Here is a 144,179-nt window from a genome sequence, read left to right on the forward strand (position 1 = left end):
GTCCATGTGTAGAGTTATCTTTATTAAAAATTATGTATTACTATATTCATTTTAAGTGGTAATTATAAACCCATTAATATTTACAAAATAGCATATTTTTATTGAAAAATAACTATCAGTTCAGTTCAGTTCAGTTCAGTCGCTCAGTCATGTCCGACTCTTTGCGACCCCATGAATCACAGCACGCCAAACCTCCCTGTCCATCACCAGCTCCCGGAGTTCACTCAGATTCACGTCCATCGAGTCAGTGATGCCATCCAGCCATCTCATCCTCTGTCATCCCCTTCTCCTCCTGCCCCCAATCCCTCCCAGCATCAGAGTCTTTTCCAATGAGTCAACTCTTTGCATGAGGTGGCCAAAGTACTGGAGTTTCAGCTTTAGTGTCATTCCTTCCAAAGAAATCCCAGGGCTGATCTCCTTCAGAATGGATTGGTTGGATCTCCTCGCAGTCCAAGGGACTCTCAAGAGTCTTCTCCAACACCACAGTTCAAAAGCATCAATTCTTTGGCACTCAGCCTTCTTCACAGTCCCACTCTCACATCCATACATGACCACAGGAAAAACCATAGCCTTGACTAGATGGACCTTAGTCTGCAAAGTAATGTCTCTGCTTTTGAATAAGCTATCTAGGTTGGTCATAACTTTTCTTCCAAGGAGTAAGTGTCTTTTAATTTCATGGCTGCAATCACCATCTGCAGTGATTTTGGAGCCCAAAAAAATAAAGTCTGACACTGTTTCCGCTGTTTCCCCATCTATTTCCTATGAAGTGATGGGACCAGATGCCATGATCTTCGTTTTCTGAATGTTGAGCTTTAAGCCAACTTTTGCACTCTCCACTTTCACTTTACTCCCCTCAAATGGATAAGTCATATCATTTCATGTTTTTATAAATCTCTTCAATGCCTCACTTAATGGAAGACAGCTGCGTCCTCATCTCTTTCTCTGCATTCAATCCACTGCATTATCAAATATAATTTATCCCCACTACACACTCTTAAGGGAATTAGACTGAAAAGGACAGATAGCATCTTATTTTTGTGAAAATACTTTGAAACTTGCAGACACCTGAAAGAGTCTTAGGGGTCCTCAGTCTTGGGGACCCTGCAGCTCTGCCTCTGACCCTTTCACATGATGGATTCAGTCATGGCTGAATTGCACGTGTTCAGGCTGAATTCATGAAAATCTGCCTCTGTGTTTTGGTTTGCTTTGTCCTGTGTGGCTTTATTCTCAGGCAGATTTTCTCCCACTAGCAACAAAGATGGTCACCAGCAGCTCCAGCCTTGTGTCTGAGTAAAAAAATTAGCAACTCCAGGGCAAATTCCACTTCTTTCCCTATAGAACTAATAAAAATCTTAGGTTTGACTCTTATTGGACCAATGTGGGTCATGTACCAATACAACAAGCACAATGTTTTAAAAATGAATTCTCATTTAAGAAAACATAACACAATGCTAATGCTGGAAAATATTAAATAACTTTGAAATCCTAACTGTACTGGAAAATTTGGGCCATGTCTAAAGCAGATACACTGGTATGCTAGCTTCCTCCCAATTAAGCCTAGGAAATGTGCTTGGCTGGGACTTCATGCTTACAGAAGAGTTCTCTCCCCCTTTTTTAATTCAGGAATGACACAGTCAGAGGTAGTTGCAATCTTTGATCAACAGTGAGAGAAGCTGTCTCGAGAAATTAAATTCAGAAAGAGTAAAGAATGAAATGTCTTAACATTTTTGAGCTAAATCCATCTTGGAACTATCATACCTCTCTATTTTGTCTATGGTAACTTACAAAGAATATATATTTCATTCTCATCATAAAATGAATCCAATATAAAAGGCAAAGATATTTTATGGTAGATGGGCCTGGTGATGGGGGCAGTTATAAAAGGCTGAGAAGTAACTAAGAATAGATGAAATAAAAGATTTTTGAGGAATGGTGGGCCAGGGGATAGAGAAATAAGATCTCAAATGTAGGGCTAGCTAATTGATTAAGGATTAATCCAAATTTGCTCTTTATCTTAAAAGCAAAGGTGAATCACTGAGCTGTTTTTTAAAACATAATATGAATTACAATCATGGAAATCCAGGGCACCCTGAGAACTTATAGCTAACATGCCTAAACTGGATGGGGAAATAAGGGCAGATCTTACGGAGGAAGTGGCAGTGAAGTTAAGAATCAAAGGGGAAGAGCTAACAGGGAAAAAGAGGGTGACGCGTGCTAGGCAGAAAGAATGTAAGAGAGCCGCACATTCAAGGAAGTGAACAAAATCCAGAGATGGCTGAAGCATGATTATGGAGGTATGAAGAGTGAGGTGGCTAGAGAAACAAGCAATGTGTAGACCATGGAAGGCTTTGCAAGATTTCAGAGCTTAAATTTAAGGACAAGAGCTTTGGGCATTCACTGAAGGGGTTCACTGTGATCAAATTCATGTTTAAGGAAGACCATTTCTTGGGCTCCAAAATTACTGCAGATGGTGACTGTAGCCATGAAAGCAAAAAACACTTGCTCCTTGGAAGAAAATCTATGACAAACCTAGTGTATTAAAAAGCAGAGACATTACTTTGCTAACAAAAGTTTTGTTAACAGAAATCCATCTAGTCAAATCTACGGTTTTTCCAATAGTCATGTATGGATGTGAAAGTTGGACGATAAAGAAGGCTGAGTGTCAAAGAATTGATGCTTTTAAACTATGGTGTTGGAGAAAACTCTTGAGAGTCCCTTGGACTGCAAGGAGACCAAGCCAGTCACTCCTAAAGAAAATCAACCCTGAATAGTCACTGGAAGGACTGATGCTGAAGGTGAAGCTCCAATGCTTTGGCCACCTGATGCAAAGAGCTGCCACATTAGAAAAGACCCTGATGTGGGAAAGATTAAAGCAGGAGGAGAAGGGAATGACAAAAGACAAGATGGTTGGATGGTATCACCGGCTCAATGGACATGAATCTGAGCAAGCTCTGGGAGATGATGAAGGACAGGGAAGCCTGACTTGCTGTAGTCCAAGGGGTTGCAAAGAGTCAGACATGACTGAGTGAACAACAGCAGCAATTTTGGCTGCAATCTGGGGAAAGAGATGACAGCCTCTGGTTGTGGTCCTTATGGTAGCAAACGCAGTATTTCTATGGGATATCTTATCTCTGCTTAAACTTACCTAACTGGGAAAATATCTTCCTTTCTCTGCTAATTTGTTTTTCTTGATGGGATTAAAATAAAAGGGGTCCCTCAAAACTTCCAAAGAAGGAAACAGGATTGCGTGTGCACAAAAGATTTAATTGTATGATCGGGGCATGCTGAATCAGAGCAGAGATGGACAAAGCTACCTAAAAATGAAAGGACTCTGGTCAGAGCAAACATTTGACTAAATGCAAAATTGTATCTAAAAAAAGAATTGTTCATCCTGGTAACCCCAGGCAAAGGGAAATAACAAGGCAAATCTTGGTGTTGTGACTAACCATCAACCAGGAGAGAGTGAGTCTTCCCCCTAGGGACTTTGGATAATATGGCACCATGACCAAACCATTGCTCTTGGGGAGACAATTGTGTATCAGACTGATGGTCTCAATCATGACTGACCAAGAAAATCATATGTAGAGTTTTTAAGAAAAAAAAAAAAAAGGCTGACCCTCATTTTAGATCTGAGGTAGACCCCAACCTTCTGAAAATTTTATAAAGGCCACTGGTTTCACAAAAGAGACATAGCCTGTGTAGAGAACCACTATTGTGTCAGGTAATCTTAGCTTGATACTGGAATCAATTTCATCTCCTTTATTCTGATTCTGTGCTTATCAAACAACCTCTCATTATAATTTGGTGTCATAGGTAGGTCTTTGTACAGAGAAAGAATATGCTAGTTCTTACCACACATGTATTCCAATTCAAAGGGTTATTACATTTCTTCTCATGAATGGATTAACTAACAATGGCTATTTATACAGCAATCTTAATATACCTAATTAATATAAAACCATCTTTGAGAGAATAATATTTCTTTTTGAGTGATAGTCTCAGGGACTGTAAGCCTTGAAGATGGTCTAATTTCACCAAGATAATATCATCATTTGAGCCTTTGATCAGCTCAGAGATGTTACTGATTTTTCATTAACCCTAACACAAATGGTTTATCCCTCCATTCAGCCTCCAGAAATTATCAAATAGCAATATTTTAAACTCAAGCATATGTAGTAATTGTTTAGAAGCAAAAATCCAGGTACGGGACATTGAACACATTCCTTAATGAGTCCCCCGATTATACTTAAACTAAAAGCCCCACTTACCTTTAAAAATATTGTTTTCATCATCAAGGGAAAGTGTTCCCTGCAGTGTATTAAGCTGCTCGGGGGAGAAAGGGAAAATATTAAAACTTAAATGTGGAAATGAATATAAAAGACGCATCATAAACTTCACAGACCCAGCAGCAGGTACTAAAGGAAGGTTTTTATTTTATTAAAATATTAAACCACTGTTCAGCTGAGTAAGTGGGACTGAAGCTTAGCTTTAGGAGGTATTGTTCCAGCTTTACAACAGAGTCGATACCCTTTTTCAAATGTAAATGGAGGGTATCTTTTGTCATCAACAAAAGTTGCAAGGAATAATGGAGAATGGAAGAAATGTCATAAAAGCAAATGTAAGAAAGCGCAGAGGTAGATAATTCAGCAGCAACATCCTTGAAAACATGCCAAAAATCCTTATCTATGGAGGGAGCTTTGGTGGGGAATGAGAAATGGCATGGGGCCAGAGTAGCCATTCAGAGGAAGTTGGAAGAATAGAGTTTCCTCTAAGGAGGCCCAGGTGAAAACAGAGTTGTGAGTCAAAGGGAAAAAAACAATTGCTCACTGTTTTCTGGGAAGCACAGGCCTGGATGCAATCTGGGTGTCCCTGGATCCCTGGGGCTTCTGTAGGAGACACTCCTAGAGATAAAAGAAGAGCTAACACTTCTGCACGGGCTAGATAACAATAGGAAATTGGGCCTCTTAACTACCTGTGCACTCTTAACCACACAGTCCAAGCCTGAGCCAAAAGGAAAATTTACCCAACAGCACCAATGTTCATGAGTGTATATCGGGGCTTCCTTGGTGGCTTAGATGGTGAAAGAATCTACCTGCAGTGCAGGAGACAGGGGTTTGATCCTCCGTGGTCCAGTAGCACTCATGTTCATGCATCCTCAACTTACCAGGGTATTAGAGATAGAGAAATGAGAGAAAAGAGAAAGTTCAGCATTGTATCAATGCAAGGACCAGGGTTCAATCGCTGGTCAGGGAACTAGATCCCCTATGCCTCAACTAAGAGTTGGCATGCCGTAACTAAAGATTGTACATGCCTCGACAAAGAAGATCCCAAGTTCCACAAGACCCAGCACAAATAAATAAATAATTTTAAAAAAAAAAAAGAAAGAAATGTGGGCTATTCTAGAGAAAATAAGAACACTGATAAGCAATATAGAGCATGCATCATGAAGGCAGGAACCATATCTGTTTTGTGCACTACTAAACCCATGGTGCTGAGGTCAGTGTCTGGTTCATAGCAGACCTATTCATTCATTCCCTTCATTCATTCCTGCAGGAAGTCAGCCATTCCACAAGTATTTGTTGAGCACCAACTACATGCAAGATACTGTTCCAATAGCTTGAAATACAACAGGGAATAAAATAGGTGAAGTCCCCTCCTCCCTCACTGAGCTTAAATTCTGTTGGAGCAATTTAAACAGTAAATAAATAAATAAAGACATAAAGTGTCAATCATTGATAAATGCTTTAAAGGAAAATAAAGCAGAATCATGTTAGCGGAGTATAGGCAGTGAAGAGATGGTACATATTGTTTGAGATGGTTAAACACCTCTCTGACGAATGTTCTTTACTAAAGAACTGAAAGACTCAGGGAGTGAGTCATGTGGTTGTCTAAAACAAGAGCATCTAGGCAGAGGAACAGCACGTCCAAAGGTATCAAAGAGGGACCATCTTTGCCGTGTTTCAAGAACTGTCAGGAAACCAGTGTAGCTGGGACAAAATAAATGACAAGAGTGGACAGAGATACAGTCAGAGAAGCAGTCGGAACCTTCAGAGCCTTGAGGAGGAAGAAGAAAATGTAGAGCTCAGAAGTCCTTTAAGGACAAAGGATAAGTCTATAAGAATATCAGCTTTTGTGCCAAATAAGGCTGGAAGCCCTTGGAGAGTTTTGTTCAGAGGGGCAACTTGACCTGACTTTGATTCTACCATGATCTCTCTGAGAGTTATGCTGAGGGAGACTGGAGATGCAACACAGAAATGGGCCAGGGTGGGAGCAGGTAAACCGATGAAGAGGTTGATGAAATAACCCAGGTAAGAGGTAATGATGGCATGAATCAAGGGAATATGGGAGGCTGGTAGGAAGTTGTAGGTTCTGGTTATGTTTCAATGATAAACAGCTGAAAGGATTTGCTGATGGATTGAAAATGGGATGTAAAAGAAAAATAGGTGTTAGGGATTATACCGAGATTCTTACCCTGAGCAACTTGAAAAAATTAAATTGCCACTGAGATATGGGAAGACCGTGAGACAAGCAGATTCTGAAGGTGGGGCAGGAGTCTGCAGTCCAGTCTGGGACATTTAAATTTGAGGTAGTTACTGGATATCGAAGCATCTATCACGTAGACAATAGGATATATCAATCTAGCACTAAATGGAGGGGTCTGAGATGGAAGTCTAAATTTTAGAGTTGAGTTATTTAAAAGATATTTAAAGTTATGAGACTTAATTAGTCAACTGAAAACTGATTATAAATACAGAAAATCACTAAAAGCTAAAACTAGGAACTGAACCCCATAATTTAGAAGTCTAGGTGCAAAGAAAAAATCAGCAAACTGAGACCAAGGAGTAACCACTGAGAAGAAAACCAACACAGAGAACTCCAAAAGTTAATTTTTACTGAAGATGAATGAATGAATAGGATCATTGATTTGGGAGAAAATTCCAAGTCATAATCATCCTTGCATTCCTACTTGCTGCTCCTGCTGCTGCTGTAGCTTCAGTCGTGTTCCACTCTGTGCGACCCCATAGACGGCAGCCCACCAGGCTCCCCCGTCCCTGGGATTCTCCAGGCAAGAACACTGGAGTGGGTTGCCATTTCCTTCTCCAATGCATGAAAGTGAAAAGGGAAAGTGAAGTCGCTCAGTCGTGACTCTTTGTGACCCCATGGACTGCAGCCTACCAGGCTCCTCCGTCCATGGGATTTTCCAGGCAAGAGTACTGGAATGGGGTGCCATCGCCTTCTCCAGCATTTCTACTTACATGTAGTTAAAAGCAATAGGCTTCCCTGGTGGCTCAGACAGTAAAGAGTCTGCTTGTAATGCAGGAGACCTGGGCTCGATCCCTGGGTCGGGAAGATCCCCTGGAGAAGGGAATGGCAACCCACTCTGGTATTCTTGCCTGGAGAATTCCCATGGACAGAGAAGCTTGGTAGGCTACAGCCCATGGGGTTATAGTCGAACACAACTGAGCAACTCACATGCACACACAGAAGCAGTATAATTGTGAAGGCAAATAGCCCTAATTGTAATGTTTCGAAGTAGAATTAGCTCATGAAACCTAGACTACCAGTTTTCGGCCTCACTTTCCCCTCTAAGGCTGTAGAACATTCCAGTTAAGAATGTGGGCACACGGACCAGGCTTTGAGGGTTCTCATTCCAGTTCTATTACTCACTGACTGCATGGTTTTAACCAAATTACTTAGTCTTTCTCTGCCTCAGTTTCACCATCTATAAAATGACAATAACAGTATCTATCTCACAGGTTGCTTAAAGATGAACTGTTAAGACATAAACTCTCTGAACAGTCAGGAAGAACTCAAGTAACTATAATCACGTGGCTCATGATAGGTGATCAGTGACTGATCGAATTTATTTTAAGCCAAGAAATCCCTCAAAGGAAAAAGAATGGACTAGAAAATAAAATTACTGTGGGACATTCTCACAGGGCCCCAAACTTTCTGCTTAGGTATATGCACATCTATTTTATTTTTCAACACATTTTTAACATACCTAAAGTTCTTTTGCTAATGTAACATTTCTCTTTGTATTGTGTGCATGGGGGTATGTGCTTAGTCGTGTCTGACTCTTTGCGAGCCCAGGAAATGTAGTCCACCAGGCTCCTCTCTCCATGGGATTCTTAGGCGAGAATACTGAAGCCGGTAGCCATTTCCTTCTCCAGGGGATCTTCCTGACCCAGAGGCAGAGCCCACATCTCCCACATCTCTTGCATTAGCTGCTGCTGCTGCTAAGTCACTTCACTCGTGTCCGACTCTGTGCGACCCCATAGACAGCAGCCTACCAGGCTCCACCATCCCTGGGATTCTCCAGGCAAGAACACTGGAGTGGGTTGCCATTTCCTTCTCCAATGTATGAAAGTGAAAAGTGAAAGTGAAGTTGCTCAGTCGTGTCCAACTCTTAGCGACCCCATGGACTGCAGCCTACCAGGCTGCTCCATCCATGGGATTTTCCAGGCAAGAGTACTGGAGTGGGGTACCATTGCCTTCTCTGCCTGCATTAGCAGGAGGATTCTTTACCACTGTATCACCAAGAAAGCCTTTATCATTTTTTAATTAATTTACTTTTAGTTGAAGAATAATTGCTGTACAGTATTACGTTGGTTTCTGCCAAACACCAACATGATCAGCCATAGGTATACGTATGTCCCCTCCGTCTTGAACCTCCCTCCTACTTCCTACCCCATCCTACCCCTCTAGGTTGTTACAGAGCTCCGTTTGAGTTTTGCCGAGTCATACAGCAAATTCCCATTGGCTATCTATTTTACATATGGTAATGTATGCCTTTATCTTTTTTAAATCTTATGAGTTCTAAGGAAAGTCCCCATGTTTTAGTTTGTCCAGCTGCTAGAATAACACAGACACAGCATAGATTGGGTGGCTTATAGACACAGATAGTTATTTTTCACGGTTCTGGAGGCTGGGAAGTCCAAAGTTAAGGCCTCAGTATATTTGGTGGCTGGTGAGAACACACTTTCTAGGTCACAGAGAGCCATGAGTCATCTTCTCCCTGAATCCTCAGATGGAGGAAAGGGTTGAGGGAGCCCTCTGGGATCTCTGTTATAAGGGCACTCATCCCATTCATGAGGACTCTACCTTCACGACTTAATCACCTCCCAAAGGTCTCACCTCCAAATATTATACTGTGGATTAGGTTTCAACACATGAATTTTGAGAAGACACACGCATTCAGTCTACAAGTCCCAAGTGAAGTTGCTCAGTCGTGTCCGACCCTTTGCGACCCCATGGACTGTAGCCTACCAGGCTCCTCAGTCCATGGGATTTTCCAGGCAAGAATACTGGAGTGGGTTGCCATTTCCTGCTCCAAGAGATCTTCCCAACCCCAGGATCAAACCCAGGTCTCCCGCATTGTAGGCTGACGCCTTTACCGTCTGAGCTACCAGGGAAGCCTCAGTCTACAGTCTACAGACCTTGCTAAATTGATGTCTTACTTTAAAAAATACTCTATGCTTTGTTAACATATTAAGGATTAGACTTTGCTATAAAAGCTAATCTAATAGGAATCAGAGGGTTTTTTTTTCAATCAGGAAACAAAAGAAAAATGAATATTTTTTTCCTGTGTCAAATGGAGGGTGGAAGAGATTTGCATAGTAATTTTAGTTTCATACTATTTCTCTTCACTCTCATGCTGCCGCTGCTGCTGCTGCTAAGCCGCTTCAGTCGTGTCCGACTCTATGCGACCCCATAGACGGCAGCCCACCAGGCTCCCCCGTCCCTGGGATTCTCCAGGCAAGAATCACTCTCATTGAATGCTTTAATTTCATTTTCCTACTCTGAATTGTTTTTCCTTGAAAAACCAACCTTCCCTATTTGTTCTGCTTCATCTCATAGTCTGGTGAAGGAGTTTAATTGAAGTTGAACACTTCGTACATGTGTGATACATATACAAAATTCTAAGCACAGTTGATCCTGTTAAGCAGGTCAATCAGAGGATGATAACCTACTCTTGAAGTATATGTTTTTGTTTTTCAAAAGACGATCTGAATAAGATTTCCTCTAAGTCGTTTTCATCTTTGGGACATAACTACTAAATCCATTGTTGAGAATTTGATCCAGTATGTAGTAAATACTTAAGGAATATCTATTTTTGTTAATGATATGGTCTCCCTGATAACATAGGTATTTGTGTATGTATCTGTCCCCCCACTAGAGTCAGGATGGCAAATGGATTTTCTTTCTTGTTCCAACTTAGATGGATTGGAAAGAGCTGCCTAGAGCATCAGGTTTAAAAAGATTTTGAGACTGAATCCAGATTCAGACAGAAGGAGCACCATCATCGATTAGAAATGTCTGACATGGGAGCAAGAAGGGACAGTGGCTGTCCGTGTGCTTTCCAGCCTTCACTAGTAGTAAGTGTCTTCAGAGAAATTATGCACTTTTTAAATTACTCAGAGAACATAACACAATTTATGGCATGTGTAGACAGTTTATATTCATTAATTAAATTAAATGGAATATTAGTGACTTTCAAGACTATTTGCAGTAAAGCAAGTTCCATCTTTACACGTGTCTGGTACTTTTGTTACTCAACCAGTCCATCTATTGAGCATTTACCAGCTGGAAGAAGTATCTCTATAAATAGTCAAATTCCCTCTCTCCCTCCTTGAAGAAATCAAAGTGTTCACACACACATGTACATATACACACACACACACCCCTCAATCATAAACCCATGATAAGAGAGATTTTGATTCTGCCTGTAGAACCCAAGTACCCCCAGAACCCTTCTATAGTTACCAACCCTAAGTCCATGATCATCCATGAGCCTTTTTAGTCTGCTTCTTTTTGCTAAAGTCATGACAGAAGGCAAGTAAAACATAGATAAATGGGTCTGGCCTAGAAGTTGTATAAATACCATGTCATGCTTTTGACTTTAATCTCCTAAATTAAAGGATAATGTTGACACTCCTTTAAACCAGATCATAATCACTAAAAAAGTATATAATCCAAAGATTTTTCTAACCATCAGAAAAAGAGTCAGAAGATCAGGAGAATGTTAACTGATTGAAAATTAACTGATATAAAAATGATATAATATTATTACCGATTATAATAATGATAATAAATTTAAGGTCATAAAGACAATCTGGCCTTTTAGCAGGAAACTTCCTGTCTTGAGTGACATGTTGAGCAATGCAATAAACTCCAAGGGGAGATCAGCAATCATGTGAGAAATATTACAAGCAGCACATGACATGCTTTGGATAGCAACACAAATGTTTACTCAATTTCACCCAAATATACTGTTATGGAGCTGGGTCATGCGGAAAAATTTCTGTGAGTCTGTAAATACTCCAAAATTCCAAGCCAAGCTTGGAAATGGGTTCTTTTTCTAAGAGATTCCAGAAAAAGTCCAAATAGAGTTAGAGGACCCCCTACAGAGACTTCATTTCGTAATTCATCATCAGCACCCCTTTCCTCTTTCCATGCCTCATCTCATTTATCCTAACTACAGACACAGTTAGTGAAATTGTTAGTTTTTTCCAACATGTATACTATCTGTGTCAAGGAGGAAATGGGTAACAGGGTCATAGCGGTACAGCAATCATTTTATCAGTCTCTTCATACTTAGCTAAAGGAAGTGCTCAGTAAACATTTGCTGATGAAAGGGACGAACCATCTATTTATAATAGCAGAGTCATTGAGCTGTTAAGATTATTACGGGCCTCAAGTTAGGGTTTGATTCAGTGTCATTGTGTTCACAACTTGACTCTTTTAAGAGCTACAGATGAAGGAAGAAACTCATTTTACTTCTGAATTTAAATATTACAATAGATAGCAATTAGCACAGACATCAAAGGAGTAGAGAAAATTTCATCATTAAGAGGATAAGGATGTTATTATTATAACCAAAGAAAGATGATCAGATGGAACCTATTATAGCAGCTGCTAATAAAATAAAGCTTCACAAAGTGGGTTAAATTACCTCCTTAATATTAAACAAATGATTTTACAGAGGTATCTTGCTGGAATTGAATATGAGGGCAAGCTACGGCACATTGCCTCCTCTGTTTCTGCATTCCATGACGAAGACAGAAAATAAACCAATAAATGTAGTCATGGTTATAGCCGCAGTAATGGAGCCACCATAATTTCCAATACCTTTCACATGTTTCATTCCTTTATTAGATTGGGAGGTATATCAGGTCAGGTTAAGGGTGCTTTAAGACACAAGTATATAACACTCTGGAATCTACAGTTATCTTATTAAAGAGGTAACATATGTGGCCCCTGGCAATTTTTAGAGGCAAGTCCATGCCTCTGTCAGAAGGGAAGTTCGACTTCTCATGGCATTTTATTCTCCTCCCATAAATACGTGGATCGATCACTGTGAAAGAATTTTCATATTGCAGGGTCATTCTTTAACACTGAAGGACAACTAATAAGGTTTTAAAATATCCCTAGCATATTATGTAGGCACAGCCTTTCATCCACGGTAATAACACAAAGTCATATAATATTTTTTGTGGTCAAAATTGTTATTAAACCTTAGCAAAATTACATAGTCCTTCAAAGGAAAGAATAAAATGGCTTACAGATTATGTGTTTAACAGCCAAGGACAGCAGTGCAAAATAATTTGAGAAGGGAAGAGAAGTCTACCTTAACCAATTGAAGAGTGCAGGGAAACTTGAAGTTGTCAGAATGCAATTATCCCTGTTGGAATTTGGGCAAGCCAGCATCTGACACTTCCAAGCAATGCCGTAGGCCTTTTTAATGAACAGGAGCCCTCTAGATTGGATTTCACCTCAATTCAAGGTAGAAAGCTCGCACTCTGAGAATAAAGAGCGCAGAGATGTTAATTAGTTCACTGCTGTCAGATTCAAAATTGCCTTCCTAGAGATCAATAGGTCTAAGTCCATAATTTCACAGAAGGAAACTGAGGCCAGGTGAATATCACACAAAAAAGAAATAAGTTAGTAACTTTGTGTTTTTTTAAGCATTAAAAAAAATATGTATTTATTTGCTTGCACCAGGTCTTAGTTGCAGCACGTGGTATCATTGATCTTCCTGGCAGTATGCAGGATCTTTAGTTGTGACCTGTGAACTCTTAATTGTGGCATATGGGATCTAGTTCCCTGACCAGTGATTGAACCTGGGTCCCCTGCATTGGGATTGCAGAGCCTTAGCCACTGGACCACCAAGAAAGTCCAATAACTGCGTTTTTTGTGTTCTTTTTTGTTCCTCTGAGTCCTCTGAGTTTCCTCAATTCAGTTCAACAACTATTTATTAACTCCTCTTTGCCAGATCTCTAGCTGGGGTCCTAAGAATTTATAATGATAAAGGAAACCTGATTTCTGCTTTCTCAGTGCTGCTACTCTGGATGGAGAGACAGACATAGACACAAGTAGTTCTATCAGAAGGCAGAGTGTGCTATGGACTAAAGGACAGATAGGGCCTTGGGAATACAACAGAGAGAAAGAGTTCCTTCCCTGGAGGAATCTAGGAGACATTGCTGGGAAAAGCCTTCCTCTCTGTGCTTCCAAAAGCCCACCTAACTTCCCAGTGGGTTTGCCCTCCTGATTAGTCTCTTCTCTGCCATTTCTCAGACCTGAGCTTTCATTCCAAACTTCTCTGGAGGACTTCCCTGGTGGCCCAGTGGTTAGAAGTCTGCTTGCCAATGCAGATGACACAGGTTCGATCCCTGGTCCAGGAAGATTCCACGTGGCTTGGGGCAACTAAGCCCATGTGCCACAACTACTGAAGCTTGTGAGCTCTGGAGCCATGCTCTGCAACAAGAGAAGCCACTGCAATAAGAAGCATGCAGACCACAGCTTCAGAGTCACCCTGCTCGCTGCAACTAGAGAAAGCCTGCATGCGACAACGAAGACCCAGCACAGTCATAAATAAGTGAAGTGTCAACGGTGGGAGTTTGACTCTGCGGCAGACCAATGAAAGCGGCTCGTTTGGAAGATGCATTTCATCCAACTCCCCTGGAAGATATAGGTAAGTGCACCTGGTTTCATTACCATAACTGGAAGAAGTGGTAGCATTACTATCGAAGGAATAGTGGTTATCACCTACAGGAGGCTCACTATCTGCCTAGCAATGTGATGTCTAACACATTAAATTCTCACGAAGCCCCACACAGCAGGGGTGATTATCCCTATCTAACTGACGAGGAAACTCAGATCAAAGATATCAAGTGACTTGAAATAAGAGACTTATGTCAAAGGCAGAACTTATCAAAATCCAAATCTTAGCCCAAAACCTTTTCCATTACTAATTGCACCTTGTTTCTTCCCCCAAAGTGAGACCTTGTAAGAGAGGCTTGTATAGAGTTAATAGAGCTGTAATATCCAGTAAATCAGTGCAGAAATGTTCATTATATCATTGTAGCAAACTAACAAGAATCTTAGTGGTTCACTTATATCTGCAAGCTTGTTATAACTGATGTTTTTGTGAGATAATAATTCAGACAGGGCTCAGCCAGACAATTCTTCCACTCTACCCATCATCAGCCAGGGTCACTTGAAAGCCTTCAGGGGTAGCTGATGTGGTCTGGAGGTTGTAGGACAATTTCACTCATGTGCCAGCTTCTTGACAGGACATACTGGAAGGTTAGGCACCATGGGGCCCATTTCTTCTCTATGTAATTTCATGGCTTTGCACATGGTCTTTCTAACATGGCAGCCTAAGGCTCCAAGAGCAAGCATTCCCAGAGAAAGGAAGAGGAAGCTCAGAACCACTTAAGGCCTAGACTCAGAAACTGCCACAGTGTCTCTTTTGCTATTTTCTGTTAGTCAGAGCAGTCACAGAGTCCACCAGGATTTGGGAGAGGAGCACACTGATCCCACTGATGGGAGAACTGTCAAAGCATTTGCAGTCAGCTTCGATGGATCCCAATACTAAGTCTATTGAAGGAAATTTCACAGAAACAGGAAGGCAGAACATTTGGCAGTTTGAAATATGCATTCATTTTCTGGACTGCCATTACAAAATAGCACAAACTGGGTGGCTTTAACAAGAGAAATTCATTTTTTCACATTTCTGGAAGCTGCCAAAGACAAGGTACCATTAGGGTTGGTTTACCTCTGAGGCCTCTGTCCTTGGAGTGCACATGGCCACTGGCTTGCTATGTCCTCTTGTGGTCTTTCCTCAGTAAAAACACATCCCTGATGTCTTTCTTCTTATAAGAACATCAGTCATATTGGATTAGAGCTCCTCTTCCCTGGTGGCTCAGATGGTAAAGAGTTTTCCCACAATGTGAGACCCAGATTCCATCTCTGGATTGAGAAGATCCCTGGAGAAGGAAATGGCAACCCACTCCAGTATTTTTGCCTGGAAAATTCCATGGATGGAGGAGCCTGGAGGGTTACAGTCCATGGGGTCCCAAAGAGTCAGACACAACTGAGTGACTAACACTAACACCCTCATTTAATTTAATCACCTCTTTAACCACCCCATCTCCAAATATGGTTACATCTGAGGTACTAAGAATCAGGATTTCAAAAGATGAATTTTGGGGGGATGCAATTCAGCTCAAAACAAATGTCAAATTGAATGCCATTATGTGAGTAGAAAAACTGAGGCCCAGAGAGAGAAAATGATTTGCCAAGGTCAGAGAATATAGCTGGTAAGAGTCTGAATGAGAGTTCTTTCCAGTGAGGCCCTTTTCTAAGACTTGTGTCTTGCCTTACGGGAGGAAGAAGACAGAGACAGAAGAACCAAGAAAGGCCCAGTGTGGGGGCCAGAGATTCCTCTTTTTCTCTTGAAATTCCAGGCTTTTCACAATTATTTTATTCAGACCCAGATCTCTATCCTGCTCATTCCTTTTCCTGTCTCTTGGCTGACATTTCTGGTGTTTAGGTCACTATTTAGATTCTGAATCACAGTAATATTGGAGAATATGATGTCCTTGTTTCTGCCTTAACATAGATCTGTCAAGACTTTGGGAACATCTCTTCAGTGATTTGCAAACTCAGACCCATTCTGGGACTCTGAGTCATCGCATTAGTGCCCCCTAATTTGCAGTGTATACCCCATCTTTGATTTGTAGCTCTTGGGTTTCAAGAATAACCTGCATCGTAGAAAGGAGTTGGCCTACGTTTTGGCAAAGCTTCTAGGATGCATCTGCTCCCTTCTAGGATGGAGATGGGGGAAGGGGTGACTCCAGATGTGGCTTAAGGCTTCCTGGAACGTGGGACCATTAGTATTCCTTGCTCGTCTTCTGGCCTCACCTTGCATTTCAATCTAGCCTTCTGTGTTGTATGAGGTTAGAAAACTAGTCTTCCCAGAGATAAAGGATCAGTTTAATTCTAATTCACATAACAAAATTATATTAAGCTTCAATTATATATCAGCCACTATGTGTTGAGCAGGGGTGGAGGGAGGGAGGGGGGCAGTATAGATAATTAAAACTGGCCCGTGGCAATATTCTAACACAAACTACAATAAAAACAAAAATGAATAAAGAGCATATGATATCACTTACATGTGAAATCTAAACAATGATACAAATAAACTTATTTACAAAACAGAAACAGACTCATAGACAAAGAAAACAAACATGCTTTGCCAAAGGGGAAGGGGGTAAAGATAAATTAAGAGTTTGAGATTAACATGTACACACTACTATATATAAAATAGATAATCAACAAGGACCTACTGTATAGGTCGGGGAATTATGTTCAGTTCATTGTAATAACCTACAAGGAAAAAGAATCTGATAACTGAATTACTTTGTTGTACACCAGAATCTAACACAACATTGTAAACCACGTATGCTTCAATTAAAAAAAAAAAAAGCTAAAAAACCCCAATAATGAATGCATTAAAAGAGGGGAAAGACAAGGAGAGATGGTGCAGTCTAGGGCTTAAAAGCACAAGCTCTAGAATCTGAAAATCCTGAGTTTTAATTTCTATTCTATCACTTACAAGCTGTTTGACTTTGGGAGAATTAGTTAACCTCTCTATGCCTTTACTTAGTTAGTTTATTGAGAGGATTAAAAAGATTGTAGGTAATGTCCTGAACACACTGCCTGGCACAGAGTTAGTGTCCAGTAGATGGTGGCTATCATTTTAACTTGTCTCTCAGTTGTCTGTGAAAATTAAATGACCTAGACTCTTGGTCTCTCCTTCCCCTCACCTAAACTGCAAATCTGCTTTTTCTCCGATCTTTTCTACTCAGTAATAATTCTTTCAAACGTTCTCATTGCTCATGCCAGAACCCTCTCTCCTCCTTATCCCATAAACTAATCAATCATCAAGTCCTTTGATGTACCTCCAAAATATAGCTCATATCTACCCACGTTTCTAAGTCTAAGCTACTGTCGTCTCTCACCTGATGCCTGTAATAGACTCCAACCTGGACTCCATACCTGTGTGTGTGTTAGACACTCAGTCATGTCCCACTGTTTGTGACCCATGACCCATAGCCTGCCAGGCTCCTCTGTCCCTGGAATTCTCCAGGTAAGAATATAGGAGTGGGTTGCCATTTCCTGCTCCAGAGAATGCAGTCTTCATAGGGCAACCAGAGTATTCATTTTAAAATGTGAAACCTGTCATGTAACTCTTTCCACTGAATGGTTTCCCAAAGCCCTGAGAATAAAAATCCAAAATATTCTCCAAGCCCTGCATGATCTAAGCTGCAGACTTGTTTCCCAGCCTCCTTTGGCACTCTTCCCACCCTCTTCCATCATGTCCCAGTGGCATTGCCCTTTTTGGGGCCATATACAAGTTAGAGTTTTTCCACCTATGGTGGTTTTAAAAAGTTATAAAATTCTTTGACAACTTTCCATTTAATAGATGAAGTCTAATTTTCTTCTCTTTGCATGTAGAACGAGACAGGGATTCACTTCTAACATAGAAAGTGACATAACTGATGCTACATGACTTCCGAGGAAGGTTATACAGACAATGGTGGCTACCTGGCTCTGTTTCTGGGATTGCTTGCTCTGCAGGAAGCCAAATGCCATGTTGCAAGGACACTCAAGCAGCCTGTGGAGGGGTCCACATGGGGAGGAACTGAGGCTTCTTGCCAACCAGTAGCACCAATTTCCTATCCATGTGAGTGGCTTAGAAAATTAGTCTCTCAGTCTCCATCAGGTCTTCAGATAATTGCAGCCCTGGGCTGAAATCTTGACGGCAGTATCATAGAAGTCCTGCCCCAGGGTCTTCCCTGGTAATCCAGTGGCTAAGACACCATGCACCCAGTGCAGGGGGCCCAGGTTCCTTGGTCGCGAACTAGATCCTGCAGGCTGCAACTAAAGATCTTGTGTTCTGAAAGGAATACTGAAGATCCTGCAAGTTGCAGCTAAGACCCTGTACAGCCAAATAAGTAAACAATAAATAAATAAAGGGCTTGCCCCACACCATCTCCCCACCTACTTCCTTCCCTCAAGCCAGAACTACCTAGCTAAGCTCAATAAGAATTCCTGACCCACAGAAAGTGTGAGTATAATAAATGTTTATTTTAATTTTAAGCTACTAAGTTTTGGAGTGACTTGTTGCACAGCAGTAACTAACTAAAACACCACCTCAGGGGCTTCACAGAGGCTAGTTTCTCTTCTTGGAACACTCTCCCCATCTCTTCCTCAGGTTAACCCTTATTCAGGATACAGAGGAGGGCAGGGTAGTATAAAAGTGAGAATAGAGAATTCCATGTTGTCTTGGTGGAGGAAGAGGCAGGAAGAGATAATAGCATCACACCTTTCCAAGGAGAAGCTAGAGAGAACTGCTTCCTTCTTCCAGTGACTTCCTGAACTACCGACCATTCACAGCAGTTTGAAATCACTTAAAGCAGTGGAGTGTTTGAGTGTTAGTTACTCACTTGTGTCCAACTCTTTGTGACCTCATGGACTGTAGCCCACCAGGCTCCTCTGTCCATGGGGGTTCTCCAGGCAAGAACACTGGAGTGGGTTGCCATTCCCTTCTCCAAGAGATCTTCCCAACCCAGGGATTGAATCCAGGTCCTCTGCATCATCTGAGCTACCAGGGAAGCCTCCAATATATTTGAAGTGTTTATTTAATGCTGGAAATTCACCCTAGGGGACAGAAGGATGTGAAAGGAAAGTGAAAGTGAAAGTCGCTCAGTCCTGTCCGACTCTTTGTGACCCCATGGACTATAGCCTACCAGGCTCCTCCGTCCGTGGGATTCTCCAGGCAAGAGTACTGGAGTGGGTTGCCATTTCCTTCTCCAGGAGATCTTCCCAACCCAGGGATCGAACCCGGGTCTCCCACATCGCAGGCAGACGCTTTACCATCTAGGCACCGTAATTAAGCCATTCTTGGAAATGATGAGGTTTTTTTTTTTTTTCCTTTTCTTTCCCAAATACGTTCAGATTAATGTAACTTCAAGCCCAAACATTCTGGGAGATAAACAGTCTGGTAGCTACAAGGGATGAGAGGCAGGATGCGCCCCAGGAGGAAGGGAGCACTGGTGTTTGGCCACTCCATTGACTCTACAGCAGGGCCTCAAACACGAAAGCCCTGAGCAGCTGGAAGACAAAGGACTCCTCAGGTTCCCATGTGAAGGCACTCTGTGATCTAGAGTAATATCTCTTGCATGGGTTGACTTATTGAAAAGACAGGTCATGGTATGGCTAATATTTTCTGGAGAGTTCACTGGGGAATTTTCAAAGTTTCTGAAAAGTGTATATGCTCCAATACCAAACAGACAAAATTGCATGATTATCAACTCAGTGAGTTCTATATTCCCCTGCTAGAAAACGATGGGCTTGACAAGAGTAGCTTATAAGTCCTTCCATCTCTGAGTTTCACGGATCATATGAAAATGTTAGGATCTCATATGCAAAATCATGGACAGTACTTTTCTATCAACTGAAAAAGAATGTTTTCCAGGATTGATAAAGAGGAAAAAGTAAATTAGAGGAAGAGCCTTGCAATTGCAATTGATTATTTACTTTTTTTTTTTTTTTTTTTTTTTTGCTGAATTTATGGAACCACTTGAGGGTGAAGAGGAAGCAGAAATGTGTTACAGAAGCAAAGTCCTTGAGCCTGAAGAGTGTCAGAAAAGTCCATCATCGGCTATGAGTGCAGTGCTTCTGTGGGATTAATAAATGCCCATTTGAAAATTTTCTCAATGAAAAAAAGAGAGAAGATGCCGCTTTGTCTCCTTATTTTACATCCCTCACTTATTTCCTGATCTAAATTCAGTGTTTACCACTCCTTTTGTGACCAGTGGAATTTTGCCAGTAGGAACACTGCTAGCTGAAGGCCTTTAGAAAAGCTAGAGCCGTTCTTCTGGCCTTCGTTCCTTGCCAGAATCCTTCTCCTCTTTGTTTCCATAAGGCACTCTTGTCGCATCCTATTACTTCCACTACTTTCAGAATGATATCACCTCAGTGAGGTACCATCTTTTCTCTCCTTACAAAAGAAAACAGACCTAGTTTCTTTAACCTTTCAGCAGAAGCAAATTCCCCAAATCCCTCTGTCATTCTGGTTGCCTTCTGCTATGCCTTCTCTAGTTCCAAAATATCCTATTTATAGAAAGAAACCCAGAATGAGCTCAGGACTCAATATGACCTAACCAATCCTCTTTACATGACTAGAATAATTTTCTCTGACTCCTTTTCAGTTGTGCCATGTGCTCAATATATTCCAAGCTGATTCTCTTTTCTTTTCTTCCAATACATATGAAATGACAAACATTCAAACTATGGCAGTGTGACTGATCGATGTGAGAGGTTGATGCCCATTATATTCAGGAACTTTCTGGAATTAATGGATTGAAAAGTAAGCTAGACTTTGTGATTTGTGTAACATTAGGGTTAAAGGAACAGGTCTCTTCCTTGAATTATTTCTTGTTATTTGGCATTCACTTCAGTTAATAAAGAGATTAGCTAGTTTTCAATGAAGTCATAATGCAAACAATACCATAGGCTGAAGTAGCATTCACAAAGAGTGGTCCAACCTCATCACCAGGGGATTTGTTAAAAATGCCAAAGCTTTGTCTTCAGGATCCACTTTCAACAAACTGCCCAGAACACTCACGTGCACGCTAGTTATGAGAAGCATGTTTCAGCACCTATGAACATTTCTTTCCAGATACTCTAGGCAAAGTTGATTGGAAACATACCTTGTTGGGCCCAATCACAATATGGACCCTTTTACTAGTTTTTACTTGCCTTTCCATGGTCCTAAGTTATATGAGGGTTTCCCTGGTGGCTCAGTGGTAAAATATCTACCTGCCAATGCAGGAGATGCAAGTTCCATCTCTGGGTGAGGAAGGTCCTCTAGAGAAGGAAATAGCAACCCACTCCAGTATTCTTTGCCTGGGAAATCACAGAAGAGTCAGACATGACTTAGAAACTAAACAATGACCACAAAGTTATATTACTCTTTCGGGATTTGCTTTCTCTTTTTATTCAATTTCTAATATCCTCTTGTGTTCTTTGGAAGGAATGATGCTAAAGCTGAAACTCCAGTACTTTGGCTACCTCATGCAAAGAGTTGACTCATTCGAAAAGACTCTGATGCTGGGAGCGACTAGGGGCAGGAGGAGAAGGGGACGACAGAGGATGAGATGGCTGGATGACATCACCGACTCGATGGACGCGGGTTTGGGTGAACTCCAGGAGTTGGTGATGGACAGGGAGGCCTGGCATGCTGCAATTCATGGGGTCGCAAAGAGTCAGACACGACTGAGCGACTGAACTGAACTGAACGAACTAAACTGAATATGCTCTTACATTTAGCTCAATGTATTTGCTCACAAGCCCTGACCTGACATGCTCTTGACCTGTCTTAACTCCTATCAACTTTTTTTTATTAACAGCATCACTTCTCCTCTACTTGCCACCCAGACTTCCTCTTATTCATCTCTTGTCTGTAGGATGGTTTAGACAGCGTCATTCAGTTCTTCCTCAATATTCCATGTGGTCTTGCTTCGGCCTCATCATGGGGTTGTCTGGTTTTCCTGAAATTGAGTTAAGTCATATCCAGATCTTCTGTCTCATGCTTACTTGTCAGGCTCAGGAATACACAGAGGCTATTGAAACTACCTCATAACTTTCCTAAGGTTTTCTCTTGCTTGCTTTCTTTTTGATGCTTGGATTGTTTCCTTTCTAACTAAACTAGGTTTGTAGATGGAAGATTCCTTGAGTTCTTTTCAAATGTGAGCTCAACGCCAGGTTCTTGGCAATCGCTGCCTATTCTTGTTTTCAGAAAGCCTTCCAAACTGGGCATCGTGATTCTTTGCTTCTCCTTCTATTGCCTGTGGAGAACCATTAGAGATCAGGAAGTGACTAAGAGAGCCAATCTTTCTTCCTACCTGGTCAGAATCACTTCTTATGTCATGAGCAGAACTCCTTTGCTACCTGTTTTTTTTTTTGTTTTTTTTTTTTTCCCTGAGCCTCCCAGACAGTAGCTATGTCACTGTCTGAGGCCTTTCTGTGAATCCTTTTCTTCATTGATTACAACTGATCCTTAGGTAACGGCTGGGAGAAGGCAACTGTTGACATCTTGGCAATAATTAACCATGTGCGATTCAGCTGTATCATCTTCACCTGACTCATTGACTCTTTATAGATTAGATTTTGGGTCTATTAGACTCTGAGATTCTTTAGGGTAGGGAATTATTAATATATGGATCATCAGCTTCTATCAAAGTACCTGACAGAACAAGTACTGAAGGGGAAGGAGAGGAAATATAAGTAAGGAGGAGGAAAGGAAATAATCTACCCAACACAAGGTGAGATGGAAAGCTCAGTAATTAACTACTAACAGATTTAGGAGGGAAAGCTGGGAGAAAAGAATAAAGTACTCTCGTTGATTCTGCCTTGACACAGGGGAGGGAGTACCGAAAATATTCTTTTGAATGTGGCTTGCTGAATTTCCTTTTAGAAATTGAGATAGAGGGGACTTTGTCTCAAGAGATATTCCAAGCATCTGCTAATTGCCTAAACAAAAGAAATCCTTTTTCATTTCTGGTTTGGTAGACTCCTGTTTTGTTACCTCTCTCCCATTAATTCCAAGACTCCTGACACATCAACTTAATGATATTTTTGTGCCTCCTAGTCTTGATAAGCTCCTTCTTATTAATTTTTGTACCATTCTTCATAAAGGTACAGGCAAAGGATAAACTTTATGGCTTTGGTAGAAAACTGCAGGTGAACATCAGACCATGCACTGATAAAGAACACAGTACTCCTGGTTTGAAAACAAAAATCCTTCCTTCTAGGTTGTATGAATACACTTGCCTTTAAATTTGGCTACACTGTTGCATTAGTAACCTTTAAGAAAGCAAGCTTTGTTTACTGTTCAGTTTGAAATGTTCTTACCAGTACTAAAAATGAATGGGGTCAGATGAACCTAGAGAGGTGTGATATTCATATCATAGTGGACCAAGGCTTTGTGGAGAAAATGAGATGGTCTCAGGAATAAGTGCTCCTGAGATGAACACTGTGGAAGATCCAGTGCTTGGCATCTATCTTAACAAATTAAATGAATGCAACTTTTGCTTATTTTAGAAACTGGATTTTTTTTGCAGATGTTAAAAAAGAAAATATGTAAGTGAGTGGATGGAGAATAAAAGGTGGAAGGCTGATAATATATCAAGAGAAGAGAATTCTTCTTCAGATCACTGAGAAATCAAGAGAGGAAAATATATGCATGTCAAACACCATCTCTTAACTCCTTTCCCCAACTCTCTATAGCAAGTCTCTTTATATAACAGCTCCTGTCTCTCACCAAGGGGCTTCCCTGGTAGCTCAGACAGTAAAGAATCTGCCTGCAATGCAGGAGATACAGGTTCCATCCCTGGGTTGGGGAGATCCCTGGAAAAGGGAATGGCTACCCGCTCCAATATTCTTGCCTGGAGAATTCCATGGACAGAGAGGTGGTCACTAACAGTTGGACATGACTGAGTGACTTTCACTACTTTTTCGTCCCTCATCTTGGTCTATGAGTTATAGGTTTTAGTAATGATTCCAAGAAAGAACAACAATAGTCAAAAATATTCCTTGGGAAATATTTTCAGCACCATCATGTGTTGTCTGAATCATCTCAAACTAATCAGTCATTCAGTTCATGCTTTGAGTCCCCAGGAACCCAAGCTCACAATTCAAGATATCCCACTTGGTATCATACAAAATATGACATTAATTTTCAGAATAAGGATCCATCAGAGAAGTAACTTAATAGTCTCTATACAGACCACAAACTGTTGAGGAAAAAGTCATATAAATATATCATAGATGATGGGGAATAATCATGTTCATATAGTAATCATCGCCTTGGGTTTTTTCAAGATTTCAGATCTATACATGAGACACTGAATACTTAATTACAGTATTATGAATTGCATTGCCAGGAAACTGGTTTTGTCCACAAAACCTGTACCCCAAGACCTCTGAGGATGGCATGTGCCAGCTGTTCTAGTCTTAGGGCAGCATCTGCTGGCTAATTCATGGATCGACAAAAAGTGGCAATTTGTGGACAATCTGAACAGTCCTTTCAGTTGGAGGGAACTGTTACACTGGCGATTGTGAAGATGTGTGGCATCCTTTTATGATGACCTGTCTCAGGTCTCCAGGAACCTGGCAAGTCTAGAACTGTCCCTAATGAGGTCCGACAAGCATTTGTAGAATATGAACTTTGGCTGGATCCAAGTATAAGCTAGGTTGGCTCTGGAAACATCTCTTGAGCCATCATCAACTCAACACTGGGCTTACTTGTAGTAATAACAACCCAGTACCAATGGAGACTCCAACGAACAGAGGTCCGTATACAGAATTGGGAAGTAAAGCCCGTTTTCCATAAGGAAGGCATTTCTGGGATGGGAGGGGGGAGGGGAGAGGACCTTGAAGCAGCCACTGAATGCTAATCTTCTGTTGCTTCTAATCATCCTATCGTGTAACTGAGGTTTATTCACCTAAGGAAGCACGAATGTCATTCAGACACAGCACTTTTGATCGGCATAAAGAAACTAGAAATTGGAAACGGTTGGATGGTCTGAAACTTAAGAGCTATCCACCATCTTCTGCAGCATCTCTCTGCCTCATCCCTGCAGTCGATAGCGCCGCGGTCAGGGCCTGTGACGCGGTTGGTGGGCTTCCCCTTCGTGGGAACTCTGGGTGGAGAGCAACATCTTGGTGTTGGTGCCAAAACGACGAAACCTGAAATGCGTCTGGGGACTTTCCAGGGCACTTGCGCTCCTCAGAGCGACCGGCATCTCCATAACAACTGGTTTACAGTCGTCTTCCGTTCCTCTGCTCGGCTGTGGAGGCGCCGACTGGGGGTAGGCAAAGGGCAGCTTCAATGGAAAGCTACGTTGGGTTAGCGCCTCCCTAGGCCGGGGGGACGCTGCGGATGACCGGGTTATACAGCTCGTTGCCTGAGATTTCGCAAGCTCTCCGCAGGTCTCCAGCAGAGAGCCGCGCCCCCTCCCACCTCCTCCTCCTTTGCCTTTATTTTACACAGGGGGTTGGGGCGGGGGGTCGAGGGAGGTGCGGGTGAGAGGGTGGGGAGGCGGTTTGTTTTCTTTTGCTTTTTTCTCTTCTCCTTGAAGTTCATTCTATCCCTTCTAAGTTACTTTCCGCCAACACGTGACCTCTCCAGCGGGAAGCGCGGGTGCTAACCGCGGGGCTTCCTGGGAGAGCCCTCTCTCGCGGAGCTCAATCCCATCTCCGGCTTCTCAAGCGCCGCTCCGCTTCCCCGTCGCTCTCACCCGGGCACCCTGATGGCCCGGGAGCCCCCGGATGATGCGGAAGCGACTCCGGGGAAGAAGCACCGAGCGGACGCGGAGCGTCAAACCGCTGCGGATGCACCCCTCCCTGCCTTTGCCCGCGGCTCCACACTTCGCGGTGCGCCATGCCGACCTAGCTGCGCACCCGCGCTGTTAACTCACATTGGAGAAGCCATAACCATTACAGCAAACGCAGTCAGAACTTCATTCAACTCGGCCGCTCGAGAGCTCGATTTACAGGTTCCTGTGGGCAACTAGTGGCTCGCTCGGGTGCCTCTCGCCTAGTCATCAGTCCCTAAGAGGGAAAGGGAAAGTTGCCGGGCTCATGCGCGCTTCCGCGCATGTGGTTGTTCCCAAGGACAAGTCACTCACCCACACCCCCTCCCCGCTTAGCCCCCATCGCCCCCGCCCCTCCGACTTGGTCGTCACTCACGACCTCATCAGCTGGAGACCCTTAGTCATTGGGGGAAGGGGGAGGGGTACGAACTTTTCTAAGAAGTTTCCTTTTTACCAAAGGAGTCACAGTAAGTTGGTCACGTAAACAGCACGGATAGTCGTCGTCGATGCCGCCCCCCGCTTTCCCCCTCCCTCCCACTGCGTTTTTCTGGAATTATTAGAGCGGTAGCCTTCTGGCGCTGATAAGCAACAAGTTCCCCAGCGGTCTTCCCGCCCTAGCCTGTCTAGGCGAAGGTTTTCTTACCTGGCGACAGGAAAATCTCCCGAGTCGAGCTCAGCTTTGCCAGAGCCCCAGGTGTGACCTGAGCAGTGGGCAAGGGAGCGGTGTGCAGGCTGGGTTATTTACATGAGGGTACCCTGAAACTCCCCACTTTCCCCGGGAACTTTCTGTGCCAGGACCCAGTGACCGGCGTTTGGAAGGCAGCCCTGGGAACCACCGCTATATAGCAGGGCACTTGGGCAGTCATTGGTAACCTCGCTCATTCATTAGGATCACGTAAGAACTCAAAAGGAGACGTGTCTCTCGGAGTGAGGGCGTTTGCGTAAATCTATAGGTTTTCCAACATCGATGCGAGTTGCTTTGTCTTCTGTAGTCGCCAAGGTGGTTGAGAGTTTAAGCTTGCGGATATTGCAAAGGGTTATTAGATTCATAAGTCACACCAAGTGGTGGGCGATCCACTGAGCAAAGCCGAACTTCTCACATGATGACTTCAAACAAGACACATTACCTTCCAGCATCTGTTGGGGAGACGGGATTTTAAGACACTTGAGTCTCCAGGACAGCAAAGGCACAATGGTGAGTAGCAATAAACCCTGCATTATAATTGAAAAATCTTGACATGTTGCTTAACAACGGGCATATCACAGCTCTTCCTAGCACTTCACACGCCAAAGAACAGCAGCTACTCAGGCCAGGAGAATCGGGTTTTTACATAGTGCAACTTTAATTGGAATCATTTGAGATTTAACACAGCAATGTGGAACTGCGTGGAACAAACTTGGAGTTGGAGGGAGGGTGTGTGTGTTATATTGGCTGTTCAAGGCTGATGCTTCTCTCCCAGCCTTCTTGCATTCCATTCTTTGCTTCTATGTGTGTGATATATGAGCATATTCTATGATTTATATGTGGGCATGTAATTGACATTCGCAAGAAGATTAATTTCCATCTTAAAACAATAATGCTCTTAGAGTTTGGGGTCAGGGGGTGGAGTGGGGGTAAGGATAGGATAAAGACTGGGAGTTTGGGTGCAGATGGGGGTGGGGTTGGTGGGAGAGAAATAAGTCAGAAGGGCACATTGCCGATAATGAAATGGGTAAGCCTCTCATAGGAGAAAAGGGTCTCATCAACATGTGATCAACTATTAACAGGATGGCTTTGGCAAAGCCATCCGCACGTGACAAAACGTAAGGAAGTGGAAGAAACCGTCTAGAGCAATATCAAATATCACTTAATTACAGATTTTTTAGTCTTTTCCTCCCGCCGCGCCGGGTGTGTAATCCTGGAGATACGAGCCCATTCAGCACCTTGGACAGAGCCGACGGATTTGTCTTAGGTGGTTGTACCCCAGGTAGCTGTCTCGGCCCCGCAGTAAGCCAGCCCTGTGTCGCCCTTAAGAAGCGTCTTTTCGGAGGTTCGGCTCACAGTGAGATCGGGGCTGGAGAGAGAGTCAGATTTTGGAGCGGAGCGTTTGGAAAGCGAGCCCCAGTTTGGTCCCCTCATTGAGCTCGCTGAAGTTGGCTTCCTAGCGGTGTAGGCTGGAATAGACTCTTGGCAAGCTCCGGGTTGGTATACTGGGTTAACTTTGGGAAATGCAAGTGTTTATCTCCAGGATCTAGCCACCGGGGTGGTGTAAGCCGCAAAGAAGGTAAGCACCGGGGCGGGGACCCCTGCAACCCCAATTTTTGAGCTATTTTGATACTCGATTTTCCCGAGAGGACGCGCGGTGGAGGGGAGGAAGTAGAAGGAGAGTGTGAGAGGGGGGTTGTTTCTTGGTATTTGCCCAGTTTGAATTGCCCTAGGTGAGAGCCTTGGGGTAAAGCGAGAAGGGGGGTGGGGAAGATCAGTTTTCCTGCGGATATAATGAGTTTAGTTAACTTGGACCTGCAAATGTCTGATTCAAATGTAAGATTTCTCTTTTTCTCCCCTTCATCTCCTTCTTTTCCGTTCTCTGCTGGTGTGTGTGTGAGTGTGTGTGTGTGTGAGTGTGTGTGTGTACAGTAGGTTCATTACTAATTATGAAGCTTTTACCCAACATTCGATTTCCTAAATTTTGACTTTGTACCATTTAGAATTAGGCGGTGGAGGTGGTGTGCGGTGAGGAAAGGGGCGGTGGAGGTTGGGAGAGGGTAGGAGGTAACGCTAAATCTCCAACACAAAATACATCAAGGTAATTTCAGCTCTTCTAGGCAGAAGGATTCATTCTCTCTGTATCCCTCCCTCCCTCTCTCTCCCCCTCCCTCCTTCCCGCCCCCCCCTTCCACCCCGCCCCCTCCTCCTGCCTCCGTCCCTTCCTTTTTCTCTCTTTCCCACCGTCGCCCTCGCGCCTGGCTGGATGTTTCTGTTTTTGTTTTTGGTTTTTTTTTTTTCACCCCCCTCTTGCCTTCTTTCCTCCCTCCCGACGAGTTTCGGGTGCTGGCTTAGAGGGCTCCCGCTTTCTCAAGGGAAGGGGAGCCTCCGAGAACGCGCTCCGCTCCCCCGCCGGACTGGATGCCTCTCTGAGCCCAGGTCCGAGTCAGTAGGGGTAACTAAGGAAAAGGGGGCCTCTACTTGGGAGGAGATGTCCTTTACGGGCCGAAGAGCCAGGGAGCGGGCCGGGAAATGGGGTCTGGGCGGCTGGAGGAGGAGAACACGAGTAGCTCCGCGCGGCGGCTGGACCCAGCCACCAATCAGCTGGGTGCACAGACCGCCCAGCCACCGCGAGGTTGCACCCGGAGGCGCGTGTGGAAGGCGGCCCGCTCGGCGCCGCCCGGGTGGGCCAGGGGGCGGGGGTGGTCAAAGCTGCTCAGAGCCTCCCAGTCCTCCGTTCCACCTCCCCTCCTCGGTCCCGGGGGGACAGAGAGCGGCCGGAGAGCGCGACAGCGTTGTCTTGCCTCCCCTCTGGGAGTCCAGGGACTTGCGCGCCCCTGCGCAGGGGCCACCAGCCTCTCCACACTCCTACAACCCTCAACCTACCCACTTCCCGGCCCCTTTGTTCCGGCCTCCTAGCCAAGCCGGGTGGTAATTTTCACCCCAGGGCTTGTGCGTTCTGGACTCCTCCTTCCTGGATCAGCCCTCTTTAATTAAGAGACAAGGCTTGAGGTGGGGGTGGGGGAGCGTAGGGGAAAACCTATTTCCGAAACTCACTGGACTGTTTTAGCGAACGAAAAAGAAAGAATTCCAACTCTGCTCAGGTGAAAAGAATGGATTCATAGGCAACGCGAGGATATTGTGGCGATTTAGAAGGAAAAAAAAAAAAAAGGCACTGGGATCAGATGACGGTGATAGGCTGCTACGCACACAAAGGGAGCGTTGGGCAGGGTTTACGGAGCAAGCCTGCAGCGAATGGGGCACAGATTGTTCCGAGATCCAGTCATTTTCTCAGTCAGATCTACGCGCAGGGAGGGGAGGGGAGGGGCTGGGAGGGGAACGGGGCGGGAGGGGCTGGGCTTGGGGGCGGGGGGATTTCTGATCAGTCTGATGCAATTCCAAGCGTGCTGCAAAGGAACTCCAAGGAGTCCGCATCACCGTCGCCGCCCACCCTTCCCAGATGGTGCTGTTTTAAATACGGATCTGCAGGGCTGAACGCAGAACTGGGAGATTTATTGCAAAATCCCGAGAAGGGGGGGAAACGGGGAATGGAGGGACAGAATTTAAAGGTGCAACACTTGCTTTTCCCTAAATCAAGCGGCAACCGGTCGGCATTTTTTTTTTCCTCGTCTGCCTGTCTCTGGATTCTAATTCACCAAGAAAGAGGTGTAAATATTGTGACATTTTGAGGCGGTTTGATGGATGAGAAAAAAATCATCTGTCACTCTAAATTGCAGAGTTCCTGTCTCCTCGAAATGCTTTGCTAGCGAATACTCGCTGCTGCCTAATACAGTTGCTAGGGCTTCAAATGAATGCACCGTTAAGGGAATATTATCCTTTTAGTCGACTTGCCAATTTATCTGACGGTCAAATGGAGAAAATTGTAGATTTCGAGTCTTCGAGAGACAAGGAGGGAAAATGCTTACCTAATTCTTGTAACCTCGAGATCTTTCATAACTTAAACCTCAAAAGTGTCACGTCATCCTCTTTCACACGCGCTCACGTACATATCCTTGACTTGTAGGTGAAATGGTTTCGCCTGGTGTTGTGAAAATGAGTATCACTTTAAGAATAGTGCACCTGATCCTCACTGTTTATGTATATTTACATGGAGCTCTTCAGTAGGAACGCAAGAAATTTCAACTGTCCTGTTTGAAACTAGAGAGAACATTAGAAGGTGTTAAAGAGGAGAGGGGAAGAAAGAGGAAGGGGGTATTTTTGACCTTAAAAAAAATGAACAGTAAACTAGCCTACTTTTGTGCCCCCTGGTCTTGCATGTTAATATTTCTGTGTGTGAGACTTTAGCTTGGTCTAGCTCCCCCAATGGAATATATCAGTATTGATTCAGATGAAAATATATTCATTTTGCCTGTAGCTTTTTCAGTGTCATTGATAGTAAGACCTACAACACAGCAATTTTTGGAGGATAGAAGAGAATGTCTGAAAGAGCTTTGCAAACTGGGAAGAAGACACTCCATAAGGGGGAGGTATCGCTATGTCATTCTCTGCCTACAGCATTTCCATTTCAACCAGAGTGCTAGTTATTTTTAAATATCATCTAATGTATATGGTAAGGCAGTAAATGGGATTTTAAAAGCAAGTTCTTGTTGGCTTACAAAGTATTGTTTGTAAAATTGCCTATCTGTAAATTGGAAAGAATACCTTTAAAAGATCTAAAATCAAAATTCACATGCTGCTTCGTTCATTTGCCAGACTCTTTCCCTCTCGAATCTGTAATCTGTATTCTTAATAAGAGGAGAAGCTAGTGAAATTTAGTTTCTTTCCTTTTCCTGGCCTGTCCTCTAGGGGAAGCTTAGTAAGAAACAACATTCCAGTATCAGGCAATGTGAGAGGCAAAGGCCTGGATGACCACAAAATAGATAATAAGCCACAAAAAACAACAAACAGAAACGAGGAAAAAATCATCACTGTGGCATGACTTACAAAGGATTTTTATTTCTAATTCTGTGATTTAGGGACGAGGCTCCAACTTGCTCAAAAAACATTCATTTAATCAAACTGCTTACAATATGTCAGTTAAAATGATGTCTAACTGAACATAGTTTTTATTAAATATACTTCTATCAAAAGCCAGGAAAGCTAATCCTTTTCTTTAATTAGGAAAAGCTAATCTAACCATTTAACTGATTCTAGTGAATATGAACTGATATAATCTGATTTTAAGATTCTGCTTAAAACTAAATTTGTTCTAAAAAGCACTGACTTGCCAGAAAAATATCTATTTTTGTAGCTCTCTTTTCACTCTATGGATAATTTAATGAGTTGCCTATTTTAATTTTACAACTGCTACCTCAGAAGTATCTCAAATTATCTTTCTTTGGCTGGTGTCTTTCTCTGCTGATCTGCTACTGCTGTGTGTATGTGTGTGTGTGCACTTGTGTGTATGGATGTGTTTGTGTGTTTCTAGAGAATTTAACAAGCGGTGAGTCTCTTAAATTTACATGCCATGATCCATGTAAAGGATACTTCATGGCATTTAATAAATAACAATAAACATTAACATTTAGTGAGAGCTTACTGATATTGAATCCTATGGAAATGGGGAGAGGGGCTGTTGCTTTTAAGGGGAGAAAGATTAAATTCTTAAACAATAAAAAGAAATTTTCTCTCCTCTTTGGCCAGAGTGGCCATAATTTCAAAAATATTAAATCTTCTTTTACTGTGGATATTAAAGCTACTGCTTGAACAAGTGTGTCTTGAGAGAAACATGTAGTCCCTAAAGACTAATACCCCCAAACACCAGGGTGCAAAAATCAAAATGTCAAATCTTTATCCCTGCCTCCATTGTCATTTGGCAATTTTTGGAGTGTTCATTCTGAGTTTTCTAAAGTTCAGATTGACGTTTCCCCTTTTTTCTAACATTCTAAAGGAGTCCTATAAAGAATTCTATATAATGCAGACTTTATTTGTATTTGCTAGTATTAATACTTTATACGCACATAGTGGTTTGAAAGTTCTTCACAGGTTTCCTAATCTGATCTCAGCCAGGAGGGAAGAGTAGGAATTATCAATGACCTTTCACAAATGAGGAACCTCAGGTTCAGGGTTTCCCAAGAGCACATGGCCAGTAAGAGGGGAAGACTGACTCAGAATCTTTCTTCAGATTTCTAGGACCACACTTTCAGCCCTCCAGCCCGTGCTGCCTCAAACCCCACTCTGGCATCTGAGGGGCTTGTAGGCATTATTTGCTCCTGTTTTGATTTCTTTAATTTAAAAGGGGGGAAAGGTTATCTACAAATCATTCCCACAATTCTGTAGGCCTAATGAAAAGTTTTTGCCAGTCTCTGACCTTTTCTTCCTAAGCCATTCTTTCACTCTCCCATAATTGGAGGCTCAAAGAAGGCAGGGATATTTCTAGGGTTGACACACTGTCTAAGGAACAGTCACTAATTCCCCCCAAAACAACACAGAGAATAAGAGGAGCTGAAGACAAAAAAGGACTCCTGTGAGTTGTAGAATCTGGGGCCTGGCAAGACTCTCAGGGGTCATTTCTGATGCATGAATTTATGCTTATTTATGCTTATTTTCTTCTTCTTGTTTAGTTGTCCAGTTGGGTCCAAGTGTTTTGCAACCCCATGAACTGCAGCCAGTCAGGCTTCTCTGTCCATGGGATTTCCTAGGCAAGAATGCTGGAGTGGGTTGCCATTTCCTTCTCCAGGGGGCTCTTCCTGACCCAGGGATCGAACCCATGTCTCCTACATTGGCAAGCAGGTTCTTTACCACTGAGCCTCCTGGGAAGCCCTGTTTTCTTTTAACCCTCTGGAATTTCATCTTAGTGTTGAATGCCTGGGATCTTGCTTCTCTTGATAGATACTCTGATATTTATGGGGATCATGAGCTTAACAGGCCATTTTCCATTTGCCCAAGAGGAATGCTTTCTATAGAGACTCTAATGTTCATAATTTTATTTTGTAAGCATTAACTGACAATCTACTATGTGCCAGGAACAATGCTAAAGTCTGGAAATTCAGCAGTGTGTAAGACTGAAAGGTACTTAGCTTGGTGGACTTACAGCTTAGAGACCTGATTTGTCCTTTAATTTCCCTAGAAGAAGACAGACTTCTGGATTCTTATCTTTTACAAGAGAACACAGTGAAGCAGATTAAAAGCCTGAGTTCAAGCTCTGCTCCCAGCTAATTGCCAGTAGCTAGAAAAATCAATTAGTCCCCCTTGATCCATATTTCCTCACACAGAAAACAAGGAGGATGTTCTTAGGATAAACTCTAAGTTCCATTTTAGCTCCAAGTTTGAGTGATATGATGGCTAACTTGTTTCTTGGGCCTAAGTTACCCTAATCTTTGATGATGTACAGTTTTGGGCGTCACCAATTTTTAACTTGTTTGTTAGGAAGTACATTATGAAAAATCAAAGCAACGTATTTGAATCTAGCATAGAAAGAATCGGGATATTGAACCAATCATTTTTGAGAAACAGACTTGGAAAGTTTTCATCTGAATGATGATCTCAAACTTCTGCAGGTTATTTTTTGAAGGGATGGGCTGATGAGAGACTCACTAACAAATTAAATGCTTACTTTCTTTGTGCCAGCAGAAGTTCTCATTTTTCAGGTCATTTCCTTTTAAAATCAAAGATATTACACCCTGAAATTGTCTGGGCCTCATGAATAATGCATTATATACACATGATAGTAGGTAATTAGATGGACCAACCAGGAGAAACATGAAAGGGAGCTGGTAGCCCAAGGATTGCAGAAGGTGTGTGGGCATTTTGACATCCAGGAAATGCTATAGGTCTGTCCTTAGCTAACTCAGCCTGGTGGAGATAATTAAGAAAAATGTGGGTGTAGAAAGGCTGCAAGCCATTCCTTGGGATTGGCTAGATCGCTGCAGTAGTTCAAAAACAATTGGCACAGCCACCCACACTGGACATGATTGCCCTTTGATGAGGCAGCTATTGACTTTTATAAAGATGCCATATTTAAAATAAGTTCTGATGCACTCAGGATGACATGCATCATTCTCGAATTCTGTTTTAGACAAATGGGAAAATATATTCCAAAGTATTAATTTAAAAATAAAAAAGTTAAAAGTCGAGTTGCTAAAAATCAACAGTTTAGCAGTGTGTGACCTCCAAATTTACCTTCAGTCTGAGCTAGGAGAAACCTGTGGCCTGTGTGAGGCATTTTCGACCATTTATGAACATTTTCTGGATCACCCCAGGAGGTAGAAAGTACTTTGCCACTGTTTTTAACCTCTGAGTGAATGTTAAATGCACTTAAAAACCTTCTCACACTGGAAAAGGGAAACCCAATCAATTGCCTGTAACAGAAGAAGATGCTTTGAGATCTTTGTGCCCAGAGTGCATGCTATGATGTTATGGAATTCAGGATTCCTTCAGAGTATGCTAACCCTCATACCCATCAGCACCAGCAGGACAGAAAGGCTCCATAAACATCTAAAGCCTGTGGGATAGGACATTACAGGGCAAGTGAATGGGAAAAAAGAGAGGGAACATGGGAAAAATTGAGCCAAAACAGGGTTAGTATTAGAATACTGGACGTGTTCTTAGATAGATATGTCCTCTCTGAGGGTAATCTTCACATCCGGTTGTCCACTGAGCAAGATCTCAACCACCCTTACTCATTACTGTTCTGGTTATGCTGGTAGGCAACAATGATTTCTTCTACTCTTACCTTTGTCCTCCAGTAAGGGCTTCTTTCTCCCCTAACAACTTCCATAGCCAGTGTTTGAGAATGGCCTTGCTATTACTTCTCCTTGGGGTGTGTTGGATTAACATGGGCTTGGTAACCACTTCTGTGCTGTGGACTCCACTCTTTTGGCAGTCTGGTCAAGCCTAGAAACCCTTCTCAGAAAGTTTCTAAATGAATAAAACTTAAAAGTATATGATTACAAAGGAAGTCAATTACATTGAAATATAGCTGTAAAAATATTTTAAAAGTCGATTTGTATGATATAGTAATAGATATGCTGTGCTGTGCTTAGTTGTGTCTGACTCTTGCGACCCCATAGACTGTAGCCTGCCAGTCTCTGTCCATGGGAGTCTCCAGGTAAGAATACTGGAGTGAGTTGCCATTTCCTTTTCCAGGGGAGCTTCCCAACCCAAGAACCGAACCTGGGTCTCCTGCACTGCAGGCAGATTCTTTACCAATTGAGCTATGAGTCAGATGCCCAGTATATGTGCTCTCTTAAAGATTAAATAAGATCAAGCAGCAAAGTGAATTCTGTAGTTTTCCAGGAGTGATAAGCATCTGTGTATTTTGGGATATCTATAACAACTGACATGTGGTGTAAAGGGGACTGATTTCTATTGGTGGCAAAGTCTGGCAAATACTACTGAAGCATTTCCCAAACATATTTGACAATAGAACACTTGGGGAAGGGGGTACTTATTAACATGGCATAGATTCAGAAATGTTAATTTAGTCTCTCCCTGCCTTTCAGTATGAGCCATTGAATGTTCCATCCTGGCAAAAGGAAACTGGCCTTTGGAGAAAACTTTTAAAGTTCACTTCTGCCACTTAACAAGTTGCCAAGTGGATAAAGAACTAGTCGATGAGATGGCTAAGGTGTAGTGGACATGTTTCTATTAGCTGAGCTTGCTATTGTTGCTGTTTAGTATGTCCGACTCTTTTGTGACCCCATGGACTGTAGCCTGCCAGGGCCCCTCGTCCATGGAATTTCCCAGGCAAGAATAATGGAGTGGGTTGCCATTTCCTCCTCCAGGGGATCTTCCCAACCCAGGGATCTAACTCACGTCTCCTGCATTGCAGGTGGATTCTTTACCACTGAGCCATCAGGGATGCCCCTGTTACTCTGAGGTTTATCTTTATTACCACTAGCACTACCCTCACTGCTCTAGAAATCCATCACTCCACTGATAAAGACAAAAAGTTCAGATTCTGGTCATTAACTTAGGGAGCATTGCCTCAGATTCCTGGTGTGGCTTCACTAACCTCAAGAGTTTATAAAGACTTCATTTCTGTCATTACTACACTATAAGAAAGTACATGCAAATTATGATGGGATGGGATAGCATTCATTTTGCATTTACCCAGTGCTAAGTTGTTTCCTTTGCATTTGACATTTATTATTTAACCCACAAAGCAATTCTCTGAGACAGATTCTATTATTGTATAAGGAAGGAAACTGGAGCTCAGAGAGTTTATTTACCCCAAATTATACAGCAAATCTTAAATGGAAAAGCTAAAATTCAAACCTAATGTTCTCTAGTTCCAAAATCCATTATAATATTACACTTCCCTAGGGAATAGCTACCACACAGATTAGACTTGGATTCCCCATTGTCAGGTTGGCACACATGTTTTTGTCAAGAGATCTTTAACACAACCCTTTGGTATGGCTGAGAATCTCAACATCAGTGGCCACAGATGCTGCTTTAGAATTATATTGAGTCTTTGCTAACTAATGAAAGATTTTCAAACCACTGATTGTCCCCTATCCTTTTTAAAACCCCGTTTTCACAATCATAATATGGCGAAAGTGCTACCGCTTAGTGGGGGAGGATCAAATAAATTAATCATTTAATTTAACTTTGTTGAGTTCACCATGATGAGAGTTCTACATTCCCATAGCTGAGTTCTTGCAACAATCTTTAGTATTCCTATTTTAAAGATAAGGAAACTGAGGCAGCCGTTAATTCCTTGAGTGAAGTTGCTCAGTTGTGTCTAACTCTTTGCGACCCCATGGACTGTAGCCCACCAGGCTCCTCAGTACACGGAATTTTCCAGGCAAGAGTACTGGAATGGGTTGCCGTTTCCTTCTCCAGGGGATCTTCCCAACCCAGGGATTGAACCTGGGTCTCCCGCACTGCAGGCAGATGCTTTACCGTCTGGGCCAATATCCTAAATTAGCAGAGTCAAAAAGTAGTTAAGCTTGACTAAACCCACATCTGTCTAATTCCAAGCCCTTTCTTTTACTCAATAAACTAATCTGTAAGTCCCTACACAATCTTAGTTGTTCTTATTATAATTGTTGTCATGTTTAAAACACTAACAAGAGAGAAATAAGTATATATTGTCCAGAAATAAGTATATAGTCATTGAAGAGAAAGACTACTCCATGGAATATTTCACCTGCACACTCTTCCTTCCACTTACTTTAGTTTATGAACCCCATGGATGATGTCTGACGCTTTTCTTAACTTGTTTAGGGCAGTTCCAAGATAGTTGACTTCTGAGAGTTATTGAGTAAGAAACGTTATAAATTGTTTAGATTAGGATTTAGTATGTTTAGAAGCCTTTTCATAAATTTGCCTTTTCAAACTGTTACTGGCTATAGCACTGCAGATGCTGTGATGAGGAATGCCTTCTCCAAAAACCCAGTGGATGACAAACTTCCAAAGCTAACATGTTGTTTACAGAGATGGAGAAGAAGGGGATTGACAAGCACAATCCTAAACGTAATTACAAGGCTTATAGTCCCTGCTGGGGACTAAAATGTTTATTGGCTTTTCTTGTGCAATTTAACGTTCTTCCTCCCAAAGCCCTACTCCAAACTTGGAACTTCTCTGGAATTAGCATCTCGTTTGGGAGAATGCCAAGTATTGGTGTCTGGGTCCTTTGCATCTTTGCACCAACTCAGAATAGCAGCTCTAGAAACTAAGCTGGGAGTAGTCTGGGTAAAGGAGTTAAATATCCACTTGGGCATCGTCCTAATAAATTTCATCCATCTTCCTTCTGGAAAACAGCTCTTAAAAAGATGTGGTCTTTAATGAGGAAGTGGATGCAAACTGGTAAGTCCAAGATAGTACAAGTCAGTGGTCTTTGCAGAGTTGCCGAAGTTATATACAGAATCAAGGACCTGGAGGCTATGGAAAAACCTCATCCCACTGCCATTGTGATCTATGCAAGGAAGGATGGCCTGAACTCAGAATGCATTTGATATGTCCCAGAGCTAAGAAACCAGCCCAGGGGGAAAAGATGATATTAAAGGACATTTTGGTGTATGAAAAAGTCTACCTAAAACCTCATCAGAGATAACTATGTAGTATAAAATTTAGAAGAGTATGACTCCTTACCTTGGCTCAAGGCTCTAAATTTAGGGGAAATAATGACATGAGTTCCAAGTTTAGTTTACCAAATATATACAGTTCCTGTAAGCAGCTCAAATTTATATGGAAAAAAAGTACCTTAAAGATGATCTAGTTCACAAAATTCCTTAGTACACTAAAATCACCTGAATTATGTATTCCTTTGAGCTAAAGTCTGAATGTGCCTCTAGACTTGGCAACCACGGCTTATAGCCCACTGTCCCGGCCTCATTGATCAGGTGACTGAGATGCATAATAGTTAAAACTGTTCCACTTATTCAATAAATATTTCTATGAAACTGATAGTATTGATGTGAACAAGCTTGGGCTGGTGAAGTGACTTTCCAGGTCACATGACCAGAGAGTGATAGAGTTTAAACAAGAACCCAAATTCTCTTGACTACTGAAGGACTTGCAAGCATATCATATGATAATGATACTTCTTCTATTTTCTAATAATCAAAACATAAAACAATAGATAGCCTGAACAAGGTTTTAATTATCTTGATTTTTCAAAATATCTTGATTTTTGTGTCTATACCTTAATTTCTTAAATATAAACATAATTAACAAAATGTTAATAACATTCCAATAAAACATTGCTAATTTCAAATTGTTGGGACAAAACTAATTATAATATTTTAAGTTTCTTCACTACTCCCTTGATCCTACTGGTGGCTCAGATGGTAAAGAATCAGTCTGCAATGCAAGATACCCATGTTCGATGTCCGGGTCAAAAGGATCCCCTAGAGAAGGGAATGGCAACCCACTTCAGTGTTCTTGCATGGAGAATTCCATGGACAGAAGAGCCTGGCAGGCTTCAATCCGTGGTTTGCAAAAAGTCGGACATGACTGAATGAGTAACTTTCACTTTCAGGACAAAACTAATTATAGTATTTTAAATTTCTTCAGTACTCCATAGTTACTTTTATGATTATTGAGACACTAAGACAAGATGAATTGAAACCTCAAGTTTTCATTGATTCTTATATTATTCCCAGTGTTTTCAGTTGGTTCTAGATTTTTATCCGAGGTTTGGCAACAGCTTTATTTATTTATTCTTGTAGCATACTCCCCTCTTACGCTAGGAAAACAAAGCAAAAAAAAATTGATTTATTTTTCTTAAAACAACAAAAAATAGGAAAAAATTCTAAAATTCCTTAAAATCCTTTTTCTTAAAAACACTAGGAAATGTTTACTAATATAAACTTTAAATTTTTTAACTCATATCATTTTCCAAAGAAATATTCTTTGAGACTGTTTCTTTGTACTTCATATGACATTTATACATGTAATTCTGTTTTTAAGATTAATTTTATTATTAAATACTGTCCTGAAGTTGTGCTCTTATCAATTCATTGAAGGGTAAATTAGACACTTTATAAATTTTCCTAGGAATGGAGGGCAAAATCATATCAATAAATAACAATTTGACTTATCAAAAACACAGTAACAAAAAGTAAAATTAGAAAAAAATGTTAATTAGTCAAGCAAATAGTCAAAAATATGTCAAACTTTGACATATTTTCTGAGATAAATTGGCATCATGTATGTTAGCATGATTCTTTTTTATAGAATTCAACTTATTTTTACTCACTTTAATTAGTTTTTGTGTGCAGATAAAATGAAAGGCAATGGAAATTTGGCTTGCAAAGTAGTTCTAAGATGATCTACATCCACAATCTGGTTGTAATACCATAAAAATATGTTTATTATGTGAGAATGGTAATTCAAGTTAGCATTCATCATAGACATAAAGCAATGAGCAATGCAAGTTAACTTCAGTTATTTATCCTGGGAACTTTTTTTTTTGCTAAAAAGGCCAGAATGCATGATAGCATTGGCTCATTCTTCCCAAAGCCTCCTGGAAAACATGTCTTTGAAATAAAAGCTTCTCAATGCTAAAAATTTTACTGCATTTGGGAGAAGTATAAAATTTGATAATAAAAAGTTGGGTCTTCATTTTTCTAATTCAGTATGGAGTCTGTTTTGAGGAAAATTAACTGTGGGCTGAATTTGCATCCTAGAAATATATTTAATTTGTATCATAGACTCAAAATCTGACTTCCAAAACTGGGCATCTATTTTCCCCCACCTCTTATGTATCACCCCCTCTCCCAGGTCATGACTTCAGTCCAAGCAGAGAAAAATAAATTTCCCTGAGGATATATGTAACCATAACTAAAACGACAATAATAATAATAATGAAGAGATCTTGGAATTTAAATGTGTGGCTCTGCTTTTCCCCATTCATTTCCCGCTCTACCCCAGCTCTTTGTCCTCATGTTTTATGAGCTATTATATTTGTCTTATCCATCTGTATCACCATGACTTTTTCTTAGGTTCAGCTAGACTTTGCACTTCTTGGTACCCTTCTTGGTACACTAAAGTTTTAGAAGCAAATGCTCTCAGTTTAAATCTTTTGGTCACAGAGTGCCTTGACAGTTTCTCCAAATGATGTTAGGAAGGGGAAGTAAATGTTCCCCATTTCTACTCAGTTTCTTTTTAGAGTATTGATTTCATTCCATGTCTGGCTTAATTTCTTTTGGGGATTGCTGGATTGATTTTGAAGTTACCGTTGAATTCCTTCAACATGGCCTAAACAGACAACCAGGAGTAGTGGGGATGATATTTATGCTAATTTCATGCTCTTCAACTGGGCTATCAAGAATTAGAAGCCCCAAAATAGTTGGTCACGTTGGACTGTGAGATCATAACAGAGGTATTCTTGACAAGTGAAATGATCAGTTAAACCTGATTCTAGCAATCATGTAGGTTAGCTTGATTCTCTTTTATGGACTTCAACTTAGTGTTACTGTATTCTAATTAGGTTTGGAGTGCAGATGAAATGAAAAGACATGGTTCAATTTAGGAGAAAGTTCAAAGTTCAAAAGTCATGTAGTGTTTTGTAGACCTTACGTTCTGAGAGAAATTACTTGAGACTATGAAAGTACTATCCCAATTTACCAGATAAGGTCTACAACTTGGGACATTAAGTGAACAGAAAAATTACTTGTTCTTAAACAATTTAGCTGAGAATAAATAAAAACACAATGTCCTATTAAAGATCTGTTTCTTTTGAAAAATGTTTCCTCTGAAAGCTAAGGATAGAATATATAGCTTTGACATAAAGGCTCATCTTTTTCTGAAACAACCGCTTCTGTCTCCAAGTTGCAAGGGAAGGATTCATCAATCTGATTGAATCTTCCCTTTAGTTTTTCCCAACAGCTGTGTTCATATAATTCATGACTCCCATGTTTCCTGAGCCCTGGATAATTTCACAGACATGTCTAATACAGGCCTCTACATTTTCAGAAGAGTATGGAATCTTGGAGGAGGTCCAGGGTAGACCAAGGAACATGATTAATGGATTGGAAGTTGGAGTTTATGAAGAAAGATTGTGAGATCTGATTTCTCGCTATGAGAAAAGCTAAGGGGTGACTTAATAACACAAGATGGTTAGGAAGCAGCTGGTCTCTATCTTCACTAAGGTTGGATAAAATGAAATAAAATATAAATTGCAACAAGAACAAAAATATGTTACAAGTGGGAACTTCCAAGCACTATGATGACTGGATTCTTAGAAAAGTCGTCGGAGGAAGTATGTGTAGTCTATTTTCCTGGTCTGTTGTGATAGGCCTATGAGTAGTGAGGAAGAGGAGATAATCTTGAAAGATCCCTTCTGGATCTATCTCTTTATAAGTCTGCATGTATACATGCTAAATTGCTTCAGTGGTGTCTGATTTGGTGTGACTCTGTGGACTGCAGCCTGCCAGACTCCTCTGTCCATGGGATTCTCCAGGAAAGAATACTGGAGCCAGTCACCATGCCCTCCTCCAGGGGATTTTTCCAACCTAGGGTTCAAACCTTTGTGTCTCCTGCATTGGCAGGTGGGTTCTTTACCATTAGTGCCACCTGGGGAGCCCATTTTATAAGTCTACCTAATCATATTTAGAAAAATTATTTTCCCGATCTATGTCTCATTTTCTCCCTATCACTAACTCTACCCTAATTTCTTATCCTTTGTCTGCCTTCTGTAAAACACTGCTAACCAAAGATGGCTAGGGCACTGATCAACCCTGAGGGGCCCTCCCCAGCTGCTAGCTTCCCTTTCAGCTTTGGGAGCAGGTTTCTTGTCCATCACTACTACTCCTTGACCACTAGGCTCATGCTGATGGTCATCTTTCTACACAGTAAACCCAAGGCAAGGGGAAACAAAACTAAATAAAGCATAATTTCCTACTTTTAACTAACTCATATGTGGCCCAATGGATTAAAACACAAACCTTAGGTGTAGGATTTGAGCAGCTGAAGGGCTAAGATGTGTTTTACTCATTTGCATGGATGCTAGTCCATAGAGCATTGTCTGGCAGGAGGTGCTCAGCAAGTTTTCATCAATTGAATGAATGGAACTATGAAGTGAAGGTAGTAAACTGAAGTTAAGACAGTCAAGAGTCTCAGAGGTTTCTAAATGATTCTGTATGTGACACAAATCTAAAACCTAATCCTTGCATGGGTACCACTGGGGACTTTATTCCTACCACATCTGGGTTACCCAGAAGATTTTGACAAGAGTACTTGAGTCCTTCCTCCCAAAAAATATTCACCATAGACACTGTGTAGATTCAGAATCATGGAAAAATAGGCCAAGTTCTTGGTGTGATTTTTAAAATATGACTTTAGGAAGTTCAGTAATTATTTTTCTAAATTATCTTTTTGCATATGTTGCTAACTTTCTCCATGAAGAATATAAAATTTAGCAGTAGAAAATCTCTCACTCCCATCATCACACAACCTAAATAGTTGGGTTTCAAAAATAAGGTAACCTGCTCCTTACAACCTGATTCAATGTCCTAAAACGCTTTGGTTTAAACTTTCTATGGTTCTTCCTGGCTCTTCTCCCTGCAAAACCAGCAAACCATCAGCTACCATTGTCAGTCCTAACTTTGGTCCTAAAGCCCACAGTCAGGTCCTTTCTGACTATCCTTGTAGAAACATTGTAACAAGTAAACCAATTTATTGCTCACTATTGGTTTTTAAATGTTCTGGGGGAGAATCTGGTAACTTGGAGGGCTACAAGTTGATGACTCTCATATGCTTGGGAGTTAGTTGTTTCATAATGGTTTTTATGCTTTTTTTTTGATCCAGCTAAATATTATTCCCAGATGGGATCAGTTTTTGACCTTTTTGCGCTACTCTCCTAATCTTGGCGCTTCTAACATTTTCTTACTGTGTTTTTCTTTTGTTCATCACTAATGGCCATGCCTGGTTACATAATTTCTGTAACAGGTGTTGACCCATTTGGATGTATTTCAGTATGGCACACAGTTATGGTTCATGAAAAGCTTACCAGTAAGAAGTACACCTCATATTAAGGTACCATCTAATGAACAGGGATATTATTTCTCCTGTAAGATTATTCTCAGGACGGCCTTGCTCAATAATTTGTAGGATTGAGTGACAGTTTCTCAGGATTGGCCCTTTGAAACCATACATCATGAATTTGAAAACATCTTTGCCATTCTGTTCAGCAGGAGAGTTTTCTGTTTACTTATTATTTCCAATATGCCAATTTTCAGCAGTTTTTGAGGTCAGTTGATTTGATCCTAGACATTTTTTTTTTTTTTTTGCAAGGAAGACTGAAGACAGGGGTAACTAGGAAACTTAAGTAAACATAATTAAACATAAAATGCTTATAGTGATAGTAGAATTGACCTCAGCCAATTAAAATTATTAATAGAAAAAATATGTCAATGTCACATCTAAGCTTACTGCCTCTGCTCCCACTTGGGTAATGAGGATTAGTTCATATTTCCTGACAAGAATAGATGGGAATTTCTCCCTGACCTTTGTCCTTCTAGAATATCGTGTTAGAAGGATTGATTAGATCCAACCAAAAATAGAGATTTTGATTAATTCAAAATTAATTTTATAGGTCCCACAAAAGTAGAATCAAGAGCATTTTCTTTTCAAGCAGTGAAAATTTTCCCCATTTTGGTGACTGAGAAAATATTCAGATTACAAACTTGGAATCTTTGCTCCCACAGCAATCATGTCAGAGACCAATCTTTAAAAATAATCAGAAATACGTGCTTATATTTTCAGCATCACCCTTGATCACAATAGAAAAATGATTTTTGTAAAGCATTTGATCTTAGACCTCTAACACTATCTGTATATGCCACCTGAATTAACCAAATAAAAAAATTATTCAGAATTCCAGTCAAGACACTGGTACAACTTTATCTTGGCATCATTGTTTTTAATGTAAGATGTATTTTTAAGGCAAATAGGCAAGCATTTAAGTCTGTTTTGGTAAAAAGGCAAGCATTTTATTGTTTTGGTAACACCATTATCACAAATCAGAAAGTTGGGAAATGCTCATAAGTGTCCAGAGGTCTGATTCATCAGAAGGTTTATCTGAATTGGCATTTGATCTTCTTTTACTTTTTAAATATTCTTGCCATTTCTGGCTCGTCTGTCTTTTCCTCAGTAAAACTGCACCACACACTGGAAAGTAAGGATATATCCATCTGTATAACATCGAGGGAGAGTAGAAATAAGAAGATTGGCTATATATACAACCAGAGTCTCAGAAATAAGAACACTCCTTCCTTCAACAGAAATGCTGACGTGGCAATGTGAATTTAGCAGGTAGATTTGCCATAACTTCTCATTTAGCAGTATTGAGAATGCTCAGATTCTTGATATTCACTGGTTAGGAATTTCTCCAGAAGGAATGCAATTACAAAGGAGCTTAAAAACCTGGGGAAATAACTCATTTTCAAGTAAATTTAAAGTTGGAAAGTAAGCACTGGTTTGAAGTCACCATAAAGTCATAAATAAATATATATATATATATATAGAGAGAGAGAGAGAGCTTAGGGTAGGGCTCCTCCAGTATTTTAAAAAGCAGTACAGTTTTTTTTTAATTTATAAACTAGCCTCTCAAATTGTTTTGCCATATTAAAAGAAATTGGGTTTGCACTCAGCCTACACCCCTAGGAATCAATTTGTTGTTTAGTCACTAAGTTGTGCCCAGCTCTTTTGTGATCCCATGGAGCCTGTCAGGCTTCTATGTCCATGGGATTTCCCAGGCAAGAATACTGAAGTGGGTTGTCATTTCCTTCTCCAGGGGTCTTCCCAACCCAAGTCTCCTGCACTGCAGGCAGATTCATTACCACTGAGCCATCGGGGATATCCTAGGGAATCATACAGAGGTTTTTTGAGGGGGCCAGGCTGGGCTTCTTGACCTCTGTCCTTCATTGCTTCCAACTAGCCTGTATATTTCACATACATTAAATATTCCACAATATACTTCACCATCTGTGCTGTAGGGTAGTTTGTGCTGGTCATGTATACTGTCAAGTTGATAGAGGTGCAAAGCTAAATGTGTGACACTCTAAGAATATGCATATATTTGAATAATTTGACTATTCAGTCCAACAATTTGCAGAGAGGCGCTGAAAGATCGCACATCTTGGTAACACTTCCAAGAAACATAGCTTCCCTTATTGGGGGTGGGGAGAGGCAGGGATATTTCTAGCTGGAGTTCCTCATTTATTAAAGTCTTGTCTCTGGCATTTTAGCTGTGTGAACTCGGGCAAATGATTTCGTGGCACTGAGCCTCCGGTTTTCATTTATAAAATAAGAATAGTAATTTCTGTGACTGGTCTTTAGAAGCTCTAAAACAGCTAATATAAGTGCACTCATTTTTTTTTTTTTAACTGTAAACCCTTAGGCAAACTGAACTGAGTATATAATAATATTACATATTCAGTTCAACAGCACATTCTTGATAACCACAGAAGGGTTCAGGGGAGGAAACTGTTTATAATCTTTCCCTTTCCCCAAATTAATGTTGGAGTGTTTAGAGAAATTCTTAAAGCAATGAGTCTTAGCAATGATTAGGTCAAACTCCTTTGAGATTACAGAAGAAATGCACATACTCATAAAACTGCCTACCAAATTTGGGGAAACGAGAGATTCCTATGACACCCAAATATGCATTGCTTAAGAAAGAGTGCTTCTCAAATCTGACCCCAGATTTTCTGCTTCGCAATCGCTAGAGGCGATTGTTAAAATGCTTATTTCTGGACGCTGCCCCACCCCTACTAAATCACAATTTCAGGAGGATAAACCTACATTTTAATAGGCAACCCAGGAGGTTTTTTAGGCTTCTCTGGTGGCTCAGAGACCTGGGTTCGATCCCTGGGTCAGGGAGATCCCCTGGAGAAGGAAATGGCAACCCATTCCAATATTCTTGCCTGGAGAATTCCATGGACAGAGAGCTTGGAATGCTACCGCCCATGGGGTCGCAAAGAGTTGAACACGACTGAGCGACTAAAACACAGGTGGTTTCTATGCTCGGAAGAGGTCCCAGGATTACAAGTTAAATGTCAGGGTCTTTTTCCGTTCCTTATTCTAAATTTTAAGGTCTGTACTCTCGCGCAGGAACTGGTCGAGCTAGTGGGAAGAAAATTCCGCCTTCAAGCAGGAACCTAGATAGACGGTTGAAAGCGTTTGTCCGATAGTATATTGAAAGTGAATACGAAGTTCTCTGCAAGGGTCTTGGCTACCTGCAACTAGGAATCAGAAAGACTGCTGCGGGGGAAGAGGGGCGAAGTGAGGATTAATTGAGCCAACTGCCCACCCCGAGACACACACACACACACACACACACACACACACACATTAAAACAGAAGGCTTTTTATTTATCTTTGCTACCCAGGTTCTTTATTAAAAGGGTTGGTTTATGTGTGTAAGTTTGCTAGGGAGGGAAGTGAAAACATCTGCAGAACCATGCAATGCCCTGGAACGGAACTCTTCTAATAAAAGATGTATCATTTTAAATGCGCTGAATTTTGATTCTGGTAATTCGTGCACTAGAGTGTCTATTTCGAGGCAGCGGAGGTATCATATGACAGCGCACGTCAAGGCACCGTGGAGCCCTCTCGTGGACTCCCACCCACTTTCCCATTCACCCGGAGAAGGCTGCTCGCGCAGCCGCTCCCCCCACAAGCTAGCATGAAATCTCCCAGCCTCTGCCGAGATCAAATGGAGCTCTTCGCTCAGGGGGTGCGAGTATTACCTCCGCCATGCAATTTCCACTATCAATAATTTAACTTCTTTGCTGCAGACCAGAAGGAGTACATACCGGACACCAAAGACTCCCCTCAACCCCACCCCTTCTTTTTAACCAAAGGGAACGTGAAAAAAGAATAGAGTCTGGGAGTTTCGGGGCCGAAGTCTTCCCCAGAGCAGCTGCCTTGATGTTTACTTTGACAAGTAGTGACTGAAAAGGTGGGTTTCTTTTCTTTCTCTCCGTTTTTTCCTCTTGTTTGGTCGACTAGAAAGCGTGTGGCTTGAGTGAGGTCTGTCATTGCCTCGGCTTCCCGACTGGAGCAAGTAACTTGGTGTAACGTTATCTGGGGGTGTTCATGAATAAAAAATGCCGTTATTATCTTGATTGGATTCCTATTAGGCAAACTCCGGAGAGGGCAGTGCACGAACTCTGTTTAAGCCGCGGCGTGTTTAAGGCAGCGGAGTAAACCAATAGCCCCCCTGCTCTGTGCGATTTCATTGTGTGCTCGCGTTGGCAAGCTCCGTCGTGCGGGAAGGTGCGGGAAGGTGTGTCCGTGGCCCGGGAAACGCACGCCCTCTCCCACAGAACTTAGGTGCCGGGATGAAGCGGGAGGGAGTTGCCACAGAGGGGAGCGAGACCCCGGGGGCGCCCGATGCGCGCTCGCTCCCTTCAGTCCCGGCGTGGACCGCCCGTGTTTCCGCGGAGGGCCCGGGACGCGGGGTTCCCCCGGGCCGGGGCTAGGTCACCCATCGGAGCCGCGGGCGTGGCGCGCGCGTCCCGTTGAGGCGCCCCAGGGACTGGCGCGGGGCTTACGGGGCCACATCGCGGGGCCCGGGGGACTGGCCGAACGGGGGCGCGCGGGTCCGGGGCGCCTGGGCAGCCCGGGGACTCCCCCGGGCCGAGCGGGGGCGAGGAAAAGGCGCGGCGTTCCCTTTAAGCGGCCGCCCCGCACGGGTCTCGGTGGCGCGGGCGAGCTGGGGGAGGGGGGCGGGGGGCGGTGCCGTTTGACCAATCGAAGCTCAACCGAAGAGCTAAATAATGTCTGACCCGAGCTCCAGGCGCAGGCTGGAGCTCCGGGTCCCGGTTGCCGCCGCGCCCGGGCGCAGCCGCCCGCTCGCTGTCCCGCGCACCCCGTCGCGCCGCGGGCTTCCGGGCGCGGCCAAGGAACCGGCCCGGCGCGCCCCCCACCTTCTCCTCTGGAAGCGTTGATGAGACGCTTGAACTGCAGCTGCCACCGCTGCTGTGGGGCCGGCGGCGAGCGGCTCCGCGACGGGGACCTGGGCTGGGCGCAGGGGCCAGGAGCGGGACGACGATGTGACTCCGCCGCCGGGGACCCGTGAGCTTTGTGTGGACCCGGAGGTAGGCGAGCATCGGACGTGGGGCTTGGCTCGAGAGCCGCCGGTTCGCCGGGGAAAGTTGGCTGGGGCGCGAGGGGTGGGGGTGCGAAGTTATGGGGAGCAGGCCAGAACTCCTTTCTTCCCCTCCAAAAAAAGGGGGCATTTTGAGTTGTTCCTGTTGAGCTTTCTTCTCCCACTGCACGATCCAAAGGGGTAGCCAGGACGCCCGAGAGAGAGGGGACCCCGGGAAGCCCAGAAGTGGCGGAGAGAAAGCCAAGAAGAGACGCAGAGCTGCGCGATAGAAGACGGCGCCCCGGGGACCCCCCAGAAGAGGAGGGGTCGTGAGAGCGATTTAGGGCGCCAGCTGTGGGGGGCTCCGACTAAGGTGACGGGGTTGGGGCTGAGATATGAATCCTTCCCAAGGGCTGGGCGGCCCCTGCGCAGGTTTTGGGGGGCCGCTTGCTCCTGCAGCCCGCTTACCGCGTCCCCGGGGCTTCAGCAGGGCTGCACACCATCAGCTGTTCCCCAGGAGTTGAGTTAAAAAGCGGACGTATACGGGTCCAGTACGAGTTTATCTTGGGAAACTTGACACACTCCTGCAGCTCGGACCTGAAAGGGGCTGCGGGACTCCGGGGCTAGTTGTGCTCACGCTTCTCCCCACCCCGGCCACCTCCCTTGAGGCACCTTGCAGAAAAGTGAAAAGTTTTGGCTTTCAGGGGCTGGGAGGGATGTGTGTATATGTATGTGTATGTGTTTGGCGGAGGGTGATGTTCTGACTCGGGTAGGTCCCCGGGGATGCCATGCACAGCCGGGAAGAGGAAATGGGTGAATGAGACGTGCCTGGAAAGAAATAGCTGAGGGTTGGAGGCTCTTTGCTCGACGGGCAGAGAAGGGGACTTCCAGACTGGTGGCACCCCCTAGGGAAGAAAAGCCTTGGGACTGCTGGGGTGAACTAGAGTCACCGTCGAAGGATGCTGTTTGTGTGTTGGGGGTGGAGCGGGGTGGAGGGACACTGTTGGAGGGGCCGCGAGGAGGAGGGGTGGGGAGAGCGGCGCTAGGGAAGGTAGAGGGTGCCCTCTGCCGGCTAAACTGCCCAGAGCGGCTGCAGGGGCGGGAGGCTGGGGGGTGGGGAAGTGGTAAGAGATGGCTTTGCGGGATCTCTTCGGTAGCTGGTAGGAGGGACTTGTTGAATGACGCTTCTGACTCCCGACTCGGATGAATTTCGACTCCTCGCGCCTCCCTGGCTCCAGTGCAAGTTTTCCTTGAGCTGGGGGAGCTTTGACAGGCTATGGTTGGTGGTGTGTTAGGGATTCCTGGATCTCATTTTAGAGTCCTTCAGGGATCTTAACACTTACTCCTCAATGTCAGCAGTAAACAGCGAATATTTTCTGACAAGAGTGCAGGAATGTTCTTGGCCAGAAGCAAAGAAAAGCATATTTCTGTGTGTGTATTAATTCTCCTAGTACAGTTATCTTTTTCTAGCAAAGTCATGTGTAATTGGGAACGTTGATTCCTTTTTACTGCATATAAAACTGCATATTGATTTTAAATAGGAAGTAATGTTATTAAATGAGACCTTCAAATTGGTTTGACTTCTGGGAAAATATCCCCTTACCTTTAATTTTACCCCCCAAAAGTATTTTTATGTGAGTCTGTTATAAAGTCAGAGGCCATTTTGGTCTTAAAATTATATTTGTATATACTTATATTTTTTGCAGTTTAATTTATTGAGGTATAATTACTGATTTAATTCGTCTACAGGTGTTTGTTTACCTCATGCAACATTATGATTTTTAGGTTGAAAATTTATGAGATTATGGGATGTAGTACTCCAAATTATTATAAGCAATAGATCATAAAGTTTTTACCCAAGGGACCATACCCCTTTAAAAGCGTCATTAATCCTGTTCCTCGATTTTGCAAATACCTTGCTTAAGGTCATTAACTCTTGTTCCTTGATTTTGCAAATACCTTGCTTACGATTCTTCTTTTGCAAGTTTACTGCTGGAGGTAAGGGAAAGGAAAGAGACACTTGTTGAAATGTAACCATAACCTTTACTGGAATTTAAAACACGTTGGTCACCATTACTGGAATTCCCAGGCCATAAAGTCGTCTTTTTTTTTCTTCCACTTTATTTTGCAAAATGTGATAAATGTTGGTAAATATAGACCTGTACTAAGTATTATGACAGGAGAAGCATTATGTATGTAGAGCTATTTTAAGTCATTACAAAACGTTTCCTATTTATAAATGATATAAGCAGAAAGAAATGATTTCCAGATAAACAAGACTTACGTACATGTTTTGAAGCATTAGAACATTGCAGACACACTTAGACATCACATTTTTTTAAAAAAGGAAAATAACAGAGTAATTTTTCACATACCTTTGGAGGCTTTCGTTGCCTATTCAGAGCTGAATTAGTAACTGGAAATCTCATTTATTTTAAGATTATTTAAGACTTACAGCAGGTCAACATTTGGGTGTCCAGAAAATAAAACATCTAGGAACTCTGTTTTAGCATGTCTTTTCAATAAGTGTAACTTTTACTTGCAAACAGAAGGAACCAAGAAAATGATCATTTGCCAGAAATACAATGACCTCACCTCAAATGATTCATTTGTACTATGTGAGTTAATTGCCTAAATCTCAAAATAGCCAAACAGGGGTGGGGAGATGCTGGAATGTTGCTGGTTCATTTGATTCACCTGGAGAGAGGGAAGTTCTGTAAATAATGCAAATTTCTAAAATCCTGGCTCAAAACCCTTGAATTTTCTGCTTAATAGGGGCACCATTAGAATGTAAGTTGTTCTCTTCTTCCTGGAATCTTTGAAGAGTTCCAGCTTTTCAGTACTCAAAAAGCAGATGATTGATAATCTCATTTCTTTTAAATATAAATAGCTCTGGTTTTCAGCTTAACACACAGCAAGTTGAGCATGCCCGCCTCATAGTACAGCAAAGAGCTTGTTGATTTTTTGGGTACTTTTGTCTTTAGAACCTACTGTTAAGTATCCAATACCTCCCTCCCATCCTGGTCATACACACACATCCACAGCCCTGTATGCAGGTGTGAATTTGTGGAATGTAAGAGCCAGCAGCTTTGGATCTCAACCATAGACTTAATCTTCTACTAAGTTTTAGAATATCGAAGACGTACACAATGGAAGGGTAATCTACAAGTACTTCATTAACATTTTAGTTTTAGGAAGTTAGTCCCACAGCAAACAGACTGATTTTAGGCTGCTTGAATGAAAACAGAATGGAAAAGTATATGAGAGCTCAACTCTAAGTATCTTTTAAAATGAAAACCATTGCCGTTTCTGATGTCCATAAAACTGAATTTATTTTAATGCGGGAAACATTTTCAGCTTGTGTCTCCCTGTGTAGATTTCCCCTTCTGTGAGGGGGCTCTCTTAGCCTAGCTCTGCCCAATGCATGTGAATGTATCCCTCTAATAGGGTAATTGCTAACTTGTGTCAACTTGTTGTCAAATGATTGTTATGGTTCCCTCAGTTTCCACTAATTGCAAAATTGCTGCTTAATTGAAGGACTCTCAGCCATCTAGTGCAGTCATTCAGCCACCGGCAGACTCTGTAATCTCAAGCTGTGAACTGCATTTTAAAAGAGGAATGGAGGAGAAAATTCCGGGGAATTCTAGGTTTCAAACGGTTAGCTGTTGCTTCATGGAGGAAGAAATCTTTGAATGTTCAACTGCATTGTGATAAATTTTCTCCATTAGGATGAATAACATGCCCAGATGGGCTTCAAAAGTGAGTGAGTGAACTTCTTGGTTATACTCTGCATCCGTTTACTCTGTTTAGGATGGAGTCACGTTAAACAGTAAATGATGGCAAATGAAATCGGTATGTCATTTGTACACGGGGTTTAACCCTAGGAAACGGAGGAAGGCTCTGGTATTTTTAAGCTTAGACATATGTGTCCTCAAAGTCTCCTTAAACTTCCTCTTAAGTCATAAAATTATTTGCTGCCGCTGCTTAGTCACTTCAGGTGTCTGACTGTGTCACGCTATGGACTGTAGCCCACCGGGCTCATCTGTCCGTGGAATTCTCCAGGCAAGAATGCTGGAGCGGGTTACTATGCCCTATTCCAGGGGATCTTCCCAACCCAGGGAGCGAACCCTGGTCTGCTGCATTGCAGGCAGATTCTTTACCACTGAGCCACCAGGGAAATCCTAGAATTCCTTAATCCTAAATATGTATACTTTGAATGCATCCCTGGCTTTCCAGAATACTCACACCAAAGGCTTAGAAAAGTCATGGACCTAGTTATTAAATATATGGAATCATTATTGATGCTAGATATGGAACAGTGGAGCTCACTAATATGTGGACTTTGGAAAACTTATAGGGGTGACGGAGTGGTAAATGGGCATGTTTTCTAAGTGAACTGGAAGGTATTCTTGTTTCTGTAAGAAAAACATGAGTATCTGTCAAAGTAGTAGTGTGGGAGCTTTCTTTAAATGAAAGTACTCAAATTCAAGTACAAACTCTGCGACACTACGCTTTTGGTGAAACAAATCTGACCTGATAACACTGGATGCTAAGAAGTGGCTAATTGCAGTGATGTCTCATCTATACATTGTCTAAAGTTTAAGCATGGGTTTCGCTAGATGAATTGGGGGGTGGGTGTCGGACAGCAGAGTAACTGGGGGTGGGGAAGCAAAGTCATTTCACAAGGTTCCATGACAGCCATCATAAAATAAAAGTTTATTTCCAAAGAGCCCAGAGAATAACGTGTGTTATGCAGTTTTCCCAAAGGTTCACTTGAAAAACCTTTTCATTGGTTGTCATGGTAGTAATGTCCTGATTTTGAGAGCTCGCAGAACCTAGTAGCTCTTAAATGTGCTTTCATCTTGGTTCCTTTGGTCTGGCTGAAGCTTCATGATGCTCCTCTGTGTTTCTGACATGCATCTGCATTTTAAAGGGAGGAGGTCAGGCAGAGGAAGATTCCTTAACTCTAAGACAACATAACTAGGAAATGTGTAACATCAAGTGGTGAAAAAGTCACTTTACTTCAAAATAGCTTATTAAAATCAAACTGGAAGGCAATCTGTCATTTAATTACAACTAGTACATATAAAATTAAGATTTATATGATGGAAATAGAACATAGCAGTTGCAAGGAATTTAATCAACTCATCAAAAGTGGAATAGCGCCACCTAGAGAACAAAATCACCAGCGTTACCAGCCAAACGGATTCTGTGCCATATGAGCCTCTTTTCCAAGGCTACAGTTACTAGGATTGCCTTGCCACCCTATTCAGATTTGGTGAGTGTATGTGTTGGTAGGGGTGTGGTGTTTGTGTGTGGGTGGTTTAGGATGCACTTGGGTTTGTAGATGAGATTCTAAAACAGGCACATATATACCTCAATATCTATACCAAGTCCTTTTTAGTGTTTTAATAGTAGCCAAATGTAGAATAACCTGCCAGGAAGAAGAGCTGGCCTCCTTTTTAACATTTTTTATTTTCAACAATATATGCTGAAGCACTGAGTACAAAGGTTCTGATTTTGTTTACTTGCTACAGAGAGTTCATTGCCCTTTCTGAGATATAATAACACCAAATAAATTGAATAGAACTACCTTAAGAATGTCTTTGATCTGTGATCTAATTTTAACTTTAATGATTTGAGAATTTAAAAAGGGCCATATATGTAGCAAGACTTTAAACACCAAAAAAACAAGGGGGTAGGAGGAAGACAAGGAGAAGGCATTATATGTAAGAGCTGCCTCAACCTTATGAGCCAGCTCCAAAAATTTATGGAACCAGGAACCAATCATTACAAATTAGCTTAAAATTATTTGATGCCAAAATCTGCATTTTGTTCATTTGTGCATGCTTCCGCAATAGTATCCAAAATGATTCTGGTTGGAGAAGAAACACTTCAACAAATATTGTTGAATGAACAAATAGATTGATTAATAGCTGCCTCAGATTCTGACAGTGTGGACAATGAAGAAACTTTGTAATTACAAAAAATATATATTTTTTGCTGGCAGAGAGGCAGAAATTGGAGGAAATAAGTGTAATATTTTTGTTTTCGTGGTAGGTATTATAAATGTCCTTCAGTTGGGTGAATTCTAAGGTTGCTTGTGCCCAATTTGGTTCACTCATAAAGTTGTCATGTTTGGAACATGAAATGTTAAAGCCGATTTAGATAGTAGCAACTATAAACCTGTTGGTGAATTTTCACTTAATGTTTTCAATTTGAGGTACTGGTGGTGATGCTGATCATTGTGCTTCAGGGAACAGAAAACAGTATATGTTAAGTGAGTGTCAGTTTCTGGTAAGCAGATAACCAAAGGAAGTTATTATATTGTCTGTGCATTGTGTCATGCATAGGAGCAATCAGGTGCAGAAAACTTAACTTTTCCAGAGAAAAATCTGTATATCTCACACATACAGAGAGAGCGAGATGGAGGGTGGGGTGAGAGAGGGAGAGAGAAAAAGAAGGAAACTCATAGAGTAAAATTTTTGCCACATGGGATTTAATCTAATCACTCTTGATTCGGAGCTGTTACCATCAGCATTTGCTGCCTGTTCTGATACTTGCTTTCTGCTTTTGAAAACTGAACCTATGCCCAAACTGAAACAAGTTTCCCTGTCTTTTCACATGTTCATTTATTTCTTGAATTATGGGGAGTGTTTTTAAACACAGATAAATTTCTTTTACATCACACAGAATCTGAAGGTCGAGAAATTTGCTTCACGCTGCTGGCAGAGATGCTTGGCGGAGTCCCAGGCCACATTCCTAGACCAAACTGTTGAAGGTGTTCTCTCTTATGCAACATGGGGAAGGCGCATTCAGCCTTCTCGCACCGGCTGATAATGTATCTGAAGGCACAGACGACACGCTTATCATTTTGAAACATAAAGCCAGCAGGCATTCTGTTGAATGATAGAATCTGGATCAGCTAAATGTAAAATACTATGATTAGTTAGGTTCAAAGTCAACTGTATAAATAGAGAGAATATGGAGTTGGGACCAGATTTGGGGGGCTGACTTAGACTGCACAAAGGAAACTCAGAGGTTTTAAACGGTCACAGGCTATGAGTGTGAGATAGTGGTGTGTCTATATGGCAGTGGGGGTGGAGGGACTTGGATGTAACTACTGCAGTTTAGGGCCTTCCAGGCAGCTCAGTGGTAAAGAACCAGTCTGCTAATGCAGCAGACCCAGGAGACACAGCTTTAATCCCTGGGTCGGGAAGATCCCCTGGAGGAGGAAATGGCAACCCACTCCAGTATTCTTGCCTGGAAAATTTTGTTTACAGATGAGGCTGGTGGGCTACAGTCCATGGGGGTCGCAAAGAGTCAGATACGACTTAGCACACACACACACATACACACACACACACACCACACACACACACACACACACACACTGCAGTTTTGGTCTGCAGTTTTAGTTTGGGGAAACTAATAATTTCCCCCCATTTCTCAAGTAAATACCTAGAATAGTACAGGGAAGTCCACTCAATGTTAAGTGGCAGCCTGGACAGGAGGGAAGTTTGGAAGAGAGTGGATACATGTATAAGTATGGCTGAGTCCCTTTGCTGTCCACCTGAAACTGTCACCACATTAACTGGCTATGCTCCAATAAAAAAGAACAAGTTTCAGTTCAAGAAATGAAATAGGTTGCTTTCGGTACAACACTGATGAAAGGGTATGTATTGAGATCAGTGTGACCAGGATGCATAGGAAGTTGGAAACCATTGCAAGTAAGCAATGACTGAGGAAACTTGGAATGGGTGGCTTGGGGACAGGAAGACTTAGGCTGGAATGGCAAATGTATTTTTGTCTTCTTTAGTCTAAATTCACATGATGGTAGCTCCCGGAAGTCTGGGTTAAGAAGAGTTCTGAACCCAAACCCAGCCTAATGAGAAAGAATATCCTGTCGCTGCCCACCATGTCTGGGGGACTAGTGGGCAGCCTGTCTGACTTGTTCTTGATGTCCAGTCTAGAGGACCGTCTTCACAATTGTGAAGAACTGGCATATGGAGGAAAGAGAGAGTTTACTTTATGTTGCCCCAGAGAGCAGATCTAGAACCAGTGATATAAATTTAAGTACTGTACGTAGTATCTAGAAGAACTTTCAGTTTGATTTAATTAAGTAAATATCACAGGCTCACCACATACAAAGCATTGAATTGAGTGAATTTATGATTTAACAAAGAAAGAATATGGAATATGATCAGCTTCCTGTTATAAGCACAGACTGAAACCCTTTTAAAAAAGAGATATTAACATGGAAGCTTGGAGTTAGGTATATTCTGAAGTACCTTTGTACTCCTAAGTTTTTTCAAATAGATCGGTCATATCATCAGTATGCTCCTTGTTTAGTTCGCATATAATCCTGATGACAATCATGTATTTCTTTGGGTCTTCTGCCTGAGATAGGTGCAGCATCATGAACTGAGCATCAGAAATCCTTCCCATTTCTTTGAAAAGTACTGGACTTTTGCTTTTTTCATACTTTCACGTGGGTTCTCAAAAGTAGTTATTTTTCCTTTGGATCATACAGAATGGAATGTTTTAAAAAAGAGTCCTGATCAGGTTCAGACACCCAAATTGCTTAAGAAATTAGCTTTTGACGTTAGATTTTTTTAGAGTTCAGTAACTGAACTAAAAAAAGCCCACAGCACTCACCTTCTTCCCCCTCTCAAAGTACGGCACCCTTGGCTATTAACAGTTTTCCAAAGAGTTTCCTTTTCTAAATGTAAACTGTCCAAGAATTGGCCCCTCCCTCAACCTTTTCATGTTTCAACATGGATAGATTAACTTTCTTTTTTTTTTAACAACTTATTTTGCTGTTCTGTTGAACAGTCAGAAATTAATTAACCCACATTTAATATGCAAGTTTAGACCAGAGGTTTCACAGCCCACTCCTAGGAGTCATGACCGTTTTATTCTGCATGGTGGTCTCTCATTACTGCTATCAAATATTCATATTTTCAGTCAGCAAAGCAAGCAGTTTACTGTTTACATACTCTTTAGAGCTTCACATATTTTATAGTTCATGTTGCTGCATGTATGGTTTCTCCTGTTTCAAAGCTTTTCTTTAAAGAAAGTAAAGGTGTTATACATGGGGAATGATTCTTTTATTTATTAATTCATCTAGCATTAATTTAGTGCCCAGTGGGTGCCAGGCACTGGGCTAGATGGATCCATCCATCATCAGGTGCTCCCTAGTAAGCCACTCCATTGATTCTCCCAGGTAAGGCTTCCGTTACTTCCTTATATACTCACTTCAAAAGAGTATTTTTAAAAGCTGCTGAACAAATTCTCTGAGTCATTTCAGAACTTCCTGCCTGTCTTGTATTTTCAGTTGTGGATTGTAATATTTTGGAAAAACTTATGTCACTCTTAAGAGAATAATCTCTTTTATATATATAACAATTGAGTATCATTTCATGTTCAAATTAAGGCAGTGAAAATGCTTAGACATTGCCTTAAACATTTCGCTATTGGTATTCTTATTTATTTCTGGAGGAACTCATGTTAACGGTGCTGGTAGAAGCCACAGTAGAAGAATTTCTGGACTAAAAATGCCATTCATTTCCACTGGTGTTATGATGGAGTTTTTTCCTTACTTACAAGGACATGTTTGGGCCTCTTAGTATCCAGGAATGTGTCTTTTATTTGACAGTGTTTATAAATCCCATGTGTTTCCCCCCTAAAGGAGCTAAAATGTGAGAATGCTTCCATTTACTAGAATCTGGTTTCATGATTCTGCTGAGTAAGAAAAAGAAGGAAAGATCAGTGTTGTGAATATTATCGTTAGTCAATAATATGTTTAAGTTTAGTAATGATATTTTTTAAAGAGTTTACTGAAAACCACTTTTCAATCTGTTGGGTGGTCTCCTTTCACCATGAAGTCAGGAAGTGTTTTGACTCAAATATATGAAATAAATAAGAATACCATGTGGTATTCATGGATCGTGTAAATATGTCAATGGAACTAGAGCACAGTTTGGCACCATCAACTCTGAAATATTTAACCTCTTGATATACAACAAGGAAGCAAACTCTCACATAGTTCTCTTGTGAATCTCAAAAAAAAACAAACAAACCACCAACCCAACCCAAAATTAAAAACAAAAACCCCACAGGATTAGGAAGTGGTGAGAAATCCCATTTTCCTGCTAATACCAAACCTACAGCCGTGTTTCTAACCTTCTCTTTTCCTCCTGAGCAGGGCAATCAGATTAAATTGTAAACCCATAAATACAAGAGAATAAGCCGTAAATAGTGACCGAGACCTTTGCTTCTTTGAGGCAAAACCAGAGGAGTAGACACAGATCTTCTAACCTCCAAATTAGTAGTATAGATGTAAATAAGTAAATTGTAGGACTGGATTATTCTCGCTCTGACAAGATCTCCAGTAGAACCCCAATGTATAAAACAAAATAAACAGTGCTGGGCTCGTTGAACTGTAAGTGGAAACAGCAGAGTCCTGCTTCCTTGACCTTGACTTTGCCCCTTGCAAGAAGCCTCTTGATACTCTTCTCTGCAAAACCATGTTGGAAAACTGTTGTTCTTGAGAAAAGTCAATAAGTAGAAATCCCCAAGTCCTAAATCTTTCTTCCTTCCTCATGGAAATGACTGTCCTGCCTATACTTGCAGCCATTCTCTCGCATTCAGGATTGTGTTCATCCTTTTGTTTAAATTATGCAGAAATGGAAACTCGGTAACGTAGATATGGATATGTGAAATTTTCCCTACTGGATAATTTTTGGTAATAATCGTAGACATGTGATGGCTTAGAAGCAATGCAGGGTGACCTTATCTTAAAGATTTTAATAATCATTTAAGTTTATCATCATTAATAAAATTTTATCAGGAATTTCCTGGAGGGCCAGTGGTTAAGACTCTAGGCTTTCACTGCTGGGGCCAAGTTCAGTCCCTGGTCTGAGAACTAAGATCCCCAAAGCTACATGACATGGCCAAAAAAATAAATAGAATTTGTTTTAAAATGGTCTCCCTAAAATACAAGTATATTTTTCTGGTTTTCACATCCCTGGCAATGATTTTCTTAAAACTTGAAAGTGTCTATTATTCCAGAGTATTTGATTGTTCTTCAAAACTAATCTCATGTTGAAATTTAGGGGAACCCTTGCCATCACTGCTTCAAGCAGTATCAGAGGTTTTGATAGCTTGTCCTAGTGCCGTGCCCTGATAGACATTGGTACTGGGACCAAAATTTAGTTGGCTTGTCATCATTAACGTTCCTACGTGAATGTATGTCATATGTAGGTAAGACTTTATGTACATGCTAAGTTGCTTCAGTTGTGTCTGACTCTGACCCCATAGAAGGTAGCCTGCCAGGCTTGTCTGTCCATGGGATTCTCCAGGCAAGGATACTGGAGTGGATTGCCATGTCCTCCTCCAGGGGATCTTCCCGACGCAGGGATCATAACCCACGACTCTTATATCTCCTGCATTGGCAGGTGGGTTCTTTACCACTAGCACCAAGGTTGTACATTTCAATAAAAGTCTTGTCCACAGGTATAGTGTTCCATACATTAAGAAAGCTTTTTTGCATTTCTTTTCCATGGGGATGGTCTTGATCCCTGTCTCCTGTACAATGTCACGAACCTCATTCCATTGTTCATCAGGCACTCTATCTATCAGATCTAGGCCCTTAAATCTATTTCTCACTTCCACTGCATAATCGTAAGGGATTTGATTTAGGTTATACCCGAATGGTCTAGCGGTTTTCCCTACTTTCTTCAATTTAAGTCTGAATTTGGCAATAAGGAGTTCATGATCTGAGCCACAGTCAGCTCCCGGTCTTGTTTTTGTTGACTGTATACAGCCTGTCCATCTTTGGCTGCAAAAAATATAATCAATCTGATTTTGGTGTTGACCATCTGGTGATGTCCATGTGTAGAGTCTTCTCTTGTGTTGTTGGAAGAGGGTGTTTGCTATGACCAGTGCATTTTCTTGGATAAACTCTATTAGTCTTTGCCCTGCTTCATTCTGCATTCCAAGGCCAAATTTGCCTGTTACTCCAGGTGTTTCTTGACTTCCTACTTTTGCATTCCAGTCCCCTATAGTGAAAAGGACATCTTTTTTGGGTGTTAGTTCTAAAAGATCTTGTAGGTCTTCATAAAACCGTTCAACTTCAGCTTCTTCAGCTTTACTGGTTGGGGCATAGACTTCGATAACTGTGATATTGAATGGTTTGCCTTGGAGACAAACAGAGATCATTCTGTCGTTTTTGAGATTGCATCCAAGTACTGCATTTCGGACTCTTTTGTTGACCATGATGGCTACTCCATTTCTTCTGAGGGATTCCTGCCTGCAGTAGTAGATGTAATGGTCATCTGAGTTAAATTCACTCATTCCAGTCCATTTTAGTTTGCGGATTCCTAGAATGTCGATGTTCACCCTTGCCATCTTTTGTTTGAGTACATCCAATTTGCCTTGATTCATGGACCTAACATTCCAGGTTCCTATGCAATATTGCTCTTTACAGCATCGGACCTTGCTTCTATCACCAGTCACATCCACAAGTGGGTATTGTTTTTGCTTTGGCTCCATCCCTTCATTCTTTCTGGAGTTATTTCTCCACTGATCTCCAGTAGCATATTGGGCATCTAATGACCTGGGGAGTTCCTCTTTTGATATCCCATCATTTTGCCTTTTCATACTGTTCATGGGGTTCTCAAGGCAAGAATACTGAAGTGGCTTGCCATTCCCTTCTCCAGTGGACCACAATCTGTCAGGCCTCTCCACCATGACCCGCCCGTCTTGGGTTGCCCCACAGGCCTGGCTTGGTTTCATTGAGTTAGACAAGGCTGTGGTCCCAGTGTGATTAGATTGACTAGTTTTCTGTGAGTATGGTTGCAGTGTGTCTGCCCTCTGATGCCCTCTTGCAACACTTACCATCTTACTTGGGTTTCTCTTACCTTGAGCGTGGGGTATCTCTTCACGGCTGCTCCAGCAAAGCACAGCCACTGCTCCTTACCTTGGACGAGGGGTATCTCCTTACCGCCACTGTTCCTGACCTTCAACGTGGGATTGCTCCTCTAGGCCCTCCTGTGCCTGCACAGCCACCACTCCTCGAGCAAGAAGAGATAAGAAAGCCTTCTTCAGCAATCAATTCAAAGAAATAGAGGAAAACAACAGAATGGGAAAGACTAGAGATCTCTTCAAGAAAATTAGAGATACCAAGGGAACATTTCATGCAAAGATGGGCTTGATAAAGGACAGAAATGGTCTGGACCTAACAGAAGCAGAAGCTATTAAGAAGAGGTGGCAAGAATACACAGAAGACCTGTACAAAAAGATCTTCACAACCCAGATAATCATGATGATGTGATCACTAATCTAGAGCCAGACATCTTGGAATGTGAAGTCAAGTGGGCCTTAGAAAGCATCACTACGAACAAAGCTAGTGGAGGTGATGGAATTCCAGTAGAGCTATTTCAAATCCTGAAAGATGATGCTGTGAAAGTGCTGCACTCAATATGCCAGCAAATTTGGAAAACTCAGCAGTGGCCACAGGACTGGAAAAGGTCAGTTTTCATTCCAATTCCAAAGAAAGGCAATGCCAAAGAATGCTCAGACTACCACAAAATTGCACTCATCTCACATGCTAGTAAAGTAATACTCAAAATTCTCCAAGCCAGACTTCAGCAATACATGAATCAGGAACTCCCTGATGTTCAAGCTGGTTTTAGAAAAGGCAGAGGAACCAGAGATCAAATTGCCAACATCTGCTGGATCATGGAAAAAACAAGAGAGTTCCAGAAAAACATCTATTTCTGCTTTATTGACTAAGACTTTGACTGTGTGGATCACAATAAACTGTGGAAAATTCTGAAAGAGATGGGCATACCAGACCACCTGACCTGCCTCTTGAGAAATCTGTATGCAGGTCAGGAAGCAACAGTTAGAACTGGACATGGAACAACAGACTGGTTCCAAATAGGAAAAGGAGTACATGAAGGCTGTATATTGTCACCCTGCTTATTTAACTTATATGCAGAGTACATCATGAGAAATGCTGGTCTGGAAGAAACACAAGCTGGAATCAAGAAAATGTCAATAACCTCAGGTATGCAGATGACACCACCCTTATGGCAGAAAGTGAAGAGGAGCTAAAAAGCCTCTTGATGAAAGTGAAAGAGGAGAGTGAAAAAGTTGGCTTAAAGTTCAACATTCAGAAAACGAAGATCATGGCATCTGGTCCCATCACTTCATGGCAAATAGATGGGAAAACAGTAGAAACAGTGTCAGACTTTATTTTTTGAGGCTCCAAAATCACTGCAGATGGTGACTGCAGTCATGAAATTAAAAGAGGCTTACTCCTTGGAAGAAAAGTTATGACCAACCTAGATAGTATATTCAAAAGCAGAGACATTACTTTGCCGACTAAGGTCCGTCTAGTCAAGGCTATGGTTTTTCCTGTGGTCATGTATGGATGTGAGAGTTGGACTGTGAAGAAGGCTGAGTGCCGAAGAATTGATGCGTTTGAACTGTGGTGTTGGAGAAGACTCTTGAGAGTCCCTTGGACTGCAAGGAGATCCAACCAGTCCATTCTGAAGGAGATCAGCCCTGGGGTTTCTTTGGAAGGAATGATGCTAAAGCTGAAGCTCCAGTACTTTGGCCACCTCATGTGAAGAGTTGACTCATTGGAAAAGACTCTGATGCTGGGAGGGATTTGTGGCAGGAGGAGAAGGGGACAACCCAGGATGAGATGGCTGGATGGCATCACGGACTCGATGGACGTGAGTCTGAGTGAACTCTGGGAGATGGTGATGGACAGGGAGGCCTGGTGTGCTGCGATTCATGGGGTTGCAAAGAGTCAGACACGACTGAGTGACTGAACTGAGCTGAACATTAAGAAAATGCATCCACATGTTCCACTTGATCCTATAAATAACCCTTTGAAAAAAACTGGGCACACCTTATTCCCATATAACAGTTGAGGAAACTGATGCTTGGAGTAAATAAATTGATCTAAGTGGCACAGCTGTAGAACCAGAGCAAGGATTACAGCTCTGTGATCCTAATCCAGCCCTCCTGCCATCACACAGGCTATCTAAACCATGACCTGCAGAATTCAAGACATCATATTCCACCCTTGTTAACATGAATGCTTGGCACAGATGGAGACGAGTGTCATCACCGTGACCTAGTCTCCGCTCTCTAGAAAAGAGATTGGCAAAAAGTGATGGTGGGAAGATAAAAAAAAAAAATGTTTATTTTATGGACTTTTTAAAGTTCCTTGTTTTAAGGAAATAAAATACTTGAAGAGAGAAAAAGGGCATGTCTTGTTCTTTGAGCTTCTTAGTAATAATTTTGCTTAAAGCTGAGGATCCTATAAGTGAACTATTGGAGAGCATAGCATGGAGCAGTGGTTCTTAAAGAGGGTGATCATCAGGGCCTTTCCTTGGTGGTCAAGTGGTTGGGAGTCCGCCTTGGAGTGTAGGGGACGCTGGTTCAATCCCTGGTCCAGGAACTAAGCCTGTGTGCCACAACTGCTGATCCTGTAGGCCCTAGAGCCTGTGCTCTCCAACCAGAGAAGCCACTATAATGAGATGCCCTTGCATCACAACAAATAGTAGCCTCTGCTTACAGCAACTAGAGAAAGTCCACGAGCAGCAATGAAGAGCGAGCACAGCCCAAACTAACTAAATAAAATTATTTATTTATTTTTTAAAAAGGTGATGATCATCAGAATTACCTTTGAAACTTAAAAAAGAAAATTCACAGAGACTTTTCTGGTGGTCCAGTGGTTGACTCAGTACTTGCAATGTAGGGGGTGTGAGTTCAGTTTCTGGTTGGGGAACTAAGATCCCACATGCCACCCAGTGTGGCCAAAAACAAACAGATATCAGGTTCTAGTCCCTGAGATTTGGAGGTTTGGGCTGCAGCTTGGGCATGTGTTGTGTTTAGAAACTTCCACAGGTGGTTCAGACTTGCAGGAAGGTTGAAGAGTTGCTGAGCTTGAACCCGAATACATTTTAAGACTCATCATTGACTTCGCCATCCAAATACTTGGATTTGAGCATGGTTAGAAGGGATTTGCAGCCTTATAAATAATCAGAAACTCCAAAGCTTTGAAGTAGGAGGCCTGTTGAAGATAATCTCCTGACTTGTAAGATGTTTCCTAATCACAGACTTCCATGTGGCAGCAATAGAGTAGGCCTGGCCCAGGGACGGAGTAGGATTCCATGGCTACCACTTACTTACAAGGTCTGGGACCTTGTACAGACTATGTCTAATCTCTGTGCCTCAGCCTCCTAACAGGGTTGCTGTAGGGATTGTTGTTGTTGTTTAGTCACTAAGTCGTTGACTCTGTGCGACCCCATGGACTGCAGCATGCCAGGCTTCCCAATCCTTCACCATCTTCCAGAGTTGCTCAAACTCATGTTCATTGAGTCCATGATGCCATCCAACCATCTCGTCCTCTGTCACCCCCTTCTCCTCCTGCCCTCAATCCTTCCCAGCAGCAGGGGCTTTTTCAGTGAGTCAGTTCCATCAGGTGGCCAAAGTATTGCAGTTTCAGCTTCAGCATCAGTCCTTCCAGTAAGTATTCAGGGACATTTGACCCATGTCCTTTAGGATTGAATGATTTAATCTTTCTGTCCAAGGGACTCTCAAGAGTCTTCTCCAGCACCACAGTTTGAAAGCATCAGTTCTTCAGCACTCAGCCTTCTTTGTGGTCCAACTCTCACAACCATGCACGACTACTGGAAAAACCATAGCTCTGACTATACGGACCTTTGTTGGCAAAGTGATGTTTCTGCTTTTTAATCATCTTTTTATGTTTGTCATAACTTTTAAGGAACAAATGTCTTTTAATTTCATGGCTGCAGTCACCATCTGCAGTGATTCTGGAGCCACAGACTTATTGTTGAGACTATGAAGTTTATCAGTGGGCTTTCACGGTGGTCCAGTAATAAGAATCCACCTTGCAATGCAGGGGGGCGTGGGCTTAGTCCCTAGTCTGGAAAGATCCCATGTACCATGAGTGACAGATCCCATGAGCCGTGACTACTGAAGCCCAAGCGCCTAGAGCCTGTGCTCTGCAGCAAGAGAAGCCACTGCAATGAGAAGCCTTCACAGCACGACGAGCAGTAGCTCCCGCTCTCTGCAAGTAGAGAAAGCCTACACACAGCAACGAAGACCAGTAAAATTAAAAGAAGACTTGATTAGCATGCTCCCTGTCTAAATCTGCTTCACTTTGCTCCAGCGGTAACAAGAAAAGAGCCCTGTTGTTGTCATCTTTGGAGGCTAATTTGTTTACTCATTGACTTTCTCTTCCTTTCATCCAACTAAATCCGACTCATTGTTTAGACTCAGCTCGAATTCAACTTCCTCTGGAAAGACTTTTGCCCAAGAGAAACCTACCCTATTTGGATTCCTGAATCATTCACAGTCTCTATCTTACAATAGTTAATTATATAAGCAATAATTGTGCAGCTATTAAACACTGGGTACCTTCTCTGTATATGTTCTTTGCTAGGAGCTGTAGATGTGAAGCTTAGTCTAGAAAAACATTTTAGAATATCCTGCTTAGGATAGTCTGTGACTTTAAACGAAAATTTCTTTCTCTCTTTCTCTTTCTCTCTCTCTCTCTCTCTTTTTTTTTTTTTTTTTTGGTATACCTTAAGGTACATTGTGTTTTTATTTTTAATTTTTTAAATATTTATTTATTTATGGATTTTTGACTGCATAGAGTCTTAGTTGTGATATGCTGGGTCTTCCTGTAGCACGTGGGCTCTTTCATTGCACACAGTCTTAGTTGCTTCATGGCTTGTGGGATCTTAGTTCCCCCACCAGGGACTGAACCCCTGTCCCCAGCTTTTGGAAGGTGGTTTCTCAAACAAGGCCACTAGGGAAGTCCCTAAAGAAACATTTCTTAAATAGAAAGTTCATGAGCATCTCTGGAGCTGATGATCAAGTTTCATTCCATTGCTCAATAGATCTATGATCTTGGGCAAGTTACTTAAATTCCTTGTGTCTAAAATAATGAGGGAAATCCTCCTCCCCCTCCTGTGTTTCCATGAGGGAACTTGATCTGAGATAGTAGGAAATAGGCCCCACTGCATTTTCTAACACAGCTTTCCTAACATGACTCTGACCCTGTATTATTCCCATTTGACGTCTTATTTCAATTCTGTTCTCAGCAGAAAATCCCAAGGAGAGGAGGGGTGGTTAACCCAAACATTTACTAGTGGGAAGAGTTAAAAAGAAGTGGTAATTTTTTCAAAGTTGAGTGAGCTATATGTCCCAAGGAAGTTGTCTTTTAAGTTAGGTTTTTTCTTTTGTGTATTTTAAGCAAAAGCTTTATCTCCTATATTGTCTTTAGTCTCCATAGCACATAGCTGACTGATGTGCACATACAAAGTAGGGGGTTCCACAGCTATTTGCTAAATAATTTAGCATGTCTTTTTCCCTGGAAAAGATAAAGATTCCAGCATTGTGATATTCAGCTAAAAAAGCACTCTAAATGGGAAATTGGTTCTATGTAAATATTCATAAATGAGCCTTTTGGTTTCCAGTTTATAAAGCTCATCAACTCTGGACTTTTTGTGAGTCCTTCATGGGTGGTAGATGCCAAGCAGGTAATACAATCTTTTAGTCTCTAAAACATGATCTATTTTAAACAAAAGCTTGTACTGACAATTTCCTCTTCTCTCTCACCTTCCCTTCCTTTACTCTCTAAGGAATCCCCATGTGCATGTCAATTACAGCACGTTCTACATTGAACCATAATTGTTTGTAATATGTCTAACCTCACCCCTCACCCTCCCACCCTACCCTTTAATAGTGAAGTCCTCAAAGGCAAGGATTCTGTCTCATTCCTTTTGGTATTCCCAGTATCTGTGCTCAGAGAATGTCTATTAAATGAACAAAAGTTAAAATGTCGATTTCAGGAGAATGCTAAGCCATAGTCATCCTAAGTTATAGTCACCCTAAGCTATAAATTTGACAAGTTGACATATCCAAATAGAAGATAACCCAGCCATAGAAAGAGGATGATGACCTCTGTAGCTATGAAGGGAGAAGAGGCCAAAATGTAGCTTTGAAAATATTTGTAGGTTTTTTCCCTCATGGAATAAACATGGAGTACAACTTAGTTTCCTTCTCATGGGGAAATGACAGAAATATAGCCTGTTATGACCTTTAACTTCAATAAAATGACCAGAGCTCTGCTGATGAAATATGAGCTTGTACCCTTGACCCTGACATATACCTTGGAAGTGTTAACGCATTGTCCCTGTGTTTCTGTGAACATGTTTTTTAAAGAATTGTTTTTGATCTGGTGAATCTCTAACTCAGTATTTAACCATATAATATTGACCATTTTGGGGTAACATTGAAACACCTCCCTTGAAAGCTATTGAGTTAGCTGGGCGTGCACCCAACCTCCATAACTAATTTTTTTGTTATATTTGAAAATCAGTGAGAATTTAAACTCAGGATTCAGTCACTTGAAGAATCTATTAAGAGTTACCAAGTTAATTATTCCTGCTTTACAAGAAACTTACTTGAAAATTATTTTCCTAAAACAAAGTGCATTTAAACTTGGTAAGTTCTTAATAACCTGTGCTGAATGAATAAATGAATCCTGAACTAAAATAGAACACATTCTGATTCTTAATCAGAGGTGGTTTAAACCTTTTGTGCAAGAGGAGACTCTGACTTGAAATAATACAGGATAGTAAGCCTGCTAGAGAAATTTCTGTAAGGAAGCATGGTTGATTGTGAAAATGAAGCTGAAAGTGAGAGGACATGGCATTTGACCCCAAGGAGCCTGAGAACGTCTCAGCAGGGTTCATCAAAGTCATTTAGTGGTGGTCTCAGAATGCATGGTACTGTTTCGACTACCTAGACCCAACTGGAATCAGGAACCTTGCTCAAAGACCTTCCTTAATCAAAGCAGAAAGGAGTTCTTCACTTTCTTCTGAGCTCCAAAGAGGCTTCTGGTTTCCAGGCATCTAGATAGCAGTACCAAGTTAGGGTACCACCAGTGAACTTCCTCCTGTGGTTATTTCCTACTTCCTGGAATGTTTCACTTCAGGAAGGTGAGGAAAGCAACCTTGGGGTTTTCATGATGAGTTTAACATTGTGGTGCAGCTTTGGCCATCCATTTCATAGGAGATCTGCTTTCCAGATGATGTACAGATGTACATATGGAGATGAGTGGGTTTTTTCCTTTCTTGCCTTTTTAAAGAGGTTTTTTTTTTTTTTTCTCATTCTGTTTCTAAATTTGGTGTGTAAGGTCCTCCAGGGAGCATTTGTAAAAGTATCTGAAGTTTGCATCTGATTTTGGAGGAAAGTTGGAGGCCTACCTGCATGTGACAGGCACACGGCTTCGACGGCTACACTGATTGCAAAGATAAGGGCCATCCTTTTGGATCATTTGTTTGACATTGATCATGCATCTGTATTCAGGTCTGAATGTTTGCCCCATATATGTTTCCCTGATTTCCCTGTTAAGGCTTCTGGATTTTGCAGTATATTCCGTTGCAGATGACCACATATGGAGTCATTTAACCACGTGTTTTCCTCTTCAAAGTCTTTCTTTGGCATTCTACTCTTATGTTCTGTTTAATTTAGGTTCCATCATTTAGAAGTCTTTCTTCGCCACCATCTGAGTGTCTCAGAGACTTTGGGGGATGGGTCTCGTTCTCCTCCTGGGTTTGGCCATCACCACTCAGCTTGGTGTTATGCTTTACTTGCAAAGGTTCTTTATAGGACTGCCCTTTGTTGGTGACCCTTGGCGTGATGCTGTGGCAGGTAGGGTGAGAACTCTGACCCTCTGCCTGTCACAGAGCTGAGGCAGCAGAGTCCTTGAATGGGCTCACTTGGGAAGGTTCACCCACAAATTTGCCCAATTTGTTGGTTAAAAAAAAATGAGTAGTTATCAGCCATTTCATAGGGTCAACTTAATAGCAAGTGGGAAAAATAGGACCAGAACTCAGATCTTCAGCCCCCTAGCCCCAGAGACTGTTTTCTACATCCAACCATCCTACTTTAGACTGGTTTTTTCCAGGAAAATGTCTCCAAAATTGAGATGGGTGGCCACTGCCACCCAGAGTTTTTAAGATCTTTCTTGAATTTGTTACGATTATTGCTTATATTTTTATGTTTTGGTTTTGGGCCACGAGGCACATGGGATCTTAACTCCCTAACCAGAAGTTGAACCTCCTGTACTGGAAGGTGAAGTCTTAGCCACTGGACCACCAGGGAGGCCCGCCTTCCCCCAACCCAGAGTTTTTATTTTAGTTACCACCAGGTGCCAGAACTGCTCTGAATCTCTGGAGTGTCTATTGCATCAGAGCAGTGTGAAGGATTCTTTGGTGCCAAAAATGAAGGCTCTAGGTTAAACATTTTAATTGGTTATTTTTTTAAGTTTTTGATAATTTATTGACATGATTCAAAAATCAAAATAGTATTAAAATGTCTGCATTGAGAAGTCTTGTCCCACCTGTGCTATGCTCGCTTGTAACCCCACCTGACACATACTTCCTGTGGGGTGGATATTTGTTTCCATCTCATGTGAATCCTTTACAGTGTGTTTATATGGAAATACAGGTAAATATGGATATTATTTATATTACCCGATTTTAAAGCAAAAGATAGTATGTATATGTATACACGGGCTGATCTGTATCTTGCTTTTGTCACTTACCAATATATTTCAGAGAGCTTTCCATTTCAGTATATGGAAGCTAACTTGTTCCTTTCAATTGTGTGAATTTATTATGAATATGTACTATAGTTTATCTGTTTTCCTTTAGCTAGAAATGGGGCTTCTTTTTAGTTGCTATTCTGTGCTTTATTGCAATTAATAACCTTGTGTATTCGTCATTTTGTACATATGTACCTACCTGTTACTGTACATGTATTCTCAGGGAAATTCATTTGAAAGTTTGATAAATATTGCCTTACTGTACTGCAGAAAGGTCTTGAACTGTTTGTATAGCCACCATCCATAAATGAGAGTGCTTGTTTCAGTACCAACCTTATCAACAGAGTGCATATTAGTCTGAAAGATGAGAAACAGGAGGTGACCTTGTAAGTGAGGCCTCAGTCTCTTCCCTGGCCTCTGGTTTGCAGCGGGGATGCTGCCCAGTTCCAAGAACTGGTGCCGGCATCAGTTCCAACGGAAGTAATGTCTCAGCGTGGCCATGGGTGTGTGCCAGCTCTAGTGACACACATGGGATGGACCCACGTTGCCACTTGCAGAATTTCCTGCAGTGGAAGTTTACGCCTGCATTCATTATTCACCTAATAGCAATACTGGGTCGAAAGAGCCCAGCAGTGTTTACTGGGGCAGAAAAGGCAATTGTCCCACTGCAGTGCACTGCGTACCAGGCTTTCAACACTTGTTTCCCACCTGCTAACCTTATTTCTAGGGACTGAGTTCAAGAGAGAGTTCCCAAATCACAGTGGAAGTCTCCCTAAGCTTGAAACTTCATTCCCACGGGGACGCTCTTTTGAAAAATAATTTTGTACTTCCCCCAAGAATGGCAGTCCACTCCAGTATCATTGCCTGAAGAATCCCATGGACAGGAGAGCCTTGGACTACAGTTCATGCGGTTGCAAAGAGTCGGATACAACTGAGCAACTAACACTGCTAGTACTAAATCTTTTATAAGATAAATTTAAACTATAGGATAGAATGTTACAGTATTGCTAGACTTCTCCAGCTATAGGGAGTTTCCTGCATGACGCCAACAGGCCATCCTGTAAATGCAGATTTATGCCCTAGACAATATCTCCAATTGTTGAAGAGCATACATATATTCCATGTCATCTTCGCAGGACTCTCTGCCACTTTCACTGCTAAGACTGATTCTCCATTACTTTTCTCTGTGAGTTCCTGAATTTAGGGGAAAAAACTCCTTTTCATTCCACTGCATAGAGAAGTGTGCCAAGTGAGACTGGCAGGATGGTTATTCAGTCCAAATGAAACTTCTTCTTTCTCATAATTTTTGATGGGGCCACTTTAAAGCAGAAAGCCACTCCTCTTCCCCTGTGAGGACCAGTTGTACTTGGGGAGTTGATTGATGACCGTATCTGGCCTACACAAGAAACACGGAATGATTCCTGGGCTTAAGGGTGGACTGCCAGAAGCTAGCTGACACACCACTGACAAATGTGGATACACATTTTCTTTTGTTAATACCTGTCAAGGCTTCACAACAGGCATTTCCAGTTTTGTTCTCAAGCTCCTTACAGCTGCTTCTCTAGAAGCTTGCTGTCTTCTGAGGGCTGACTATTGCCAGAAGCAAGGTGTTGTTTTATGCCATCATCATCTGACCCACCACACACATTCAGGACATCATCCCAGGTGTATGTTCTGCATCAGCTCTGTAGAGCCAAGGGGTCCGTTTTGCCTAGCCCACATGGAGGGCCTCAGGGTACCAGTTGGGTGGCAGAGAAGATGCATGAGGCCTGCATTCCATTACCCTTCTTCCTTTGGCTTTTTGGCATGATGGTTCCTATTAGCACAGTCTGAGAGTCCGCCGTTCTGTCTACACTGGACCATCTGGTCTCCTGTCTTTGGGGCCCTAACTTGTCTGAACTGCTCCTCGAGAATAACTTTGACACTCTCTAGCCTTACGTTCACTCCCGTCTCAGACCCTCAGCTCTACTCTTTTTTTTTTAATTTTTGACTTCACTGGATCTTTGCTGTGGTGCTCAGGCTCTCTAGTTGTGGAGCGTGGGCTTGGTTCCCCGCGGCATATGGCATCTTAGTTCCCGGACCAGGGATCAAACCCGTGTCCCCCTGCATTGAAAGACAGTCTCAACCACTGGACCACCAGGGAAGTCTGCCCACAGCCCTATTCTTGAGTAACAGGACAAACTGCACGGATCAGAAGCGGGGTAGCCTAGTTTGCCAGGTCTCTATACTTGGAAGGGATCAGGTTAAGATACTAAAAAGAAAGATTTTTATGTCACAAGTATTTTTTAAAGGCACTCGGGTGCTTCTTGATTGAAGTCATTCTTGCATATGTGGAGCTGACAGGCATGTCCTTGGTAGTTGTGGCTCCTAGTCTGAAAAGCATGTGGTTCTTTTCCAGTGCCCAAAGAGACCTCCAGGGGAAAATGTCTGGCCATTTCCAATAAATTCCTGCAGAGTTTTGACACTCTGCCCTGTTAAGTATGCGTGTATGGTTGGTACCTTGAGGGATAATTCAATATTGGGAAGAGGGTAGTGAAGAGGAAACCTTAGGATTATATTCAACCTCTGTGGAATTAGCATGTAAACAAACTACTTATTAGGAATGATCACATGGGGCTTTACTTAAATAAATAAGAAACTGGTGCAATGGACCTCCCTCAAAATATAAGACACCACATCCACATCTGACCCCGTATGGATAAAAGCATGCAAGCCAGCCGGGTTCACATTCCATTTCCACCACATGCCGGGAATATGGTGTTAGGCAATATGATTTATAAATCTCTCTGAGTCTCAGTATTCTCAGCTGTAAACTTACTATTCATAATTAGATTATTTACCTCCAGAACCAATAAATGTTAGCTATTATTTTAAATCACTTTCTAATTCGAAGAGAAGTTTGACATTACTTATTTAATGTAATGTCCCAGAGCATCTTCCGCAAATCCCCACTATATACACCACTACCAATACTGTATGTCTTTATGGTACTGTGTCGAAACATGGCCTTCCTTACCTTGCTTAGATTAAATATATTAGTGTTAAGAGTCTGCATGTCTTCAGTTCGGTTCAGTCGCTCAGTCGTGTCCAACTCTTTGCAACCCCATGAATCGCAGCACGCCAGGCCTCCCTGTCCATCACCAATTCCCGGAGTTCACTCAGGCTCAATGTCCATCAACTCAGTGATGCCATCCAGCCATCTCATCCTGGGTCGTCCCCTTCTCCTCCTGCCCCCAGTCCCTCCCAGCATCAGAGTCTTTTCCAATGAGTCAACTCTTCGTATGAGGTGGCCAAAGTACTGGAGCTTCAGCTTTAGCAACATTCCTTCCAAAGAAATCCCAGGGCTGATCTCCTTCAGAATGATGTAGGCGTCAATGTTGAGTGAAAAGGATTGGAGGCAAGCAGATGTTCTCAAAGTCCTCATACTCATGAAACCACAGAATTGAATGTTTCCTATAGGTACAGTCTGTGATGTGGATATTTCCTGACCAGCCATATGGATCTTCTGTCATCTGAGATGTTAGTATTTTCCTTGTATCTTATAGTAGCTCTGGAGCACAGCCAGTTTCTAGAATAGGGTCCACCTGGTTCATTATGTTTAGGGCCCAGAAACCAGCTTCCCTGGGCTCTTCAAATGAACGGTGACACACAGAAGAGTTAGGGGCTGGGGTGAGGGCAGTGGGTGGGGGACTGCAATTATTCTTGCTCCTGCATTAAGCTACAAATAATGAGGACTTTCCTGTGCTTTATAGTAAGCAATTAAAAGAAATTATAGAGTTGGATGCAAAAATAACCCGAAGGACAACTCTGAGTGTGGAGCCACCAGCTTTCTCCATGTGTGGAAAAGGTTAATCCCCGTGAATGCTCAGAACACTGTGTTGCTGCAGACAGGGTGGCGTGTCCACACATGTTTGGCCTCTACCCACACGCTTCTCTATGGTATGACTGTGCATCCCAGAAGGAGGGCTGTGGCTGTGTACTGGTGCTGCAGTGGAATTTAACAAACTGATTCCTGAAAATGGTCTCATAAAGGTGAGCTTTGCTCCTCTTGCTCACTTTATCTTTCCCCTAGGATTTCTTGGTAGTGGTTTCTAAAGGAGCGTTATTCTTTTGATTCTAGAGGCAACTTATCCATCCACATTCTTCCCCTACCTGTTTTCACCTCTCTTGCTTTGTTAAAAATTAAAATTTTGTGTATTTCCGAAGATGGGGTCTGATCTAGAGAGAGGTCTCTTCATGCATCCCATTCTCTTTCCACCCCTTCTGACTTAATGACATTGAAGCCTTCCAGTTTGGACCTAAGATGGGTCTAATTATGTGCAGATATTCTTTCTATATGGAAATTGCTCAGATAACTAATTAACCACAGGCATACATTGGCTATGGAAATTTTCAGGAGCACCATCTGTGGAAACACTGAGAAGGGCATGCCTTTACCGCAGCTCTGGGGTCCATTAAGAGCGTGTTTGTGTGGCGACGGCGTCAAGTGGGTGTCGGCTCACAGCTGTCAAACTCCCCACAGCATCTCCTGGCAGGAACTCAAGAGTGCTAAGTCCAGCAGCACCCTGAGAGCAGCCCATCGATGTGACATTGCCGCTTCTGAAGAAAAAGACTGAAATAGGACAGATGGGTCTTAACTTTCTTCTCTGCCTTTTTTTTTTTTTTTCCCCAATTGTAATTGTTCTGGCATGTTCCCAGTCTCCACATTGTGGCAAACTTCTTAAAGGGGGCTTTTCTTTATCGTCTGGTTTGAGTTACTGCATGTTCTCCCCTTAGGGACAGAGAATGCAGTTGTGTTACCCCTGCATTTTTTTTTTTAGATAGAGCATGCTCCTTCCTGGATCCAGAAACCTAGAAGAAGATCCGGGTTCTGCTGTGCTTTCACAACAGCCCCTGTCAGTAGGCGCGCCTTGTTTGGGGAGGCAGTCCCTAACAGCGCTGACGTCTCTGTCAACTCTGTGGGGCTCAAGGTGTATCTGGCTGGGAAAACAGGGTTCTGTGGCATCTCAGCCCCACCCATTCACGAGTGATTTAATAGCCACGATATCAGGGTTCTCCATGTGAGTCATTCACATTTGTACCGGTGAACTTGGTGACTTCCTGGGCTTTGGAAATTAGCCATCTTTTCAGTCCTTTGTAAAAGCCTGAACAGTGGACCAGTCTCCAGTTCTGTTTATGAAACTACCCCATCAACTTCCTGATAATGTCATTCAACTCAGATTTTTTACTTTTCTTTAGAAATCTTTTTTTTTTTTTTTTAAGCATTTTTGGTGCTTCCATCTTGAAACAAATGATCCTAGATGTTGGAACTCAATTGAGAAATTGAGTTGCTGCTGGGTACCTTATTGAAATAAAGACCGACTTGAGTTGTGGAGGGGATTTTGATGCTTTATACTTTCGAGTTTGACTATTTGCTGCTGCTGCTGCTGTTGTTTTTGTTTGTTTGTTTGTTTTAGCCTCACCATTTGGCTTGCAGGATCTTAGATTCCTCGACCAGGGATTGAACCCTGAGGTTGAGCCTCAGCAGTGAAAGTGAGGAATCCTAACCACTGGATTGCCAGGGAATTCCATGTTGTAGTTTTCTTTTGTGAGTTTTTGTTTTAATTTCATAGTACTTGGTAGGAGAGAGCTGGATCTGTTTGTTTTAGGACAAGCCTAGAAATAAGAAATCTCCATTGAGGGAGTGAGTTTGTTCTTTCTGCCTCTGTTCTATTATTTCAAGACAGAAGCACTCAAAAGGATCAGAGACACCTGGCTGAGAGTATTTGCCTGGAAATCTACTAGCTGCTGTAACTAGTCATATCATTTCCAGTGTCATTCTGCTTGAGTCAGTGGTGTTAAGCTTGCAGTGATTAGGGAAGCCAATTATGCTTGCCTTTGCCTTGTAGCCCTGAGATAAAAATTAGTGGCTGAGTGGAAGTCCGGATTTAGGTCAGTAGTACTCTATAAATTTTCATTCAGCCTGTCACATTTATAGGTATCCTGCACTTTATGGTATAAACACAATAGTGGAAAAGCCAGTTGACATAAAGGGAACCCAGATTTTACTTAACATTATAGAAGCAAAACTACTTTCCCACCTAATAAATGTCCAAATAAAACAAGTTGAACCAAGGAAGATACTTAAGTTGATGTTAACCCTATCATTTCTGTGTCTTATCACTTAGTCCAGTGCTTCTCAACTTTTAATAAGTATGTGAATCACCTTGAAGTTTATGAGCCTTGTTGAAATGCAGATTCTGACTGAGTGGATGTGTGGATGAGATGGAGCAGGGGAAGCCGAGAATCTGCTTTTCTTATTAGCTCCCAGGTTTTGCTAATGGTATAGGCCTGTGGATTCCACTTTAGGAAGCAAGACTTCATTTAATTTCAGCCCGTGGAAACTGATCCCATACCGATATTTCCTAAAACTTATTTCAGGCTCCACAGGTTTTTCCTTCTGTTGTAACAGATTGGAATTGCATTAATACACTTAGCTTATAAATATAGCACTAAAAAAGTTATCTGAAGTTTGAGACTTTAGGTTGCATGAAATAAATTTTATAATTAATTTTTTTCTGTAAATTCAAAGCCTGTGTGATTAAATGTAACTTAAATGCCTATGTTATAATGAGGTTTGTATCTCCTTATTTACTATTTCCACGGTCATTTCCCTTTGTAGGATAATTTTCCCTATGATTTCACAGGATTTGTAGAGATCAACACTTGATAATTTTTTCAGGCCCTTCCTTACACAGTGGATTACTAAAACTTCACAGCACCAGGTAGACAGTGTCTTCATAATTAATATTACTGTCTACCCTGTGTGGAATTTGATAAATAATTCCTTGCTTTGGATCATTTAATAGAACATTATTAAATATGAACTTTATTTTAGATCATTATGATAAATTCCACCAGAGATTCTAAGGAAAACAAAATCCTATTAATAATTAAAGAAGTTAGTTTTTTAATTGAATGTTAACTGCCATTTGGTTCTTACAATCTAAGAATTGGTAGTGTTTTTTTTAAAAAGCATCTTTTAAACAGTCTGCTTACTTGATACGCACATGACTTGCATATGCTTGAGACTTCTTTATTAGAGGCTAGAGATGTGCCCTCTGGGGCAGTATTAGGGTGCAGAGCATGGGTAAGACTGCCAGCTCTGTGCAGCTCTGGCTTTCAGGGATGCTCCCTTGGTTCTAGCAGAACAGCAGGTTTCCCAGGGCAGTAACAATGGAAGCACTTGGAGACCTTCACACGGTGACAGCTGTGCCCAGGGTTAGACTGCCAGGTGGGGTGTTCTCTGCCCAGACTTGGTTCATCTGCCAGGCAATTTCTGTCTCTTATTCCAAAATTCAGTCCATCATTGTCACTCACTTTAAGTCTTACTGCTCTGACTTTAATTGTGCTCAGTCGCTTCAGTCCTGTCCAGCTCTTTGCGACCCTGTGGACTGCAGCCCACCAGGCTCCTCTGTTCATGGGATTCTCCAGGCAAGAATACTGGAGTGAGTTGCCATGCCCTCCTCCAGGGGATCTTCCTGGCCCAGGGATAGAATCTGAGTCTCCTCCATCTTCTGCATTGCAGGCGGATTCTTTACCTGCTGAGCCACCAGGGACGCCCCTTACTTTAACTGCACCTCCCTACTTTAATTGTGCCTCCCTAAAAACCACGCAAATGTTGCCAGCACAAAGGGAACAGCGTCATTTAGCATGTGTGAGGACGTAGTTTGTGCAAGGTACTGTACAAACTGCATTAATTCAGAAAATGCCTAATCCTTTGCCTGATGGAGAGTATGATCTAGTTTGACTCCTGGATAAGGTAGGTCTCCAACCAGTGGGAAAAAAATCATTTTATCAGAAATAGGGTGGGGAATAGAAAGAGTGAATAGAGGACCAGAGTTATACGGCTTTCTATCAAAGGAGTATGTACATCTGTGTATTAAATTTATGCTTCAGGGAAATACACTTTCTTTCCATGGTACTTGCAGGTATGTGTCACTCTGGGTTTGAACTAAGAACCAGCAGTTTCTCTGGCACTCCTGGTGAGGCTAAGTAATGTCCCCAGGTGTCACTCATCACATGGGCATCCTCAGGGATCAGAGAGTAGTGTGAAGGACTGTGTTTTATAGGAAGTATAATCAGATGCTCTTGGACATAAACTACGTTTCGGTTAAAAAAAAAAAACTACATTTTTAAAGGAACTTTCTTCACAGCTTTGGAACATGTACATTATCAGATACCATTTACTGAAATATTGATTGGTTTCAATTGATTGGTCATTCAAGTAAGTAGGTGAATATCTAAGCTTTTCCCTCTCCATTTTATTTATGGATTCCAGCGACCCATTATTTTAGTTAAGGAATGTGCGGCATTTCTGTTTTTAAGTCTTCTTGGCTAAGCAACATGTACCTAATGGGCAAATGATACAAAAATAATGCAGAGGGATGGAAGAATCTAGTCCCTGTAGGTTAAAGCCTGGTTTTCCTTTGGAATCTGAGATTCTGACCTTGTTCTATCAGGGGACCCACAGTGAGTGGATGAGTTGATTAAAAACTCTGGGTCTCTTTCCTCTTAGATGAAATGGGGATAATTATAGTTACCTGCACCTCTAGGGTACTATGAGTCTTAATTACTTAATATTTGCAAAGCATTTAGAGATCTTTGAATTAAAAGTGCTGAGCAGTAGAACCCAAGTTCAGTGTAATCATAATTGGAATGAGAGTTTATATTCTTGCCTTCTCTCCATCTCCCTCTGTTCTGTTCTTTTGGCCAAGACAGACATGGCTTGTGGCTACCACCTAGCTCTGCATACTTCTCTCTAACCCCTTTGCTTTTGGCGACTTAGGCCTAAAAATACATACATAGAATAAGTTAAAAGATATGTCCAGGCTCTTAACCCCTACTCCATACGTACTCCTTAATATTTACTTTCAAAGCTCAATAGCCTTTAAGAATAAAATCAATTAATTAACTTGTCTCTTCCAGTGTATCATTTCTTTCAGGTTCTCCTACACTTGGTGATAAACTGAACTTCTCAAAGCATTCCTCCCACTCAGAAACTCTGGTTGATTCTTCCATGCTTGTTTGGCAGGCTCCAAACACTTTAGCATCACCCTAAAAGAGTCTTTCACAACCTGTCAGTCATTCGCTCTTATTCCTCACTATTCTAGAACTCTTTTCCCCAGAAATGTTGTTGTTGTTCAGTTGCTAAGTCGTGTCCAACTCTTTGCAGCCCCATGAACTGCAGCACACCAGGCTTCCCTGTCCTTCATTATTTCCCTGAGATCCATTAAGTCAGTGATGCCAACCAACCATCTCATCCTCTGTTGCCCCCTTCCCTGGCCCTCAATTTTTCCCAGCATCAGGGTCTTTTCAAATGAGTCAGCTCTTCGCATCAGGTGGCCAAAGTATTGGAGCTTCAGCTTCAGCACCAATCCTTTCAATGAATATTCAGGGTTGATTGCCTTTAGGATTGACTGTTTTGATCTCCTTGCAGTCAAAGGTACTCTCAAGAGTTTTCTCCAGCACCACAGTTTGAAAGCATTAATTCTTTGGCACACAGACTTCTTTATGGTCCAGTTCTCTCATCCATACATGACTACTGGAAAAACCATAGCTTTGACCATACAGACCTTTGTTGGCAAAGTGATGTCTCTGCTTTTTAATACATTGTCTAAGTTTGTCACAGCTTTTCTTCCAAGGAGCAAGTATCTTTTAATTTCGTGGCTGCAGTCACCACCTGCAGCGATTTTGGAGCTCAAGAAAACTGTTTCCATTGTGTTCCCATCTTTGTGCCATGAAGTGATGGAACCAGATGCCATGATCTTAGTTTTTTGAATGCTGAATTTTAAGCCAGCTTTTTCACTCCTCTTGCACCTTCATCAAGAACCTCTTTCATTCCTCTTCACTTTCTGCCATAAGGATGGTAGCATCTGCATATCTGAGGTTGTTGATATTTCTCCCTGCAATCTTGATTCCAGCTTGTGAGTCATCCAGCCCAGCATTTTGTATGATGTACTCTGCATATAAGTTAAATAAGCAGGGTGACAATATACAGCCTTGATGTACTCCTTTCCCGATTTTTAACCAGACTGTTGTTCCACGTCCAGTTCTAACTGTTGTTTCTTGTCCTGCATACAGATTTCTCAGGAGGCAGGTAAGAAATGTACTCCATGCCTCTAACCCAGCTGCTGTCTATCCAGTGGGATCCTTTCTGGATACATTTAAATCCTTTCTATCCTTCGATATCTTGCTCACAAAGTATTCTTCATTCTGTAGCTAGAAGTAACCTCTTTCTCTTTATAGAATTGTACCTGTAATTTCCTGGGTCATTTCTACCCTTATATCTTAGTTACTTTACATATATGTTCTACTTCCCTCCTAGACTGTAGAGCTTGAAAACAGATCATGTCTGATGAATGAACAACAACAGTAAGCCTAATATATGCATGGAATGAAACTGGATACAAATTAAAGATTATTGATATTGACTTGAAAGATTTTGTTAAGGTGGCTCTTAATTGATTTGCATCATGTATGTTAGAAATTAAATATTAATTGATAATTTTGCCAACATTACCATTATTCTTGTTGCTTATAGAACTAACATGAGCAAGTATATCTTTAAACTGTGTTTTCTTTGACTACATGCTCATAGACAGAACTCAAAGGGATTGGGGAACAAACAGAGCTTTGTAGTTCTCTCCCTGTATTCCCGAATTATCCATATTATTGTTTGGTTCCCCTTCTTAGCTCTGGCATGAAAACTTGGCTCCAGCATGCGTAAATTTTTGCAAAGCTTTCTTTTAGAGGAGGACTGAATTGTCTGAAATTCCATCTGCTGAACTAATCAAGCCTTAAAACTGAAGGGTCTTGAAGGTCAAAATATCATCTTAATGGTGCTGCCTTTAGAAAGTTGGACTCTGAGATATATACAACCAGAGAAAACTGTGTCCACACTTTATAAGCTTCTTCTTTGACCACTTTTCATAGCACTGCCTCTCCTCCCTGCAGTTAAATATTTTAAATTTAAAAAATATTTAGAACATATATCCTGATGGTAAAAATGTAGACAGTGAAACAGGTAACCTTTTATTAATAGCTGTATGATGTCTGACAGATTACTTGACCTCTCTGAACAGTAATTGTCTCATCTGTATAATGTGGATAATAACACCTGTTCTATCTCCTTGTGACAGTCAAATGATGATTGTGAATGTTCTGTAGTCTTTTAGACAAATAAAAGCTATTACTACAGCATGCTGTCATGGATATTCATCTGGTTGAATGTTTAAAACTTGTGAGTAAGGCTTAAAAGCAAACCTCATTTCTATTTCATTAAGTTTCTTTTTAGCCCTGTGCACTGTGTTTAATTTTTCAAGAATGGGGCTAAAAACAACTTGCCTAGCATTTTATAGATGTGGTTGAGTTGATTGTTGTAAGGCTTGGAACAGAATTAGCAGCAATGAATTTTGTTGTATATAAATAGATATATAGACTAACAATCTACTTAGTAATTTTGCATAGCCTCTTTTATCTCCTGCATAATAAAGGCTCATCTGAAGAAACTGTCAGAGAAGAAAATTGTCATGGAAGTACTTACTTAACCTTTTATGATTTTCTAATACGGTATATAGAATTCCTCATTAAAGAGGTAAATAGAAGAAAGGACATTAAAAGACTGAAAGTTCTAATTTTTGCTATAATTGTTATTACTGCCCCCTTTTCAAGTCTTCTCTTAAAAACAGCTACACAGGAAGTAGTGTTTCTCTTAGAAACAGCTACCCAGTTAGTGTGTTATAGTATTATTTGTAGTATTATTTGTTTTTAAAAATCATTTGTAGTATTTTTAGTAGTTGTAGTATTGTTTTTAAAAATTATTTGTAGTATTATTTGTTTCTCTTAGAAACAGCTACACAGTTAGTGTGTTGTAGTATTATTTGTTTTTAAAAATTATTACTCAAGTAAAATTTTATCCTATTAGAGAAACTCCATGGCTGATAATTACCATCTATCAAATACTTTAGAGCTTATAATTTGGGATTAGCACAGCCTGTACTTGGCCTAATAATTTCGGTGAGTTCACTGGTACGTGCCATGTGGAAAGACTTCCTATGAAAATGATGTCACAACTATGTTTTCTCATGGTTTAATAAAATGGTCAGTAAGTTTGGCCTGAGTACCACTGTATTATTCAGTGTTAAGCATTATGGGGGAATCACCTATGATTCAGCGAGCTTATCATCCAACTGAAGACTGACCGTAATTAACAAACACTGTTAACAATTAACAAGTGAGTACGGAATGAAGTACTAAATGAGACGCCACGTGGAGTTTTAGAGGCAAAGAAGGTCAGTGCATGCTGGAGCAATTAGAGAAGGTGGCACGTGTGATTTGATGCTTGAAGTGGGTCATGAAGAATAAGCAAGATTTAGTCAGATAGAGAAAAAAGAATTTGCCAGAAGAAAGGAACAAGTCACTTCCGGGTAATGATGTATATGGGACCCCAAGGACACTGGCTTGATCAGAGCAGAGGTGATGGAACACTGAGTAACATAAGAAAGTCAGCTGAGTGAGATGATGCCAGGTTTTGGAAGGTGTTGAATACCAAGTAAAAAAAAAAAAAGGATGGATTTGATCTGGTGAAATAAATAGTCATTGCATGTCTTCATATAAGGGCCTAAGATGAGAGGTTAGTCAGACAGTGGTCATCAGAGTTAAGTGGAGCAGAAAGGATGTCCTGTACATTGAAGGGGATGAGAGGATTATAGTCAAAATAAGATGGTGAGGGCTGTGCTGAGATAGTGGCAGTGGGATGGAGAAAATAGGATGGACAGGAGACATATTTTAGAAAAATGAGCAGGATTTCTTCACTGACTGGATTTAAAGGCTCTGAAAGAAATACATTATCAGAATTGATTCCAAGATTTCTAACCTGCATCTTGGGTGGTCCAAAGTATCAAGAAACCATTGTCAGAAATAGAAGAGTTAGAAAGGAACATTGTTCCTACAGGAAGTATTGACCTGATAAGCCAGCAGGCAGGCAGCATTGTAGAAAGGGGTCGGGGGGGGGGGGGGGGGGGCGGGGGGTCGGGGGGCGGGGAGGGCTTTATCACCAGGTAGGTTAATTACTGAATGTCTCCTGACTTTCTGCTCTAAGGAAGGCCCATGTTTGGGCTCAGGGTGAAAGCCAAATTATATTTACTCAGATGCCATTTGTTCCTCTGAAGTACTTGCTTGTGGAACTGATGAGAAAGTAATATGTGAAGTGCTAACTACTTTTATAAGCCAAAAGTTTTTAATAAAAAGACAAAATGAGACAAGTGAAAAGCAGTAACTTTACAGTGTCAGCTTCTTTAAGCTAAGTATAGAAAAAAGGATCATTTAAAGACTCAGTATGATAGTGATAATAAAATAATTTTCCAACTGTATAGTTTAAGATATCTTAATACCTGGGCCATTTTAAGCAGCGAGTGTGGGAAGTTAGTAAACATTTACTAAACTTACCCATTTTGTTAATTCTAAGATGCACATTTTCTTATTTATTTTTTTAAACATCCCTGAATTGGCTCGTGTCTTACAGTTAATGTCATTTTATTGTCATGGGCTGTGCAGCAGTTGCAACATAGTTGTCATTGCCTTAACCAGGTTATTTTGCTTAATTTTCTTTTTTACATATGCACAAAAGTTATCTGGAGAAGGCAATGGCACCCTACTCCAGTACTCTTGCCTGGAAAATGCCATGGACAGAGGAGCCTGGTGGGCTGCAGTCCATGGGGTTGCTAAGAGTCAGACACGACTGAGCAACTTCACTTTCCCTTTTCACTTTCATGCATTGGAGAAGGCAATGGCAACCCACTCCAGTGTTCTTGCCTGGAGAATCCCAGGGACGGGGGACCCTGGTGGGCTGCTGTCTATGGGGTCGCACAGAGTCAGACACGACTGAAGCAACTTAGCAGCAGCAGCAGCAGCAGCAGCAAAAGTTATCTATGATAAAATATGTCCAAATAAGTCTGAAAGAGCTCTTTTCCATTCTAAGTGGTAATGAAAGCAATAGTTTATCTCGCTGCATTTTTTTTGTATCCTAGTGGTACCTAAAATGATGTGTTTTATAAGGATGGTATCTTAGATTTCATGAAATATGGTATTAAAAGATAGCTCAGGGACTTTTCTGGTGGTTCAGTGGTTAAGACTCTACACTTTCATTTCAGGCGACCCAGGTTCCATCCCTGGGCAGAGAACTAGATCCCTTAAGCTGCAACTAGGACCTGGCACAGCCAAAATAAAATTCTTTTTAAAAAGGTAGCTCATCACAGCAAATCTCAGCCAGTATGATATAGAGGGCAGGAGTAAAATATTCTAAATTTGTCTTTTTTCAGTGACCTGCATTTGAGGTGCCCCTTGGGTTGCTTTAATTTGGACAGGGAATGCTGGGAGAAAGGGTTTTCATTCAGTGTGTAAATACTGCCTGCCAGGAATAGAAATCTCCTTGGAGGATCCAGTTCTTTGATGGTGTAGAATCCAGAACCTTTCCAGAAGTTCAGGTATTAGCAGAATGGATATCTGTGTTTTTTCCAAACCATTGTGTCTGTGCCAATCTGAGACTGTGTACTCCAAGTAGCTCCAAGCTTGCTTGCTATTTGCACGAAGCAAGAGTGAATCTGCAAGGAAATTGGTTGGTGTCTGGGGACGATAATTAAGTCTCAAAGAGGGCTTCCCTGGTGGCTCAGAGGTTAAAGCGTCTGCCTGCAATGTAGGAGACCTGGGTTCGATCCCTGGGTCGGGAAGATCCCCTGGAGAAGGAAATGGCAACACACTCCAGTAATCTTGCCTGGAGAGTCCCATGGACGGAGGAGCTTGGTGGGCTACAGTCCATGGGGTCACAAACAGTCAGAGACGACTGAGCGACTGACCCCCCATAGTAGTAGAAACTGTGATTTCAATAAAAGTGGAGGACAGACACCTTGGCTCCTTATGCCCAGAGTTTCAGTTCTTTCTGCAGTATGACCTACTGACTGGAGGTAGGTTACCTTCCCTGGCAAGTGACATTTCATGGGCAGACAGGCAGTCCCCTTTCCTACTGATTGACACAGTATAACAGCTATGGCACATGAGTGTCTTTTTGTAAGTCCTTGCTCCAGAACTGAGGAGTAGGAGTAAGTTAGAGTGTCCAGGTGTGGGGGGCGGGGAGGATGCTTCTCGTTACTACTCAGGGATGCGATGCCTCAGGTAAGTGACTCTGATGTCCTCCACCATCCGACGGTAACCTTGTGTCTGTAGGTATGTTCTCATTTCACTTGTTCGCTCATTCTAATTGGCTTCCCAGAGCATGCTTATAGAGAGAGAGTCAAATTTAGAGTATAGCTACCCTCTAGCAAACAGGAAAAGATTAATTTTGTGGTGTGCTCTTAAGAGACTTCCCAGAAAACTTCAAAAGCCCAGAAAGAATCACCAGCTGCCTGTACCAAAATGTATACAATGCTCCTCGGCCTTTTAAAGGTACGATCAGCTCAGGGCTTGCGTGCATCCACACGTGCACACAGGCCACGTTCCAATAAAAAGAGAGGCTATGCTCTCTTAGATGGGTCTGCATATGAGCCAGAAAAGCAAGGGGCAAGGGGCCAGGGGAGTTAGTGGAGATACACATGGATGCGCATATGGCAGGCATTGGGAATTGCCTCCCAAGCTTTTCGATGCCTCCTTCTTCAGCTCTCTCTTAAGCAGACACATTGCTTTCATGATAGCAGCCCCAGGCATAGACGCATCATTAAAATCAACATGTAGCAAATGATTTCTGTTTGGGAATAAGCAAAACTTATATTCATTACGGCCACCCAAAGTGTAGTAAGGAAAATAAGTAGAAAGACACTAGAGCTTGACTTGAGAGCCCTGAGTTCTAACAGAAACTTTCTTCATGATGGGAGGCAAGTCCTCTGTGGCCTTTGGTTTTTTAACAGTAAAACTGGATGGCTTGATGAAATGATCTTTCTGTTGTTTTTTTTTTTTTGGCCATGCCACACAGTTTTGGTCAGTCTCCTGACCAGGGACTAAACTCAGGCCACAGCAGTGAAAGTGCCAAATCCTAACTACTAGACCACCAAGGAAGTCCCTCCTTCCTTCTAATGTATTATCTCCATGGGAGGAAAGAATCAATGGGAAGACTCCTTGTAGCTCCCTGACTCGTTTTCTCATTCATGCCTGGATGGTCTATAGCTAGAAAGGCCCACCCCCCACAGGCCACTACTGGTCCCATCACACACTCCTGCCTTAGAGCCATGTTGCCAAGCTGAGGGGAAAAAATTACTATCACCCCTGCAGTTGTTGCTTGGTAACATTTTTGATGTGTTTCTTGTGACAGCCTGAGCAGAGATCATTAAAAATTAAACTTACAAAGCTGCTCAAGTGGGAGGAAAAAAACACACTCAAAGCCATAGTTTTTTTCACTTGCTCAGGAGCCATCAAATTTAGGGTTTACATGCTCAGCCTTGGGACCAGGGCTGCACAGCTCTGGTTTATATTAAAGCCTACTGCGCACACTACTGACATTAACCCGTGCCTGGTGCAGCTGCAAGTTTATCGCCAATACAGCAGAAACCTTGACCTTGCAGAAGGGCCTGGAATTACAGTCGGAGGGCTGCCTTGCATCCCAGCAAAAGAAAGCCCTAAACCGTCTTGTGTCCTGTCTCTGCTCTCTCCCTACAGTTCCACCAGGTGAGAAGAGTGATGACCATCCTTTTCCTTACTATGGTTATTTCATACTTCGGTTGCATGAAGGCTGCCCCCATGAAAGAAGCCAACCTCCGAGCACAAGGCAGCTTGGCCTACCCAGGTGTGCGGACCCATGGGACTCTGGAGAGCGTGAATGGGCCCAAGGTGGGTTCAAGAGGCCTGACGTCCTCGTCGTCGTTGGCTGACACTTTTGAACACGTGATCGAAGAGCTGTTGGACGAGGACCAGAAAGTTCGGCCCAGCGAGGAAAACAATAAAGACGCGGACATGTACACGTCCCGGGTGATGCTCAGCAGTCAAGTGCCTTTGGAGCCCCCTCTCCTCTTCCTGCTCGAGGAATACAAAAATTACCTGGATGCCGCGAACATGTCCATGAGGGTCCGGCGCCACTCGGACCCCGCCCGCCGTGGGGAGCTGAGCGTGTGCGACAGCATCAGCGAGTGGGTGACCGCAGCGGATAAAAAGACCACAGTGGACATGTCGGGCGGGACGGTCACGGTCCTTGAAAAAGTCCCCGTCTCGAAAGGCCAGCTGAAGCAGTACTTCTACGAGACCAAGTGCAATCCCATGGGTTACACGAAGGAGGGCTGCAGGGGCATAGACAAGAGGCATTGGAACTCCCAGTGCCGAACTACCCAGTCGTACGTGCGGGCCCTCACCATGGATAGCAAAAAGCGTATTGGCTGGCGGTTCATTCGGATAGACACTTCTTGTGTATGTACACTGACCATTAAGAGGGGAAGATAGTGGCTTTATGTTGTATAGATTATATTGAGACAAAAATGATCTATTTGTATATATACATAACAGGGTAAATTATTCAGTTAAGAAAAAAAATAATTTTATGAACTGCATGTATAAATGAAGTTTATACAGTACAGTGGTTCTACAATCTATTTATTGGACATTTCCATGACCAGAAGGGAAACAGTCATTTTTTTGCGCACAACTTTAAAAAGTCTGCTTTACATTCCTCAATGTTGTGGTTTGTTGCCGTTGCCAAGAATTGAAAAACGTTAAAAAAAAAAAAGTTTAAAAAATACTACTAATAAATTGCATGCTGCTTTAATTGTGAATTGATAACAAACTGTCCTCTTTCAGAAAACAGACAAAAAAAAAAGAAAGAAAAAAAGTCTAACAAAAATTTGAACCAAAACATTCCGTTTACATTTTAGACAGTAAGTATCTTCGTTCTTGTTAGTACTCTATTTGTTTTACTGCTTTTAACTTCTGATAGCGTTGGAATTAAAACAATGTCAAGGTGCTGTTGTCATCGCTTTACTGGCTTAGGGGATCGGGGATGGGAGGGGTATATTTTTGTTTGTTTTGTGTTTATTTTTTGTTTGTTTTGTTTTTTTAGTTCCCATAGGGTGTAGGGATGGGGAAAGAATTCCTTCCATCTATATTCTGGTTGATAAAAAGATTCATTTGTCTGTTGCAGAGATGTTGGCAGTATCAATCAGATGATTGGAAAGTGAATAAAATTATGACAAGTAAATGAAGTGCTCACTCCACTTCCCATGGCGCACCACTTAGGCGCCCACTCACCCTCTGGGCCTTGGTCGGTGGGTGGGGGTGTGGGGGGATCTTCTTTGGTCAGAAAGATCTTCATTTACTCTGAGCATATTCTTTCCCCCCCACCCCCTCTGGTCCCCTCCTTGTTTTGTTTTCTCTTAAGGGAGAAAAACCAATTGCAAGCTCTGAAGTAGTTTACCACTGCTGCAAATGAGTAGACACGTTTTGTCACACCGTGGCACTCATAAGCCTAGAGAATAGTGATTTCTTTCTTTTCTTTCTTTCTTCTTTTCTTTTTTTTAGAGGAGAGAAAAAACAACAAAAAATAACTCAAAAATGAAAATTCTTTTAGATGAGGGGTAAACATTTGGGTCAGTCATTATAAGGATTAAAAAAAATCATGGTAAAGTTTAAAACTGCCTTCAAAGCAAAAGGTAGAGTTCTATACAGACCCAGAAACACCTAGATATAGAGCAGGAGTCCACACTGCCAGTGAAATGAGACTAAACAGCCATCTGGAGGCTGTGTGGAGCGGATGTATCCTTTCCAGGTGGTGCAGGAAAGATTTCTGAGTGGTCATGCTGAGGTCTAGGTGGGGGTGGGGAAGGGGACTTGAGACATTCCAGAAGGGAGACCTCTAAAGGACTCATCAGGGGTGGCTCTGGCATGACACGTGTCAATTTGCTTGGACCTCGAGCTTTAAGTGCCTACATTATCTAACAGTGCTAAGAGGTTCTCGCTGGAGGACCCCGCTCAAGCTGATTATACCCTCCGCCCCTGAATAATTTTGCATGAAGCTGGATTAGCCCAGAGCATTTTTGGAACCACATGGGTGGCATTGTGATCATGAAATGGATTCAATGAGTTGGGAGATGTTTGCTACATGAACATTGATTGCTTTGAAATTAGACATGAGGAAACCAGGGTTTTGTTTTTTGAGAACTTCAGTAAAGGGGAAGGAAAAACAGGAAAAGGTCCCCCCAAAACTCAGGTTGGATGACCACAGTTACCAATAGAAAATCTTGTCCAGGGACAAGACTTTGGAACAGTGTCTATCCATCCAAGATACCAAAGGCTTAAAGGCACCTTGCTCGGTGGGAGAGACCAGGACAAGCTGACAAAACGTTGCTCCCTGGTGAGATGATGCTCCCCACCTCCTGACCATCCTGTCTGTTCATGGAGAGGGTCCCTACCTTCCCTCTGCCATCTTGGGTTAGGAGAAATCGAGTTGGGAGCTGGAATAGTGGTCCTGGTCAAAAGGGATCTCAATGACAATTAGTGCTAAGGCCCATTTAGCCCATCGTGTAAACTTGAAAATCTCCTGGGCCAGTTCTGGAGAATCAGAAAGCCTCAAGAAATTTGCTGCATCTTAGGGTAAGGGATAAACAAAAGAGGCTGTCTACCACAACCCAGGGAGTGAAGATACCATCAGCAAATAATGTGTAACTTGTTCAGTCTTTCATTTAGAACAAGCCTATCTTTTATTGTACCATCCAAATACCTGTCTTTAAAAGAAGGGATAACTTTATGTAGTATAGGTATGTTTTGTGCTGTTTGAAATTATTATCTTTGTAATTATCTTTAACATGTAATGAATTCTCAAAATATCTGCTGTCAATTTTTCCCAGCCTCCTTTCGAGGGACAAAATTCTAAAACCAGAAAGAAGTCCCCATCACAGTTTCAAAGTGTATTGCAAAGGCCGAATCTGTGGCCAAGTAGGAGACATTTCAGCAACCATGTGGTCAGTGGCCGTCTCTTACTCAACAACCTACATCACAGTCACATGCTTGGTGGTTTACATTGACCTAAGGTTGATTTTGTTCAAATCTTTCTCTGTTGCTGTTCATTTGTGTTCCGTTCTGTTTGGTTTTGTTTTTTTTTAAAGTCTTGCTGTGGTCTCTTTGTGGCAGAAGTGTTTCATGCATGGCAGCAGGCCTGTTGCTTTTTTTATGGTGATTCCCATTGACAATGTAAGTAAATGTCTGTGGCCTTGTTCTCTCTATGGTAAAGATATTATTCACCATGTAAAACAAACCAACAAAAAAATATTTATTGTATTTTAGTATATTTATATAATTATGTTCTTGAAAAAAATTGGCATTAAAACTTAATCGCATCAGAAGCCTATTGTAAATACAAGTTCTATTTAAGTGTACTAATTAACATATAATATATGTTTTAAATATAGAATTTTTAATGTTTTTAAATATATTTTCAAAGTACATAAAATCTGGGGGTTCTGGGTTTTTTTCTCTTTACTGTAAAACAAACATGAAAACGTGTTTTGTTAAATACGTGTGTTCCTTGCTTTAAGATCAACCTGACTAGTTTCAGCAATTGCACAGCCCTCCAGAAAGGTTGCTTATTTCAAAGCATGGGAGGCCAATCCTGCAGTCTGCAAGCTTTCAAGAAGCTCTAGGATTGGGCCTGTCTTCCACAGTGGAAGACGGGGGAGTGTCATTTTCTAGGACACTTGAAAGTTTTCCCCTTTGAAGTGATATACTTTCATCAAATACCAAGCCATGTATCCTAGCAACACCAGGATCCATGAATCAGGGCTGGCTGCCTCTATTTGATTATAAAATAACTGTTTAAAAAAAATCAAAGTAGGTTTACTTAGGGATAATGAGGATAAATTGGCCCAAATTTAGAAAGTCAGTGACTGAAAAAAAAACATAGAAATTCAATATTTAGAGGCAGGTCATGTACCCTTGGTTTAGAAATGATGCCATTTGCATTATGTGCTCACATCCATTGCACTGATTTAATTTTTCTACGTGGAACACGCAGATTTTATATCACAGTACCCACAGTCTAACAGATTGCTAGGATTTCTAAAAAGATTTTGCCTCATTCATGGCTGCCAAGCCACTGGGTAATTTAGTTAAAGTGTTTAAAGTTATCACTAAATCTTAGGGAAATAAATGGAAGGATTTTACATGAGAGAAAGGGCCATTAAGGGAAAAAAGCATCTGTTCCTACTCTTTAGACTCCCCGTTTGAACACTGACAACCCACCCCAGAACGTGGTGAACTATATCTGTGCAATGTATCATTTCTATTTCAAACATATACACACATGGTTTCCTCTTGTATTGTCTTATAAATAAGGATCAAGGAAGTGATAACAAACAGACCTGTGGATTTGGAGGAGGCAGATCCAAAGACAGAATTCCTCAATCCTAAAGGGTCCAGCGAGTTTGCAAAATACTCTTAATTCTAGAAGTCCCAACAGCCAATCAAGACAGGAGCCCAGCCATGGAATTAGAACTTAGGGAAACTTTGAATCTTGAGTAAAACAAAGTGAGAATTCAATGTGACATTCAAACTCTTTAAAGTTAAAGGAGTTTGGTAAACATGATGGGAAGTTTTCATCAGAAGAAGAGGTCCAAGGAACAAACAAACAACGAAAGATCAAAATTATCCAACTTGAACATAACAGGAGTAGTCAGTAGGTACTCAAGTCACTGAATAAGAAGGTAAACCTCTTTCATCATGAAGATGCCTGGAAATAACCCAGACCATTGTTATTGTTTATCGCCTTATTAATAAGCCTCTCTGGTCATAAGCAGTGTCCATGAAGTCTTTTATTAGCTGTACTAATTCTGAATACTGAATTCTGTCACAGTTCTGAGTTAGAATATGAATTCTTAGCATGGATCAGTGTTAAGTTTTCCCTGGTTCAGTGGTTATTAGGCTCTGGATAAAATGTCAACACCTTATGAACTGTAACAGAAGCCTTCATGCCTGGCCTCAGCTAGCCAGTACCCCAGCAGCGTTAGGGCTCAGGCTTAATTAAAACATACATGTCTTCTCCATGTTCATCAAGCCTGTCCTGTAAGTCAGCTAAAGTGGAAGCGGCTGCATGTTTTGGTAAGCCATGGTTAAATAAAGGAGGTTGATAACTCAGATAAGAAGCAACTTACGTACATAATGTAGGTAGATAAATTATTTAGCTTGGAAACAGTGATCCACAGATCTGCTCTAACCTTAAAATGTTGAACAGCAAAATTAGTGATGGAATCTGGGCTTTTTCTTTTTTAAGCTGTGCGTTGTTTTAACTTATTTTAAAGATTAGGTGGTTGGTTTGGGGGAGAAATAATTGGGAAACTGACTGCTGTTGGTTACAATAAGCTAACTGGTGGTTGGGGCTATGAACTCCCCACCTAAGGACCAAACTCTGGCCAGAGTAGATGCAGCCATTCCAAACCAGCCAGCCTTTATGTACATTTCAGCTAATAAATACCTGACCCACACCTCTATCCCTTGTCCTTCAGTTCTAGCCACTTTTTGATTTGTGAGTAGATGCAGTAAGTTGCCTGAAGAATATGTTTAAATATTACAAAAATATGTGGCCTTACCCATGATGTTCCTCATTAAGAAAAAAAGCCATTTATGTGGCTCTATAGCATTTCCATAGGCCTTTACCTCAATCCCTCAAATTATTTGCTAGGCACAAAATCCTAGATCAGGAGCTGTGCAGCCTGGCATGTGCTTTTCTGACAATCCTGTGTGCTTAGTAATGTCAGCAGCATAGACTTGTAAAAGCTGGTCTTCCAGTTCATTAAATCTTATCCCACCCATCACACACATGCAAAATAAACAAATAGGACCTTTGCATTCATTGTATATTTAACTGTGAGCTGCTAATTTTTGTATCTGGCAAAACAAAAGTACTTCTTTGCAAAAATAAGCCCTTCTGTCCTAAAACACCACAAACAGAACACTATAGTTAATGACAGGGTATTAATAATCATAAGCCTGTAAGTGACAAGAAAAAAAATGTTGGTTGAAAGACTGAGCTTGGGGTACATGTTCTGCACTTAGAAATCATCACAGGGATGCTTCTGCAGCATTGCATTGTGGTGCTGTATGCTGTTCAGATGGTTCCTTAGGAACCAGGAGCTGGTCTGCATAGAATGGCTGAACTCAGGGGAAATATTTTTGTCCAGCTTAAGTGCTCATATTTTGGAAAAACCCATATCACGTACTGAGGTACACAGTCAAATTAATTTAGTCTACAGTCTCGATTGAGCCTTAACATTAAAAAATAATCACAATTGTTTCTAAACTCTAATTTGGTGCTTAGCGACAGGGGAAAAGCGAAAGACACAAAACAAAATAAAAACCCTCAGACAGTAAAGAGTCTGCCTGCAATGCAGGAGACCCGAATTTGATCCCTGGGTTGGGGACATCCCCTGGAGAAGGGCATGGCAACACATTCCAGTGTTCTTGCTTGGAGAGTCCCATGGACAGAGGAGTCTGGCGGGCTCTTCTGTCCCAGAGTCGGACACTACTGAGCGACGAACATCAGAGACCTTCTTCAAAAAGTACCAAGATGTGTTTACCTGAAGATTGTTCTACCTGCTGTAAAGTCACTCGGTCGCCCCAGTCTCTGCAATCCTATCTGTATGTGCCTCTCATTCAACTAAGCAATGGTTCTCAAGGTGCGCTGTCCAAACAGCAGCAGCAGCAGCACCCCCAGAGACTTGTTAGAAATGCACGTTCTCAGGCCCTACCCTAGACTTACTGAATCAGATGCTCTAGGGGCAGGGCCAGATCAAAGTTTTTAACAAGCTCTCCAGGCAATGCTCATGCATCCCTGGCCTAAAGGGAATAAACACCCTGCTACATATGCTAGACAATAAGAAGACTCCACGGCCCAAGAAGTTGGAACTGAGTTTCAATCCCAGCCACACCTCGACCTCTTTCCAGGGCCCTGAAAACATCATTCAAACCATCTAGATTGTCGTTTCCTAAAAAACACCAGAGCAATGGCTGCTCCCAGGTGGAGCAGTGTTCAGTGATGGGAGATGGCAATGTTGATTTAAAAATCGAGCATGGAAATAAGTGCTGGGAAAGCTCACTGCAGCTGACAGTCAATATTTTTTTTTTCCTTTTTTTCCCAAAGCTATAGCAATAGTGGATTCAGGACCCAGAGCATGTAGTCGTTTGTAACACATTTGGAGTGACTGTGAGAAATGAGAAGCAACATACAGCAAATTAATAAGAAAAAGATTATTCCATCTGGGGAGCTGGTCTCTGCATCTGCCAACACAGCCCTCTCTTTGCAAAACAGAGCTATATTGGTCACAAATTAAATAAGCTTTCTGAATTAATCAGCTATTAACGTCCAGCTGAAGAGTCCTAGGTTCACCCCTCCAGAATGACCAGATTGCAAATGCAAAGGGCTTCTCCAGTCTCCGTGGCAAACCTTTTCCTAATCGTAGGAACTATTTCTGGAAAGGAGGACAGGAGAATAATGTATTCTCACCCTCACCCCATCTGTGTGCGTGTGTCTGTGTGTGCGTATTTCTGCACATTTAAGACACCGCAAACTGCATTTGAAGAGCCTCCGTTTATGGGCTGGGGTGGAGGGTGTCCACATAGGTATGTTACCTATTTATTAAACAACATGGAAACCTGAGCACTGACAAGCCTACCTTAGGAGCCAGGAATCCTTGTAGTTCAGTCTTTAACTAGAATGGCCAAAGCCATTTCTGATCTCTGAACCTTCAAGCCCTCATCTGTTGCAGGAAGAGACTGAATTGGATGGTCTTGGAGGTAAATTCCACCCTGAGTCTATCATTCTGACCTGGGTTCAATCCCTGGGTCAAAAAGATCCCCTGGAGAAGGAAATGGCAACCCATTCCAGTATTCTTGCCTGGAGAATCCCATGGGCAGAGGAGCCTGGTGGGCTACAGTCTGTGGGGTTGCAAGAGTCGGACACGACTGAGTGAGCGCACAGCGCAGCATGTATCATGAGACTGAAATCAGGAAGCCCTGTCAGAATAAGAGTTGAGGAAGCGGGGGAGATGCCCCCGGAAGTTTTCCCTTCACACACAACTATGAAACTGTTACCAACTCTTTGACAGTTGGGCAGGAAATTCCTTGGCAGAGATACCCATATATTCTTCAAGGTGCAAACATTTTCTGCCTGGCTCTAAACTTGCTTTCAAAGCCAGACAATGATATGTGCCTATGTTGTAGGTCACTCCATGGTGGAAATGGTTCCTGGGAAAGAGAGATCTGGTGTGTTTTGTTATGGTCAGTAAACCCCGGACCAAACTGCAGGATTTGCATCCTGTGAAGTCAGGATGCAAGAACCTCCAAAACAGAAGAGACTTGCCTTTTGATTGCTTTGGGTTTATAACTTCACCAAGGTCATGCAGCTCTCAACCTGCTTCTCCCCCCAGCACTCTAGGTATAGCCTCTTTCTGGAGACAATGGCATTGAAAATAAGAGTGTCACATGATAAATCATGGCAACACCACACCCAATAGACTTGTTCACAGCAAACTTTTAGGGAAGGTCAGTCTGAAAAGAACTTTGGCCCGCTTAGGAGACAAACTTCTCTAGGTAGGCAAGAATCTGGAATTCCTTGTCTAGTCTCCCAACTTTGGCTTATTCCTGGCCCAGAACCCTTTGGGCCTGAATCTCTGAAAACCTAAATTTTCTTTCTAGTTCCATGTATGTCCGCTCTCAGTTCATGCTGATTTTCCCTTTTTGGTGACCTCAGGACACTATTTATTCTGGGATCCAACTTATCACCCCATCAGAGCACAGGACTGTGGATTTTGAAGCCTGAGGGCAGGGTTCTGAATTTCAGCTCTGATACTAGAGCTGTGTGTCTGTGGGCAATTTACTTAACTTCTCTGTGTCCCAATTTCCTCACTTGGCAAGGACAGGTAAAAAATACTATCACTTACCTCATAGTATTTTGTGAAAATCAAATAGGTCAATACACCTGAAACCCTTAAGAAAAATGATAGACCCATGGAAAAGTCTCAAATTCTATTGACTGCAGATAAGCTGGGCTCATCTAGACCAGATATTAGACTGTTCTCTAATAGTCTCTGACCCCTAGAGGGTATCCTATTTCATCTGTGTTTCATTAGCATCTAAGACCACTTTGTCTTTTCTGGAAGACTCAGGAAGCCAACTCTAGTGTAGCCCCTTGCAACATTCCTTGACAATTAAACTGTGGCCAATACTCACACTTAGGCAAATGGAGAAGGAGACGTCCTACAGTCAAAGGTATCTTTCTAGACTGTACGTTAGAAATTATCCTTTAAGTGTCCACCCCAATTGAATGGAAAAAATGGAAGCCAGGGTAAAATGGATGAACTCACAGAGTCATCCTTGGAAAGAGATACAAGGTGCCAGAGCCACACTTATAACAATAGCCACTTCCCATCAGGAAGATCCCACCTCATCGTTGAGCTGCAGGTCATCCAGCCCTTAACACAGTAAGAATGATTCGTGCTGACTGTTAGCAGGCAACATTCAAGGCACCTTATGAAGATGTGCTCACTTAATCCTCCTAAGAGTCCATAGACTAGATGGTTGGATTAGGTCTCCCATTTTAGAGATGAAGACACAGGGTAGAGAGTTCAGTGAAGTTGTCAAAGTCAGTAGTGAGTAGCCGAGCACGGTCTGGGATCCAGACGGTCTCGGTCTGGAGCCAGTCTGTTAACTCCTGCAGAATTTAATAGAAGCCATGTAAAGGCAAATATGGAAACGAGAAATGGAAGTAGCTACTTATCTCAGAAGAGTTGGACCTCCATCAAAAAGGTGGAGCACTAGTGATGCTTATAGTTTTTAGCTTTTGAAAGAACACTGGCTTGCTCTTTTAAGGGTTAACATGCCAAGAGGCTCATATTGGCTGGTGTCCCTTCCAGAAGTGGACACACTCTAGTCTGTGCTGAACAACATGAGGGCACGGTTTCTAGAACTCTGTGCCAGCTGAAAATGAGACACCTGTCACCCCTCCCATCTCATAGCAGCTCAGAAGGGCTTCCTGTGAGTGGCCAGGACTGAGTAGACAGGCACAGTGTTCTAGAACCACTACTAACCTTAGGAATGCCCAATCCTTCTAGGTCAAAACTTTATAAAGTTGTTTTGTGTTTGGGCTTGGTGGAGGAGAGACAAGGTGGTGATCCAGGCCCTGCTGGGTTGGCATCAGGAGAGGGCCTATGTCCCCTACTCATCCATGTTGTCCTAGCAGAGTTTAGGTGTTACGCTCTGTGACCTTAAGTGGAACAGAGCTGACGCAGGAGATGAACTCAGTTTCTCAAGAACAGATCCAATAGGTGATGGGACCCATCAGGCAGCAAAGTCAACATGCCGAGGATTGGATATGCCCATCAGTTTGGAGCAGAATTGGGGCATGAAAGGACAAAGCATGTTCTACAGATGGGTTCACAGAGAGTGAATTCCATGGGCTTCAGACAGGTGATCTATATGGGAGAAGCCCAGAAAGAAGTGATCCAGGCCCTGCTTGATTGAACATGGGAAAGAGTTTGACATTCGCAATAATTTACATCGCTCTTTTGTACCAGATGCCAGGCTAGGTCCTTTGCATGCTATCTAAAATATTTGTCAACTGTGTGATACATATAATTTTAGAGACAAGGAAACTGACAATAGATAGCCCACATAACTTACCCCAAGGTCACACAGTTAGTAAATGATAAAGTCAGATTTGAAGCCTCATCTATAAAATCTCAAGATCCCATTTTTTTCAAATCAGCATTGTTTCCTTTCGTTGTTCATATGCTACCTACAAGTTGCTGCTGCCTCTATGTTAATCTCTTGGCATTCTCATTATGACCCTGGCATTTTTCTCCCCACCTAGATTTATTAAAGTATAACTGACATGTAACATTGTATAAATTAAGTACAATGTGTACCTTTGATACACTTGTATATTACAAAATGATAACCACCATAATGTTAGCTAACACCTGCATCACATCACATAATTACTGTTCTTTTTTGTGGTAAAACTATTAAAGATCTATTCTCTTAGCAACTTTCAAGTACACAATAAAGTATTATTAACTATAGTCACCATGCTATAATTCAGTTCAGTTCAGTCACTCAGTCGTGTCCGACTCTTTGCGACCCCATGAATCACAGCACGCCAGGCCTCCCTGTCCACCACCAACTCCCAGAGTTCACTCGGACTCACATCCATCCAGTCGGTGATGCCATCCAGCCATCTCATCCTCTGTCGTCCCCTTCTCCTCCTGCCCTCAATCCCTCCCAGCATCAGAGTCTTTTCCAATGAGTCAACTCTTTGCATGAGGTGGCCAAAGTACTGGAGTTTCAGCTTTGGCATCATTCCCTCCAAAGAAATCCCAGGGCTGATCTCCTTCAGAATGGACTGGTTGGATCTCCTTGCAGTCCAAGGGACTCTCAAGAGTCTTCTCCAACACCGCAGTTCAAAAGCATCAATTCTTCGGCGTATACATTAGTGTCTCCAAAACATATTCCTTCTAATAGTTGCAGGTTGTATCTTTTGCCTCGACCCTCAACCCCTGGTAGCCATCATCTAGGCTCTATTTTTATAAGTTCAGTTTTTTATTTTTGTTTATTGTGTAATTGATTTACAGTGTTGTGTCAATTTCTGCTATAGGGCAAAGTGATTCAGTTGTCTATATTCTTTTATAAAAGAATATAAAATGCACATGTACATTTCATATTCTTGTCTATTATGGTTTATCATAGAATATTGAATACAGTTCCATGTGCTATACGCTTGCTGTTTATCCATTCTATATATAAACGCTTGTATCTGCAAACCTCCCCGTCCCTCCCTTCCCCAACTCCCTCCTCCTTAGCGACCACAAGTCTGTCCTCCATGTCTGTGAGTCTCTTTCTGTCCCATAGATAAGTTCATTCGTGCCATATTTGAGAGTCCACGTATACTTGCTATCATATGGTATTTGTCTTTCTCTTTCTGATTTACTTCAGTTTGTATGGTGCTCTCTAGTTGCATCCGTGTTGCTGCAAATGGCATTATTTCATTCTTTTTACAGCTTAGCAGTATTCCATCGTATATATGCACCGCATCGGCTTTATCCATTCATGTGTTGGTGGACATTGAGGTTGCTTCTATGTCTTGACTTTGTAAATAGTGCTGCAATGAACATTGGGGTGCATGTGTCTTTTTGAATTAGCGTTTTTTTCTGGACATGAGTCCAGGAGTGGGATTGTTGGATCATGTGGCAATTCTATTTTTAGTTTTTTGAGGAACCTCCATGCTATTTTCCATAGTGGCTGTACCAACTTACATTCCCACCACAGTGTAGAAAAGTCAAAGTGAAAGTCACTCCATCATGTCTGACTCTTGTGACGCCATGGACTGTAGCCTGCCAGGCTCCTCTGTCTATGGAATTTTCCAGGCAACAATACTGGAGTGGGTTGCCATTTCCTACTCCAAACAGTGTAGAAAGGTTTCCTTTTATCTATACCCTCTCTCGTCTGTTATTTGTTGACTTTTTTTTTTCCCGCCCTCCACCTCTATTTGTTGACTTTTTAATGATGATCGTTCTGACTGCTGTGAGGTGGTACCTCATTGTAGTTTTGATTTGCATTTCTCTAATAATTAACAGTGTTGAGCATCTTTTCCTGTGCTTATTTACTATCTGTATTTCTTCTTTGGGAAAATGTCTATTTAGGACTTCTGCCCATTTTTTTGATCGGATTATTTGATTTTTTTGTTGTTCTTGAGTTGTACATGCTGCTTGTGTGCATGCATGCTAAGTTGCCTCATTGTGTTCGACTCTTGTGACTCTATGGGCCCCTCCTCTGTCCATGGGATTCTCCATGTAAGATTCTGGAGTGGGTTGCCATGCCCTCCTCCAGGGGATCTTCCTGATCCAGGGATCGATTGTTCATCTCTTAAGTCTCCTGCATTGGCAGGCAAGTTCTTTACCACTAGCGCCACATAGGAAACCCAGTGGCTTATGTAGTTTGGAAATTAAGCCCTGGTTGGTTGCATTGTTTGCAATATTTTCTCCCATTCTGTGTCTTTCCTTTTATTTATGGTTTATTTGTTTATGTTTGTTTTTATTTCTATTGCCTTGAGACTGACCTAGGATTGACCTAGGATTTGGTCTGATTTAAGGTTCAGCTTTTTTAGACTCCACATATAAATGATATCGTACAGTATTTGTCTTTCTCTGTCTGACTTATTTCACTTAGCATAATGCCCTTATGGTCTATTCTTATTGTTGCAAATTCCAAGGGTCCCAATCTTAATCACCAGACCAGTGGCTCTTGATCAGGATCTATACACTTGAATCATTAGGGAACACTTAAAAAATATTTATGCCCAGACTCCACCCCAGATGAGTTAAACCATAATCTCTGGAGAGGGGAGCAGGCATCTATTAAAGTTTCCCAGTGGTTCTCTTGACCAGCTAGGGCAGAACCACTGCACCAAACTCCACTTCCTCCAGGCAAGCATGACTAGGAAACATCAAGAATTCTAGTCCTAACCTGGTGCCTAGGACTTGGGCATGGGAGTTTAAGGCCTGTATATTAACCAGCTAGGACTCTAGGCCCAGAGGAAATCAAATAAAGTAGAAGCCTTACCATAGAAACAAGAAAAACAATTCTAGATATAAAAATCAGCATTCAGAGTCAGGATGGGATGACCAGAAAGCTCAAACACTGAATCCCAAACTAGGGTCCTCAAATTTCTTCAAATTCACTAAAAATCAGCATTCAGAGTCAGGATGGGATGACCAGAAAGCTCAAACACTGAATCCCAACTAGGGTCCTCAAATTTCTTCAAATTCACTGTGATCAGCAGCAGAAGACACAAACTCTGGGGGCTGAGCCTGCAGATGAAGGTCCAGTGAGCAGTGCAGAGAACAAAGCTCCACTGGCCAGAGGGCAGACAGGTCATCACCTGTCCCACCTCCAAGCAGCCGCTCTGAGCGAGATGAACTCCCATATGTCGTTTCACTAAAGCTTGGATTGTTCTGCAGGACTCCTAAGGCCTTTGTAAAGCTTTAGCAATACTAAGATTCAATTGTTTGAAATGTCTTCTCTGCTTTCAGTTTGACCATTAGGTTTACACTTGGGTTTGTCTTCTGCCCCTTCTAATTTTTCTGTCTCCCTCCCACCTCTACCTCAAATTGCCAAGCAATCAGTCTGATTGACTCCTAGTAGGAAAAACACCTCTGCATATCTCACCCCTTCCAGGAGGGCTTCTTTGAACAGCAGTGCAGGACATAGCCAGCTTTGCTAGGCCACAGGGCTCATCGGAATTGGCACATGCTCTGTGTCAGCAGGCAGCAGGGTCAGCTGGTGAGAGCGTGAGTGGGCAAGTGCCTGGCTTCTTCCCCAAATTTTTCAGAACAGGAATCCGAGTCCCAGGAATCACCCGCCTCTGGGACCAGAGGCTATTTTGGGCCTTCACTCATCCAATGGAAAGTCAGGGGTGGTGTCATCTGAAACTGCCAAGGAATATCCTATTTCACTGTTATCCAGGACATGTCCCTAGAGGAAATGGAACCAATGTCAAAGGGACCAAATGCTGGGGTCAGAACTTTTCTTTGTTTTTATTTCAGGGTCATTTCTCCTCATCCATTTCTTCCATTTTCAGCTCACCCTTTCCACTACTCTGATTCAGGTCTTCATTACTTCCAGTCTGGACTCTCAGAATAGTCTTCTGGTGCGTTCTCTACCTCCAGTCTGTTACCCCCATCCCAATCTGTTCCCTCATGATAGCAGAAGGATCTCCCTGAAGATTCAATGGAAATCATGAGAAAACAGTTTGTAGCACATCTGAAGGGATAGCAACACCTGTATACTGACTTGGCAGGAGAGAGGGATGCTGTCCTTACACACTGGTAAGGGCACTGGTAAGGGATAAAGTCCAGTGCTTTTGCAAAAGGTTGAAACTGACTGGAATGTTTTAGGGTAATAAGGGTAACAGCTGGTACACACAGTATTGGAGCTTTCAAGGAAGGCCTCAAGAAGTCATTCAAGACGACCTTATTTGCTCAGCGCTGTGTGATAGCATGATAATCCTGATGAAAAGGATAGGATGAAGACCTAATTATGCCCATTTCTCAAGAAAGAGAGGCTGAGGGAAGCTGGATGATTTGCCAAACATTGCTCAGTGAGCACGTAGCAGAATGAGAATATAAATTCAGAGGATGTGCGCTTTCCCATATGCCATATTCATACAGATACACTGATGCAATGATGGATGGATGGAGCAATGGATGGATGAATGGATAGATGGATGGGCCATATGATTTCCCTTCCTTTGACATATTGAAGGGATTTCCATTGCTGACAGAGCATATATCAGTCAGACTGGCATTCAGAGCCTTATAGATATGTTTGTAGATTATTTTCCTACTGTATTGCCCAGACAACTCCCAGCCTACCCTTCACCATCCCCCAATACACTTTGCATTCTCCCTTCTCCATGCCTTTGTTCACTTCCTGATTCCCTGATTGTGAAAGCCCCACCAAGCATAAACCACTGCCAGATAAAATACAAGATTCCCAGTTAAATTTGAATTTCAAATAAATATTGAATAATATTTAATATAAGTATGTCCAAATACTGCATGGGACATACTTAAACTATTATTTGTATTTATTTAAATTCAAACTAAACTTGAAGGAGTTGGAATTTTTATTGCTAAGTCCAGCAGCCCTGCCCTTGATATGTTGCCTCATATGTATATTCCGATTTTACTCAGCCCATCTCAAAATGGGACTCAGCATCTTCTTTGTATTTTCCACACATAATTCACTCTTACCAAATCATTGGTGAACAGTGCAGATTTTATGGAAGGTTTCTTAGTAAACATGAAAGGTAGAATTCCCATTCCATAATACCTAAACTTTCATCTTCAAAAATCTTATTTAAATGGATTCCTGAGCCACATTTTTTTTAATTTGTTTTGTTTTTCATTTTGAAAAACTTTTAATTTTGTACTGGGGAATAGCCAGTTGACAATGTTGTGTTAGTTTCAGGTACACAGCAGAGAGACTCAATCATACATATACAAGTATGCGTTCTCCCCCAGATTCCCCTCCAGGCTGCCGCATAACATTGAGTAGAGTTCCACATGCTATACAATAGTGCCTTGTTAGTGTTCCATTTAAAATATAGCAGTGTGCACATGTCCACCCCAAACTCCCTAACTATCCATTCCCCTCCCCTTCCCATGCCCCCACGCCTCCAGGCAACCATAAAGTCACAAGTCTGTGAGTCTGTTTCTGTTTTGTCAGTTCAATTGTACCATTTCTTTTTAGATTCCACATATAAGGGATGTCTTACACTATTTCTCCTTCTCTGACTTCCTTCACTCAGTATGACAGTTTCTAGATCCATCCATGTTGCTTCAAGTGCTGAGCCCTAGTTCTTGGTGAAAAAGTCACCAAGTGTTCTTTTGAGCTCTTCTCTACAGGGCATTCAGCCCTGCTTTCCAGCTCCCACTCTCTGTTATGCAGGGACACTTCCATCTTGCAAATCCAGACACTGGCCAAAGGCGCTTTAGAACACGATGATGGACGTACCGAAGCACCCTTCCCATTAAGCAGGCCTCTCCTCCCCATAGGGCTTCCCCGGTAGCTCAGACGGTAAAGTGTCTGTCTACAATGCTAGAGACCCGGCTTCGATCCCTGGGTCAGGAAGATCCCTTGGAGAAGGAAATGGCAACCCACTCCAGTACTAATGCCTGGAAAATCCCGTGGACAGAGGAGCTTGGTAGGCTACAGTCCATGGGGTCGCAAAGAGTCAGACACGACTGAGCGACTTCACTTCACTTCTACTTCACTTCACTTCTCCTCCCTATAAGTGAATCATCTACTAAGAAGATAAAATTGTTCCCACATGTTATAGAATCTTCAAGGTTCAATTTTACAAGGCCTTTAGGATTTTCCCAGGAAAAAGTAATTGCTGCCTTCCCAGGCAGTAGTTATTAATGTCTAGGAGATTGAGGCCCTTGTTTTACCCTACGTTCTTCTAGGACCACGGGCATTTTCATTCATCTATTCACCCCCTGCAGTCCATCTAACCATCAAGCACTCAACAAATGTCTATGGAGATTGAATGACGCAGTGTAACACCACATTTTGAGGGCATTTAATCCTAAGTGCATACAAAAAACTTAGCAGCAGCAAAAGGATGGGTCCCAGCAGTCACGGAAAGCTACTGGATCATCCAATTGAGTGGTTTTCCATCCTAGTTGCATGTTAGACATCTGAGGAGTTTTGTAAAAAATCTTGAGGTCTAGATGCCATCCCAGATCAAGTGAACCAAAATTTCTAAGGGTGGAGCTCAAGCATCGCTACTGTTTTTAAAGCTCCCAAGTGATTTTACTGGCCAGACAAGGCTGAAAATGATGACTGGTTGGTAGAGATCAGGACCAATATTCTTTGGATCTAATCTATTTAAAGGAGTTAGAATGGAGTATGAGGGAGAGTTATGGATTTCTTTTCATTTTTTCCATATATTATGTTTACTAGTTCACACAGTGATTCCACACATGCACATGCCACACCCACGAGCCAGTCCAGCCATCGAGACTTCACCATGCGTTCCCTTTGTGAGTGTGAGAATCGGGTGGATGCAGCCATGCTGTGCAAATATGAAGTTTTGGCTTTGACTGGGTTGGGCCCAGTTCAAAGTTCCCGATTCCGCTTTGACTGGCTTGGGCTCTGGCTTCACAAAGACATCAATAACTGGGATGCATTTCGGGGAGGAGAGGATGGAGGACTTGCCAGAGCAGAATTGGCCAGCTCCCCACACCTCCACCCCACCACACACCAACCTGAACTGACCATCTCAGGAAAACCAAGGACACAGCTTCATCCTGGTATGGATACATTCCACTTGAAGCTCCTCCAGGCTTTGTGCAGCAGAACTCCTTTCAGTGTGTGTGGCTGTAAAGAGATGGATTCTTGAAGTGGAGACTCTGAGGAATAAGGATGAGCATGTACAGAGAGAAAACATAGGCCTGAGAGTCAGTGGACTGGAATCCCTGACCTTACTCTGCCCTTCTCCAGCTGTGAGATCTGGGCAAGACCCTCCTCACTTCTCTCAGTCTTGGTCATCTCCTCTGCGACAGGAGGACAGTGGATTTGATGATCTTAAAGTTCCCCCCAGCTCTAAATACGCCATGGATTCTATCTTGAAATAGCACATGAGAAGTCTGTTGGAACTCTGCAAACCAACCACTCCAAAGAAACTAAATTCTCCCCCGAGCCCTGCTTACACATGTGCTCAGATGATGTGCTAAAATGAGCATTGGATGGGGAGCAGAGGATAAAGTCAGGGTCCAGCTCTGTCTTGCTGTTGTCCAGTCATTCAGTTGTGTCTGACTCTATGCAATCCCATGGACTGCAGCGTACAGGGCTTCCCTGTCCTTCACTATCTCCTGGAGCTTGCTCAAACTTGAACTGGTGTCATGTTCTTGAGAAAGACATGCTCCCTCTCTGCACCTTCGTCTTCTCAGCTGTAATCTGAGGTTATATCCTCTCTTGACAGTACCTTTCAGCTTGGTCATGCCAGGGATATTGGGTGTGCTGGTGGCTGAGAATTCACAATGCAGTGAATGTGAAATTTATTCATTTATTAAAAAAAATTTTCATTGGGGTATAGTTGCTTTACAATGCTGTGTTAAGTTCTGCTGTACAGCAAAGTAAGTCAGCTGTAGTTCAGTTCAGTTCAGTCGCTCAGTCGTGTCCGACTCTGTGACCTCATGAATCGCAGCACGCCGGGCCTCCCTGTCCATCACCATCTCCCGGAGTTCACTCAGACTCGCGTCCATCAAGTCAGTGATGCCATCCAGCCATCTCATCCTCTGTCGTCCCCTTCTCCTCCTGCCCCCAATCCCTCCCAGCAGCAGAGTCTTTTCCAATGAGTCAACTCTTCACATGAGGTGTCCAAAGTACTGGAGCTTCAGCTTTAGCATCATTCCTTCCAAAGAAATCCCAGGATTGATCTCCTTCAGAATGGACTGGTTGGATCTCCTTGCAGTCCAAGGGACTCTCAAGAGTCTTCTCCAACACCACAGTTCAAAAGCATCAATTCTTTGGCGCTCAGCCTTCTTCACAGTCCAACTCTCACATCCATACATGACCACAGGAAAAACCATAGCCTTGACAAGATGGACCTTAGTTGGCAAAGTAATGTCTCTGCTTTTTAATATGCTATCTAGGTTGGTCATAACTTTCTTTCCAAGGAGTAAGCGTCTTTTAATTTCATGGCTGCAGTCACCATCTGCAGTAATTTGGAGCCCCCAAAAATAAAGTCTGACACTGTTTCCACTGTTTCCCCATCTATTTCCCATGAAGTGATGGCTGTATGTATACATATATCCCCTCTTTTTCTTATTTCCTTCCCATTTAGGTCACCACAGAGCACTGAGTAGGGTTCTCATTCAGTTCAGTTCAGTTCAGTCACTCAGTTGTGTCTGACTCTTTGTGATCCCATGAATCGCAGCACGCCAGGCCTCTCTGTCCATCACCAACTCCTGGAGATCATTCAAACCCATGTCCATTGAGTCGGTGATGCCATCCAGCCATCTCATCCTCTGTCATCCCCTTCTCCTGCCCCCAATCCCTCCAAGCATCAGGGTCTTTTCCAGTGAGTCAACTCTTTGCATGAGATGGCCAAAGTATTAGAGTTTCAGCTTTAGCATCAGTCCTTCCAATGAACTCCCAGGACTGATCTCCTTTAGTTATCTATTTCATACGTATCTATTTCATCCCCCTTTCTCCTCTTGGTATCCAAACATTTGTTCTCTACATCTGTGTCTCTACTACTGTTTTGCAAATAAGTTCATCTATACCATTTTCTAGATTCCACATGTAAGTGATATTATACGATATTTGTTTTCCTCTTTCTGTCTTCATTCTGTATGACAGTGTCTAGGTTCATCCACATCTCTACAAATGACCCAATTTCATTCCTTTTTATGTCTGAGTAATATTCCATTATATATATGTACCACATTTTCTTTATCCATTCCTCTGTTGATGGACATTTAAGTTGCTTCCATGTCTTAGCATGAAATTTAAACATAATACAACATTGAAAATGTGAAGGAGAGAGCAGAATTAAAGTTGGAGAAGACACTACTTGTCCAGGACAAAGGGGTAAGCTAAGTTCAAATGCAAGCAAAAGGAAGGGACAGAGAGAAGAAGGGTAGGAGGAAGGCAAAGAATTTACAAGTAAAGTGTAAGTTTTAGGTATATTTTATCCAGCCTAGGAAAAATACCCACAATAGTATTTTCATTTAAATAGTGGAAATTATATCACATTTCAGAAAGAAAACTTTTCAAATGAACAAGTATTTGTTTGCAAAATCATTTCTTTTTGTGGTTAAAAAAAGCTTTTTTTCCCTGTAAACTGATGTGACTTTTTCAGAAGAGATCTGACTAGATCCATAAGCTCATATTTTGCCAGTTCTCACTGATAAATGATAACCGTGTCTAAGACTCTTGGGTCTTACTTTTTTGTTTTCGTTCTTTTTTTTCCTTTCATCTCTTTAAGGGCCATTTTAGGAAACTCCAATTTGAGATTCCTACACTTTTTAGCTTCGCACTTGAGGCCCGTGGTGGTCTGGCATCACTTAGGGTTTCAGAGCCCTTGCCTCCATGCTCCCCTGCACAGCCCTCAGGATCCAGTTTGCCTGAAACACCCACTCCCTGCTTCACACCAGTGCCTTGCCCTTCTCACCCCTGGCCCTTTGCTTATCCTTGCTTACTCCTGTCCTTGGATAACTAAGTCCTTCAAGACTCAACTTCAGTGCCACATCCTGCAGGACGTTGCTCCTCATTTTCCAAGCTAGAAACCATCTCCTTCAGGCCCTGTCCTAAAGCCTCCATCCCACATTAGCTCTTGGTCTCACTGGACCTTGAGCATTTTCAGTCCTGCTGTAACACTCCTAGAACACAGTTTCCTTTTTTAAAATGTATTTTATTGAAGTAGAGCTGATTTACAATGTCATGTTAGTTTCCACTGTGCAGCAAAATGACTTGGTCATGCATATATATACAGTCTTTTTCATGTTCTTTCCATTATGGTTTATCATAGGATGCTGAATAGAATTTCCTGTGCTAGACAGTAGGACCTTGTTGTTTATCCATTCCACGTGTAATTGTTTGCATTGGCTCATCTCAAACTCCCAACCACCCCTCCCCCTTGTCAACCACAAGCCTGAACTCTATGTCTGTGAGTCTGTTTCTGTTTTGCAGATAAGTTCATTTGTGTCATATTTTAGATTTCACATATATATTATATCATATATCTGTCTTTCTCTTTCTGACTTACTTCACTTGGTAAGATAATCTCTAGTTGCATCCATGTTGCTGCCAATGGCATAATTTTATTCTTTTTTATGGCTTAGTAGTATTCCATTGTGGAGAAGGCAATGGCAACCCACTCCAGTACTCTTGCCTGGAGAATCTCCTGGACGCAGGAGCCTGACAGGCTCCAGTCCGTGGGGTCGCTAAGAATTGGACACGACTGAGCGACTTCCCTTTCACTTTTCACTTTCATGCATTGGAGAAGGAAATGGCAACCCACTCCAGTGTTCTTGCCTGGAGAATCCCAGGGACGGGGGAGCCTGGTGGGCTGCCGTCTGTGGGATCACACAGAGTGGGACACGACTGAAGCGACTTAGCAGCAGCAGCAGCAGCAGTATTTCATTGTATATGTGAACCACATCTTCTTTATCCATTCATCTGTTGGTGGTAATTTAGGTGGTTTTCATGTCTTGGCTACTGTGAATTGTGCTGCTCTGGGGTGCATGTATCTTTTTGAATTATTTTTGGATATATGCTTAGGATTAGGATTACTGGATCATGTGGCAAGTCTATTTTTAGTTTTTTTGAGGAATTTCCTTACTGATCTCCATAGTGGCTGTACCAGTTTACATTCTCACGAACAGCATAGGAGGGTTCCCTTTTCTCCACACCCTCTTCAGCATTTGTTATTTGTAGACCTTTTTTTTTTTAATTTTAAAATCTTTAATTCTTACATGCGTTCCGAAACATGAACCACCCCCCATCTCCCTCCCCATAACATCTCTCTGGGTCATCCCCATGCACCAACCCCAAGCATGCTGTATCCTGCGTCAGACATAGACTGGCGATTCGATTCTTACATGATAGTATACATGTTTCAATGCCATTCTCCCAAATCATCCCAACCTCTCCCTCTCCCTCTCCCTCTGAGTCCAAAAGTCCATTATACACATCTGTGTCTTTTTTGCTGTCTTGCATACAGGGTCGTCATTGCCATCTTTCTAAATTCCATATATATGTGTTAGTATACTGTATTGGTGTTTTTCTTTCTGGCTTACTTCACTCTGTATAATCGGCTCCAGTTTCATCCATCTCGTCAGAACTGATTCAAATGAATTCTTTTTAACGGCTGAGTAATACTCCATTGTGTATATGTACCACAGCTTTCTTATCCATTCATCTGCTGATGGACATCTAGCAATCCCACTGCTGGGCATACACACTGAGGAAACCAGAATTGAAAGAGACACATGTACCCCAATGTTCATCACAGCACTGTTTATCTGTAGACCTTTTAATGATGGCACTCTGACTTCTATGAGCTGGTGCCTCATTATAGCTTTAGTTTGCGCTTCTCTAATAATTAGTAATGTTAGTATCTTTCCATGGGTTTGTTGGCCATCTGTATATCTTCTTTGGGAAAGTGTCTATTTCAGATCTCTGCCCATTTTTCAGTTGGGTTGTTTTTTTTGTTGTTGTTGTTGTAGAGATGTATGAACTGAACACAGCTTTCTTGACAGCAAATTTGCTTTTCAGGACAGTACACAGTATAGTGGGTATGAGAACAGGCCTGGCTGTCAGACAGACCTGGGTTTGAATTCTGGTTCTGCTGCTGGTTTCTGGGTGTCCTTCAGGAGGTTACTTGCACTCTCAGTGCTTCAGTTTACTCCCATGTAAAAGGCGGAGGGTACCAACTTCATAGAGTTGCCAGGAGACTCAATGAGGTAGTGTATGTGAAACAGCAGTACCGCTCTTATTGTATATCATGCACTGTGAAACCTGCTATGTATTAAAATCAAATAAGCCCAAATAATATCTTGCTTTTGGCAAATTAATAGTCAGACATTGTTAAATATGAACTTTGCCAAAAGAATATTTAAACCACTGCTAGGTGAAGCCCATCCTGACACAGGAAAAAGCAAAAGGAAATGGTATTTATCAGTGTCTATTCCATGTGGGGGCTTTCCTAGTGACTCAGTTGTAAAGAATCCACCTGCCAATGCAAGAGACACAGGTTCAATCCCCAGTTGGGAAGACCCTCTGGAGAAGGAAATGGCAACCCACTTCAGTATTCTTGCCTAGAAAATCCCATGGACAGAGGAGTCTAGCAGGCTACAGTCCATGGAGTTGCCAGAGAGTGAGACATGACTTAATGACTAAACAACAACGACTCAATATTTAATTTGAAGAAAGTCGCCTGATTAGATGCCTGTTGGCCGAAATGCAATTGGCTCCTTGAATGGTCTTTGTGGTGAACTGAGAAATAAGTGGTGAGCTTGCAAGCTTTTCTGAATTCTGTCTACTGCCTTATTTCTACCATCTCCACTGGTGAATTTAAGATACATAGCATTGCCCTTGAAAGAAAGGATTTCACTTTAAAAATTGTTTTCTTTCCAAGGACATGTCAATATACCAAAGACATCAAATGTTCCCAAGGAAGAATAATGACATGCAAAGGTTACATTTCACTGTGTGAACTTAGGCAAGTCATTTCATGTCTCTCAGACATAGTCTTCTCATCCATAAAATAACAGAGCTGAACATAATGATCTTTAAGCTCTAAAATTTCATGATTCTGAGTTGTTATACATTTCTCTCTTCTTTTGATAGCTCAATATGTGCCTTAAGGCACACAGGATACAGAAATATAGAAATTTGACCTATATAGGATGTTTTTGCCAAATGCAAAGAACAAAATAGAAATAAAAGCAATTTTGCTTATAGAGTTGTGGTTTCCATTGCTACTCATAAATTCATATAGTATTAGTAATAATAGCACCTCCTGAAAATTTAATAATACCTTTGCATTTGAACAGGGCTTTTTGAGATTTTTCAAAGGCTTTTATGCTCATTGTTAAGAGGTCACCAGACTATTGAAAAATATTGCTACAATAACATGAAAGACCAATGCAGAGAAAGCCTGAATTCTATCTGTATATCTAGCATTTCTTAGGCATCCATCATTTCCAAGTTTTGTAAAGAAACATTAAAGACACACCCTGGGCTCAAGACTCGTGCCATCCAAGAGTTAAGATGTGCAAACACGTCCAGCTACAAATTAAGCGTATGAAAGTACTGGGCAAACAATGCCTGCTTAAAACATCCCAGCAACCAGGCCACAGGTCGAAAGGTCATTCTAGGATTTTTCTGCCTTAATAATAATCTCTTCAAAGTGTGCAGTGCTTTAGAGGTTCCAGAACATTTCCCATGCCTTTCTTAATTTAATCCTTAGAACAGACACACACATATACCATCACTGCCACCACTTCCATATCTTTGCAGTATTCTAGTCTTCTTATTTTATAGATGGGAAAACTATGATTCATCATTGTCAAAAAACATGCCTTAGGTCAAGAAATTAATTTATCGCTGACACAAGATTCAAATCCATATCTTCTGACTCCTAATACTGCTTTCTTATCACTTTTTTTCTGACCTGAGAATTCATGGAGAATGAGGGGGTGGTTGGAAAATTCTGGACGTTTTGGTTACCGTCAGGTTGAATGAGAGAATAGGTGTGCCTGGATGAGGCAGGGAAGCCCAGATACATGGAGAAAGAGAATAGAGCCTTTAGTCGCTTGAACCTTTTAAACTGGAAAGGTATTTTTGTGTCCATTTACAGGTCAGGAAACTAGACTCAGATCAGTCCAACATCACATATCTAGTGGCAACCTCAAGATTTGAACCTAGATGTGCCAGACTTTAAATAAAATAACTAGAAGCATAAGTTTGGGCTTGAGCCCTGCTACCTACAGAGATCTTGGTCTAGCCGGCTCCCAAAGCCTTTTGTCTTCATTATGAAATGAGGCTAATAGTAACCACTGATATGATCTTGTTTTACGTATTAGGTGAGATAATTCCTGTGACACACTCAGTGTGGTATCTGGTGTATAGGAAACGTTATGTAACTACTAGATACCAAGATTGTTTGCTAGATCTCACTACTTCTCTTCAGTACCATCTCTCCCCTCCTCAGTGCCATTCCAGGAAGATTCAAGTCAATGTAAGAGATACGATCAGGTAGAATGATGGATGCGTTTTATTGCACTGAGACCATCTGTCTAATCCTGTCTTCCCTTGGACTGAGTTTTTTGTGTTTTTGTGCGTGTGTGTGTGCAAGTCCTTACTATTATCTTGCCCACTAGGCATGCCTGGATGTCAGTGCTGAATGTGGCTCAGAGTTTCGTTGGAATGCCTGAAATCCCCTGTACCCTTTCTCTGCAGATGGCCTTTGGTCCATTGACACAAGCATGTGGGTTGGACAGAGCTGGGTAGATCAGAGGTGAACGTGGAAACAGCCAGGTTCTACTCTCTGGAAGTTTGAAAGTGGCATTGGGAAAGACGTGACAAGTTTGCTTCTTTCTGGCTCTCACATGTAAACCTGAGATCTTTGGGATGGCCATACACCTTCCTGTCAGCTGAGGATGACTGTCTACAGAGAAAGGAGGTGAAACCAGCCTGCAGAGGAAGGCAGTGGTGTGAGGGTTTCCCACCTCTGTCTCCTCCTTAGGTCCAGCTTTAACCTGTCTTTGGGTTCCATGTCTTGTCCTCTGTGTCACCTCAGGAGTCCCTCCTATTACAGCAGCAACTGGGGCCCTGGGGCCCTGTTACTCAGCCCACACAGTGCAGGAATCTAAACCCCAAATCTCCTTTGAATCATGAGGCTTTCTTCATTAGGAAACAGGACACTGAAAGTGCATACCCAAGCACCTGGAGGAGCACTTAAGCCAACCTGTGTCTGGACTGAAGCTGTAAGATAATCCTATTTTAGATGATTTGGGCTTTAAGGCCATGAGATAATATAAAATACTACCACCTAAGATTTCAGGGGTTCCAACTGAACTCTGAACCACATTCATCACTACCATCCAGACATGCCTAGAATGGGTAAGATAATAGTAAGGGTTTGCACAAAAAATTCAGTCCCAGGGAAGACAGCATTAGGTGGACTGTCTCAGTGCAGTAATATAGCCTTAGTCATTGAAGGAGAAGGGCAGACTCCAGCTCAGTATCGTGCCTCCCAACCCATTTCCCCTGGGCATCGCCTCTGGATTATGTAGAGCAATGGGAGGGTATATCCAGAGGTAGAAGAGTGCTGTGATAAAAACCATCAAGCTTAGGACTTCCCTGGTGGTCCAGTGGTGCCTTGCCACTCAGAGGATATGGATTTGATTCCTGGTCAGGGAACTAAGATCCCATATGCGGTGAAGCAACTAAGTGCACGCAACAATTAGAGAGTCCCTGCACCGCATGATGCGAGACCCCTGGGGCCCACTGAGACTCAGCAGAGCCAGATAAATAAACATTAGAAAAACAAAACAGGCTTCCCTGGTGCCTCAGTAAAGAATCCGCCTGTAATGCAGGAGACCCAGGTTCCTTCCTGGAGAAGGAAATGGCAACCCACTCCACTATCCTAGTCTGGGAAATCCCATGTACAGAGGGGCCTAGTGGGGTTGCAAAGAGTCAGACATGACTGAGTGACTAAACCACCGCCAAAAAAAAGACAAAATTCGAGGTCAGACTCTCTAAGAACTGAAGCTACTGGCAGTTTGGTAGCCACGCTAAAACATCACACAGGAGAAGAGGCATTTGTTCTACCACAACTGCACAGAACTCATATGACCTTGACTTCCCCCTTGGCCAGGGGGTCAGGTGAAAGACTGTGGTGTTTGGCAAAAGCAGCTCCCTAGGAACTTGGATGGAGAAGGCAATGACACCCCACTCAAGTACTCTTGCCTGGAAAATCCCATGGGCGGAGGAGCCTGGTGGGCTGCAGTCCATGGGGTCGCGAAGAGTCAGACACAACTGAGCAACTTCACTTTCGCTTTTCACTTTCATGCATTGGAGAAGGAAATGGCAACCCACTCCAGTGTTCTTGCCTGGAGACTCCCAGGGACGGGGAGCCTGGTGGGCTGCTGTCTATGGGGTCGCATAGAGTCAGACACGACTGAAGCGTCTTAGCAGCAGCAGCAGGAACTTGGATAGAATGAGGCAGGTGTCCCATAGAAACCCAAAGGATAAAAGTCTGATACACACACAGTAGCCTCTATGGGCTCTTAGAAATAATTAAGGGAGGGAAGTCTTTAAAAAATAATACTAGAAGTGCTTCAAGAGCAGTTAAGGCTAGTGGGGAGGTGGGAGCAGTAAAACATAGGTTGAGAAATGGCAGTCTCTCCTAGGACATGAACATGAACTCAGGCAACACTAAAGATTGGGACTGAAGGACCTGAAAGAATGTATTGAGGCTGAAAATTCAGGCCAGTGATGTCAAGTGCAGATGGCTGCTGAGTTGTAGGACTGAGAGTCATCCAACTTCTTAACCTGAAGCTCTTCACCTTAAGGCAAATGGTAACCTGGCTGACTTACAGAGAACCTCTCCTCTTTGAATATCACTACACACATCCTCATCAGGGATTAAAAGAGCAGAGAAGATGCTAGCCAGTGCAAGACTCTACTTGGATTTTCCTGGTATCGAGGATGGTGTTTGGTATAATATTAAGGCTGAAGGGCCTGACAGGTGCCCTAGGGATTCAGGAATGAGTGGGTATCCTATTCATAAGGAGGAAGATCACCAGTGAGGTCATTGCGGTGGAAAGGCAGAATGGGATTCTGTGGCTGCACACCTCAAATGACAGTTCTACCACTTAGCAACCACATACATTGAACATGCTAATTAACTTCTCCTCCAATTTCTCTTTCTGCAAAACTTGATAACAATATATGAAGGCAATAGTTGAAAAGTGCCTTTTATTTTTCCTGTTATAAACTATGACTCTCTTGTAATCCCATTGCTACTTTCCTTTGCTCTTTCAAAGCCAAAATGCCCAGGGGACCAGGCAAATAATCAGGCAAATAACTTGAGTGTGTGGAGTCATGAGCACCGAACCAAGGCATGCAGGAGAGTGCCTGTCCTGTCTGCAGAGGCTTCCTTAGATCCAGCCTACTCTAACTGTGGAAATGCCAGCCTGGGATCATCAGATGTGATTTTTCAAGAGATGCCAGAAATGTGGAGTTTCATATGCAGTCTCTCATTTTAAATGTCGCAACTAATTCCTTTTTTTTTTTTTTTAACAAACACATTATGAGGCAAATCCACAACAAGCTGCACTCAGTGTGTGGCTGCTGGCTTGTCTTGAGAGAAGAGGGAGCCTAAGATCCAGCCTTAATCTTTCCTCAGAAACCAGTTCAAAGCCCTGAGGCATCATTGGTTTCCTCCAAACCTAAGGCCAGAAACTGAGGGAGGAGGGAAGACTAGATGCAGGGATTGTTCCTGGAACTCCTAGAGGGGCTCTCAGTGACCCATGTTGGACCAAGGAAGGGCTCTTAGGTCCCACCTGCAGCTTTCTGATGTCCCAGGGGATGGATGACATCTATTCAGTTTCCATCTTCCTGCTCTGGGACTCAAATGCTATGAAACTCAATTTCCCCCATGCATGACATTCCATGCTCTAGGAAGTGTTCCAGCCTCCTGGTTCTCTTCTGGGAGGCCTCACCACTCTCGTGAGAATTGGGTTGTCAAGATTATCCTCTACGCAAACCCAAGGGATGTACAAAGTTTGTGGAGGGATTGATGGATTTTGACATTATCTCTCAGGTTGCTCAAACTCAAATGATAAACAAATCATGTTGGGAATCAGGTAGAAGAGGAAATGCCACTGAGAGAGTGGCATCAGTGCCACTGAGAGAGTCAGGTGCAAACAAATGCAGATGGAGGTCTCCTAGAGGAATTGCCAGCAGAGAAATTCAGCACATTACAATAAGGTCATGTGATTTCCATAGATTAAGATGCTATCAAATTCACAAAGAACATGGCAGTCTTTAAACAAATCCTAGATCAGCAGAGGGGGAACACTTTTCCAAGGATTTTATCTTTAATAATCAAATGACTTTAAAATCATCTATGGCTAGTATTGCAGGCAGAATGAAAGCTGAGAACTCACGTGTGTTAAACATATACCGTGCTAAACCATGCCTTATGGTTATATATGTTCTCTAGCTATGGGAGATGACACAAGTTACTTCAACAGACTGAGACTCAATTTGCATCTGTAAAACAAGAATGATAGTATATCTATCTTGTAGGATTATGCTAGGAAATAAGGCAAAGTGTATGAAAACCCCTGGTTTTGGGCTTGGTACATACTAAGAATTCAATAAATCATCACTATCATTATCTTATTACTTTAGTGATTCCTCACAACAGCTGAGGGATATTATTTGCATTTCAAGATGAAAATTTAAGTGCACAGAGATTACTTCTCTGAATTGCTTGCCCAAATTTTTTGAGCTATTATATTAAGGAGCCAGGACTGAAATTTGAGTTTGCTTTTTTTAAATTGAAGAAGAAGATATTAGGAAGAGGTGGCAAGAATACACAGAAGAACTGTACAAAAAAGATCTTCATGACCAAGATAATCACGATGGTGTGATCACTCGCTTAGAGCCACACATCCTGGAATGTGAAGTCAAATGGGCCTTAGGAAGCATCACTATAAACAAAGCTAGTGGAGGTGATGGAATTCCAGTTGAGCTATTTCAAATCCTGAAAGATGATGCTGTGAAAGTGCTGCACTCAATATGCCAGCAAATTTGGAAAACTCAGCAGTGGCCACAGAACTGGAAAAGGGTCAGTTTTCATTCCAATCCCAAAGAAAGGCAATGCCAAAGAATGCTCAAACTACCACACAATTGCACTCATCTCACATGCTAGTAACGTAATGCTCAAAATTCTCCAAGCCAGGCTTCAGCAATATGTGAACTGTGAACTTCCAGATGTTCAAGCTGGTTTTAGAAAAGGCAGAGGAACCAGAGATCAAATTGCCAGCATCCTCTGGATCATCAAAAAAGCAAAACAGTTCCAGAAAAACATCTATTTCTGCCTTATTGACTATGCCAAAGCCTTTGACTGTGTGGATCACAATAAACTGTAGAAAATTCTGAAAGAGATGGGAATACCAGACCACCTGACCTGCCTCTTGAGAAACCTGTGTATAGGCCAGGAAGCAACAGTTAGAACTGGACATGGAACAACAGACTGGTTCCAAATAGGAAAAGGAGTACATCAAGGCTGTATATTGTCACCCTGCTTATTTAACTTATATGCAGAGTACATCATGAGAAACGCTGGGTTGGATGAAGAACAAGCTGGAATCAAGATTGCTGGGAGAAATATCAATCACCTCAGATATGCAGATGACACCATTCTTATGGCAGAAAGTGAAGAACTAAAGAGCCTTTTGATGAAAGTGAAAGAGGAGAGTGAAAAAAGTTGGCTTAAAGCTCAACATTCAGAAAACAAAGATCATGGCATCCAGTCCCATCACTTCATGGCAAATAGATGGGGAAACAGTGGAAACAGTGGCTAACTTTATTTTTCTGGGCTCCAAAATCACTCCAGATGGTGATTGCAGCCATGAAATTAAAAGACGCTTACTTCTTGGAAGGAAAGTTATGACCAACCTAGATAGCATATTAAAAAAAGAGACATTACTTTACCAACAAATGTCCATCTAGTCAAGGCTATGGTTTTTCCAGTGGTCATGTATAGATGTGAGAGTTGGACTGTGAAGAAGGCTGAGCGCTGAAGAAATTGATGCTTTTGAACTGTGGTGTTGGAGAAGACTCTTGAGAGTCCCTTGGACTGCAGGGAGATCCAACCAGTCCATCCTAAAGGAGGTCAGTCCTGGGTGTTCATTGGAAGGACTGATGCTGAAGCTGAAACTCCAATACTTTGGCCACCTGATGCGAAGAGCTGACTCATTTGAAAAGACCCTGATGCTGGGAAAGATTAAAGGCAGGAGGAGAAGGGGACGACAGAGATGAGATGGTTAGATGGCATCACTGACTTGATGGACATGGGTTTGGGTGGACTCAGGGAGTTGGTGATGGACAGGGAGGCCTGGCGTACTGTGGTTCATGGGGTCACAAAGAGTCGGACATGACTGAGCGACTGAACTGCACTGATAGTTAATTTACAATGTTCCAGGTATGCAGCAAAGTGATTCAGTTACATATATACATATATATATATATTCTTTTTCAGATCCTTTTCCATTATAGTATAAGATATTGAATCTAGATCCCTGTGCTATACAGTAGGTCCTTGTTGTTTATCTACTTTATATACAATAGTGGGTATCTGTTAATCCCAAATTTCTAATTTATCTCTCACCCTACTCAGGTTTGCTTTTGCTTTTTTCCCTACAAAGTTCCTTTTCTGATTTGGTGATGTTAGAAGCCAATTTGCTAAATTTTTCTTGTCAGAGTTATTTTTCTCTTCAACCAAAATGGAATGAGGCAGCATTTAGCACCTGAGTAAACCTCCCTATGGCCCTTGGTTCATCCTTGCTGCCTTCCCCTCCTCCACCCAAACTATATCACCTCGTTAAGGCCCAGGGCCAAGCCCACTACTGTCAGTACCCCGTGGCCATGAATCTTGGTTCTGGGGTGTCCATCCCAGGCCAATTTACTCTCACACCATGCAGCTGTTTTCTCACACAGGAGGGCTTCCTGGATGGATCTGGAGGACTTCCTGGATGGATCTGCCCCTCAGCACAGGGTTGATACTCTCATTTCTTGTGACTCTCCCTCCATTCCTAAACTGTCTCCTGTCCATCACAATGTTCCTTGCTCCTTCATCCTGACATCTGATCTGGCTTCTTCACCTTGACCCTCAGACCCCTGGTTAGCATGGCTCCAACAAGCCTTGTTCCACTCTTAGAACTCTCCGCCCCCACCCCACCTCCCACAACCTGCCATGCTCATCCATGACTGAGGTGAGGCTGAAACTCAGTGAGCTCAGCAGATCAGCTCCTAAAACAAACATTGTCAATTTTAATGGGAGAGCCCACCATTTCTTTACTAACAGCTGATTTTCTGAAAGCAAAGCAGATGGGGTGACAAAACATTTCAGTGTTAAGACTAACTCACCCTGATTTCAGAAGCATTAACAATGTTTGCTTCTCTCTCCTCTGTGTGTATGTCTGTATATGTGTTTTCTTGGGGGCACTGGTGGAAGTATGTATGTTAGGATAAAGGAAGCATATTACTGCACTTGAGTGAAATTTTTGTTTTACCCAGAGTGATTCTTAAAACAAAGCATTTATCTGTAAATGAGTAAAATCAGAGTCTCTGTTCATTACCTCTGTTGGGCTTCCCAGGTAGCACTAGTGGTAAAGAACTCACCTGCCAATGCAGGAGACAAGAGATGTGGGTTAAATCCCTAGGCTGTAAGATTCCCCGGAGAAGAGAATGGCAACCCACTACCAGTATTCTTGCCTGGAGAATCCCAAGGACAGAAAAGCCTGCTGGGCTACACAGTCCATAAGGTCTCAGAGTCGAGCACCACGGAGCAACTTTCGCTTTCACAGAAAGGCAGGCTAAGCCCTGCACTCACTACAAGGGATGTAGGCCCGAGGAAGAACTCTCTGTCCGTAGGAAAAGACAGACTCTTATATGGAAAATACCAGCAGGATGTGTTCAGAAGGGGCCTGAGCCCTTAACCCAGGTGGGGGTCTCAGGGCTAATTCCTTCAGTGAACTTTTGAAGGGTAATAAAAATGATAATTGACACATATTAGAGAAGTATTATGTAGTAGTAGGCACTGCTCTAAGTGTTTCCCATCCATTACCATTTAATCCTAAAAACTGTTTCATGAGATAAGGATTATCACTCTGCCTATCACACAAAAGAGGAAACTGAAGCCCAGAGAGCTTAAGTAACCTGCTCAAGGTCACACAGGCAGTGAGGCGCAGAGGCAGAATGCAAACCTAGGATGTCTCAGGGTTGTAAGTTAACCAGATAAAGAATGGAGAAAGGAGAACATGAGCAAAGGCAAAGAAGAGTTAGGTAGCAGACACTGGTCGTGGCATGCTCATATCCCAAAGCGGTGTTCCAGAGAACTCTTCCTGTACTTTAAAAAAAAAAAAAATTTTTATTTATTTATTTGACTGCCTCAGGTCTTAGTTGCAGCAGGCAATATCTTTCTGCGTTGCAGCATGTGGGATATTTAGTGGTGATGTGTGAATGCTTAGATGCAAGATATGGGATCTAGTTCCCTGACCAGGGATCAAACCCAGGTCTCTTGTACTAGGAGGATGGAGTCTTAGCCACTGGTCTACCAGGGAAGTCCCTGTTCTTGTACTCTTGATTGATCTCCTCTCACCAGGGGAGGCAGAGATGCTGTGCATGGTAGGCTAAAAGTGCTGCTAATTAGCACATTATAGTATGCTGGTGAGAGGTGGTGTATAAACAACCCAGCTTCCTTGCCGTTCCGGCAAGATAACTGTATGGCAGGTGTTTTATGCCTTTTCCCAGGACTGCCTTTGGGAATAAGCTCCAGACATCCATAGTGACAGCTGTCCGCATCCACCCTATATTGGCCACTTTCCTTCACTGCAAACTTTCCCTACCCCTTTAGAGGTATTTCCTGAACTTTCCAAATATCAACTCCTTGAACTTGAATTCTGGTCCCAAGGTTTACTTCTGGGGAAACATAAGCTAATACAAATACAGTATTGCTAAAATATAGTGTAAGAGGCTGAAGAGGTATGCATGTGCGCACGCTAAGTTGCTTCAGTCGTGTCTGACTCTTTGTGACCTTATGGATTATAGCCCACCAGGCTCCTCTCTCCATGGGATTCTCCAGGCAAGAACACTGGCGTTTGTAGCCATTCCCTTCTCCAGGGAATCTTCCCAACCCAGGGATCTAACCCACATCTCTTATGTCTCCTGCATTGGCAGGTGGGTTCTTTATGACGTAAGCGCCTCCTAGGAAGCCCCTAAAGAGGCATAGTAGGATCCAGAGCAGCCCAAGGTCAGCCGTATACCCACAGATGGATGCTGGTTACTGCCCTAGGACAGTGGATGTTTATGGACTCAGAGAGCATAGGATACGTATGATATGACTGCAGGAAGTCCCTGGGAGGTCATCTGTGTGTCTCATCCCCACTTTACTAACACACCTAAGACCTTGAATGGGAAGTGACTTGCCTGTGTCATGTAGCAAATTTGTGGTGAAGTCCAGTTTCTTGTTGCATAAACACAAATGGTGAGATTCTACTCCAAGAGGCAAACGAGGGAGCTGTTTGGAATAAATATTGGACCAACTGCACCTCCTTTATCAAATTTACAGGAATTAGGAACTTGAGAAATCCATTTTAGGGGCTCTGTCTTTCTCTAAAACCAGCTTGTGCCAAACCACCACCAGAACAGGCCAAGCCCATGGTACAGGATTCAGAGAACTCAGTTGCAGTTTGCAAATAAATCTGAGTGCTTAAGCTTCGTTAACCACTTGGTCAAGTCAGTCAGTTCACTTCCAGGGAGCAATGGCAGGAAAATGAACAAAACGAAGACATGTATATGTGTGCATAACACAACATGGTTTGTAAGAAGAAAATCACAGAAGCAGCCTGAATATCGATCAATAGAGCAATACCCAGTCTCATCAAATATAATAAGATTAATCTAGGAAGATGCTATACTAAGTGAAAAAATGAATTTGTGACTACATATGTTTTTTTGTCTATGTCTGATGCAGGATACGGGCTGCTTGGGGCTGGTGCACGGGGATGACCCAGAGAGAAGTTATGGGGAGGGAGGTGGGAGGGGGGTTTATGTTTGGGAACACAAGTACACCCGTGGTGGATTCATGTCAATGTATGGCAAAACCAATACAGTATTGTAAAGTAAAATAAAGTAAAAAAAAAAAAAATCCATTTTTGTTTTTAAAAAAGATAGCTTATGTGTAGATAGATATTTTGCTTTGTAAGCACAAGAAAATTCTGAAAGGATACTCACCTACTCACCAAGGTTTCAACAGTGTGTGGTGATTTAGTTTTGGGAATATTAATTTCTATTTGTCCCACCCTGTGTTTCTTCCTTTCCTGCACTGTAAGCAGATGGTCAGGCCTTTCTGTGGCCTCTTGCCATAAGAAAGACTTTCGTCACAGGGCCAGAGGCCAAAGTTGTCTGCGAAACATTTCTGATCTTGATCCAGAATTTTATAAAACCTAAACCCATTGAGGAGATTACCTTTGGCATTCTGGAAGGAGCAGAAGAAAGAAGAGAACTTGGAAATGGAAATGGAGTGGAAGTCTGTGCATCCTGGAGTACTCCCTGGAGGAGGAAGATCTCAGATGCACAGGCCTAGGGAGCTGGGAATGCTCAAGCCTCAACAAAGATTTTCCTGGCTTTAAAAGAGGCAGCATGGGACTTCCCTGGTGGTCCAGTGGTTGAGACTCCGCGCTCCCAATGCAGGGGGCCTGGGTTCCATCCCTGGTCAGGGAACTAGATCCTACCTGCAGCAACTAGGATTTTGTATGCTGTAACTGAAAAAAAAAAAAAAAAAAAGATCCTGCATACTGCGAGCAAGATCGAAGATCTCACATGCCACAGGCAAGACTAAACACAACCAAGTAAATCAATTTAAAAATAAATTAATACAAGAGGCAGCAGAGGAGCCAGTACTAGAAGAGGTCATGTGGTCTGAGATGGTGGATGCCTCAGCTGTAAATATCACAGATGAAATCCAGTGGCTAAAGAGACCTCCCGAGAACCTGTGCAAAACTCTGGCACCCTTGTCCACCCCATGAGGATGACAGTAATGGCTGATATAGAATTCCTAATTACCTGATAGGATGAGGAGAGTGGCTGCAGGCTCCCTTAGCTTGCTTGTGTGCATGCTAAGTCACTTCAGCTGTATCTGACTCTTTGTGACCCCGTGGACTGTAGCCCCCAGGCTCCTCTGTCCGTAGGGTTCTCCAGCCAAGAATACTGAAGTGGGTTGCTATCCGCTCCTCCAGGGGATCTTCCCAACCCAGGATCCAACCTGCCTCTCTTAGGTTTCCTGCATTGGCAGGCAGGTTCTTTACCACTAGCACCACCTGGGAACCCCAACTGTAGTCTCATAATTATATTTAGTTTACATAAAAGGAATAAAATGCTGTTCCTTGCACATCTGAGTTTGTAACATAAGATTCATACTCGGCACAAGAAACAGGCTGGAGATTCAGATGGGAGAACTTTACTTCTCACGTCATATCATTTTTAAGTAATAGGATTGTGGATAGTTTTGATTCCCTCCCACCACAATGCCAAATCCCCAGTATTTTTCTAATAAACCAATTGTTAGTGTTCATTCAGGCATCTCACCCTCTCAGTCTGGTGACAACCTCTCTGGAGGGTCAGAGTCAATTGCATAAACAACATATCTGACCTTGAGACATGAGTTCTGTTTATTCATTTAAATGTCACTGGAAAGATCCTCTTGCTCAAACAGTCTGTGACACTGGCAGCAATAAGAATGCCTGCTCTGCTGGTTCTTGAATTTCTGGTTCTCCAGGATGCAATTTCTCTGCTCTTTCACAAAGGAACCCTCGTATCTCTTCATCCATCTCCTGACTCAAGCATTCCCCTCAATGTTCATCAAGTTGGGAATTTATCTTCATACCCTTTCTCTTGGATTTCCTCAATGAGATTCTTTTACAGTTTCTCTAGAGGGCTTTCCACTTAGGAAGAGAAAATGCCTCTGTGGTGGGTAGGAAGGAGAGAGGGTATGCTGATGGCTGGAGACAGCTGCAGGCAGTGTGACGTGGATGCTGCTGTCAGTGTGCTATAGAAATGAACACTCTGTTTTGAAAAATGCAGGGATTCCAAGCCCCTGCATGGAAGAAAAGGAAGAGGCACTCTTTTACGCATCAGCCCTTGGGTCCCCCACCCATCCAATCTTAATACCCACTGCTCTCCAGGGCGCAGCCTCTCAACTATCAGGCTGAGGCTCTCCATTGATCTTCTCAAGGGCACAGGACCCTACGTCTTGCACAAGCTGTTCCCCTTCTTTTTTTTCCAGATTGTATTGGAGTGTAGTTAATTTACAATGTTGTGCTAGCTTCAGGTGTACAGAGAAGTAATTCAATTATACATATACATTTTTTATACTCTTTTCTCATATAGCTTATCACCAAATATTGAGTAGAGTTCTCTGTGCTATATGGTAGACCCTGTTGGTTATGTCTCTGATACATAGTAGTGATGTTCATCCCAAGCTTCTGATTTGTCCTCCCCCCAGCCATATTTCCCTTTTGGTAACCATAAGTTTGCTTGCTGTATTTGTAAGTCTGTTTCTGTTGTATGAATAAGTCCATTTGTGTCCTTTCTTTAAATTAGATTTGGCATATAAGTGATATCATATGCTATTTGTCTTTCTCTGTCTGACCTACCCTCCCCAGCACAATAATCTCCAGGTCCATCCACGATGCCACAAAAGACATCACCACTGGTTCTCCTTTCTGATGAACCACTTCCATCATACTTCTAAACTAGTTTATTTTTCAGTGAAGCTTTTTCTGTCCCTTCCTGGCCATAGTCAACTTCTCTGAACACAGATGTTACCTATACACACCTGTATTAGTCAGCATTCTCCAGAGAGACAGAACCAATAGGAGGCGATTTTATGTGCATATACAACTGACCTTTGGACAATTCAAATTTGAACTGTGGTTTTCAGTAGTAAATATTTATAGTACTACATGGTCTATGGTCTATATATGTATGTGCTTATATGCTTACTCACTTAGTTGTGTCCGACTCTTTGCAACCCCCTGATCTGCAGCCCATCAGGCTCCTCTGTCCATGGAATTCTCCAGGCAAAAATACTGGAATGGGTTGCTATTCCTTCTCCAGGGGATCTTCCCAACCCAGAGATAGAACCTGGGTCTCCTGCTTTGCTGGCATATTCTTTACCATCTGAGCGACCAGGGAAGCCCAATATGTACGTATATATGTATGTATGTTATATATATTATATATAATATGTATGTAACACATTATGTATATATGATAACATACAGTATAATATAATATATATCTGTTTTTCCAGAGAGAGAGATTTATTTTAAGGAATTGGCTCACACAACTGTGGGGGCTGGCAAGTCCACAATCTGTAGGGTATATTGCAAATTCAGATAAGACTTCAGCTGCAGTCTTGAGTCAAAAATCCACCTCTAAAAAGATGACCTTTACAACAATATATTGACTGGACTGATGTTTGATCAGACAACTGAGCACTGTAGCCTAGCCAACTTGACACATGAAATTAACCATTAGAGTCCTTCTCAGTTCAGTTCAGTTCAGTCACTCAGTCATATCGGACTCTTTGCGACCCCATGAATTGCAGCACGCCAGGCCTCCTGGTCCATCACCATCTCCCGGAGTTCACTCAGACTCACGTCCATCGAGTCCGTGATGCCATCCAGCCATCTCATCCTCTGTTGTCCCCTCCTCCTCCTGCCCTCAATCCCTCCCAGCATCAGAGTCTTTTCCAATGAGTCAACTCTTCACATGAGGTGGCCAAAGTCCTGGAGTTTCAGCTTTAGCATCATTCCTTCCAAAGAAATCCCAGGGCTGATCTCCTTCAGAATGGACTGGTTGGATCTCCTTGCAGTCCAAGGGACCCTCAAGAGTCTTCTCCAACACCACAGTTCAAACGCATCAATTCTTTGGCACTCAGCTTTCTTCACAATCCAACTCTCACATCCATACATGACCACTGGAAAAACCATCGCCTTGACTAGATGGAACTTTGTTGGCAAAGTAATGTCTCTGCTTTTCAATATGCTGTCTAGGTTGGTCATAACTTTCCTTCCAAGGAGTAAGCGTCTTTTAATTTCATGGCTGCAATCACCTTCTACTATTCTATTATTTCACATATTTGATTCATATCTCCTCAATGGGATTTTATTCTATTGGAAGGCAGGGAACAGGATAACATCATGAATCAGACAGGGATGAGTCTATTGAAAGCCCTCATATAGTAACCAGAATCTCAAATACATTCCCTGTGACTGTGAACTTAACCTTTCAGGGATAGAAAACGTGGGCTTCTTATTCTTTATGCTACCGCCTTCTGGAGCTTGCTGTGGAAATGGGCTTTTCATCAAAGTGTAGTTCAGGAAAAGAAAAGGAAGCAATCTCAGCTTAGCCTTTAAGTTAGCAACTGACATAAGGGGTCAGTGGGAGTAGATGGTTTAAAGTTGTGATAGAAATACAACTTATTTCTGGATTTCAACTGGATTTCTTTAAGCCATGCTGACCATGATGGAGAATACACAGGGCTAGTTGGACAACTGGTCAACAGTAGGTCAAACATTAATCAGTCCATCCTCTCTTCCCCATCTTCTCTACCCTCACCTCTACTACCCGATACACACCACCCACTCACACCCACACCCACACCCACACACATTGCTACAACTGGATTTTTGCTTAATTTAACTGAAGATTGGCCAGTTCATGGAAAGTCTGAGATCTTAATCTTAGGCTCTAGCTTCAAGGAAGCTAGTGGGACTCTGGGTCAGAGAAGATGGGTACCAAAAGCAAAGGGACAAACTTGTCTGCTTTTGCTAGCGTTCAGAGTTAACCACAGTTCAGAGCCGCACTTTAAAAGGGTCCCCACTGCAGTTGACTGTGAGCAGAGATACAACCCTGTTATAAAATATCTCTGGAGTGGCAGCATTGAAATGGCTCCTGGCTTTTCTTGTTCTTTCCCTAAGATCTGTCATTTCCCAGAGGGGTAGTATGTATAATACTTTAATATTTAATATAAAACACTTTCCAGTAGTACTGCATCTGCCTGTATCATGTTCCTAGAAATATATTTAGAATTTTAAGCTGTTCCAACTATTACGCATTTTGCGAATTTTAGTCATTGAGGGAGTTGTGTTTAAACATCTGTTGACTGCAGATGTTCAACAGTGTGAAATATTCCTTTAAGATGCCAAAATGCAATTAAAATCATAATATTTTTCTTAGTAACACATCATGCCACATCAATGAAAATTCAGAAAGATAAAACTCATTGAACAATGGATGGTGATAATTCTCTAAACAAATCAGCTGTGGCTCACAGAAGGCGAGAATTAACTTTTAACTAAATTAGGTTAAATTAATCAATGCCAATTTGCCCAATTTGCCAATTTGAAGAGCTGACGTTTTTTTGGTTTTTGTTTTTTTTTTTTTTGGTTTTTGTTGTTGTTTCAAACCACACAATGGTCAGGTGGAATAAAACACAAGAAAGGACATCTTTTTTTTCCTCAGAGGAGGAAGATAATTAGATAACAAACTTTTTTCCTTACGTTTGGCTAGGCCATTCATTCAGATGTCAGCATTTAAAAAACTCAGTGCCTCTCTTGAATGACAACATGAGGATGTCTGATTAATGTCCCTGGGCTCTGGATTCAGAGGAAGGAGTATAGAATATGACCTGGACATGCCTCAACCTGAATGATGATCTCCGCCCCAAACAGTGGAAGAAACTGATCACAAAAGCAGAGAGGATTCTTCCTTTGACTTTCTTAGGACCTGTAGCTGCCTTCTTTTAGTTGCTGGGTGTGGAGGTTGGAGCAATACCAGAACTTCCAGAGTGGAGGACAGAGCTTTCTCTTTAGTGTTAATTAAGCAGTATCAACAGATCTTACCATTCAAAATAGCTCTCTCTCCCCTGTCTGAAATTCTACTGCTAGAGTTTTTCTTTAGGTTTAAAATCTTGAAAGCTCCATAATGTTCCTGAGGAGAACAATGAAGCCATTAGGAGTCAATGCCTTCCTTGAATGTTTTTTCCATTTCAATTTTAGATCTAATTTTATCTGCTTCCTAAGCATAAGTTTCATATTTTCATGAAGATTGGGCCTACATATGTAATTAGCTTAAACGTCTTAATTTGTTGCCTAAATCAATCCAAAAACCAGATAAAATTGCTTTTGGAGCAAAAGTGAATTTGTCAAATTGGGTGACCCCATATTTCTTAAAATCATCATTGGTTGATTGAGCATCTGTTATGTGCCAAGGCCTATACATTTGTCCCTGGGTAATAGAAATGAACATTTCTGGCACCCTGTCAGCCTGATAGGGACATGGGCACATAACCAGACCATCACCATGCAGTTTGGGACCTGATAGAGGAGGTAGGCGTAGGTGATTTTGAGTATAGAACCACAACCTAATCCTGAAAGTATACTGGTGACTCTGTCCTTGGGTTTCTAAGTGTATTGTAAAGGAATAATGAGGGAGTGCATGATCAGTAGAAAGTATTTATATGAAGTTCCATAATGTTTCTACTCCTGGGCCAGGTGTTTGGCTTGAGCATGGGTATTAGAGAAAAGAACAGAAATTAGAAAGCAAGAAAACATCATGTCAGCCATCAGAGTTCACAATTTAACTGCAGGAAATAATATGGAAATCAAAGTGGAGGGAACCACAACAATCTATAAATGTGTAAAGGGTAAGCATCGAATTGTGTGGGCAAACTGTAAGTGCTACGGGTGAAGAAAAGGAAAAGAGTGGGATGGGCTGGAGTCATCTCAGAAAGGTCTTCCAAGAGTAGACAAGTGTGCAATAGACCTAGAAGGACTGTCTTTGTGACACTGGTAAAAATACAGGGCTCAAGTTATCTGTGCAGTGGGATAGCAGGGGTACATGTCCAGCTCTGGCAATGAGGGGAGGAATGTTTTTGTTGTATTATAGGTATTGCAGGGGCGTGGGGGAGGGGATTGTGCAATAAGGGACCAGAATAAGGGTCTGAGGTTGAGCTTTGTACAGGGTCTTCTACTCACCCATTTTTGAGGGCCATGCTCTGGGCTCCATACTATGATTATAGGAATTAGTTAATTTCTGCCATCTTGAGTCTTGTGATTTAGTCCTAAAAAGATACTTAGATTTCTCAGAGCCTTAGTGTGTCAGTGTCTATGCTCCTTTCATTTCATCCTTCACATAGGGTCCACCAAAGGAAAGTTCTCTGATCTGTTCAGCCAAAATAATGTATAATGACAATAATAGTTCACATTATCAAGTACCTCATAGACCAGGGACTGTACTAGTTAGATCTTTAGTTTTGGTTTGTTGAAAATAGAGGGATAAAGAATCAAGACAAAGCCCTCCCTGGTGGCTCAGTGGTAAAGAATCTGCCTGCCAATGCAGAATACACAGGTTCTATCCCTGGTGGGGGAAGATCCCACATGTCACAGGGCAATGAAGCCTGCAGACAGCTACTGAGCCTGTGCACTCAGGAGCCAGCATACCACAACTGGAGAGAAGCTCAAGTGTTGCAACAAAGATCTCGCGTGCTACAACTAAGACCCAACACAGCCAAATAAATAAATATTTTTAAAAATCAAGATAAATAATACCATGAGGAAGTAGACAGAAAAATTTAGAATCTGAGAGTGCAGGGATTATAGGACAGCTGATCTGATTTCTTCAACATGTCAATTATGTATGTTTAAATAAAATATAATATAATATGATAATGAATAGGCAGGTAGAGAGAGAGAGAGAGGAAGGAGAGGAAGTAGAACTTGGTCTGGATTGAGCTAAAGTTTAGGCTTTGTTTCCTAATTTTAGCAAACAAATTAAAAAAAACCTTTTTTTGTGTAAGTAAGGAAAACTGAATTTGGACTGATTATTGAAGAATGCAAAGGAAACATTCTTAATTTTCTTGGGTGGTGCGATCATGGCACTGAGATTATGGAAGGAAATGCTAATATTTTTGAAGATATGTACACATGAGTTAGGAAATGACATGAAGTGGATTTGCTTTAAAATATTTAGCCACAGTAACTATAACAAGAAAGGATAAATGATGTAAGCATGGCAAATGTTTGCTAATTGTTGAATCTGGGTACTGGACATTTGGATGATGGTTGTATTAGTCTCTCAACTTTGCTGTGTATTTGAAATTTTTAAAAATAAGAATGTATTTTTAGAAAGGCTTAGCTTAAATAATTAACAAGGCTGAAAGTGAATCCTCCTGTACCACTGAGCTCAGTTTTGTGGCCAGAGTAGCTGATCAATAAGTACATGGTGAGTTATTGGATTTGGAGCCCGGAAAACAGCTGCAGCATGGATGGAAAAGGCTCTGTGTTCCTGATGAATAATCTCAGCTCCAGGCAAGAAACCTCTCTTCTCTCCCAGATGCTACATGTTGCTTTTTAATGAAATATTCTCTTTCTCTGTTTGCCTTCAAGGCTGCCCTGGATGTTAATTTTGATCAGAATTCATACAGGTAAGATTTTAAGTGGGAGAGAGATGGCCCTTTACAGTGTGGTTCACCTTGTAAGTCTGGCTTGCTTGATTACAGTGAGCTTTGAATGCAGACTGGGACTTCAGCCTTGTCTCTGAAGATGGCAAACAACAGCCATAACTTAAGCATAGACCCGATGAAATCAGTGCTCTAAGGGAATCAGTTGCCAATTCTTCTGCCTTTCACAAAGGCATTTCTCTTATGCTAGGGTGAAAACACCCCTAAAATGTGACTGCAGAGTTTGGGGGCTACAATAGACAGGAAGGCCCTGCCCATGCTCATCTACTGCTTTGAACATGACCAGACGATTGTTCCGTATCAAATTTTCAGGGAATAGCGAAAATGATGTCAACAGATTTTCTTCTGGAAATTGATTTATTAGACCAAATATGATATTACAGATATTTTCCCTAGGGCAAGCAAGACAGAAATCTCTGTACATAGCTTGTTTATACTGTGTCTCAATTCCAGAAGCTGGTGATTGAACTCCCAGAAATGAACTGGCACCAACTCCCATGAATGAAATGACTATGAATCATTTCATTCTTGGATATTAAACAAAGTTGTGACTTAACAGGTGATGAGATGGATGGATGTGCAATATTTCCACAAACACTCAGCCACAATACAGGCTCATATTATTGGTGTTTCAGAACCCTTAAAGCCTTCCTGCATCTGCGCTTTACAAGAGAGAAGAAACAGAATGTATCTGTTTAAACATGTTTAACGAATAATTTTGTGAAGGTCTATCTTTGAGTGTTTCAGATGAGCTGTTGTGTAATTTTTACAGCATGGAATGTCCCACGTAGCCAGAGCATCCTATTAGAAGCCAGTTTCTACTTTAGAATAGTTCCTTCACCTTCATAAGAAATAGAAGGGAGAGAGGACGAAGATTACCAGTCACTTCTATTTTTTTAATTTATTTTTTTGAATTAGAATTGATTTACAATGTTGTGGTAGTTTCTGGTCTACAGCAAAGTGATTCATTATACATATATATACATTCTCTTTCATGTTCTTTTCCATTATGGCTTATTACAGGATATTGAATATAGTTTCCTGTACTATACAGTAGGACTTTGTTGTTTATCCATCATGCATGCCATGGTTTGCAACTGCTAATCCCAAACTCCCCATCCATCCCTCCCACAACCTCCTCCTCCTTGGCAACCACAAGACTGTTCTCTATGCCTATGAGTCTGTTTCTGTTTCATGGATAGGTTCATTTGTGTCATATTTTAGATTCCACATATAAGTGATATCATGCAAAATGCCGGGCTGGAAGGAGCACAGGCTGGACTCAAGATTGCTGGGAGAAATATCAATAACCTCAGATATACAGATGACACCACCCTTATGGCAGAAAGCAAAGAGGAACTAAAGAGCCTTCTGATGAAAGTGAAAGAGGAGAGTGAAAAAGCTGGCTTAAAACTCAACATTCAAAAAACTAAGACCATGGCATCTTCCCCAGCCACTTCATGGCAAATAGATGGGGAAACAATGGAAACAGTGAAAAACTTCATTTTCTTGGGCTTCAAAATCACTGCTAACAGTGACTGCAGCCATGAAATGAAAAGACATTTGCTCCTTGGAAGAAAAGCTATGACAAACCTAGACAGCATATTAAAAAGCAGAGACATCACTTTACTGACAAATGTCTGTATAGTCAAAACTATGGTTTTTCCAGTGATCATGTATGAATGTGAGAATTGGACCATAAAGAAGGCTAAGCACCAAATAACTGATGCTTTTGAATTGTGGTGCTGGAGAAGACTCTTGAGAATCCCTTGGATTGCAAGGAGACCAAACCAGTCCATCCTAAAGGAAATCAGTCCTGAATATTCATTGGAAGAAAGGGCTGATGCTGAAGCTGAAACTGCAATAATTTTGCCACGTGATGCAAAGAACTGACTGATTGGAAAAGACCCTGATGCTAGGAAAGACAGAAAGCAGGAGGAGAAGGGGACAACAGACGACAAGATGGTTGGATGGCATTGCTGACTCAATGGACATGAGTTTGAGCAAGCTCTAGGAGATGATGAAGGACAGGGAAGCCTGGCATGGTGCAGTCCACGGAATCACAAATAGTTGGACATGACTGAGCAACTGAAAAACGACAACAATATGTGATATCATATGGTATTTGTCTTTATCTTTCTGACTTACTTCACTTAATATGATAATTTCTAGGTCCATCCATGTTGCTACAAATGACAAAATTTCATTCTTTTTTTTATGGCTGCAGTGGACATGCCTGCATGCTCTGGGATGTCCAGCTCTTTGCGACCCCATGGCCTATAACTGGCCAGGCTCCTCTGTCCGGAATTTTCCAGGGGAGAATACTGGAGTGGGTTGCCATTTCCTACTCCTGTGGATCTTCCCAGCCCAAGGATTGAACTCACATTTCCTGTGTCTCCTGCATTGGCAGGCAGATTCTTTACCACTGGGCCACCTGGGAAGCCCAGCATGGCTGACTAGTATTCTGTTATATTATGTGTGTATGTATATATACATATATATACACACTACATCTTTATCTATTCATTTGTTGATGGACATTTACATTGCTTCCATACCTTGGCTATTGTAAATAGTGCTGCTTTGAACATTGGGGTGCATGGGTCTTTTCAAATTAGTGTTTTGCCTGGATATATGCCCAGGAGTGGGATTGCCGGATCATAAGATAACTCTATTTTTAGCTTTTTGAGGAACCTCCATACTATTCTCCATACTGGCTGAACCACTTTACATTCCCACCAAACATTGTAGAAGGGTTCCCTTTTCTCCATACCCTCTCCAGCATGTATTATTTGTAGACTGTTTAATGAAGGCCATTCTGACTGGTCTGAGTTAATACCTCACTGTAGTTTTGATTTTTATTTCCCTAATAATGAGCTACATTGAGCATCTTTTCATGTGTCTGTTGGCCATCTGTATGTCTTCTCTGGAGAAATGTCTACTTAGGTCTTCTGCCCATTTTTTAGCTAAGTCACTTCGGTTGTGTCCGACTCTGTGTAACCCCATAGACGGCAGCCCACCAGGCTCCCCCATCCCTGGGATTCTCCAGGCAAGAACACTGGAGTGGGTTGCCATTTCCTTCTCCATGAAAATATTCCATAAATGAATTTCAGTAACTCTTAAACATTCCACAAAATTTCCTAAGGACCTTTGAGAGTATAATACCTGGCAATCCTTTCTAAAACAGAAATTCACCTATCTGCTACATTACTGCTGATGATCTGAAAAGATGTATTTATTTATTTTTTGCTGCACTGGGTCTTCGTTGCTGTGCAGGCTTTCTCTAGTTGCAGCAAATGGAGGCTTCTCGTGGTTTCTGTGTGCGAGTTTTCTCATTGCAGTGGCTTGTCTTATTGCAGAGCATGGGCTCTAGGCACATGGGCTCAGCAGTTGTGATACATGGGCTTAGTTGCCCTGAGGCATGTAGGATCTTCCTGGACCGGGGACTGAACCTGTGTCCCCTCTTAACCACTAGATCACCAGGGAAGCCCTTGCCCTTTATTTTTGGATTGGATTGTTTTTTATGTTGTTGAGTTGTGTCAGCTGTTTGTATATTTTGGAAATTAAGCCCTTGTCAGTTATATCACTTGCAAATATTTTCTCCAAGTCTGTAAGCTGTCTTTTTGTTTTGTTTATGGTTTCCTTTGCTGTGTAAAATTTCATAAGCTTGATGAGGTCCCATTTGTTTATTTTTGCTCATATTTCTATTGCCTTGGGAGACTGATCTAAGAAAATATTGGTATGAGTTGTGGCAGAGAATGTTTTGCTTTTGTTCTCTTCTAGGAGTTTTATGGTATCATTTCTTATATTTAAGTCTTTAAGCCATTTTGAGTTTGTTGTTATGCATGATGTGAGAGTTCTACCTTTAGGGATTTACATGTGGCTGTCCAAATTTCCCAAAACCATTTGCAAAAGAGACTATCCTTTCTCTATTGTATATTCTTGTCTCATTTGTCAGAGATTAATTGACTGTAGTATGTGGGTTCATTTCTGGGCCCTCTATTCTAATCCATTGATCCATATGTCTGTTTTTGTACCAATACCATGCTGTTTTGATTACTATAGCACATATGAAGATATGCTCATGTAAAACATAATCCTTTATCTTATGTGTTAGAAGAGTTATGCTCTAGCTTTGTTCTTTCACCTCAGGAATGCTTTGGCAATTCTGGTCTTTTGTGGTTCCATATAATTTTTAGGATGAGTTACACTACTTCTGAGAAAAGCATCATGGGTAATTTGACAGAGATTGCATTAAATCTGTAGATTGCTTTGAACAGTGTGGTCATTTTTACAATATTAATTCTTTCCATCCAAGAGCATAGGATATCTTCCTATTTCTTTGAATCACTTCAGTTTCCTTTATTAATGTTTTATAGTTCTCACCATATAAGTTTTTCATTTCCTTGGTCAGGTTTATTCCTAAGTATTTAACTTTTTAATGTGATTTTTAAAGGGATTAGTTTTTACTTTCCTTTTCTGATATATCATTTTTAGTATAAAGAAATGCAACAGATTTCTCTATGTTAGTTTTTTATTTGCTACCTTGCTGAATTCGTTTATCAGTTCTAGCAGTTTTTGTGTGAGTTGTTATGGTTTTTTATATATAGTATCATGTCACCTGCATATTGACAATTTGACTTCTTCCTTCAAATTTGGATAGTTTATATTTCTTTTTCTTGTCTGATTGCTGTGGCTTGGACTTCCAACACTATATTGAATAGAAATGGTGAGAGTAGGCAACAGTCAATTCTTGATTCCTCTTTTACAAATCCAGAATCCCATTTATCTATCACAGCAAATAAGCTTTGCTGTGACATACAGTAGCCACTAACCACATGTGAGTATTTAAATTTAATTATAACATTCAGTTTCTCAGTTGCACTAGCCATATCTCTAGTACTCAATAGCCCCACATGGCTAGGGTTTCCCAGGTGGCTCAGATGGTAAAGAATCTGCCAAAAATTTTGGAGACCTGGGTTTGATCCCTGGGTTGGGAAGATCCCCTGGAGATGGGAATAGCTACTGACTCTAGTATTCTTGCCTGAAGAATTCCATGAACAGAGTATTGAACAGCAAATATTTAGAATATTTCCATTGTTGCAAAAAGAATGACCAATGCTAGTGGTCACTGTACTAGACACTTAGAGTATGTGAGGAGAAAAAGGCATTAAAGAGATAATCAAATGAATAATTAATTGCAACTGATAAAAGTGTCATAAAGACAGAATAAAGGGTCCTATAAAAGCATAGAATAGGAAGACCAAATCTACTTTAGAGAGTCAGAGAAGGCTTTTGTAAAGACATGATGTTCAAGGAAATAGCCAAAGGACGAGTAGAATTTACCCAGGAAAGAATGTATTGGGGAGGAGGATATGCGTGTAGACTTTGTAAAGTAAGAAACAGTGTTAGGCATTTGTTGTGTGTCAGAGTGCAGCAAGCAAGAAATAGGAGAGTAACATGAGGCTAAGAGGTAAGTGGGCATGTGCATAGGATGGGCACATGCAAGACCTTTTAGTACCATGATCAGTGAATAGATTAATCAACTACATATGCATTTATATAAGTATTGCTTGTATTTTGGTGAAGAGCTATAATACATAGTAAAAGACATAAGTATGCAGAAGTACATGAAATGGAATACTACTTAATCATCCAGATCTATGAAAAGAAGGATTTCCAGATGGAAGGCAACAGTGTTTTCAAAGCTATGGAGGAAAGAAAGAATATGGAAATCATTTTCTAGAAATAGCTAAGGGAAGAGAAAAAGTTAAATTATAGATGAGGCCAGATTGTTGAAAATTTTAAATGACAGGATGAAGTGAATGAAGTGAACAGGGAACCATTGATGATTTCAAAGAGGAGCTTTATTCAGGATGATTTATCAAGTGTCAGGGACTGGTTCGCTGCAGTCCATGGGGTCTCAAAGAGTCAGACACAACTTAGCGACCGAAGAACAACAACAGGGCAAGGTTGGGAGAGAAAATGTAAATGATATTAGAGATATAATTGGATGTTGTAGCCAAAGGCAAGTTATGTTACCTTCTTGATGTGAGGATGAAAACTTTAATGAGCAAAATTATTGAGTAGGTAAGTGAAATAAAGCTGTTGCAACAGTGAAGTAAGGAAGGGTTGAAATGTGTTTTGGGGAACTTCCCTGGTGGTTCAGTGCTTATGACTGCACTGCCAATGCAGGGGGTGTAGGTTTGATCCCTGGTCAGGGAACTAGATGCCACATGCCCCAACTAAGTGGTTGCATCCTGCAGCTAAAGATCCTGAATGCCACAACTAAAGAACTCACATGCTGGAATGAAGATTGAAGATCTCATGGCTGCGACTAAGACCCAGTGCTGCCAAATAAGTAAATAAATATATATATTTTTAAAGTGTGTATATGTGCGTTGTATGTATTGGGAGGAGGAAGTCAAGGGGCTGTGATTCTGAAGGGCCAGAATCTGGAAGCCAACGAGAATGGGATAGCACATTATCGGTGGCCTCCCCAGCCTCGACTTTCCTCTTCTCCCTCCAAAGCATCCAAATTTTCCTTTGACGAGCTGCTCCCACCTCAACTTCAAGAAATCTTCAACATCTGGTATTAATAATTCCCTCAGAAATATACAAGTGACCCTATTTGCAGGCATGCTCATGTTCAGTCATGTCTGTCTCTTTGTAACTCCATGGACTGTAGCCCGCCAGGCTCCTCTGTCCATGGGATTTCCCAGGCAAGAATACTGGAGCAGGTTACCATTTCCTCTTTCAGGGTATCTTCCCAACCCAGGGATCAAACCCATGTCTCCTATGTCTCCTGCAGTAGCAGACAGATTCATTACCACTAGCGCCACCTAGAAAGCCCAACCCTGTCCGAACAGGTAAGAAATAAAGAGATATTTACTGCAGCTTCCTGGGCAAGTAACTTCCCCATGGTTCCTTAAGAGCTATCACAGGTGATGGTCTTTCTTCCTCTGGAGAAAGTGAGATGAGGATGTGAAGCCTGGAATAGCTGTGGGATTTTTGTGGGAAACCTGGGTTCAATCCCTTGGTTGGGAAGATCCCCTGGAGAAGGGAATGGCTACCCACTCCAGTATTCTGGCCTGGAGAATTCCATGGACTGTGTAGTCCATGGCATCATAAAGAGTCAGAAACGACTGAGCAACTTTCAGTTCCACTTTTTTGGGGGCTTCCTGGTAGCTCAGTTGGTAAAGAATTTGCCTGCAGTGCAAGAGACCAGGGTTTGATCCCAAGGTTGGGAAGATCCCCTGGAGAAAGAAATGGCTACCCACTCCAGTATCCTTGCCTGGAAAATCCCATGGACAGAGGAGCCTGGTGGGCTGCAGTCCATGGGGTCACAAAGAGTCAGGCATGACTGAGTGACTAACACTTTCACTTTTTGATACAAGGGTGAGGAACAAGGATGAGAATGACAGGCCTGTCACAGGAAGGAGAGCAGACACCATTGACACAGAGACACAGGTTCAGTACTTGAAGACATCGAGAACATCTACACTCCAGACACCTGAGCTCGTTAACTCCCTTTTTTGGATGGATTTTTTGTGTGCAGGTATTTCTGTAGGTCGATACCACCACAGTAAGGCAAAAGGATACAAAAGGCAGACAAAAATGAGTTTATTTTGAAAAATAGAAAATTGATGAAAAATTGACTCCAGGGAGGGTTAATTCTACAACTATATCATAATCTGAGAATTGTCTTTATAATCAAGATGGATTATAATCTATACATGGTACAGAAACCCATAGGATTAAAACCCAAGATCCCATTTACAGCAATGTGCTGCTGCTTGCTTTTTCCAGAACTGTTGCTTGCAGTAAGGACCCATGAGTAAAAAATGAAGTTAAAAAATGTGAAGAATGTCAAAAGTATTGGTAACTGTTATTAATATTTAGGAGGTCTATCTTTTCAGCCATTTTTGAACATATACCATTTTCTTTTTATAAAACTGGGGTTTATACACTGTATTATACCTTGAGTTTTGCACATAACAATATGTAATAGATGTATTTCCATGTTAATAAATGAAGATTTACATCATCTTCTCACTGGCCATTTCACATACATGTCTTGACAAAGAATATCCTCAGAGTTGTGAAGGGAAAGGATCTAAAGCCAATGTGCATGCTCAGATCCTACCTCTGCCCCTCACCCCTCAAACACTCTCTGGTTCCTCACTTCTCTTTGGCATTTTAAATGAAATGATGCCTCTACATTCCTTAGTATGATGCCTGGCATAAGGTAACACTTGATAATGAGAGTTACTATCATCATTTTTAATATTATTAATGTACTGTGTGCTGTAGGGGCCAAGGTGAGGAGGTATAGAAGATATATATCAGATATAAAATAGATCTGTACACAAGACAAACAAATCAATAAGAGAAGTGAAAAGAAATAACCAGGAATTATCATATTCATTCATTACTCATTTGAAGGTCAAATAATTTTTATAGCATAATTGATGTAAAACTTGAGCAGTGAGATTGTTAAAAGAGAGCTGAAGTCTTAAGCCTTAAGCCCCCTATTTAATTCCTTCCCACCTTCCACAGATTAAGATGAACAGAAACACAAGATTGGAGTTTATGGTCTTCATGAAGAAGTGATTTTCTCTGTGTCCTCAGGCAAAATGCCTTCAATTGACACAGGCTCCATCTGCACTCCAGGCAAAATTGCACGTTCTTCTTTTTTTAAATGTGTGTTTTTAAAATACCATTTGGCATCCTCCCTACGAAGCTTAAAAATTAGCTTTTGAAAAAAAAATCACCCAAAATGTTGCCTTGCGTGTAGAGGCAAGCAAATTGAATTCATGTAAATGATCCTTAAGAAATATCTTTCAGTCTATTCCAACAACTGCATTTTTTAAAATACACATTGATCTGCTTTGAAAATTCTAGGCTCCTTATATTTTTCTTCCTCTTTTAGAAATGGCTTGAATTACTCACGCATATCTTGCATTAAGAAACCTAGTAAATGAAAATTTCTATTTGAATCATATAGAAATTAGGGATTCATGATCTACTCTTCAAAATGATTTTCAAAAATAATTCAAAGTAAAACTCCTTTACATAGAACATTTACCAAGGAAATTCAAAACAGGATTTAAATTTAATACAACATTTCATCTACTATGTATAGTAACATGACAAAGAACATGAAAAAAAATTGTTAATATATCCTGTATTATACTCCCAGCAGTATATGTGTGTCTGTAGATATTGGAGCCAGAGAGAGTGGTGTATGTATAGCACAAATAGCCGTGGTAATATAAGAAGTTGATCATATCCATTGTAGGTTGGCACATGGTAATAGTAGAAGTCATTTGTTCATTGGGCTGTAAGGTCTTCCAAGACAGGGACTACATCTTATTCATATTTGCATTACTGCTCTTTTCCCTGTAGAATATTGACTATTTGCATTCTAAAACTGACATCTTATGAATTATTCAGTAAATAATTGTGTTAACTGGATGACAGGAGAAAATGAAGCCATTCCCTACCACACTCTTGAATATTTAAAAATTAATTCCAGCTGGATCAAAGATGTAAACAAAAAAATCACAGACTTATTTCAACAACATGAGAGACTAGGTCCTTGGAAACTCCTTCATGGTATAGAACACCTAAAACTTTGAATTAACTTGCTAAAGTGTATTTTAATACATGAATGAGCTGTCAGGGAATTTTTAATCTTTGAGGCTAGACTCAACAGTAAAAGGAAATAATCTAGTGCTGAAATTGCTTATTCCTGGTCATTCAAAGCCTTGGTTTCATTGGGCCACATATGCAATGAAAAGTTGGAAGGGAAAAAAGCAGAATGAGAAAGTAAAGCAGAAATTCTCAAATAAAGGAGGGGCCCCATACCCCAAAGGCTGACATCCTTGTTAGAGAAGAAGTAAACCTGGCCTATCTCAGGCTTGACTCCAAGTGGAGCTGGGGTGGGGAGGACACCTCGCTCCAAATTCCTAATCATAGGCTCCCACTCACATTAGCTTGGGGGATGAAATTACAGACATACATTGTAATTGACCGGTTTGATTTCCTGCTGTCCAAGGAACTCTGAGGAGTCTTCTCCAGCACCACAATTTGAAAGCATCAATTCTTCAGCACTCAGTCTTCTTTATGGTCCAACTCTCACATCCGTACATGACCACTGGAAAAGCCATAGTCATATGACTCCTTGCTTACTCACAAATAATGGATCCTCCAAGGATTATTATTATTAGGTTCTTTTTGGTGGAGAGCGGGTAACCTGTAAAACTTAAATGTAGTTGAGGGCCGTGGATTTCCTCCTCCAGAATCTGTCAGCTGCTACTTCATAGTGAAAGGAAATCGCAGGCCAAATTCTGTCACAGAATTAGTAATTTTGAATTTAGGCTTTAGGTATATTCCTAGTAGTGGGATTGCTGGGTCACATGGTACCTCTATTTTTAATTTTTTAGGGAAACGCCAAACTGTTTTACATTGGAGGTATTGTGGATTCAGTTCCAGACCACCACAATAAAGCAGTATCACAGTAGAGTCACACGAGTTTTTTGGTTTCCTAGTGCATATAAAATTTATGTTTACATTGTACTATAGTCTATTAAATGTACAATAGCACACTGTCTTAAATATATATATAGACCTTAATTAAAAAATACTTTATTGCTAAAAACTTCTTCATCTGAGCCTTCAGCAAGTCATAATCTTTTTTGCAATGGTAACATCAAAGATCATCAATCACAGATCACCAATCAAATATAATGAAAACATTTGAATTGTTGTAAGGATTACCAAAATGTGACACAGACAAGAAGTGAGCAAATCCTGTTGGAAAAATGGTTGCAATACGCTTGTTTGACAAAGAGTTGCCACACACCTTCACTTTGTAAAAAAAAAAGATGCAATGTCTGTTAAGTGCATGTAATAAAGCTCAATAAAACAAGTTAATGCCTGTACGTTCTTATGCAACTCCCCCCAAAGAAACTCTAGCTGAGAACTTAATTCAAGGCTGAAGACCTAAATAAATATCTCTGCAAAGAAGACATACAGATGGTCAACAAATGCATGAAAAGATGCTCAACATCACTCAAACCCAGGTCTCCCGCATTGCAGGCAGACGTTTTAGCCTCTGAGCCACCAGGGAAGCCCTCACTAATTATCAGAGAAATGCAAATCAAAACTATAACAAGGTGTTACCTCACACCAGTCAGAACGGTCATCATCAAAAAAATCTACAAACAATAAATGCTGGAGAAAATGTGGAGAAAAGGGAACCCTCCTACACTGTTGCTGGGCATGTAAATCGGTGTGGCCACTGTGGAGAGCAGTATGGAGGTTCCCTAAAACATTAAAAATAGAGTACCATGTGACCCAACAATCCCACTACTAGGAATATACCTAGAGAAAGCCTAAATTCAAAATTCCTAATTCTGTGACAGAATTTGGCCTGAGATTTCCTTTCACCATGAAGTAGCACTTGACAGATTTTGGAGGAGAAAATCCACAGCCCTCACCTACATTTAAGTTTTACAGGCTACCCACTCTCTACCAAAAAGAACCTAGTAATAATAATAATCCTTGGAGGATCCATTATTTGTGAGTAAGCAAGTAGTCATATGACTATGGTTTTTCCGGTAGACATGTATGGATGTGAAAGTTGGACCATAAAGGAGACTGAGTGCCAAAGAAATGATGCTTTCAAATTGTGGTGCTGGAGAAGACTCTTCAGAGTCCCTCGGACAGCAAGGAGATCAAACCAGTCAATCCTAAAGGAAATCAACCCTGAATGTTCATTGGAAGGACTGATGTTGAAGCGGAAGCTCCAATACTTTGGCCACCTGATGCAAAGAGCTGACTTATTGGAAAAGACCCTGATGCTGAGAAAGATTGAGGGCGGGAGGAGAAGGGGACGACAGAGGATGAGATGGTTGGATGGCATCACTGACTCAATGGACATGGGTTTGGATGGACTCCAGGAGTTGGTGATGGACAGGGAAGACTGGCAAGCTGCAGGTCATAGGGTCACAAAGAGTTAGACATGACTTAGCAGCTGAACAACAACAATAAGTAGTCATATGTCCATTTGCCACAGGTAGGTTATCATTATCCCATTTTGAAGAGAAGGAAACTAAAGTTTGAGTTGTTAACTCACTTCATTAAATTTTCAAAATTAGTAAGTAATGGAACTGAGATTTGAGAGCAGGTCTGCATGGCTCCACAATCCTCATACCAATCACTTAGCATTATATAATTATGAAACTCTGTCCCGCATAATTGGGCATGTGGCCTTTGGAGGTGGAGCTTGTTTCTCAATCCATGGGTGAGTTGCATGCCCAATTATTGTGAGATTTACTAGAATACACATCATTCTAGTTAGCCTCCTGTCCGTATTACCACTCCTGTGATATTGGGCTTTCTCTGGTTCACTTTTTGAGTGCATAGGTGGCTCTGGGCAGCAGACATAGAGGTCATTTTTAGCTGCGTCTGTCTCAGGATGGAAGATGCGGAGCATCCTGAAATCCTACCGCTTTCCTAAGGCATTTTTCTCTGAACTATTCTGAATGGAATCCTGCAGAGAAAAAATGTAAGAAGAGGACAAGTTGCTAATCTTATTAAAACAGTCCAATTGTTTGAACTCAGATGCTTGACAGCATATGAATAGGCACTGATCAGTTTACAGCCATGTAATCCAATCCACATAATATCCTGCCTGAAAAAGATATGGCTCAGACCCACTCTGACTGCAGCCCAGGCTGGAAGCTTTCCGGTGAAAGCAAGATGCCCAGGTCAGTGGACTCTAGGGCTTTATCCCTGCTGGGTAAGATGGCTGGCTTCTCCCTACATTTTGATATTATGTACATGTTTATAGTTGTGCCAGGATGATATCTCCTTTCTGCCAACTTCAGTGCTCACAGCTGATTTCTATTTCACTCTCCACCCTTAAGCCTTTGAAGTCATATTGCTGAATGGTACCTGGTGTCAGGGGGAAGGACTCACTTTGGCAATAGTTAGCAATAAGGCAGTCATTTATTGAGTGCTTATTACATGCCAAGTATTATGGTAAATGGTTTACATACATTATTCTAGAAGAGCACACAGCCCTTTGATGTGGCTATTATTATTATTAATATTATTAGTGGTGTTCTTCTCATTTTACAAAAAAGGAAACTGAGGCTCAGAGTGTCCAAACGACTTATTGGAACAAGAAATTAATCTGAGTCTGCTTG

General features: G+C 41.8%; 1 protein-coding gene across 5 annotated transcripts; it reads left to right on the forward strand.

Annotated features, from left to right (window-relative positions):
* On the forward strand, positions 26,612–88,545 carry BDNF (brain derived neurotrophic factor). 5 transcript variants are annotated; one of them, XM_005690025.2, is made up of 2 exons: positions 26,612–26,928; positions 87,255–88,297. In XM_005690025.2, exons 1-2 carry the CDS (start codon positions 26,926–26,928, stop codon positions 88,026–88,028), a joined length of 777 nt encoding a protein of 258 aa, XP_005690082.2. In that variant the 5' UTR covers positions 26,612–26,925; the 3' UTR covers positions 88,029–88,297. The 5 variants fall into 5 exon arrangements, with proteins under 5 accessions (XP_005690082.2, XP_005690084.2, XP_005690083.2 ...); XM_005690027.2 differs by lacking the exon at positions 26,612–26,928 and adding an exon at positions 27,667–27,997; XM_005690026.2 differs by lacking the exon at positions 26,612–26,928 and adding an exon at positions 47,463–47,773 and having other exon boundaries at positions 87,255–88,545.

The sequence above is a fragment of the Capra hircus genome, chromosome 15, assembly GCF_001704415.2.
Source record: "Capra hircus breed San Clemente chromosome 15, ASM170441v1, whole genome shotgun sequence".
Lineage (NCBI taxonomy): Eukaryota > Metazoa > Chordata > Mammalia > Artiodactyla > Bovidae > Capra > Capra hircus.